General features: G+C 37.8%; 3 protein-coding genes across 4 annotated transcripts in view; 1 reads left to right on the top strand and 2 right to left on the bottom strand.

Moving 5' to 3' along the window:
- Window positions 1-4,157: 4,157 nt before the first annotated feature.
- ZDHHC2 (zinc finger DHHC-type palmitoyltransferase 2) lies at window positions 4,158-40,033 on the bottom strand. 2 transcript variants are annotated; one of them, XM_032108488.1, is made up of 13 exons: window positions 39,849-40,033; window positions 29,524-29,550; window positions 26,443-26,537; window positions 23,430-23,550; window positions 22,422-22,491; window positions 20,801-20,833; window positions 15,928-16,048; window positions 14,978-15,110; window positions 12,568-12,694; window positions 12,306-12,398; window positions 11,132-11,241; window positions 10,610-10,687; window positions 4,158-7,784 (listed from the first exon to the last, which is right to left on the bottom strand). In XM_032108488.1, the coding sequence occupies exons 2-12, from the start codon at window positions 29,543-29,545 to the stop codon at window positions 10,647-10,649; spliced, it is 966 nt and encodes a 321-aa protein (XP_031964379.1). In that variant the 5' UTR covers window positions 29,546-29,550; window positions 39,849-40,033; the 3' UTR covers window positions 4,158-7,784; window positions 10,610-10,646. The 2 variants fall into 2 exon arrangements, with proteins under 2 accessions (XP_031964379.1, XP_031964378.1); XM_032108487.1 differs by lacking the exon at window positions 10,610-10,687 and having other exon boundaries at window positions 39,849-39,928.
- A 7,813-nt stretch (window positions 40,034-47,846) lies between these two features.
- MICU3 (mitochondrial calcium uptake family member 3) lies at window positions 47,847-101,885 on the bottom strand. The gene is made up of 14 exons (XM_032108572.1): window positions 101,735-101,885; window positions 89,140-89,293; window positions 85,463-85,494; window positions 84,595-84,673; window positions 81,201-81,248; window positions 79,773-79,855; window positions 74,758-74,829; window positions 73,396-73,434; window positions 70,932-71,027; window positions 65,733-65,833; window positions 64,184-64,355; window positions 59,626-59,734; window positions 58,519-58,676; window positions 47,847-49,758 (listed from the first exon to the last, which is right to left on the bottom strand). The coding sequence occupies exons 2-14, from the start codon at window positions 89,186-89,188 to the stop codon at window positions 49,648-49,650; spliced, it is 1,149 nt and encodes a 382-aa protein (XP_031964463.1). The 5' UTR covers window positions 89,189-89,293; window positions 101,735-101,885; the 3' UTR covers window positions 47,847-49,647.
- A 5,427-nt stretch (window positions 101,886-107,312) lies between these two features.
- FGF20 (fibroblast growth factor 20) overlaps window positions 107,313-110,220 on the top strand; it is a 4,672-nt gene continuing 1,764 nt past the window's right edge. The window contains exons 1-2 of the mRNA XM_032109404.1: window positions 107,313-107,928; window positions 110,166-110,220. The exon at window positions 110,166-110,220 is cut by the window's right edge and continues 49 nt beyond it. Of these exons, the coding sequence (XP_031965295.1) occupies window positions 107,403-107,928; window positions 110,166-110,220 (581 nt within the window). The 5' untranslated portion in view covers window positions 107,313-107,402. The remainder of the gene's footprint in view (window positions 107,929-110,165) is intronic.

Raw genomic sequence — 110,220 nt, 5'->3', positions numbered from 1 at the left:
AGTAGCTTTGCCTAAAGCATGTGGATGCAGCAATCTCGTTAACTTGAGCAGAATGACTCTTCGAAGGACTTTAATGGGTTTTCGTTTTGAAGTAACTTTTTAATCGAGGATCAAAGGAAGTTTTTAGAGCCTTCTGAATGTGTGCCTACAGTAAAAGTTCCAGTGCCGATGGGGATGTGCTTTTGAAGTGACTGCTGAACATCCCGTATACTGTGCTGTGTTTTTCTTTTCTTTGCTTCCTGTCATAGAATCATAGAATGGTTTGGGTTGGAAGGAACCTTAAAGATCATCTAGCTCCAACCCCCCTGCCATGGACAGGGACACCTTCCCACTAGACCAGTTTGTTCCTCTAGACCAGTATTTGACTTCAAAGAATTCTACTCTTTTCTTCCAGTAACAAAAGCTTTTCTCAAAAGCCACTGGTCAGCATGAAACAGATTATGCTTTATTCTGTGAGAGAACTCTTGGTCTGATCACTGTGGTATGTTGAGAGTTGATTGCAGCTTGGGAGACATCTGTGCATCATTCATTTCCTTGGCAAAATTAGGTTTAGTTTCCATTAAGGAGTGATTTAAATTGTGAATTGTAGAGATTATGAAAGAAGTAATTTCTTATGTGTAGGGCCATTATGTGTAAACTTCAGAGCCTGAAATCTGTTTCCAAAGTGGCCAGCTTTAATTGCTTTTGTAAAAATTAATCTGCAGGCACAGTTCCAGCTGTCTAGGCATGCACCTTTTTGTTCAGAGACAAGAATTCTCTTTCTAGCCTCTGCTTCTCCCAGTCCATTTAAAATACACAGTTGTTGAGTAGTTTGTCAGAAGAAATGCAGTATCAAAACCTGTTATATTTGATCTTTCTATTTTTAATCCACTTGTATTTCTGGCTTCTGGAGTCAGATGAGTGTTCCAGGAACCTTATGTTCTCTGTCACTATTTTTTTTAATGTATATAATTTTTATTTTAAGCATTTAGTTCCTTTCCTCATTGAAAGTAGGCAAGAAGCATCCTTGAGGTGGAGGAAAATAGGTCTGGAACACATTGAGAGTATTTAAGGCTTTCTCCCATATGAATTTGTTGATGACCTATAACCTCTGACATCCAAGAAATTTCTCTTACCTTATCTGACTGGTTACTCCATGCTCAAGAATGGTTCATTCCCTTATTCAGAAAATCCAAGGAAAGTAGAAGGAAGCCTGCAGTCTTGAACAAGGTGCTTCTGATTCAACTCAAAACACAGGAAGGTAGAAGCAGGACATGTGAAATTGTCTGAAGTGAAGTCTGTGCAAGGGTTGGTTTAAAAAAAGAAGGTCCATCTGAAGTTGATTTCAGTGAGGGACAAGAAAAGCTTGTACAGGGACATCAGGAGCAATGTGACACTACTGCTAAATGGGGGCAGGAGATGTACTTATAAAGGACATGGAAAAGGCCAAGGTGTACTCAATGCCTTCTTTGCTTTGGTTTTTACTCTTGGGGACCTGCCCTTAGGAATCCCAGGTCCCCAGATGCCTAGCAAAGTCTGGAATAAGGAAGAGTTATCCTTGGTGGAGGAAGATCAGATTAGGAATGTGAAAACAAACTGGACATAAAGAAGTTCTGTTTTAAACTCCCAATTGGTTTTTCAACCTTGAATTAACTAATAACTCACTTTAACGTGCATTGAAAGAAAACACTTCTGTACTGAAGCAGTTTTTAGAACTTCCCTGGAAATTTAATATTCACATGTCAAAGATTTAGGGTGGTGTGGGTTCATTGCAGTTTATTAACCTGTAAAATAATTAACTGAAATTTTAAATAAAACAGACTTCCCAAGATTTTTATTTAACACCACCCTGTCAGTGATGGCAAAGAAAGCCAAAAGCCTCCAGTAGAATTGTGGGTATTTGTCTAAATTGTTGAGTTTGAACAAAATCTCAAAAGGAATAAATCCCAATTTTTACATAGAGTAAAATCAGTTCTCTCTGTGTACTTTTCTATTCCTACCATGAAGTTATTTTTCTGGTACATCTGATGTTTAGTACACCTTGGTTGGTTCATGGGAGATTGTTTTATTTCCCTCTTGAATGAGGGTGCTTATTTGGTGTTTGTTTCCCTCTTGCACCACCCTCACAGGTAGTGAAATGAGGATGATTCTCCTGCACTATTTTAGCAGTCTTGGGTTGGGAATAAATCTGCCCATTGATGCCAACTGTGACGATGTGATTTCTGCAGAGGCTGGTGGTGTCCTTCTGCCAGCACAGATGAGATATTTTTTGCCTCTGTTGAAGCAGAATTGTCTTGCCCAAGTGTGCTCTATCCTGTGCTCGTAAGACGCTTGCCTCAGTTAACTGTGTTGGATAATGTGAGGGAGAGCTGGAGAAAGGGGATGGGAAGCCTTTTCCCGTCTCTGTGTATCAGGTAGAAGTTTGCAACAGATGAACTTTTTTAAGCTGCATTACAGAAAATGTGCTTTATCTTTTGTAGGGCAGCAAAGCAGAGCTGGGGTTGCATTGGCAATACCCTTTCTTTACTTTTCATCATATAGTAGCTGAGCTTGGCAAGCACCTTGTTTCCTTCATTCCTGTCCCTCTGCATGCTCTGCAGAGTAGCTGTAGTATCTATGATAGCGTTTCATACGAAGCTACTGATTTTTACTGTTCTATCTGTTCGAAATACCAGCCAGTTAACTCTCTTGATGTGATGGAGAAAATAACTGGGAACAAGTTCCTGTTGTTCAGGCTGTAACAGTTTGTGTGTGTTGTCTATTTTTGCCTTTATAACAGGAGCTCTTTCTTAAGTGAACTAAGAATTCTTCTATTTTCAGAAAAAAAAAAAAAAGGAAAGTGACTTCATAAAGTGATGACTGTCAGGAAGTGTTGGGTGTGTTCCAGTTATGCCAATCAGTTAAACTGTGAGCATGCAGAGGGGGAGAAAGGGGAGATGGCTCATGGCACACTCTTTCAACTGCTGCACTCAAACTATTGGGACCATCTGCTTGAGATTACACTGATCTAGGATGAAGGGTGTGATCAATGCCTCAAATACTGGATTTCAGGATGACTGAGTTACTATATTTCAGTGATGAGTGACAACTTGGAGAAATGAAGGAATTACCTATCTAGAATCAACTTTGGGAGGGAGAAGAATAAAGAGAACGTAAGTGCTGATTGTACGTTTCACATTAAACAGTTTTAATCTGGAATTCTCTGGAAGGGAAGAGAGAAAGAAAGATGGTGAAAAATTTAAAGAGGGAACAGTTAAAAAACTGCTGAGGGAATAGGGAAGGCTTTCCATAGGTTATGTTAGATGTCACTTGCTCAGTTTCATCCCAGAAGGCTGCTGCTTTTCCCATCCTACTACAAGGTCACTGATCAGCAGCTGCTAGATGGAAGTGAAGTAGCAATAGAGACATCCCACCACCCCCACTGCCTAGCAGCACATTCTTTTTTTAATCTTGTTTTGGATGAGGATGTTTGTGTATGGTTCAATACCAATATTTATGGAAGGGTTTTAAAAACAGGATGAGCTTGGACCATATAGTGCAGGTTATGTCTGAACTGGAACAGGTAAAAGCTGCTTTCATCTTTATGTAACTTTGGCAGTTTTAGAAGTCCCTGAGCAGACAGTCTCGCTCCTCTCTGCACTGGAGGTGGATCCACCACTTTCCGAAAGACTCTTAGGAAGGGGAAAGTCAGGCAGCTCTGGAGAATCTGGCACGGCAGGGAGTGGAGAGCCCTCATGAAGCAAAGCTGCTGTGGGTGACAATACTGGTTAGTAACTACCTTTCTGGCACCTTCTCACTTCTATAAAGTATAGGGGGTTTAAGACACACTGCCCACCCACCCCTTTTTTGGGGGACAAAATTCCACCTTTTTGACCATCAACAGTACTCAAAGGAGTGCAGCTCTGTCTGCTCTGCCAGCATAAAAGCATGGAATGTTTTGCCCATGAATGATGATAAAAGAATTGGTTCCTTCTCAACCTCTTTCAGTGTCAGTGTGTTGTGAGGTGCACCCTGGAGAAGGGAAATACACCTATAAAAGTCCAAGACTCTGCTGAAGGGATGAGGGGGGACATTTACAGCAATGTTATTGTGTTAATGAAGCCCTAGTAGAGATGTTCTGCTCTTCAGGTACACCACCAGTAAAACTGATGGTAGTGTGTCAATGACTACCATGTACATGACATGCTGAACATGAAGCATTTATTTATGTGAGCAATACATTAACAACTGGCAAAGTTATACACTAAATTTATGTAGAAATATATTTCCCCCCACCCCTCCACACACCAGTCAACTGAATCAGGGGAAGAACTCTCAGTCCAAATAATGATGAAAACCAGCTACAGCATTCCATGCACTAAAACAAACTTGTTTCCTTTCTGGAGTGTCCCTCACAAGAGATACTCAATAACCATTTAATACTGTGCAATGTGCTCTAGGATGACCCTGTTCGAGCAGGGACCAGATAACCCCAGTGATAGTCCCTTCCAAACTTAGCCACTCTGTGATTCTGTTTCATTCATTACCTGCCCAGTCATAGTCTACTAAAGAACTTTCAGTCTGTAACCTAAACTGGACAGTGGTTTTTTCTCTCCAGTTAAAGAATTAAAGTGCCTAACAGCAGCTGTGTCTTAACATCTTAACTGCTCACCAAGATTGTGTTCCATTTTCTTAACAAAAATAGTTCTCTGTGAAGACTGAGCACTCCATCACTGGTGTATCAACTGACACAGAGTATGTGTGTACTATTTCTGGTGATGTTTTGGGTTTGTTCTAACCAACAAATAGAAGAAACTTGTTGCACATGTAGGGAGCTATGGTTAATATGAATGTTTACATATATACAAAATAAATTTAACTCTGTTGTCATTTGGGACTCAGGCCCTTCTGAGGAGTCTGCAGAACTTGTCCAGTTTCCACTAAAGCTTGAAAAGCAGTCATACCTCTAGACAAATATCAGGGATAGTATTTTCTTTTTAGCAAAAAAGTAGATTAGTAACTGTACAGTAGGTAAAAAGCACTCGTTAAAAAAAATACAGAAATTGCACAAAAGGCTGTAGTAAAGTGCCTAGCAAGAATATAAAGGACAGGAGAATCAGTGTAAGCAGACAAACAACATTGCATCCTTGCTACCCTGACTTCTTCACAAATTCTCCTGCATGCATTGTAACACTGACAATGGTCAGTATGTCAAAAAGAGAATTTTCACTTTGTTATAGAAAGTATTAGAGAGTTTAAAGCCAAGAATATAGTCATACCATCAGAAATTATACTTTGGAGCATGATTTTTGTCCATACTCTACACAGTGAGAACTGCCAGGAACCCTCAAAGCCTGCTTGACAGTGCTCTTCATGGAGACACAGCTCATGCCCATCCAGGGAGCAGATGCAGCTACAGCTCTCTGGCTCAGACCTGCTCAATGTTTACCTCTGAGCGACCATCCTTTCTTTCCCTTTCTCCTCCCTTCATCAGTGTCTGTTTCCCATGCCTCCATCAGTTTTCTGTGACGGGGACAGCCTCTGGCTGCAGCAAAGCTGCAGATTATTTAGGGCTATTGTGCTTTCCAAGTGTGACTTCTGAGACATGGAGATGTCAGGCATTTTTTGATCCCTTCTCTCTGTCATTTCTCTACACTAATCCCCAGCCTTACTGAGAGATCTCAGAGCCCTGGACACAGAGAGGCTGACATCTGTATTAGAGAGATCCATTTCCATGACGTGTTTTGCTGGGGAAGAAATCTTTTGTCTTTACATAAAAATATGGAGCAAGATACACTGAAGCTGAATTTCAACTTTCTACTCAGTATTTTTAAATGCATGCTCCATGACAAACCACCCTGTGACTAACTGCATAAAAAACAAGACTCTACAGATAGAGAACCTGAAGTGTTAAAAAATATATTTTCCCTCTCCCCCTTATCCCTTGACAAGTTCGCCTTTAAACAAACACGAATATGAGGTAAGCTGACAGAACAACACTGAATAAAGAGCTGCAAAAAATCTTTTGGTAACTAGATCTCTGCAGGCATCATGTAAACTGTATGCTACCTTCATGCTAGTTTAAAAAAGGTGTCCTACATCAAGGGATCCACACTCTGGCACTTCTGGCAATAAACAGATGTTTTCAGGCTGGTAAAATTTTGAGATTTAAAAAAAATAAAATAAATACATTTTCCCTTACTAGAGGAAAAAACGAAGCCACATTTTGCTACACCAGCAAGAACTAAAGTTGCACACCCAAGAAGGACAAATTTTAAAGTTACCTGCTGGCAGAAAAGTTAATTATAGCATCTTCAGCTTTCAGAATTATATCATTTAGTCCTGCTGCCAGTTTCCTGAACAAATGACCGGCATCTTTACACTGTAAACCAAACTACTAAATAACTCAGGTTTGACAACAGAAGCACTTTTTCAACTGAATTCAGCATAGTCTGAGAGGTTTTCACTTTTTTTTTTGACTACTCTTTTTATCTAGCCCCCTAGAAAGCATAACTAAATTCCTCCTAAAGTTGTTTTCAGAATAGAAATTTGCATTTAAATGTAAACACTGATACCATAAATGTAGTGTATACAAAAGGCACAAGACAATTAGATTTGTGTTGCTGGAACTTCCTTGACTTTAAGAGCCAAAAATGCCTCTTTTATTCTGGTAAGTAAACTCTAATCCTAAGAAAGCTGCCAGGTCCTAACTTAATTGAATGGGATTTCCTATGTACAGCAGCTTGGCTTTTTGGTATTGCAATCAAAAGTCCATTGTCCTGTAAATGCAAATATCACAAACTATAACAGTAAGTCTCCTTGACTGTATATGGTATTCATTAAGTTATGCAATAAGAAAGACAGTGTCTTGAAGAAAAAGTGAAAAAAGAAATCTGAGACAAATATCAATTAATAAGAAATTAGTAAGTGGCCCTCAGTAACTAACACAGTTGGTAAAAAGCCTTTTAGATCAAAGTTCAGGGCCAACATTTGCTTCCCAAAGGGGTTAAGAGCTCCAAATGGGACAATAAAATTCCCATTTCATAGGACTATTCTGTGCAGCTCCCATCAAAATCCCCATACGTTTAGTTTACGTATTACCCATCTGAACACAGGCTTTTTATTGCATCACTGAGCAGTGACCCACTGTAGCATTCAATTAACCAAAGGATTTTTTTCCCTCTCAGCAACTTTTCAAACTATTGGAAGTACATATCTGAGGGAAAACAGAGCTCTTACAATAATGTTTTCCAAAAAATGGTCCAAAAACAGTCAGACACTTCACTTAGGTCTTCTTATCTTCAAAAATTGCTTATCAAGGGCTCAAAAGAAAATACAGTCCACCAAGCCACTAAACTATTCCTAATCAACACTGGCTGTTCTCCCAATCCATAAAGCCAGTAGTGCAAAAATTTGATTTTAAAGTCAACTACTTGCAATAACTTCAATTAAAAGGTGAATTTTCAAAACCAAGCCAAGAACATGAACTTATAGTAAGGAGATCACATTTTTCTTGTGCTGAATATCAAAGTAAAACCAGCCATTGAATTTTTACAATTGTAAACACAGACTCTTCTTTTTTTCTACTTTCTAGTACTCAGTCATCCTTCACCATTCAAACCCAGTAATTTTAAGTTGAAACATCCTTTATATGGTTCAGAAGTAGTATGTTTAGTTTCGTGTTTCAAGCAGTGACATGGAGACAGCTAATCATCTGTCAGTTTGTTTTCTGAGCACATCCATAGAGGAGCAGACAGGAGCAGCTGGCCAACAGGGCTGATATTTGGAAGAATGCATCTTCCTTCCAACAACAGCTTGTTCTTAAACTGGAACAGAACATTAATCACAAAACACAGTATTATAATCAAAGAATACTTAAAAATTATGTTATTGTAACACATCTCATCAACTTGAAGGGGAAGGTGACCAACAGCAGAATAAAACTTCCACCCTGAAGAGGAACCCAGTTAAGACTGTTCACAGTTATGTTATTAATCTACTTCAGGATGATAGTGATAAGTACTGACTACACAGCAAGCAGGCCACCAGTTTATAAAATGACATGAGCTATTTTTAAAATACTTCCAGGTACCAACATAATTAAAAAATAATTCTCTATTTCATTAGTGTAAACCACATCTGGCACTTTCAGTAATTTGTCCTCTGCTGAAATATGAAGGATTATAGGATACAGGATATTGAACAGATCTTTCATTGGGACAGAAATTCAAATTCTAACACATTGGCAGGGACTGCAGGCTGTATTTTTCATATCTAAGATGAAATTACATGGTTTTGTTGTGGCGACTTCAGCAGCTCTATTAAAAGTATTCTATTCAATCCCTAGGAATAAATATAACTCAAATACTGTCAATAAAGAAATGAAGTTAAATGCAAAGTAGCTAAAAGAAGTTTTTGTATAAGGGCTCTTATTCCAGCCCCCATTCCAGTATGTCACATATATGTAGACAGTAATCTATCTTTTTTGTTAATTCTCCAGAAAGTTTTAACTGCCACAAAGAAATATCTCAAATCTAAGGGTACAACCAATCTGGTGCTTATGCTCATGCCAAAGAATTACCAGTCCTTACTACCCTTCTGAAAGTGCATGACTCCATCTGAGGCAAAACCAACTTCCAGGAGCCCCTTCCTGTGGCTCTTACTTTTTGGAACATAACCGCCTCTGAAAGTAATCTCTCTTTAAAAAGCCATATTTCAAAATGCAGGCTTACAAAAAGAAAAAACAACACCAAACAAAGCCCCCAACCCCCAGGGAGTGAAGTAATCACACTGCAAACACAAATCTTTCTCAGACTGGACTAAAAGAAAAAAATCAACTTAAAAAGACCACAAGATGTTTATCAAGCTAAACAGCTGGGAAAACCCACCCACTTTTAACATCTTTAAAACAGTCACAGACCATGTCTGGTAATCAGAGCAATCTGAATGACAGAGTTCCAATACAATGTACACACTCTTCAAAGAAAGATTAAAATTTAAAAACTATTGCTTAAGTAAATAAAGTATTAGTAAGTTGCAATTAATGATATTTCTGTAACAATCCAAAAATCTGTTGCTTTAAAGTCTGTCTCCAACGTTTTATGCTTGATTAGTGATGACATGTAAGATATTAAACTAACTGAAGGTAAGTAATTTAGTCTTTTCCAGAAGCTGTTGTTTTGTTGAAAGAACTGATGGATTAAACAAGGCAGAAATGCAGCATTTTACATTTTGAACAAAGGGTTAGAAATGAGGGGTTTATATTCTATTAAAATAACATACACAGAGCAGTGAGAATTGAAGACACCGTCTGAGTTGCCTTCGTTCATCTCTTAACTCTGTTCATCTGACACCCACATTTTCAACACCTCTTACACTTCATACCATCAAGTTTGCAGATGTACCTATATCTGGAACTGTGTCTTCATCACTGAACACAAAACCAGAATATAAGGGCCAAGAGGTTTTTAAATTTCTTTTGTGAACCAAACTGAACTTTTGGGAACCTTTTGGTACAAGCTATGGGCCCATCTGTTGGTATCTGCACACCTGCTAGTTTTACAATCTGCCTTGACAGTGCAGTACCATTCCTAATGGGTCTAGTAACAATCACTGCAGTTCCCTGATGACTTTCCATGCCTTTCACTTCCTCCATGAGGGACCATGAGCAACCTCACAGCTACGACAGCATGTCCAAGAGTCATATCACACATAAATGAAGGACATCCACTTGAGACACTTTTTTGGGATGACTGAAAAGGTGCTTCCAACAGCAGAGAAAAAATGACCTTGCTGGAACAACTCCTCCATACCAATTACTTGGTATGCAGATATTCTTAGGGTTGGAGTCAAAATTTTTATACAGTTTTGAATATGAAATAGTTTAATTCTGTAAACTTTGGTGGAGTTAGCAATATTCAAGTACTAGAGTAAATATGATGATTGTGTTCATTCTCCACAACCCAGGGTAAAGGTCAACTCCTGCTATGTACCTAACAGAATTTACTAGCTGCTTCTCAAACAACTTTTTGAGAAATCTGTGTTGCAAGATATTAATGCAAGAGATCAAGAAAATCTCAGCTGTTTTTGACAACAGGTAATTAAATGCTCAGGAAGTCATATGGGCACCTTTTGCCTTCAGCAGGCAGCACATTTTTACCATTAAACAGGATGCAGTTCAGTACCCAACTCAGAGCAAGACACTGATAGCTTATATATTAGACTAAATCCTTTTTGCTTCATCATTTGATAGACTTTCATCTGTTTTAGCAGACAAAGCTACGACCTTTGCATTCAGTATTAAGAACCAGCCTAATTTTCAAACTTAGCACTACAAATATCGGCTGAACAGCTTGAATACTCACAATCTCAGTATCTTTCAAAAGAAAGGGAATAATAAAATAACAATAATAATAATATATTGGACTATTACCTAAATGAGTATAAAGATCAAACTAATTTACAAACATGACACATCAAGAAATAGGAGGTTTAGTTTAAAACTATGAATTCATGTGCTTGCTACAACACGTGGTAAAAAAATTAACTGAAGGAACAAAACCAGGAAGTGTTTTAGTAGTTTTCTTTTGTGCATTCTTCAATGGTAAGGAATCAGTGAATAAAATATTAAGTACCAAGAATATTACCATACCTTTCCTTACATATTCAGATGTTTCTTTTAAGGGAAATTAGGTTTCATTTTCCATGGTTAATGCAGGATTGCTCATACCTTAAAAGACAAAAAATAGTATTCCCACAGGAAAAGGTCTCATGTCAATTTCAGCAAATAATACAACCTTGAATTAACAATCATTTTAATGTCACTACACTATTACCAAGTCTATTCCTGTCCTGTGTCTATTACACAGCTTTTCACTAGCTGCAAATAGGTGTTACTTCTTTTATAAGCAATTTGTTGTCAAAAGTGCTATCAAGCCTAGCTTAAAAAAATAATTAGCACCTACTGGTTTCAGTGTTCTCAGTATCCCTTGGTCAGGTTTGGGAAAGGCACAGCAGCTTGATACATGGAACTTCCTACAAGCATGTATTTAAAATAAGCTTCATGAATTTTGGTTCATGAATACCAACCACGTGACCATGGTCATTGTTACACTATATCCTCCAAAACTAGTTTATACAACATAAATCATTGCAGCGTAAGTCAACTCCTTACCAACTTTGCCCTTTTCAGCCTTTGCAGTAGTTTCTGACCAAGATGGTGTATCCGTAAGTAGGTGGCTCTGGGAATCACGCAACGGCTTTGCAGGAAACAGATGGTTCTCACTGTAGTGCCAATAAAAAGAACATTACTGAACTGCAGTAATTTTTCATCATCTTACCACACATTACAAACAGTTTGTCATACGCAGTAATTTCCTTACCTCACCTTGCCTCTTGTCTGATGAATCACTACTTTTTTATCATTCCATACATTACACTGTAGTTGTCACAAATGCAAGCACAATCTAAAAAGCAACTCCCTAGCATAGGGATTTTTAATTTGACAGCTATTGTGTATTAATAGATGTACTTCAGCTCCAAATGCACTCTTGACATGATACACAGTGGAGAGAACATCTCCAGAATCTCTTTCCTAACGTAAGCTATGGAATGCTGGGGTAAGATAAAACATCAGTAAGCAGCTAGCTGAAATATCGTATGTCTTTTATGAACAAAAGATCGTCAGTATGATTCCATTATCATTTCTTAGCCACACATTCAAGTCTACTATACTTATCACATTTTTAATTACATAAATGTTTCGAAAAAGATGCAGTATGACTTTATTTAAAGGAGCATATGCATACTTTTCACACTTTAAAGATGTCATGTCCATTAAGGATAAGAATTAATAAAATATGTTCTATTATCAGCAGAAAGAACACTGAATATTCAGCTTCCTGTGCTCTGGTACAGGTGCCATTAGGGATTCCCTTATATGAAGCAGGTTTCACCAGACAAGAAGAAGCAGGGGTCCCCCAAAAGCCATGCAAGGTAATGCATTTGTATCGCAGGCAGACTGACTAACCATCTCCGACGTATGCAGAACAGAACGCTGCTGATACTGATTGTTAGGCAGGTGTGGAAAATTCAGTTCCTGGGATGCCACTGAACTGAGACAAAGCACATCGGGAGAAAAACCCACCCCATCTCATTTCCATAAATTTATATATAAATCTGAGGATTACCTGATTTACAGCTTAACTGTTTAAAATCAGACTTGGATTTATTAAAAGGATACTCTTCATTTCCCTACCACTTTTAAGTATATTATACATCATTTTGTTTATGTGTGCACAGGAAAAATAAAACCAACTATTTGAAATGAGTAACAAAAAGCAGATTACTTTTTGGATGATGAATTAAGTCCACCAGGTGTGGAAGCTTGCTCAGGATCCTGACTAACAAGGCAAGTTGGAAAGGAGCAACCATCCCCTAAACTGAAAAATCCAGAATTAGTGTCATACATACAAAAAACTCTCAACTTTGAAGAACTTTTTTTATTAAAGTATTATTACATCTTATTTCAAAAAACGAACCATCCCCCAAAACTCTCTGGATCCTGATTATTCAACAGTTTAAACAAATGAAGCATTAGGAACAGTATACCTTGAAAACACAGGCAGCAACCAGTATTTCTTCTCATCACCAAACACCTGCCTTAGGTTTTTGCTGAAGCCCAAGCTAAAGCCATTCTTATCTGTTCTGTGACGAAATATGGGAGCTCTGAATACCTCTGAAAAGAAAAAGATTATTTAGACCTCTTTGCAAGTTTGCATGTTTCAGTCTCCCACCAGCATTTAGGCAATTGCCCTGCAGGTACCGTTATCCAAGAGGAAAGGCTGTACCACCCAAACGACTGAGAGAGAGTGAGTGCACTCTTAGAAGCCAAAGTCAGTGCTACACAGGCACTGTGCATATGGAGCAAGTCCAGTGGCTGAGGAAGGGTGCAAGTCTCCTTTACTCTCCTCCCTCATCAAGGCAAGAATAGTGAGGAACTCACTTTTCAAGAAGGCATGGTATGTTTATATGAAGATTTCAGCATGTGACTATACCACAGAGTGTGCTCAATAAAGAAAAACCTAAACAAAGGGTTTATTCCAGAAAAAGTAATGGGAAAGAAGAAAAAGTTAACCCACTTTAGTAGTAAGACTAGCTTTTAACACCCTGGGGTATGAAAATACTATGTATTTTTACCACTGCATAAAGAAATGTCTTTGCTCGTAAACCCAGATTATTCCCCCTGGACATCCAACCTAAATTTCTGGAGAAGAGAGCTAAATATAGCTTCAAGTGTTGCAAAGTGCCTGAAGCACAATATTCATTCACTTTCCACCAAGTGACTGATAGCCATTTAATTGTCCTAACTGGCTATACATAGCAGGCAAGCTGTGTCCTGATGTCCTGACAGCACAGCTCCCACAAACCATGTCAGAACCATGCTGAGACTGTCCTTCTGCAGTCAAACCTTAGCTATGAACTGCTGGAAATGATCTTCCACATGCAGTATGCATTACTTACAATGGGTTTTAAAGAAGGGGGAAGGGAAAACGGGGGCACCCTTTTAGATGCCCATGTTAGGCTAGGAAAAGAACTCCAAGGATGATTTAAGCACAGTCACACTTAACGCTATCATGGCTTCATTACCAAAATTGCATTTTTAAGGCTTCATGTATTGAGCAATTTCCCAAAGTAAAATGGGAAGTGACACCCAGATCTTCCTGAGTAACTTAAGTATGCAGGAAACATGTTATATTACCACTATGGGATTCCATTTGTTTTGAAAACATGAAATGTTGAATTAGAAGTGTAATATATTATGGATCCCTCTGAAAAATTTTTTGCACTAAAAATTATGAGTTTATAAACAGAACACTAATTTATTTCCATTCAAATAAGCATCTTAATAAAACTCTTCTTTACTTTTACTTTAATAAAACTTTACTTTACTAGATAGAAACTAATACCAGTAAAAAATTGTTCAAAGTCAATGATTTGTTAGAATACTGAAGAAACTCAAAAATCCTAGAGGAAATCTTAAAGTAAACAAACTTTCTTCCATTGATACAGATACCTATTCTCAAAGTTTTCCATTAATCACCAAAATCATCACTAATCATCATTAGCAAGTCCAAAGAGAACTGGAAAATACAGGTCAATTCACTGGCCTACTTTAATTCAGCTTACGCCAACAGGAAAGCATTTAGAGATTTAGAAATTTTAATGACTAGATTCCAAATTGGCATTTTTACAGTCCAGCATACACTAGAGAAGAGGCACTTCTATCTTATACACTTTCTTTTATTTATTAAGATTTGTCATCAGACACGTGCACTCAAGTGGAGGGAAATCGTGCTCTAGCACTGCTCTTCGATGCAGTTGTATTTGCACTGCCACATAGCAGAGGCACAGCACACCTCTGAGGTTTTTAAAATTAATTCATAACACAGAGGCCTTTCTATGCATCTGTGGGAGACAGTTCTCACAACTGTGAAACTGCCTTTGAGATCTCCATTGTTCACTTACTACTACATACAGAAGCACTGCCTGTTCCTCTGTCACAAGTCAGCTCTGACAGAACTTTGGTTCTGCAGGGGACAAGGGTGGGAACAAAGCGCTGGAGCCACTGCCCTGACTGAGACACCATACAGGAGGACTCTGACCTGGGGCTGGGAATGCCGAACAAGAATCACGTGTGTGAGCATGCAGTAATCCATCTAACATTTATTAGAAATTTATCTCGATTTTATTTTCATTTTTTTAGTTTATCCGGTTTCTGTTAACGAGCTGTGGGTGGAAAGCAGTGAGAGGAAGAACGTACGTTCATTAATAACTTGGCGCTTTGGGGCAAGAGAGAAAGAGTCAGAATTTCCAGGGAGCAGCAGAACTCTAGAGTCTTCTAACCAAGGTCCAAGGAACCTGTAAAGAATTGCCCACTTCTTCCATTACCCCCATGCATCTAAGATACATTTATTATTTATTTTTTGCTGTCAAACACAGAAGCATTAAATCTACTTACCTAATGTAGATTTATTCTTGCTGACAAGCCAACAGTGATACCCAAAGAGAGAAGACAAACTGACAGAAAACATAGCTGCAGCAAAGAATAAAAACATGATGTGGAACTTGGCCTGAGTATCAGGAAGGCCATTCTAAAAATTAAAAAAAAAAATGCCATTAGAATTGGGGAAATAGCTGTTTGATTATTAATAATCTTCTATTCAGCCAAATCAAATTCAGCACACAGACAAATACACCACACAACAAGAATATAAATAAATGGATTATACACCTTCTATGTACAGAGAGCCATGCAATTAGGTTCATGACAGCATCTAGGTTAAAGAAACAGATCCTTTCTTGGGAAGTTTTAAATACTGAAGGCAAGAACCTGAAATTTAGATCCGAACTTTGAAGTGTCTTTTAGAGAGGAATAATTTGTCTTTACAAAAATTGTGTCATTTAATTAGCCTTTTCAAAATAATGAAGCAGTAAGTGAAATTTCATTAAAATGTGGTAAAGAGAAAAACATGAAGGCTATGATTTATTAAATATTTTGTACTTTTGTACATGATATTAGGAGATACTAGTTTACAATGTAATGCCTTGGAATCACAGAATGCCTTGGCTTGAAAGGGACCTTAAAGATCATCTAGTTCCCAACCCCCCCACCATGGGCAGGGACACCTTCTACTAGACCAAGTTGCTCAAAGTCCTATCCAACCTGGTCCAGAACACTTACAGGAATAGGGAATTGGTAACTTCTCTGAGCAACCCCTTCGAATGCCTCACCAGCAAAAGAATTTCTTCCTAATACCTAATCATTACCTGCCCTCTTTCAGCTTAAAGCCATTTCCCCTTGTACTATCTAAAAATGTCCATCTCTAGCTTTTTTGTAGGCCCCCTTAGACTTCTTGCACAGCAGTAACTTCACATACTCAAAGACAGTATGTAGTTTGGGGTACTTACTGTCCAAAACTTGATAAAGTACTGCAAATCTGTTGCAGCAACAAAAAGGCAATACAGTAGCGAGTAAGCCAAGAAGAGAAGAAAAAATTTGTAATTGGAGAATCCGACACAGTTGTTCACCCTGATAAAAACAACAACAAAAAACCCTCATAATAATGAAATGTCATGAAATTTTTCTTTGCTTTCATCCATTTTAAATTAAACTTATTTACTCTAAAAATGTTTATACCAGCATGCAAATCAAGTTTTGCTTCCTATCTCTGCTGCCTCAAGCTACTGGAATGGATTTAGCTTCAATTCTCAAATTAGTGTAGTAACCCAAACCAAAACACCACCACCACAAAAAAGCCCAAACAACTTTACCAGGTAACACCGCTTTCAACAGCTTACTGAAATGAAATTTTCACATATGGTATGAAATTTGTTCTCCAAACATCTGATGTGAATGTGATTGCAGTTAGCTGTATTTTTAGTTTGCAGGTAAGTATCCATATCATACCATTAGGGCATACTGCATGTCAGCTGGGACAGTAACAAGCCAAGAACTGAAAGTTGACTGAATTTTGCGAGAATAAAAGCCATCTCATTTAATCCAGATCCTCCTTTATTAATCATACTATATACTTAAAACTTCTCATACTACAAAACTTCTTAGTAAGATTCTCAAACGTAAGAGCATTCATAGGAGATTCCTAAAAATATCCGTATTTACATAAAATAATGAGAGAAATGCTACTCTTGAACAGAAAACATTCCATATCAGTGACAAAATGACAGGAAATAAGACATTAGATACACATCTAAATGTTAAAATAAATCTCATCATTTTCACTTCTGGGCTTTAAGATCACCTGTCTCCCATTTGTACAGATTTTATACATGATAATGAGCAACTAGTATACACTATATGATGACTAGTACCACAAGCTTCACATTAGAGACAACATATTAAGTATTATGAATTTTAGAGCTCTATTAAACATATAACTATATTACACCCACCAAATGAAAAAATATTGGAGTGCTTCCCACGGGCAGTTTATTGGTAAACTGCTTCCTCTTTTATTTGGTTGCATTTGAGAAGCTAACCAAAGTTATCTTCGTGCTTTGACAGAACTCTTCATGTGAGTTTAAAAAAACCTAACTGATACTGCTGTCAGAAAGATCAGCCAATTAACAGAAGACTACATCCATAAAGATACTTGTATATTGATAAATAATTCTCAGAAAAAAAAGAAAAACAAGAAAAAAAAGAATGTGTGGTGAGGCTCAACTCTAGCTTCCAGAAGCGCAGGACAAGCTACCGCAACTATTCTCTTCTTTAGGGAGATGGTGATGCTAATGGCAGGAGACATGCTAATCAGATAAGGGTAAAATCTTAAAATAGCAAAGAAATTTTCACTGTACATTACTGTTACCCATTCTCAGGGTGTGTATTGAGTTGGGTCACTTTAAGTTTCGTTTAGACAAAACATAACACCTTGGCTGAACATTAAACTTAGCATTGTCATTTAAACATGGAGCAATAGCTAAGCATTTGTTTAACTACAGTTAACAGCTCACAACAGATTGCTCTAACTAAAGAAAAAGAAGATATATTTGTAAGGTCATCGTTATTCTTATTGAAAAGTAAATACAAAATTCTCCACAGTGAAGTGGGTTTTTTCATTAAATATGTCGAAGTAAGCAATTCCACGATAGACTGCAAGCAATTCAGGTTCAAGTTTTCTACGATAAACCTACTTTCCTTTCATGATATTTATTTTTGGACTGTTCTTAAGCCACTGTTTGATGTGAGAAAAGAAATACCAAGTGAAATGTTATTCCCTGAAGATGAAGTTTCTTGAATCAAAGATTTATTTCTAACTGTTCTTTTGCACTATGGCATGTGGTACACGTGTCAAAATGAACTTGCATAAATTATTATCCTCCCTTCAATTTTGACAAGGCCCCACACTGCAGAGGTCTTACTGGAAAAGAATAGTTCAGCAGAAGATTGAAGAGAAAGTAAACACCAAGGTTTTGTAACTGTACTGTTTGAGCATGTAGCACCAAATCTTAAGCCCCAAGAATGGTGGTTAGATTTGAAGTGTAACGTTTCTGAGAAAGAGTAAAACTGATAAATATACCAACAACTGACTAAATAATGGTATGTTATTGCAGTGAAACATTCATACAATCAGAACAGTCCAGAATAACAATTTGGATTACAGCTAACATTTTAAACGCTTCATTTTCAAGCACAAAAAGAATATATATTATTCCTGTCTGAAGGGTTAGTCTACTGAAAATGCCAGGCAAAGAAAGAATTTACAAGGCACTGAAGGTGATGCAACTTAGTTAACAAAAAAGCATCACAGATCCAGGAGATGCTAAGTATTTGGATTACTCAAAAGATAAAGGAGAGATGTTTCAAATTATTCCTAAGGTGCTCCTAAATGCACCTTGGTTAGTACTAAGAGCGTTTTATACAAATGGTATTTTGGTGATGTCTCAAGCCACTGGATTCCCACCTGCAGCTCCATCTGTATACAGTGAGTAGCACTAGAAATCACTAATGCATCACTTAAACCTTTTAGAGTAGTTAGTGGGCAGTTAGCATTAAATATTTCCGTTTATCACAGCACTTCCATTAGTGCAGGAGTGACAGCCAAAATAAAGCCTCCCAGAGAGCAGAAGACAGCTGACTTGGAGCTAGGACATGAGAACATCTTATTACCTCTGCCTTCCAAATGCTTCATCTTACTTTCCATAGGTTATTTTTACCCATCCTTTATCCAGAAATCCTTCTCCTAGCAGAACATTAAATTATAGATAACTCTCATTGCTGTTTCCCTGCTCTCCTTAAGCATCATGTGAGTTCTTTTCCCCTTCCTTCCCCCCCAACTTGTTCCCACCAAAAAATCCCAACATGAAAAGCAAAGCAGAACCTAATGATGTTCAGAGGGGCTAAAACCCATCCATTATACTGAATTGCACCCTTACTTTTGCTGGCAAGACAGCCATATATTTCCCTAAGAACCTTTGAATATGGGTCTTTACAGAAAACTATAAAGCTTGTTTAGCACCTCTGCAGTATTTCAAGACTCTTTCATCTCTTCCACATAGTTCTTTTTTTTAGGGTGAGCAAGGAACTGTGAACATCTGCTCAAACTAGGAAAAAACGCACAATACCTCTTTTTCTAGTGCATTTCTGTTACTTGGAGTACAAAAGGAACATCTATCAATCAAGAAGCATTACACATTTTTCAATTATCTTCTCCATTTGTATTTTTGGTTTTTGCATCCATTGCTTATTCATTAGATGAAAAGCAATGAGCAATGTAAATACTCTCTCAAACTGGGTATGTTTATGTTATTAGATTGAGTATAAACATGTATAGTAAGCAAATGCTACTGAGAGGGAAACAGTTTGTCTTTCTAGGAGTGAAATAACACTTCACTGTCCCTTTACACAAAACCTAAGTGCTGCTTATGATTTCTTATTTGATATAATGGATTTTTTCTGAAATTGAAGCTTACATGAAGAATATTTTCATGTAAATGTCTTAAGACAGAAAAACTCAAAAAAATCCCAAAGAGACCATAAAGTTTATAAGGAGTGTTTATAATACTGAATATAAATAGTCATGTTGAGACTTTTCACTGATATTTTGCCAATAATAGCCTGGCAGCTGTTTTTCTTAGAGCTTTTGATAAGGCAGGTATTAGAAAGCTGAAAAAACCACCTTTTTTGTTACAAGAAATTTGTTTCACATTCAATGGTTTTTACCTGTTTGCTTTGTTGTGGGTCTGTTTGTTGCTGTTCGTGGTTTTTTTTTAAGAAGCACACTACTAAGAGTGAACATCATCAATTTTCACATGCTGATTATCCCTACAGCAAAAAAAGCTCTATCCTACATGGGTAACTATTTCTTTCAATTGTATCTACCATGTAGATGCAAAATAAGACAGGATTTCTAAAATCAAATTGCATTATGGCAGATACTGTTGTCAGGACAAAGAGAAACAAGGGGAGCCCAGTACCCCTGCCTGCCCCAGGACAGAGCCCCCTCTGTCCTAGAATTTGACATAAGAAAGTGTCAAAACAACTGCTTAGAACCATCTACCATTCAGTTTGTCCAACACAGAAGATTCTTTTCTGATCATTTTATATGGTGAAGAACTGCCACTCAATCCTCTAAACTTGGACCTTACTAAGCAATTATCTTTAATTATTTCTGTGAGATACACCTGCCAAACTGACATAAAATAATTATACATCCTGTCTATCCACTGGTTCCAAGAGCTGCTAAGAAAAGAGAGGAGAACAAAACCACCGTGCAGGCTGACACAGCAGCAAAAGGAGGGAGGGTGGAAAAGAGAGGGGAGAAAGAACGAAAGAAAACAAAGAATAGGTTTTATGGGAATAAAACTAAAAATGCTAAGTTGGTGTTTCCAGCAAGCCCACTCCAGCTCTCCCGGGAGCTTCAGTAAAAGGAACTATGCACAGCCTTGCCCTTTCATTTTAAACCCCCGGTAGCATTTCATCCTTCAATGCAACTAAGACACAGTAATACTCCAATGCTATGAAGAAAAGACGCAATTCTTAAAAGTTCTCACTGATCAGAAGTGTACTTCATCCATACTTGTAAAAACATAAAGAGGTATCTAACTCAAAGGTCCAAGGAAAATGATATTTAAATTTCTTTTCATATGTCACAAGTAGGAAAAGAGGAAGTACAGTAAACAACTCCAACAATTCTGCAAGACCAGTAACCTCCCATACACATCTAACTCTAGGAAAACTGAAGCATCATCTTCATGGCAGGCCCCACAAAAGTGTATTTTACCAAATCAGAAAGTAAGAAAAGAAAACCAATAGTACACTCACCAAGGGCAGTGATGATCCATTTTCAAAATGCATCTTTAAAAAGCCCCAGCAGAATTCCAAGCATCGCAAAAGACAAAAGAAAGGATAATAGTCAGAAGCACAGTTACACGCCAGATTTAAATTATTTACATACAGATTAAAAAATGACCCATATTTACTGTGTGTTATATAATCTATTTAATAAATACATCTATTTAAATTGACATAATACAGCTTACCTACAAGGGAACTGGAGAAACTGCAGATAAACCAAACTCAAAGTATTTGATATGTCAAGAACTTAGTAATTTAAGAAAATGCAATTTATAGGACTTGGTCAACTTTAGCATTTGGTCCTCAATCTGAATAGGTTTTTCAGCTACTGTTTATTTTCTGGCAGAGCCTTAGAAACTGGGCTAATTCAATTACTATGTACTTGGTCATACAACTAAATATATTTCCAAGAACATGGTCTGTTTTTATAGAAATATATACATCTTTCTATGCATATAGACAAGGATTTAAGAGCTTACCTTGTGTGAAAAATCCCAAACACTTTTGCAACTAATCACTCTCCATTAATAAAATGTTCACAAGAAAATCAGATATGATTGAAACGAGCAAATTTTGGTAAGGCAAGGACAAAATAAACATATTCTACAAAATATGTTAACTAATTGCATTCTGAAAATTTCACTCACATTTTGTAGGATAACAAGTTACCCTTTTTCTACACTAGAAACACACAAGACTATGTTCCTATCTGACACTGAAACCACCATTCCATACAACACAACCAAGATGCTCTTCCTGCCTCAAACCTGTTTCTCTTTCAGTGCCTCTGCTGCTTTGCTGGACAAAACAGAATGTCTTCTCTACCTCATAACTGTGTTGGAAGGTTTGGTCAGCTGCAGAGTATTTGGAACAGCCTTAAAGCTAAGAATAAATGACCCTCTGAAGAAGTATCTTCTCTCAAAGTTAGAAATTTAAAGCACTGGGGGCCAGAGTGAAGAAACACATCCGAGCTAATTGGAGAAAGGCCAGAGAGAACAGCCAAAAGAAAGATTAAATTAGAAAGCAATCAGACTTCTGGAGAGTATGAACTTCCTTTTGAGTCAGACAAACAAAAACTTAAGTTTTATGGCTTCAGTTAGAAATGGGAGAATGCTTGGCTGTTTCTTTCTCTAAACAAAAGTAACCTGCAAGCTATCCGGTAAAAAAATAGGATATTATTACCTCAGGTAATATGTGACATCATGATTACATTGAGATGGGTGGTGATGTTTATTCAGATTCTAACAAAAGCAGCAAATTTTTGTTTATCAAGTATTTTTGGTTACATTCTTAAGGAAAATTCTTCATTAATATTTATAATTTTTAACCATTATGTGAAGAATGTATAAGACCATGTAATCCATGCTGGCATCAAGGAAGTCATCAAATGAATTAGACTAAGTTATAGACTTCCTCAGAAATAAGTAAATGAAAACTAGATCTCAAAAAAAGAAACCCTAAGGGCAAAAAAGTGTATCTGCCAAAGTATTAAGCCTGAAAAATCTACTCATAAAAAAATAAAAGCTTCTGTGCTAAGAAAGGAAAATTGATTAAGTCAGAAAACCACTTATTTTAAAAATATTCTTACTTGTCGCATACTGAACAGTGATGGCAACGATCTGGTTTTACAAGATGGCATCTGTCACAGTATCTGATTGCTAAAGAAAAAGTTCCAAGATTAGATTTCAACGTACAGTTACACATTTTGATTTCTGAAGTCTGTGCAAAAGTAAATATCAGCTCAGCCCAGCAGAACCCCCAGGAAAACATTTTAGCATGATCAGAAGCAGATGCAAATACCAAAGCATTCTTCAACTACTTGCAATGCTGAATCTATCAGAGTGAACCCAAAAAGCTCAGTTTTTGCAATCTCTGCTGATCATACTAATCAGGTTTTTTTTTTCCCCAAGCCCTTCAGCTCTGCAAAACAACCAATCAACCAACAAAACCCACAAAACCCTCACTAGACTGGAAAAACTGTAAAGACTGTTCAACAATATAGCTATTTTAAGCTATTATTCTAACAGCTTTAACTTATCATGTGAGATTATCTCTTGGATTTGCTTAGGTAGCCGGCATTCAAAAACGGACAATATGACTAGGGTTAGATTAACTCTTCGTTTGGAAGACCTTTTGCTCTTGCAACTGAACAACCAACAAGTAAAACAGTAACAATTTCTTACTGTGATCTATCTAGCTATACATGATATGCAGATAGAAATTCTAGTTTTATTATTTTTTTTTAACTTATGGTAAAAGAAATCTATGCAGTTCATGACTGCTACAGCCTCTTCTGCAGCTTGTTAGTATTACAAGCTATTTGTTGGTATCAATTTGAAAACAACCAGCAAGGCATTGTCAATCCACTTTAAAATCCTGAATTCATGCTGCAATTTACTTCCCAACAATCTTTATACACTGAATAAATGTAGCTGCACAAAGCTAAATTAAAGATAAGTTCTTGAGTCACTTTGCTACTTTATGAAGTATGAAAACACTTCTTCCCTTCAATCCAAACCCTTGAAAACTTTTTAAAATTTGTTTAGGTAGTACATCAAGACACCTGCCTTTTTTAGTCTCCTGAACACCTACCTACCTCCAGACATTGTCCGTGTATAGATAGGAAGATCCTTGGCTGCCCGTCTTAAGACTTCTTGCTGGGATTCACCTCTAGGCTCCCTCTCTAGGGACTCCTTGTCTGAATATGATAGATGAAACTGGAATGATTTTTAAAATCAAAGAAATATTAGCAAATTCCAAGTTAAATACATAACTGTAGATGAGTAAAGAGGAGTAAGTATTCATTATATAAAGATGGATTAGCAACATGTACAGGGTATTACAGCAAATAACTCAGTGTTCCCACAACAACTGATTTATTTTACGGCAACCAAAGGCAGAATTATAAATACTTCTGATTTGGTACTGATGCAATGCTGACTGCTTCCAGAGGTATTAAGCAACATTCTTCAAGAGAAGGATCAAGAGCTTATCATTCCCCTGAAAGGCCAGTTAATTTTCTTCTGTAATGCCAGATATTGACTAGTGAATATAACCGAGGGGTGTCAGTGTTTAACTGAAAGAAAATACACTACTAGTAACAGCAGAAAAGACAGCTTTATTTCTCTTCTGGTGTCTGGCATTTTCCCTTTTATCCTTTGTCACTGTTGTTCTCTTCATACAGGTGTTAGGATGTATTTTTACTTTAGAAACTGGCCAAAAGAAGGAAGAAATGGGTGTCCTGTATGGCAAAATAACCATATCTTGATTATCTTCCTGAGTAAAATGCCAGCTTCTGTCACTGCCCAAAACAGTAACAAACACGGTTCTAGCAAGTGCTGAAAAGGTAAAAGTTACTGAAAGAGATGCTTAGTATACATGAAGAAGTACAAATTTCTTAAAACTCTAAAGTCCTCAGCAACACAACAACATACCCAGTTTTGTCACTGTAGCTTCTAGAAACATGCAGAAGTCTTTGGCATCTCCATCAGAGAAAGACAATACAAAATCACCTTTGAAAAGAAGTCCACATTTGGAAGGAAGAGCTGTCTCTAACCTGTGCCAGAAACAGAAGCCCTCTGCACAGCATTTACGTTTTACAGGAAGGCTAGTCATTACAATAATATTGATTTTTTTTCTAAAAGAAATTGATGCATGTAAAAATAAAAAAGCAGACAGAAACATGCAGTTAGGAGCCTATTCTCGCTTCCACAGAGAAGGCACCACTCCACCCTTCCTGACAAAGCTCAGAGTCTTCCGGCTGAAGCTGGATATTCACTGTTTAGCCTGAGTTTCTCAGGTCACCATTCTTTTTCTCTTCCAAGAACACACTCTTACCAACATCTGAGTTAATTTATATTGGGATACATATAATTTCTCACTGCAGAAACTTAGTTCAGATTACTTTTATTTTAAACGCTTGTTTGATGTAAACAGAGCTACTGTTCCATCTTTTTTTACTGTTCCTCAGAGTAGTCCTACATCTAAAACCTTCATTCCTGGGAAACCATTTTCACTCCCATCTTCATGCAGTGCTTGTATAAAGCTGTTATGCACAAGTACAGAATGGCACACTCTACAGTAAAGTCCCTCAAAATCTACTTCACGTGTAAAAGTTTGAAATAAGCTTAAAAAGAAAGCTGTGTGGTTTGCACCAGCTGCAGTATCCATGAAAACAAAATGCAAAAGTTTTAACTGTTTTTCAGTCTTCAAAAGAGTAATTGCTAGTTCAGTTCACTTGAACATAGATCTTTTTCTATTTACAGACTTCATCCTGTAAAATGGAAGCCAAGCAGTAATTTAACATTACAAAATACCTTAATTAAATTTTTAAAATACTGCTCTAGTAAAATAGGAAAAACACATGGAACAACAAAGATGTCACTCACTGCCAGCAACACTGTGTAAATTCAAAGAACACAGGAACACCAGACATTGCTTTCTATTACTCAACTTCAATACTTTTCCTACCCCATTTGAAGTTCTCCAGTAGCATTATATGATGGCTTTGGAACTGTACTATAATCAGCAGGATTTTTCAAAATGCTTCTATTGGCATCAGCCCAATGATTTGAAAGACCTTCTAATTATCACTACAGTCACCATATACATACATACATTTTGCTATGTAATTACCAAATGAAATAGGCTTTTAATTTATTTTGCAGGCTGTAGTAAAGACTGCAGTGTGAACTCCAGTGAAGATGGCAATCAGAGTTTGAATTATCTACTTGCTTTCACAATTACGTATCTTAATGGTGAATGAAAACTATTCGGAAAGAACCTCTGCACAACAGACAGCAGAAATCACAAGCTATTCATTTTAGGTTGACATGGTACTCAGAGCAGCTAGAGTTGATTCCATGCCAAGGTAAGTGTTTACTTCATGGGTATTTCCAACTACAGAGCAGCCATAGCATGATTCCTTCTGACCTCAGAGGTTATGCGACACTGCACCTACTGAGGACTCAGGGGTTTCTGTACGAAGACAGAATGGAAGAGGCCAAAAAGTTGTGCTAGCTGTAAACAGCTGCATGGGCAGAATTTCCATCAGGGCCATTGATGGAAAACCTCTGCAGACCTCTTTTTTCATGTGGCTGTTCTTCACTAGCTCCCTTTGTGCTTAGCCAGCTGTGGCTTCTCACCATCAACTTAACTAATGTGCACTCCCACCATCATCCACAAGTCCCTTCATACCAAAACAGATGGGGAAGAAGCTTTAATTCAGAGGACAACAGACAGACGCTGACAGGAAATATAAGTCTTAAACACAGGGAAATAAATTTCTGCCCACACAGAAGTCTGATATTCCCATGGCAAAGATTTAGGCTGCTAGTTCAAATAACTCATGTTTTTCAAGTGGACAGGAATTTTTCTCATTTTAAAATATCTATTAAAAAAACCCTTTAAAACTTAGAGAAAGTGTTATTTTTTTTTGTCTTGGTCACTCCACTGATTGCAATCTGATTCCTACTAAGAAGCTGTAACTGCCATGTGTTCTTCTACACAGTGTAAAAACTACATGAGATCAGAGACTAAATTATTCAAACACTACAGAATCAGGCATTTGGCCAAGCTATTTCATAAACAAAAGTTAAGGTTTATCTTACTTCTTTTGAAGGATTCATTGGTAGCGTAAAGATTGTTTTCCAATATGACCAGACGAACAGCATGAAAAATATGTGGTAAGCAACCAGGCACACAACTAAAATCAGAAGGGAACAGAATTAATACAAACAGAGCAGTGATACTGGAGTACTTACAAACAGTGCCTGTAAGCATCACAGATAGTTCTCTAACAGATGTAAATACAGAGGCTCTGGAAAAGCTCTGCAACAAAAATACTGCACTGCAACTTTACATAAGACAAATACAAACTGTGTGGGGAATGTCATGATACAGTCTACATAGACTACAAAAGTTTGAGGAAAATGATTAATAGCCTATTAAAGCCCCATAATTATTTAGCGAACAGTCTCCCTTACACATTTGATAAATCCTAATTAACTGATGCATCTCTGCCTTTTAGCTTTAAAAACCATGCAGGGAGACTGCTAGCCATGCAACCCCCCACTTTGCCTCCCCCCAGCAAAAGCCCCTACCCCCAAAGGAAGTAAAGGCATCTAAACAATGACAAGGGTGAGGGGAGCCTTGGGGTGAACATGCACATGATATCTGAGCAGTAACCATATCCAGTTAATTTGTTTTCCTAGACTTTAGGAGGGAGGCAGTTGGGTCATTTTTAAAACCTGCAGTCCTTTAAATTCAGATGTCCATTCATTACTTTATATTCGTCACAGCCAGTCAACATTTATTCTTGTTTTTTTTTAATATATGAGAACTAACATTTGCCAAGCTGAGTTGTTTTACTAGAGTACAGAAGGCAACAGTAACTTTTCCAAAGAGTCTGCCAAAGGTTGATAGGTATTTCCATTTAAAAGCTCTCACTCTAGTGAACAATTCACTACAGTAAATATCATAAACTCATATCCCCTGATTAACTTACTCTAATGACAAGAAAAGAGTGTTCTTTTACAAATTTGTAAGATCATCAAAAAATGTCATAATGGGAAACCTATGTACTTTCATTACACTGTCCAAAATATTGCCCTTGTATGGTTAGCTCCTGGGGTCTTTTTATATGTAATATTATTCAGTGCTAGAGAATTCTTTATAACACACGCATGACGATGCACATAAATGCAGAACAGTTGTCCAGTATGTTCTTACTTTTTGCAATTTTGCCTCAAAAGTAATACTGAATAAATATTTTTGGTGTTGAGGTTTGATCATTCAAAAAGCAGCAACGTTGCAAATATTTACTCTTACTCATGAAGCAGTTAAAAATAACAAACAAAAGCTAACAATCTGAGGAGCGACTCTGTACAAAGCTTTTGGAATGATGGGGCAAAGAGTCATATGCCATGTCTATAAATTGAAAGAAAAATCTCATCAGCATAAATAAGTGATAGAACTGGACTCCACACAAAGCACAATACTCTAAATCACCATCTTGTTATTGCACAAGCATCTGGACAGCAACACTCCACACTTTTATCAGAACATTTCTATTAACTCTAAAAAAAACTTGATTTACTCAAACAAAATCAGTATTTTTTCAAACAACAGTGTATTCATGGCATATAGTGAGAGCAAAGTAGGAAAAGTCACCTCAGTTCTGTATATGATGCACTTACTGATCTGCATTAAGTATTTTATTGTTGCAAAAAACCCCAGTAACTGATTGACAAGAAAATTGTTCATATATTAAAAAAACCCCAAAAACTAATGCTTGAAGACATTATCCAAAGTTTTCCCTTTGAAGTCTGAACAAGACTTGAGCTCATCTTGCTTGATCTTGAACCTCAGTTCTGCAGCCTGGCCCAGGTCCTGACTGGTCACTCCTCCCAGGTTATCTACCCACCAGTTTCCCTGCACTGTGATGGAGACCCCAGGCTACCCAGCTGCTCCACTGGGCCTGTGGGTGTTGAAAGTCCAACCTAAGAACTTCGTTTCCCTTGAGACAGTTAAAGAAGAGCTATCGGCTGCTCCCTGGCAGAAATAGTTCTATTTTGCACGTTTTCTGAAAAAAACCCCAAAACTAACCAACTAAAAAAACCATAACTCAACCAAACAAAACAAATCCCAACCCAAATGGTGTATCACTTGCTTGAAGGCAACCCATTTACAGCTAGCTGGCACAGCTACAGCTGCCTGGAAATCTGAGGCAACCTGTAGTACGGCTGAGACCCATTTGTCCAGTTTTCACTCCTGAAAATTCTTAGGGCAGAAGTACAGCCAGGGTAAGTTTCTTATGACTGGCTGAAGTCCACCAAGTGAGTGAAAATAAGGAAATTTAATGTTCCCCAATACATTTTGCTGATAATTTTAAAGTGGTTTGTGAGCAATGCCTATCAACTCACTTTTTTTCCCTCTCACAGACTATGGAGCAGCAAGAAACAAAAGCGAAGTCTGCAGATAACACTTACACACTCATATGGGGGATGAGATCACTGAACTGAAGGTTTTCAAGCAGATGTTTCTTAATTGACAAACACGTTTTCTAAGTGAGGGAGTTGCCAATGGTTTAATAAAATCTGCTGGAATTACACAAACATAAAAAGCTCTTCCTCCAGAAGCTTTGCAGCCCCACACTTTACACTTCCATGTTGTGCTGTAGTATTAAAATTGCATCTGGACAATCTAAACATGCTACAGCCTCAGGGAAGGAACTGTAGCGACTGCTAACCAGGCAGTTTTATTACATTCTGACGAGGCTACATATCTGAAGGATTCTGTTTCTTTAAATACATTAAAAAAAAATGCAGGATAAAATCACCTCCCATTTAAGTATGTTGCATCTGCACAAATACACGGCTCATCTCTAGAAGTCCTGCGTTTACAACAGCTTTCTGTATTACGAATAAATCTTTTAAAAACCACAATATAAAGATTGTTTTAGTTGACACATCGGAAAGCCAGTGAGAAGAGTAAAAAAATTCTAATTTTTCTCATCTCTATCTGTAATGGCTAAAGCAGTATTCAGGAATACCAGGATAATAAAAGGAGCTGAGGAACAGAACAAATACAAATCCAACAGTTCTAAGTTAGTGTTTCTCAATTCTACTGGTAAACTACTGTTCTACTCTTATATATGAATTACGTCTACAAACATCTAATAAAAATCTTACCTTTTTCTCCAATATTTGTCATTGTCACTGAAAAAAAGAAAAAAGGGAATAATAAAAATTAAAGTTTAAATAGAAAATACTGTAACTCAGTATTTAAAATTGTTTTTTCAACCAAAGATGGAAGAGTAATCATCAAACAATACACGTTTAAGGTCACACACTATCAAGCTTTTATGCTGCCTACATTTATCACAAGAATAGGTACACAATATCAATTGCTTATAAGGTTTTTTGGCTCCTCTTCCCAGGCTCATTTCCTGAGAACTAGGATCTCCATCTATCTGAAGCTGCCAAAGTTTAATCCAAGAAAAGCCATCTCTAAAGAGCAGTTATTTCTTTTAACTGTGGTTGTACAGGTTTCACTCTTTATGTTCTGTTCTTGAAGAGGAGGTATCAGACTCCAGAACTGGTTTTGCCAGCAATACTTGGTGATACCTTAGATTTCCAAAGCATAAAATCTGGAAGTAGACTAAAGTTGCAGTTCCTTTAAGAAATTGCCTGTTGATTACAAGATTTGGGGATAATAAGAGAATGAGAAAGGGCAAGTATGTCAGGCATGGAGGGGAGCACACAGATCCCTGACTGCATTTTCCACTCTTGGTCACATTATTTAAAAGTAGCCATCCCACAACAGGTATCTCAGAGAGATCAGAAACTCCCAAGTGATCAAAATCTCTTTTCACCCAAACCACTCCACCACAGATTTATCCATCCCAGTTAAGCATTCTACAAGCTGTGATACACTGGTGCCTACAACAGGAGAGTAGATACATAGAACTCTCATCCACTCTTGTTTTCCTAATAAAAATGATTGCACAAGGCTGGTCTTCAAGCAGCAGGCACAAGGTGACTCCTATGGAAAAGCCCAACAGCCATGCCATCTGACTGATGGATTAAACTTAGGCTTGGTGATTGAGTTGAAGTCAGTATTTAAACATCTTCCACATTGCAAGGGTGTACCACAGGACCAGTGCTGCTCAACACCTTAACTAATCCTCTGGAAGAGTGAACACTTATCAAGTTTGCAGGTGACACCACCCTGGGGACAGCAGCTGGTATGTACAGGACTTCCATCCATAGGGATGACGACAGGCTGGGGGAATGAACCAATGGGGCCCTTAAGAAATTCAGTGAGGGCAAAGTCCTGCATCCGTAAAGAAGCCACCCCTGCAGTGACACAGCCTGGGCACTGCTGGCCTGGAGCAGCTCTCTGGAAGAAGCCATGGAGTTGCTGGTGGGCAGCAGAAAAGGCCACCAGCCATATGGGCTCCATCAGCAGGGGCATTGCTGGTCAGCCAAGGGAAGGGTTTATCCCCCTCTCAGCAGCATTCATCAGCCCACATCCAGAACACTGCAGAGCTTTGAGCCCCCCAGTACAACAAAGAGACAAGTCCAGCAGGGAGTGATGAAGCTGGCAGGGACTCATCCTCTAAAGAGAGGCTGCACAGCCAGGGCTTGTCAGCCTTGAGAAGACATAGTTTTGGGAGGGCCTCACAGGACCTCTGGGGAGGCACTGAGGAGCTGGGCTCTTCATACTGGTGCAGGGTGGGATGACGAGAGCCAGTAGGTGTAAGTTGAAATGAAAGGATCAGAATCGATACAAGGAAAAACACTTCCACCATGAGAATCATCCACCAGTGGAGGAAGCCGTCCAGACATGTTGCACAGCCTCCACCACTGAAGTTTTTCAAGACTCAAGCCTGGTGTGACCTCACACCTTGCCCTGCTTTGATTAGGAGGTTGGGCTAGATGAGCTGAGGTCCTCTCAAACATGAATTATTCCACAATTCTGTAATTATAAAATACGTCTATTAAAATGGAGGTTTGACTACAGCTCTACCAAAACAAGCACCTACCTTACCTGAGGGAAAACAGTAAGCAACCATGTTTATAAAGCTCCTCAAAAAAATCAGAAAGACACCACAGAAGTTGCATAAGCCACTATAAAGTAAACTATATTATGCCCTCAGTTTTCTGAAATCTTTAGAATTTGATGAGCTGAATATCCATCTAGAATATCCAACTGCTAGAGAAGTGGAGGGAACATATATACACATTTGACTCTGAGGAGCAGACATGCTCCCCTACAGTAATGTACAAGAACTGTAAAATTGTAAGAAAAGAGTCATCCACCAGGTGACTTTACGAAACAAAAGACATCTTCAGAGCTGATGTGTAATTTAAAAGTGACGGAGTTCTCAGATTAAGACAAATTAGCTACGATTCATATTCTGATTTTCTTTCTCCACTTGGAATGGTCAGCAAAGTGTGCAGAAATTTTGCCAGTCTTCTTGAAATAACTACTCTCTGCTAATTAAAAAGTCACAGCCAAACATATATTGCAGAATCACCAGTTTCAAAACAAAATCTACTTCACCAGCTTTCACAACGATTTGTGGTATTTTTCTCTCCTTACAAGGAAATGGCATAGAACATTGCTGTGAAAGCAATTGTAATCTTTTTTTCTACCCCTTATCTTTGGATAAAATGCATTTACTAATGTGTCTGACACTTCTAAATTTTCCACAATGCCTATAACTAAAGGACAGACAAATCCAAATGTAGTAATTTCTACCAGACAGCAAACCTAAAGCTTTTCAAAATTTCTGTCCACCTCCAGAAAGAAATGCACTCCTCAGAGTCTACATCTGCTCAGAGGACTGTCTTCTCAGCTTTTCCAGTATCTAGCTTCGGAGTCAAATGCTCCTGACAGTCAGGACCACGAAGGCTAAAGCACAAGTGCCCAGAGATGTCCAGTTAATCCCAGGAGGGTGAGAACGTGTTTTTGGGGTTTTATTATATATATCTTGTCATTTTAATTTCTTTTACCAAGGAATATAGACCAAAAGTTATTTCATACACTCCTGAGTTGCAACCATTGTAAGAGACTAAAGCAGAGGGAGGTGGGCAAGGCTGAAAAGAGATGCCAGTACTTTCAATTTTACCATCATTTTTCTTCACACATATTGCAACTGGTGTTTACAAGGAGCCTGGCTGCGCTGCGCTGCCCAGCAAGCACTCCTGCACACAGTGACACAAAGGAACATGCAAGATATCCAATAAACCTCATGAAGTGAAGTACCAGTCCTTCTGCTTACACCTTTTTAAATCACCTCTGACAAAGGCTCCCTGGAGGAGGTATAGTGCGTGGGAAAGTAATGGACAAGCATCTACAATACAACAGCACCAGAGAGGAAATGAAGGTGTGGGGGGCTTTTTTGGTTGGTTGGGATTTTTTTTGTTTGGTTGCTGTCCTTTTTTTTTTTTTTGGGGGGGGGGGGGGGGGGGGGTGGGGGAACTGTTTGTTTTGCACCAACGTGGCAGAACTGACCAACAGGAAAAAAAATGGCTCTTACAAATCAAACTCTCTCTTAGATTTCTCCTAAAGATTTATACTTTCTCTATTTGTTGAATGGCCACAATACAAAGACTTCTTAAGGTAACTACAAGACATTTACCCTAAGATCACACTAAAATCATATTATTTAAGAGAATGGAAAATAATTTTCTAATATGAAAAAACCCTCTAATTTTTGATTTGAGCAAGGAAATGTTTGCTATTTTCCCTGCCTTCTGAATAGCACATGATATGTTTATTTAAACCAAATTTTTTATTTTTCAGTAGATTCAGTGATACAACTTTACTGTATTATTCAATAGTACTTGATCTGTGCCAAGCTTACAGGGCATGTATTAATTCTGCCCCTAAACTGTGATGAATTAAAAGACTATAGTCTTTTCTGAATAATTTTTATCAGTATTTCTGGCAGTTTTCTCATTTCTCTTTCAAGGGGTTACACTCACTGTGGTGAAAACTAGGTCAGACTGTGTGTTCTGTCATTAATAAATATCAGCTGAAATGCTGCAAATACACTTACTGATAGTCAAATAGCACAGAAATAATAAGGGCAGAAAGCATTTATGTCTATGATGACTAAAATAAACACAAAGGACATGGCAATCCCAACTGCTAAGCAATTTCTGGGAGCAAATGGTAAATCCCTTTGGGACCAAAATGGAATGATATTCCCGTACATTCAGAGATGGAAATAATTATAAAAACATGACCAGTCTTCAGGAAATCATTAAAAAGTTACAGCTTTGTTTGCCTGAGATACTGCAGGGGCCAATTTCATTAAGAGTCACCCTTCCACTGCTAAAGCATCAGGATGCCATTTACAGCTCAGTACTAGCAGACTGTCACATCATTAGAGCCTCTCTGGCTCATTACACAGCTTGCAGATGGTGCTCATCAGAATTAGGGACCAGGCTGGGACAGACGCAGGGTTTCAGCCAATGTAGATGCCAATTTCCTGAGCCAGAAACATTGCTCCCTGCTTGCCCCAAGCCACAGGCAGCCACAAACAGGAACAGCACATTCAATAGTCAATGCCACTAAGCAGCCTGCTATGCAGAGAACAACTGCAATGATGACAGAATGCTATGTTTCAAAAGATCGTAAAAAGTCCAGGATGGTTTCCATCACCAAATTAGTTTGCTAGGAAGACAAGCTGCATCACTAGGCACCTTGCACACTGGGTCAGACCAAGTGGATTTCCCACTTCTTCAACTTCCACTCATTTTCTCTAGAAATCCTTATTCTCACTCACCCACGTAAAAACTAGGTAGACATCCATCTCCACATAGTTAAGACACATGATAAGACACATTGCTATCACAAACCCTAAAAGATTTTGAAAGATAAAATTCCTATCAAAATGTGCATTGGTTTTGTAAGGTTACATTTTGCTTGACTTCTAAACCCAAGGCTTCTGAACTGTAAACGTAATGGCTAGATTTACAAAAAAGGAAAAAAAAAAGAAAATGGAAGAAAACAATTTTTTAAAGCTGTGATGAAAGTGGATATACAAACTTTTGCTTTCATATTTTATGTATATTTTTAAAATATTTAAATCTTTGGAATGGGAAAGCAAGATACATCTGATTCAGAGACACTGCAGCCACATCTATAAATAGCTGGTTCTCTCAAACTTTGATGAAGTTTAACATCTTGGATCTGATTCACAAAACTAAGTATATATTTTATCTTCATAGTATATTTGAAGCTGTAAAACACGGATCTATAGATGCAGTTTAACCCAGCTCTGTGCACACATAAAAGTGTTTTATAGTTGTGACAAGTGTTCTGTCACTGCCTGCAATAGTCCTTTAGTAAAAGTATCAGTGCTTGCAATAAAATCCTACCTCTCTGCTAGACAGAGCAGTGATTTGCATTGATTCAGAGTGACAAGGTGCCACCAGTGCTTTGCTTCAGAACAAAAGTAATGGAAATATTTCTGGGATATTTAACGTTAGCATAGGTAGTCATCAATTACCCGCTACATTTGCATTTGATGGTATTTGCAAATGTTTCAGAAGATTCATTTTAACCCTGTGCCCATCAAAGTGCATCACTGTCCACCTGCCGAGCAGGAAGTTGCTATTTGGATCCTTTGTAGAGAAGGTCACAAAACCACTGCTTTTGTATAGGATATGACCAAGAATTTACTTAAACTTTCTTCTTTACAAACTTCCCATTTACCTTCCAAGTCACATAGACAGACTGAAGAATGAAAACTCCTTCTACCAAAGTTGTAGAGCCAGACACTTTTCAGCAAAGAGTACACCCTGACAAGAACATCTCCTAAAGTTGTGTATCAAGCAGTGTTAAACCTTTACCTGAAAACATAATCTTGTCTAGTATCTGTATCTTCACCACAGACCTTACGTTTTCAACTTCAAGTCACGGTTTAATTTCAAGGCACAAATCCTACACGTATACACTGGGCACTACATGGAGAGATAACCAGCCATACTTAACACAGACTTCAACTCTGTTTCAGAATTGTAGAATGGCAGCTGCCTCTGGAAGTCTGAGAAAGCATTTGAACGAAATTTGGGAAATGCACAGGAGCACTGCTGGCTATAATTCAGAAGCCAATTCTACTTCAGTCACCAGTTTTGAAACTTTTCTAAAAGTAACCATAGATCTCAGAAGAGGGGAAAAAAAAAAAAGGCAGTATTTCCAAAATATGAAATAAAAATGCAAACTTTCTTTGACCAAAGTACTTTTGTACCTTAGCAACTAATGTGCAGACAGGGTATTTAACCAGTATTTGACAACAGCCAACTGCAATGTTACAATGTACTTGTATTTCTATAGCCAAACCTAAGCTCTAGATGGTTACAAGACATAAGCTGCAAGTACCATAAATCCTGTAATCCATATGGAGAACATACTGAGCAAAGAGCTCAAATCCAGATGACCAAATCCTGGGTCAAACTCCTTATTTCTAGTTTCCCTGCCCCCCCCCCCCCCCCGCAATCAGCTTCTATCGCCGTACTTTCTGCCACTTCTGATGCCCTGATGACACTATGCCAAGCCTACAGGGCATGTATTAATTCTGCCTCTAAACTGTGATGAATTAAGCAGCTTTATATTCTGTTATAATTCCAGTCCACTGATGGTTCACAGGGTCAAAAACCTCAATTCAGCACTAATCAATCTGATCTTCCAGCAAAAATCTTTCATGATCATTAACATCTTTAGCAACTGGATGTCATTCCATGCTGTCTGTTCCATTCTGAATGTAGCTGTGGAGAGATACCAGTCACACATTCTACAAAAAATACCAAAGATGTGACTTATGAGCATTCCTGACAGTACTCTGAATGTCATCTTGTACCCCCTCTTCAGCTATGCTGAAGTAATTTATTCTTTTCCAAATCAGGCAAATCACTCACCAGGTGGCAATATTTCCTCCCTTTCCCTTCACTGGAGTAGTCACAAAATGCTTATTGCTCATTTGTTCCACAGTAAATCTATTTTCCTTCTTCAAAATTACAAATTCAAGCTGCATTTTCTGACAGGATTCCCTCAGCAAGAGCACTATCCTTTGAACTAAAATTAGTGACATATAAAAATGGATCAAAACTGAACATAAACATCCATTTTCTATTGGATAGAGGATATCTACAGGATAACCCTTTCATCAGCTAAGCTGTTATTTTTACTAAAAACATCTGTCACAACACTGTCAAATTTTTACGTTTTCTTTCTGATATGCACCTCCAAATCATGAACTGGTGGGAAAACAAAACAAAACAAAAGGATTTCAGTATCCACATTTGTCAAGAACATTTCTGACAAACAGCTGTCAGAAACTGCAAGTAACTACTGGTTCTGCCTTACCTAAATCATGGAGTGGATAACTCCTCCAAGCTCCTTATGGTTCTGCTAACCTGAATTAGAGAGGTAACTAAGAAGGGAAATATAAGAATAATTTTTTTTCTTTGCATATGAAGTATGCAAAGATTTTAATAAACACTGAATGTTCGTTTTCAGGTTTTCATAAACACTGAATCCAATGTGTATTTTCTAAGTATAGACACATGGATACAGGTGCTGGGGTAAAGTATTTCATTTGTACTTCATGCTACTGTTGTTCCGTGTGTCTTAGGTTGAAATTTCAGTAGCTTGAGCTATCAAAGTTCACTGCACTCACTGTGTGTCGCCTGGATTTCCCCATCTTTTTTAGAGAAAGGGCAACAAATCTGTACCCCTCAGGTTCTCACGAACACACTCAAGTTTTTAAGGGAGGGAATACTTAAAGGCCCAATAATTTTAAACAAGAAGGAAGCTATTCAGAAAAAAGAAGTACTACTGCTAGACAGGGGTTGTGAGATGACGATACTGGCAAAATCAAGAGAATGGCACTGGACTAGGGGTAAGCAATTTTTAGTTGGGTGTTTTAAGACCAACTCAAATACACATTTAATTCCAGTATTCATTCTATATCCAGCAGAAAGAACTGTTTGCTAGCGTTCAACACCTTTCCCTTGTTAAAGGCTAAAGCTGCATGAGCACTTACCTGAATCCCCGAATAAAAGAGACAGAACTCTAGACATCGGCAATACTAGCGTTAAAAACAGTGCATTCATTTTTTCTGTTTCTAGAAACCATTTTTTGTTTCTAAAATGCTACTCAATACTGTAACTACTCAGCTTTCGGTATATAAGGAATCAGCTTAGTAGATTTCTTTAAAAAAAAAAAATCATCTCTCCTATAATGCTCAGACGAAATCACAAAAAAAAAAACCCAGCAAATAAACCCCAACAAAAAAACCCCCACAAACCCATTCAAAATACTATGTGAAACACTTTCTCATTACTAGAAGCTCAAATAGACCACTTACATTACAACAGTGCAAAGTCCTTGCTAAGTCCTATTGCACAATGGTTAACACTGTTCCCTGTATGTTGTCAGCCTCAATGACAGAAAGCTGCAGAAGAAACCCCGGCTATATACGTCCTCTTTAGCATTCAGTGCTGCAGGAATAAAAGATGCACTGAATAGACAGGCTGGCTTCAAAGCAATGAAATGCTTACAGTCTATTCCTGCCGTTGGCTTTCATTCCCAGAGTTGTTAGTTATTCCTTCTGTTGTTTACACTAAATATTCATTAGTAAGACAAGACATAAGCTTATTGTATTTTAGTATGCCAAAAATGAGGGAAAACACCCAGATATAGATAAAAGATGGAATTAGTGGACGTCGTGGATGACTATTACGCTGAATTTAAAAACTGGTGAGCCAGCTCCCACTGGAAGGTGTGGGGGTGGGTGGGAAACAAAACAAACAAATAAAAACATCACCCTTGAAATTCCGTAGAAAGGAATTCAGTAAAAGATGCTTTAGCTGAGCCCTAGGATTCCACTTCCTCCCCCTCCCATTGCAGGCCTTTTGCTTTGAGGGGTTCTTAAGGAACACTGAACCCCAGTTTATAGTTCGAAGCAAGTTTCAAGCATGTCATTTCCTTAAGAGGTACCTGCTTTCAGGTAAGCTAAAATCCCATCTTCCTCTGTTATACAGTTATGCAGAATTATATAGTCGATCACTGAAAGAGTAGGGCTCAAAACAAGCCTACTGTACCTACCACAAGGCTGCATACATTAGGCCATTAACTACAGAGTGGCTTTTCCCTGGAACATCCCTGCCCTCCTCGTGTCAGCTTACAGCTCTCCTTTCCAGGCTTGCTCAGTCAACTCCCAGAACCCTGCAGATAATTTACTTCCTTGTGCTGGAGGCAGACACTTCATTCCTCCTCACATGAGGGCACAGCCACTTCATTGAAGAGTGATGTTTAAAACTAACAGATCTGAATGCTGTTAGTGAGGAAAAGAAAAATGCAAAAAGCCTAACCTCCAGTACAGGAACTACACCAAGTCTTGACACTGCCCTCAAAAAAACAGAGGAGGTAGGCTTGGCAATCACTTTTTGCTTAATTTCTCAACTATTCAGCCAAGCACCTGTAGGACAAAAATCCTATCAGTTTTCTGTATACAATTTTAAAAAAATCAAAAATAAGGTACTAGACTGCTGAGATTTTCACCGTGAACAGCTGAAGACTAAGTACAGCTAACTTATATTCCTCTGCGCCTTATTATGACATTGTTACAGAAACATCAGTATGCCACACATTAGCCTCTAAAATTCAGATTCAATGGTTTTATACAAAATACACCGTAACAGAAACCAAAATCAGGAAAAAACCCTCCAAATCAAGAGAGGCTGATGAGCTGGTCGTTTAATAAATCCTTCTGGCTCGGCTACTCTAATTCACACAACGACTCATATCACACCCAGTCTCCGCTATGTGATGAACGATCCGCCTGACGCTAAGGATCAGGTGCCAAGGTGAGCGGTCAGGATGATTCCAATGTAATGCAGGCTGCCGATGACAAAGAAGAGATCAAGAAGTTGTGACAGCCGGGCATTTTCTAGACGACTGAAGAGTGGCACAGCGAGACTCGCGGATTTCCTGCTACCTATTCCTGCTTCCACTCGGCCCCCAAACAGCTCTGAACGTGTGTGTGTGTGCGCTCAACCCCCTGCACGCTCGGTCCCGCTTCCAGTGTCCGGGGCTGGGACCGGCCACACTCTGCGCACTCCACGGAGGGAAACTCACGCCTCTGAAAAACCCTGTGCGCCCGGCTCCCTCCTCGCGTGGAAGTGGAAACCAGGCGTCCCCGTTTTGCGGGGGAGATCCGGTACCGCGGATGTCCCTCGCCCGCCCACGGGGCCGGGGCGCGGAGGGGCCCGGTCCAGCCCAGCCCAGCCCAGCCCAGCCCAGCCCAGCCCCGGCCCCGGTCCGGGCGTGGCGACGGCGGCAGCAGCAGAGCCGGGGGCGGCCCCGGCGCCGACAAACAACAGAGCCGCCCGTGCCCGTGCCCGTGCCCGTGCCCGTGCCCGTCCCGCCCGGCTGCGCTCCCCCGGCAGGAGCGGCGGCGCCCACCCGCGTCCCCCGCCGCCGCGGCAGCACTCACGCAGGCAGAGCTGGGTGACATAGGCGTAGTAGGACCAGCAGAGGATGCTGGAGATGAAGAGCACCGGCACCCAGTAGAGCAGCCGCTGGCAGCGCCGCCGCACGCCACCCCAAAGCGCCCGGCGCCCCCGGCTGCCGGCGGCGGTGCCGCCATCTTCCCGCACCGCATCCCGGCCGCCCGCTCCGGGGGCCCGGGCCCCGGCCGCGCTCCCCGCCGGAGCCCGCCTCGGCCCCACCCTCCCGGCACGGCCGCTCCTCCCACCGCCCGCCCGCCGCTCCCCCCGGACTGGGCAGGCAGGGCGGTGGGGAAGAGGCGTCCGAGAGCCCCTAGCGTCTTCTCGGGGACCCGCCGGCTCTGCCGGGCGCGGGGCACGGCCGCGAAGTTCGGGGCCGAGCGGCGGAGCGGCCCCTCTGGCGCAAGTCGCGGCTCCGGCCTCGGGCGGCCGCCACGTGCCGGGGCGCTGGGGCGGGGAGCGCCCGGTGCTCGACGCTGCATCCCCGGCTCACCCGCCTCTGAAACGGCGGTGGCGACGCTTAACACCGCCCTGCAAGTGCTTTAAAACACCCGGTGACAAAAAGCGCTGCCTCGTTTGCAAATAAGGTTCGGAGTACCATGAACCAGAAGTGTTGCGGGCGGCGGTGCCTTGGCGGGCAAGAGGCGGTGGGAGGCCACGGTGGCCAGGCGTGGCTGGCTTGTGGCCTTTTGGTGGCCGTTCGTGCAGGGGAAGGTGGCAGAGGGTTATGCTGACTCACCCCTCCCCGAAAGGCTTTACGTTATACTCATCATAACGAAACGCTTGTGAAGATCACAGTAAACCCAGCCGGCGTTACAGTATGTGCACCCAAATCGTTGCTGAATTACCATTGCGAAATCGGAAATGTCGAGCACGGCCTGTAGTATTTCTGCAATCTGCTAGAATCTCTCAGAGCATCGGTGGTGCAGTAGGTGGGAAGGAGCTGGTTGATTAAAATGGGTTTGGACTTTGAAATAAACCTTGTCTAATATCTCACGCAGGAGAGTAGGCATGAAGATAAGTAATCACTACCTGGAAGGCATACAACTGGCATTGATTGAGAAAAAGGCTGCAAGAGAGGAAAATAATATTGGAGAAAAGGCAGAACCAATAGTAGGTGTGCTGCCAGGTTCCAGAGTAGGAAATGGAGTAGCTATAGTATGTTTGTTGAAGAGACACAAAAAAAGAAGTTGACCATATGGCTGCAGTGTTTTTATGTGATGCAAAATCATGCACCCCTTTTTTTGTAAGATCAAGCTGTGACCAACACAGGATGATGTATCAAGAGGAATAAGATATATCCCATGGCAGTAAATCGTCTTTGCCTATTCAGGAAAAAGACTCTCATGTCATTCTGAAGGGCTCAGCAAAACCATCTCCTCAATGTATGGTTATTACAGTAGAGAAATGAATGAAATATGCCCCCAAAGGATTGGAACATAGTAATTTCAGAAAAGATTCTGCATAATGGAGAATTATGTATTATACTTTAAAAGGTAAAGATACAGTGAACGGTGCTGAAAAACTAGATTTGATATTCCTGCGTACTGTATTTCTCAAAACAAGAGTAAAGGGACCGAAACCAACATGATGTAGACAATAAAAGCATTTTATTTTACCTTAATTAATTGTGGAAGTCATTGCTGAGGCCAGCATTTTAATAGAACATTTAAAGGATTTGACTTTACTATGTTTTAATGAAAACATCTGTGATTATTCAACACAGATTTTAAAAGCATAAGGAATAAAATTACCACTGCCTGAAGGTATATAAATAAACTGCTCTACAGGCAAAAGTTAAAAGAAATGAAGGCAATTTCATTCATTTGATGGTTTTTCACACTTATTTGGAAATATGTGACAGTGACCTCTCTCAGGTACCAAGGACAGTGCATCTATTGTGTTCTGTGTTTCCAGGGAGACATGTTTGTACCATGAGAAATTTGCAACTGCATGCTGTGTATGTATGGATGAAGTAAGTTTTGCATCCTCTTAGGGTCTATGAAAAGATTTCTCCTGTAAACCCATTTTAAAATGCTCTGTGTGAGACGGGGCTTATTAACAACACATGCCAGGGAAAACTTTGTAATATAGTAATTTATTCTTTGGAATCATAGTTATTATAAAATATTATGCATATAGAGAGGTGGCAGTTTGCCAGGTGTGGGAATAAAAAGATGATGTATTACGAAGACCTTAAATTTTATCCTACAATTTCTGTTCAGAAGTTTTTCATTATCCCTTCATGAAAATGGGCTTTCTACCTTTTCCATGGTCACTACCACCCTCTGCTCACTGCTCAGCTTTCACAGTAATCAGAATTCTCTTATTTCATAAGCTAGTAATTACATGAATAATTACTATAACGCATGCTTTACTGTAGCTCCAAAATCATGGTCATTCTGGTTCAAAATTAGTGAAATAAACAGGCAAACTTCACTTTAATTTAGATGGAACAAAAAAGCTTGCCCTGACTAATACTCTCAATTACCTTGGAGCATCCTTTGGTCAGAGAACTGTAAAGAATCCCTCTCTCCTGTCCTTGTGTCTTCTCCCCATGGACATGGGCTCTCTAGCTCTCCTTCATGTCCATAGTTATTTTCTATTTCTTCCATGACTCTCATCACTCTCCAGCTGGGTTACAAGAGACCCTTTCTTCTGTGCCTTTCCTCCTCTTCTTCCCTCTGTGGTATGACCTGCAGAAATTTTAGGTAACAGCAGAAAAACTCAAGAGCAAGCATATTCAAAGGAGCATTGTGTTATGGCAGAAGTAAATCCTGGGATAACCTAAACCATTAGGTATTAATGGACAGGTTTCCCAAATCAGTGTACTTGGGCTGTCTCTCGACAGTGAGAGAGATTACTTGGGGCACAGTTTATTGCTGTTTGTATGAAATGTTCATAAGAAAAAGATAGAGGAAATGAAGGTAATTTTCTCACCAGGAGCTGGGCTGAAGGAAGGTGGGGTTTGAGGAGGCAGCTTGAGTGTTTGGCAAATCGAAACGAAACGTTCTTGTCATAAGCGGTACCACTCAGGCTTTCCCCTCAGGCAAGGTATATGCAAGTTATTGCTGGTAGATTTTTAAAAATGTCTGTCCTGGCATACATTTGGGTATTTCTAACATGACCACTTCTGACTATTCTCTGTACCCAGTTTTGCAAAGGGATGTTAAAGGGAGGGGTTGCCACCCATGGCTCTGGGGCTGGGCATCCTCCTCCCTGCTGGAGCCCAGCATGGGGACCTGGTGTCTCTGTCCCGGGCTGGTGAAGGTGGCTGCTGCTTTCCTGCTCAACCAGCAGCAACTTCAGCAGCACCTCTGCACAGGGCTCACACAAGTAGCAACAGCCAAGTCCCTTTCTCCTCTTTGACTGACAGGGCTGAGGGTCACTAGTGAAAACACATGCACCTCTCTCCCCTCTACCCTCACGAGCACATGCATTGTTGCAGATCCCCAAGTACAGGTGTGGCTTCCCTGGTTGTCTGATACCCCTGCAGATCCCAGACCTTCTTACCTGCTCCATGGTCCCCAAATCACCAGCTGTCCAGCTTGGTGCTCATTGCATTTTGACAAGGTTCTTGTGCAGCTGGTCTTCTGAAACAAGCATCCTCCCCCTCCACGTATCCTTGCCAAGCACTCTGGCTGACTGGGGCTGTCCCTGCTGTTGCCTCTGTGAGTGTTCTTCGGGTGCATTGTCCATCTGTATGTCTGGCTTCCTCCCTTTGTCGTCCCACTTGGTCCTTCATCAGATTACATTAACAAAGCAGGCGCTCTTTCCTTCCACATGCTCTGACAGGTAGATTCCAGCTGCGTTCAGATACAGAATGGGGAGCGGAAACCGTGCCTCTTTCTGAAGGGAGGCATCGTGACACCCTTAGCATGCAGTCCTAATTAAAAACTACTCCTTTGCAAGTCTAGGGGGGTCTGCTCTTCTCTGCAAACAATCTGATATGGTGGAATACTTCCTCCCCCACTATGTCCCATGTATCCAGTGGAGCGGCAAGAGGAGGAGGGAGGGTAGGACAGGAAAACACGTATTTGCTTTCACACAAGTGCAATACACAGAGCAGCAGCTAGAAGCAGGAAGACACTCAGGCAGACTGACAGGCACGCAGCACTCATTAGGTGAACCAGCCAGCTCTGCAGGGATGCTCTTGGGCCTTCCTGACAGTGACTGTGCTGCTTGCTTCTCTCCAGAATGTTTGGGTGTTGGACCACGCTTACCACACACAGGAAAAGAAATCTCTCTGCAATATCTCTGGCACATCACCTAGAAAATGTATGTTGCATCCCAGCTGGAGTTAGGGACCATCTGTGTGTAATTCGTGGCTCCCAGCTACATGAAAATAAGTAGTTAAGTAGCCTTCCTAGTCTCATAGCTGTTAAATGCATTTTAATTGAAGGGCTGGCCCAGATGTATTCAACTTGTTGCTCTCCCTCTCATCCTGGCTCGGTACTTAATTATTTGCAACTGTTTGGATACCCAAACCTAACTGTTGTCATTTTTTTTCTTTAATTTTTGTGGCAATTTGCCTGGTTCTCCACAGGAGGCACATTTAACTCTTCTCCAATTCCTTCCTCAAATTTCTTGATTCCTACCTCTGTATTGATACAATACTGTATTTGTCAGAGTCTGCCTTCAAGGAAGTTTTTTCAAACCTTATTTGGGCTTATTATCCACCCACTCTTCTGTCCCTTTCAGCAGTAATTTTTTCCTGGCATTGTTTTTTTCCCAGATGCATTCATCTGGGAATTTTCATTCCCTTGCTGCTTTTCCCTTTGTCACATAAGGTGGGAAACATGGGAAAAAGCTAAACCAGTTCCAATCAGTACTAGTTCTTGTGCAATGGGGATCTGTACAGTGCCCTAAGGTGGGAAACATGGGAAAAAGCTAAACCAGTTCCAATCAGCACTAGTTCTTGTGCAGTGGAGATCTGTACAGTGCCCTAAGGTGGGAAACATGGGAAAAAGCTAAACCAGTTCCAATCAGCACTAGTTCTTGTGCAATGGAGACCTGTACAGTGCCCTAAGGCAAGTCTCTGCTTAGGCAAAAATCAAAACCCCTGCAGTAGAAAACCCTTCAAGAGCTGTATGTGAGAAACCTTATCCCATGCTGTGTGCACCGTTCCAGTGCTTTCTGCCCTTTGGAGTAGAAGTTACATGATTTAATGATTGATTCCAAAAGCAGACATCTAAATTTAAAATGATCAATCTGATAACTTCCACCCCCCCCCCCCCCGATGGCGTAATTTAAACTTACTCTTACAGCTAATGCCCTGAAATGCCTTGACAGACTTGAGCCACTCCATGCCTTGGTTATACATCTAGGTTTGGCAGTTGTCCAGGGATGAAATACCTGCCTATGTTAGTGCTTTTTGTTGCTGGGGATCCTCATAGTATGTCTGCACAAAATGTAGCAACAGCCACATTTTCTTTCTTTCCACTTCCCATGGAAATGTTTTAACTGCCACTCTGTAAGCCAGTTTTGGTAATTTGTCCTCTGTCTTCATGAAATGATACAAAAAGGCCGCAGGGTTCACAGCACCACAGAAAGTAAATGCTTCAGCAGGCTCTTAGGGCGTCTGCCCAAAACAGCACAGATATGGATACAAAAATGCTGCTAGCGAGGATTTTCTTGCTATTTTCGAAGTCCGTGAGAGACTTTTCTCTCTCACAGAAGAGGTAGCAGAGTTATGTAAACAATGAAACAGCTGCAGCCTTTAAAAGTCTTGTTTATGGTATAGTAGAAAAATATTTTGACAATGGATGTTTTAGGATTTTAGCCAATCACCCCCAAGGGGTGGCTGGTCCTTTGTCCAATTAGACTATGAAGAAAAAAGTCTATAAAAGAGTTTGTAAAATAATTAAATCAATCTTGCTGCACAATTCCTGCCTGCTGGATCTTCTCCTCCTCCCTATGGCTGAGGGACACGGTGATAGGGCCTAGGACTGTGGTAATACACAGACTTCTGGATTCCAGTCTCTGTTCCTTATACTGGGTTTTGTCAGATGGTTTCCAAGTGCAAGGGCACTTTTTGTAAAGCCTAGGTAACTAACTTCAGACTCAGTATTTTATTGCAGAGATTTGAATAACTGAAAGTTTATTTTTACAGGGTTGTACTCTTTCGAATCTAGGTTGTAGCTTCTGAATAGGGTTAGAGTTAAAAAATCCCAGGTGTAATATATTGCTTTTTCTATGAATATTTATATGTACAAAATTATGTATTTTAATAAAAAAATTTCAGGTGGGTACTAGTATTTTTATGTAATGCTACTACCTAATTATAATATTCATCTGTGGGAGGAATTTGTAAGTCAAACTAGTGGTGAAAATTAACATTACCCATTCAAGATTAAAGCACATCCTCATGTATTAAATTGTATGTGTAAGAAAAAAAATGCAATATATCCAAGGGCACTATCTGCTGACAGGTTCAGGGTGCCAAATACCTTCATGGATTCTCAGATATAGGGAAAAATATTGTACATTCAGACCTCACACAAATTAGAAAATATTCATATAAATTTTGGCTTGATTTTAAGGGGATTTCAAACTTGGTATTGCTACAAATTAGTTCCAGATTCATTTTTGAACAATGAGTTTTTGGTCTGATTCTTTTCCTTCTGCAAGTATTAGTCTACAGTTCTTTTACTAGAAACTGTCTTGAAAATATCCTCAGTGGGACAAGAGAGCAAGGCACATCATTAGGTAATGATCATTGTATCACACTGTCAAATCAAAATGAAAAATTTCTGTATAATTTTTTCCCCTTTATTTCAATGCATTTGTATCCTGATATTTACATGGAGAAGAAGAGATCAAATAACTACAGAAACCAGGCAGTGTGACTAACAAAATGCTGAAAGTCGCTGTTCAGTAGTTTTTTTTTTCCTTCAGGTTGATAACGTTCTATGTCATACAAAGCAAGAATCTACAGTGGAAGGAGTTTGTATCCACTTACTGCTAAAATGTGCAAGGAGGGAAACTGCCACTGTGATCTTAAACATCAGCAGATTCTCAGGGAGCAGCCTGCTCTCCAGGACATTCTACCAGGAACTAGGAGCTCATCACAGCTCAGACCAAAGTTGGTTAGTATCACAAGGCTACCCAAAGCTGAAGGTTTGCTAGTTCTCATTTTATCCCAGCTGGTCTAGGCATCTGTGGGCAGTTCCTAAGCATCCTCTGAATATTTACTTTTATCATTACAGTTTTCCCAACTTACAGAGGAGAACAAGAGCTGGTTTTAAGCAAAGCCTTAATTTATGCAACTTTTTACATAATGTAGTTGCAGCATACACATTTTCTGTGCTGCCAGGAATTTTGCAGATTTTGAACAAGGTTTTATTGAGCCCAGTGACTGCTGCTTATCCGAGGGGTGCCTCTACAGCAGATGGCATGTGCCATTACCCTGCCTTGTTTTCACCTGTCCTTGCATTTTCAGGTCTTTTATGCAGAATTCTGTGGCTGAAAAGCAAAGCTATATAAAGAGATGACTAAAAGAAGGAAACAAGTCTATTTTTTTGTGATGGTGAGATGCTCTAATTCAAAGTGCTTATACATTCATGTTACAAAAAAAAAAAAATTATTATGACAAAAGAATCTTAATTATATACACTGCAAAGAATATTAGTTTCAAGTGCATTTATTTTGAAATAAACAAGAATATTATATGTATATATTCATATTTATATTAAATAACATTATTAAACATGAAGAAAAAATAGTCTTAAAAACTAATGTGACACTTTCACATTCTATTTTATATTAAGTAACTATAGATAGGAAATATATAGAAAAATGCTAAAATTGCCTCAAGCCAGCCATAAAAGCAAAGTGCACTATTGCCTAGGGCAGTGGAAGAGCAAAATGGTGATGGTACTGCTGCTTCCTCCAAGGGGAGGATCACTGTGAGTGGGAAGTCATGAATGAAAAGGAAGGACAGGAACCCCTTCAGTGACTCCCAACGTTTTCTTCCCTTTTTTTTGTCCTTCATCACTGAAGTAGTAAACTGGGTTTTGCATATGCTGACAAGAAGCAGTGAGACAGTTCTGCGTACCGAGACGATACATTGAATACAGTTGATTCCCTAAATGATTACACAGGGATTGCACCTTATCTGTGTTCTGCTGTGTCAATTCAAGAACCTTTATCTCAATTCATTTCATTTTTTTCTTGTTGTCAGTAGTTTAAGGACACCAAGGTGGAAATTTTGAATTTATTTATCATGAAATATAAACTGAACTATCATCCTTTGATAGTATTCTGAACTGGCTTGGGTTTTGGGGTTTTTTTTCAGATAAAAGCCACACTTAGCACATATTTTTTCTACAGTTCCCAGTGTGGAATTTCTTAAAAAAAGCTTCCTTCTCATTTTGTTTTGATTTTTCTGTGAGAGATAAATCTTAATATAAATTAAGCATTTCTAAACTTAGGTGCACTGTTACACAGATACCATACATCTATTCACATTACATATAAGATGGTAACTGAAGAACATGTGCATTGAATAAATTTTTAAAGTTTTTTTTCATGTATATGGAGTAGTAAGATATTTAAAAGCATTATTTTAGTTCTGATTGTCTGACTACTAAATATTTGTGTTTCTGATGACAATTTTTTGACATTAGTTTAAGTATGTGTGTATTCAGCTAAAAGTATTTCAAGGCACAGTCTGTTCCTAAACAGATACAGATTTATTCAATGTCCAGTGAACCTTTTCAAGAAGGGTGTAAAAAATATGTGTTATTGTTTGTGTGGATTTAATTCCTACTACCTAACAATAATCTTAATAGGGAGTAAGGAAAAATGCTGTTGCTGAATATCAAACAAGTAATATTCAAGTAATATTACTTAGTGTTGTTCTGTACTGCCACATGCATTCATGTTTTGTTGGTTTTCTGTTTGACACAAACACAAGCTATTTATCTAGTTTTCAGATACTGCATTCCGGAGTAGCAAATTAGACAACTATAACTTCTACTCAGTGCCACTTCATATAAAAGTGCACTATTCACAAGAAACACATGAATTTGTACTCTACCAGAAACATATCAGTGTATGGCAATAAAATTTATAATAAATATTACAAAGTGTGTGTTACATGAATTTGAACATTTTGACTTTTCTTTGACATACTGCTTGTAAGACATCTTAAAATCTGTACTATTTTTTAAAGGATAAATTCATAAACATAATAATAAGACTTGGAGAATTTGAACATTATAGTCCATACAGTACTTTTCTTAGGTAAATACCTATCATTCACATTATCATTGTAACAGCTTTACTCTCTTTGTAAAATAACAGCTTCTAAGAGTTTAATTTGTCCATTCAACTCATATATAATGTTATGATGCTTGAAGTAGTCTCATTTTCACTTTAGCACAAACTTTAAATAGTGCTCTTCTGAAAGCAAATTCACAGTCTAAGCTGATGCAGGCAGTTTCTCTTCACTGCCAAACATCTTCCTGCCCAGGTGTAAGACTTATTTTTGTTTTCTTTTAAATGACAAATTTATCTCAAAATAATAAAAAATAATATTCAAAAGGTGTTCTTACAAAAAAAGGCTTCTGCCACTCATGTGGCATAGTTAGTTCATCAATTAAATAAAATATATACTGAAAAGCAGTTTTAGGAGTTGATGATCACTACACTAAATGGAAAAGAAGTTCTGTGTTTTGTACTGCAGCTGGAAGATTCACAATTCACCTGGGTTAATTTGTTCTTCATTAAGAATTCATGGGAATAAATAATTCTAGCCAGTGCAGATAATCCTGATTTCTTCCTTTATCTCAGCATATCTCGTCTCCGAAATTGCTTCCATAGATCTCTGAGATGTTCACTGGTTACAGTCATCACACAAGAGTAATATTCCTTCCAACCATACTTTGGAGTCTCCTGTGAAAAACATATAATTGGAAAAAAGATATCATTCACTAAATTCCTTAATTCTACCTTAAATTTTTTTCAGACTCATACACACTAGATAGATGTTTGAATATTAAAATAATGAGAGATCAAATTTACTTCAGTAAAATGAGGGTCATAAATCCATACAAAGGTTAAGTATTCAAAAGGCATCCTCACCTCACAGCACACAGTTAGCATTCAACAAATAGCCTATTTATATTAAAAGATGCAAGAAAGTATTTCTTCTTTATTCAGGTATGTCCACCTCCCTCTCTAGTTTTGCTCCTTGTTTCTTTGTATTGACACTGTACTAAAAAGTTCACCTGTGACACCAAACAAAAAGCATAGAAAATTATTGATGTTCATTAAACTGAGGTACCAGCAAAAGCCAAATACCATATAGGCAGATGACATGAAAGCTTCTTTATACTAGATTACCTTAATCCTAAAGTGCATTGTAGTTCAGCAACATGAATAATTGTCAATTGAATGGAGAGGAAATCTGGCCAAGGGCTGGCCTGGGAGATGCACTGCTCTGTGCTCCATACTATCTGTAGTTATCACTGGATCTCATTAGTTCTTCCTCTGTTCCTAACTCCGCAAGTCTATTTTCATAGCAAGTGTAGAAAGATGGAGAGATACTAAGAATTAGAATAACTGGGGAAAGAAGCCACTTTGCTCCTAGTTTATATGCTGAGCATATGTCACATGGTGTGGAACATCCCTTGGGCCACTTGGGGTCCTGGCTGTGTCCCCTCTCAACTCCTTATGCACACCCAGCCTCCTCACAGGTGGGGTGGGGTGAAAAGCTGAAAAGTCCTTGACTCTGTGTAAATCCTGCTCATAACAACCAGTACATCAGTGTGTCATCAACAGTATTCTCATCCTATATTTAAAACACAGCACTGTAGCAGGTACTAGGAAGAAAATTAACTTGCTCTTAGCTAAAACCAGGACACATGGTGAGAGACTGTCCAATATCTTGTTTTGGTTGAACTGAGTGAAGGTGTTAAAGAGATTGCCACACTGCAGTACATTAAAACCCACCATTAGACAGTGAAGCCTACATCTATTTATTCTTATCCCTCATCTTGTTTAATTAGAAAGCATAGAATTTTACAGAGAAGTTGTAAATATGCAGAAAACAATCTAATCCACGGTAGTATATGATACAGATGTTAAATGAAATATTAGAAATATTAGATGAATGCATAATTTACTTGAGATATATAGTCAATCTCATGAAAAAATGCATTACTTGCAAATTGCACTGCATTATTTAACAAAAGCATATTGTTTATTAACCTGTGCTTTAAGATATGCATTTATTATTTTATGAAACAAGTTCAGAGAAATGTTCATGAAAGTCATTAAAAGAAATGCTGAAATACACTGACTGTTCATCCACTTATTTCTAATGTACTTATTTCTAATGTGTGCACTGTTGTACCTACTCTCAGTGCACCAAATCCGCAGAAGGAACAGTCTGTCCACTCATTCTGCAGTGCTTTTGCCTTTCACTGGCATAATCTCCTCCCACTGTATCCAGGTATGTTTTTAAGTTTCTTGTCAGGTTTAGGATCAAAAGTGCAAGTTCTGCAATTTCCAGTTACTTTTGTAAGATGAGTCAGGAAGGTGTGCCTAATCACACACTTTTCACCTCTCTGCTTTAGAGAAGAGGTAAGCAAAAGTCTCTTCAAACAGTAAGCAACAGCCGCTTTTGTTTTTTTTAAAGCTATCTTTTACAATAGATGTATTCAATTGCTGTGTACTAGGAAAGTATATAAATTTAAAGCTTTAAAAAGATTAGCTACATGACAAATTTAATCTCACTTGACAGAATGAAGTGTTTACCAAAGACAGCAATTTATAGTTGAAATGGCTGGAAATGAGGTTCTGAATCCATGCTTCAGTTTTTCATGTCTTTTTCAAAAGAAATTTCCTTCCTCAGTCAGTCTCAAGGTACTCTTTTCAGCTATTAACCATTACCTCCTAAAAGCTTTTAATGAGAAATTTTGAAACTCCACAATATTCAGACCATCTAGAAATCAGTTATTTTAATACAAAAAATCTTAAGATGCTCAGAAAATTACTAGTACACAGAAATTAATTTCTAGATTTACATTTGTGATGTAATAGTTACTTTCAATACTTCAGTAGTCAATAAAATCACAGTTATGGCCTAAGTATCTATTACAGTTACTGAGCACACAAATAGTTTAGCGAACAGTACTTTAAATGGACTGTAATCCCTTTGTAAGTTGGTCTCTAGCATCCCTTTTTGGAAATTAACTTTGAAAGGGCTTTGTTAGAAACTTCCTAGATAATCCTTCCACACGACATTCAAAGCAGAGCTTTGCTCCATGCTCTGTTAGGCAGTTCTCTACAAACATGTTTTTCAGTTCTCCCTGCAATGTGTGCAAAGGAGTACCTGCCAATTCGAGTCAGGCTGTGTGCCCTGCAGGGGCCACACACAGCTTGTACAGTTATTCCCCAAGGAGAAATTTTCATTATTTATTATACACGTACAACATTCTTTACACTGTGGAATAATGGCATTAGTGCATTTTGGAGATACGTGACATACAGCACAATGTGCTGTTTACCACTTTTCAGAGTGCAGATTCAAAGCAGGGTATAATCTGTGGTAAGCGTGCCAAGTATCTTAATCTCCTTCACCAGAGTTCTACATTTACTGTAGAAAAGCACAATGTTTCAAAGCACAATGAACTGTACATTTATATTTGGAAAAATTAATAGTAGTTGCACTGCACCTAACTTTGGGATGTAGTTGCAGCTGATTTTTGTATTTCATGTACATTTATGTGCTTCTTTGGACATCAGACTGAAATTTAATTACCCACTGAAATTGTTCAATTTCAAATCAAATTATTCCATTTTTATTATCTTTTCAATTTACACACTAAATGGAAAATAATGATTTTTAGAATTATATAAATCCACTTTCACTCCACGATGTATGGCAAAGACAGAACTATCTCTGTTCTGCTCCACACTATTTTCACCAAATCACTTCACATGCCTTCGCTAAAGTTTCTGTTTCCATTAACTGGCACTTGCAATGAACCTTGGTAGAAGCTTACAACAAATCTGAAGAAATATTATGAGTTATGCAATGTTTTGCACAAAATGGAACTCTTAACAACTGGTTCTGTCACTGTAATGCCCGGGCTTGATCTCAGAGGTCTTTCCTGACCTTAACAATTCTGTGATCCTGACTCGTGTTAAGAGACAAGAAGCACTTGCTCAAGTGAAGAGCAGTAGCGAACTAATGTGTCAGCAGGGAAGAGGGAATTTTATACATACAAGGCTTACATTGTATTCTTCAGTGCACAAGCAACAGCTATTTGTTACAGACCTACTCAAGCAAGCTTGCCTACGAGAGTAATTTTGGTACTAGCATCCAGGAGCTCCAGGTGGGAAGCACAACAGGGTAAATAACCAGCAGCCTCTACATTAACTCAGTGAGGCTGCCTGTAGCCAAGTCCATGCCCTGACATCTAACCTGGTTTCTCTGTCTCCAAATGGGTAGTGTAGACATACTGTAATTCAATTTTTTTTTGGAAAATGACTTTATACAGAATGAAACATCACCCTTCATAAATCTCCATGGTACATTTTTTCCCAGTTTACATCATCTCAGTATATGAATTAATTAATTTAGTGCCTGAATTTAGATCTGACAAGGTGGTGATTGATGTATGTACACTTGATGCTTTTACCACAGTCTCTCTTTTTGTCACCAAGATAATTCTATTGATTAGGCACTGGATTCCTTTGTGTCACTGCATTTTCTTGTACTTGGTCACATACCCTTCACTGAAATGATTAGGGAAGCATCATGACTGTGTAGCATTTTGCCAGTTTCCTGCAAGAGCTGTTCCACATCTTGGAAAGTTTACAGTTTAAACAATGCAACTATAATGTGGGTTCTGACAAAAAGACGAAGTACTCCTAATAATTGTTTTTAAAATTACATGAGAAAAGAAGAAAGGAAGCTTTGAAAGTCAGAAGATTAAGCTAAAGCCATGACTTTCCTCTCACGTGACTAGTGACTTGGATTACTAAAATGTTGTTTAAACTACTTTATTAGTCATTTACACTTCCCATTAGTAAGGTGGAGAAACCAGACGCTTTGTTAAGATCAAATTTCCTGTTCTGTCCCTCACATATTAGTACAATGCTTCAGTATTAGGTTTATAATACTAAAAAGGAAGCATAATTTTAAAAGTGTTAATAGTTAATCAAAATAATAAAGACATAATCCTATGGGTGCTAAATGTTACACATACAGGAGGAAGAGCATATGCAGATCAAACAGAACTCATCTTTCTAGTAGGACAAACCAGCTGTGTACCCCCGGACATGCCCCAAACCATCTCTACTGCTGAATTTCAAAGGACCAGCCTGCTCAAAAGATGTGACACTTCACTGGAAAAAAAAAAAAAGGTCTGAGAAGTTCCAAACAACATGGTTTGTGCTACATGACATACTGTGACACAGGAACATGTCAATACTTCAGATACATTCCCTCTCCCTTGCCTATCTTGCGCAGGGGTCTACAAAAGAAAATGGTAGTGGGACTGGAGAGCTGATGGGCTACCAGTCTGGGTAAAGAGACCCCATCTCTCATCCTTACAGACTCAGATTTTACACTGCTGATGGAAGCCAGATATCCCCCCAGATGAAGAGGTTCCAAGGTGCTTCTCTTTGCTTTCCTGACATGCTATTTCAGAGTTAGAAAGGAAGGGTTAATCAGATACAAGTGCTCGGAGAGGCATATGACAGAACAGAGGAGGACTCAGAAGGCCAATATGACAATGTATGGAGCCATCTGAAGATGGTTATTGAACAAAAAAATCTCAGCTTAATATTGTGCCTCAGAATTAAAAACAGCAGGGGAATGACAGTCAAACCCTCCTGGATCAGGAGCATGAGATGTGCTGTACCCCTCACAGGGTCACTCAGAGCAGACCACTGGCCATGGGGCCTTGCTTGTCATGGCGTACATCTCTTTGCTCCTCCCCTCTGTAAAAAATACATCTGGGAGCCAACAGCCTTCATAGCAACTCCTGCAAAGTCTTTACATGGAAACAGGAAAAACCCTTGAATTGCAAAGGAACAAACTCTTGCTTCATGTAAGAGGAGAAATGTCTACTAACACAGAGTCTGCTGTGTCCACTGTGTGACAGTTTCACAATATGGCTACAGAATACGTGCACCTCAGTATTTACCAAAACCCCCAGTACAACTGAATTGCACGAATGGACATTCATGTAGTGAATATGTGAAAACAGCCATGGTGATCATGTGTGGACACAGTGCTGATTTTTCAAAATTGCTGGTACAGCATTAATTTAACCAATAATACATTATTGCTTTCAAGAATGTAACAGTATAAATCAAAATAGAATCCAGTCACTGAAAGTCAGAAAAATCTGCCTCTACAATCTTCCTTGGTAACTACTTATTAGCTATAAGTACCTGAGAAATTACTTAAGAAGGGGTAACAGGACAGACAGAAAACAGCAACAGAAACTATGAAAGAATACTTTTCCTAATTCCAAACACAGTATAAAATCGCAGCTGGCTTACAAAACAGTGACAGTGTGAGTCAGTCATTACCAGCTCCAGGATAAAATTCTACTGCTTCAGTCAATCACACAATGTGATGCCTTGAGCTACTACATTGCTTGCAGTCATATAACCTATTCCTGAGTTTTGGAACAGGAAACAAAGCAGTGAAAGCTCAACACTCAGCCATTCCTGCAGGCATGCCAGCACACTCAGACTGGTGGCTAACACATACCGTCATTTATCTGCTATAGAGCTCCTTCCTCACGCAGGATTTGAAAGTAGTATACCTCTGTATAGGTTTGTAGCCCTGTGGAGCAGAAGTGCGCAGATGCAGACAACATGTGGAGGCAGCCAGGGGTAAGCGTAAGACAACGGTATCATGAAAATACAAAAAAATGGCTTTAATTGACAAATAGCTAGGAGATACAGTACAGTATGTGTTATGCAAAATGTTTTACCATTTAGTCATTAAGTTCCAAGTCTTTCAGTTTAAAAATAGAATTTGTAAAGGAAAGGGAATCTTATTATATATTTTTAAATTTGGGGAAAAGAAAAGGAAATAATTATTTTAACTAAACAGTAAGCAAAACTAAAGCTTTTCATGTCTGAATATTTTTAATAAATTTATGGCAATATTCTGACTGACCACTTGATGGCAGCTTAACATATGAGATTATTTCAAACTACTAAGACAAAAACAAGGTTTCAAGTTAAGGTACTAAATTGCAGAAAAAGAGAAATTTCATTTGGTAAAGTCTTTTCCAAAAACGTATCTAAAATCTGTATTAAAATGAGCATTTATTGTGTTCTTATAAGAGGTAGTACCTGACACTCCTGAAGTTTTTAAGTTCAAAGCTAAGCTTTTAAATAGGACAAACCTGGTACATACTGACTGACGTTTCAGAACTGCATTTTCATTGCACTTGTGTAACTCTTTGCTCTTAAATAGGTTTACTTTAGTCTGGCTATATAACCACAAAATGCCCTTTTCTAAAATACAGGGTCCCAGTACCAAGTTCTAACGCCCTCAAGATTCTGGGCAAACATTTTAGTGAAACAATTTTTAAAAAGGTTGAATTGCTAAGTCCAAGATGTAAAATCGTACTTCAAATCATAGGCCTAATTGAAATTTTTATTTTGGGATGTTTTTGGAAAGATAATCAGACACTACATTAATTGTCAGACATTAATTGTGGGACACTTAACATTAAAATCAGGCATTTGTACTTCATAAATGGGTTCAGATTTCTCATGGCCAGGATTTCTATGTTGCTACAAAATACTGAATAAGCCAAAGCTGTTACGATCTTTTATCTGTATAATGGAACTGACTGAATCTTTGAATATGGATTCAAAATACAGTTATTGATAAAGAAAAGATTATTGATAAGTTATTGATAAAGAAAAGGTTAGTGGTTTGTTAGTTTTGATTTAGCGCAAGATGACATTTGAGCCCTCCACATTGTAGGAGCAAGAGGGCAAAGTTTTACTTGTTTTGGACACACTAAATACTCTGTAACTTTTAATGTACAAACAATAGGAAGCAATTAATGACAGTTTCCACCATCTGGAAAAAAGGTTCTTAGGCATTTTCTACTTGTCATTCTAAACCAAGACTGCAGTGGGTGGGAGATGTTTTTATTAAGGCAAAATTTTTACAGATTTTTTTTTTATGAAAGCAAATTTTTGCAGAATTTTTACTATTATCCACTTGTGGAAAAACTTGGTGTGACACTTAGGAAAACTTAGTGGAAATTGTAATTCCTCAGTTTAATACTGTAATTGTCTTGGAATACTACTGATTAGCGAAGAGAATGCATTTAACTGAATTACAGGACCAAATCACAACTATCTCCTATGTAATTCAGGAGATTTCTAGTATTTAACTTAAATCAGAATTATAATTTATGAAAGACTATTATTCTTCTGAATATTGGCTATTCTTTATAGTTTTTTTGCAGGCCACTGGAATATTTTATAGTGGTCCAGGCAAAAGCAAGATACACACAGAAGACTGAATAGTGCTGGATGATACAGATTTTTAAGAATTATATGTGATTTCTGTCATGCATTTTGTGAAATAGAAACATGTAATACAATTACAAGAATTACTTAGTAAGCGGACTGTTTTCTGGTTAAATTCACATACACTGCACATTTACAATTAGTAAACAATTAAAACATATAGCTGAACAGCTTGAAACAATTGTGAAACAATCATCATTACCACACCATAATAAAAGGAATTGAGGACCAACGAGGAAATAAGTTTTTTACAAATGGAGTGGTTGTTATCCACGTTTTATGTTTGATCATAATATTACAGAAATAACAAGTAAACTATTAGACTCAACACCACAGAAAGTTCTAAAATTACATTTGGGAAGCTAACTAAAATTAACTAAAATTACAGAAATAACATATTGAAATGTGACTTTAGGAACCATAATACATTTTAAGATTTATGTCTAAGCAGTAAAACAATAAGGTTGTTAGTTAGAACACCATTTTACATTTAGTTAAAAATGTTATCACCTGTCATATGAAGAAAAAAAATGACTGCAAGTAATTTCTTGCCCTCTAGCTTATTATACTTGAATATATTAGGTACAGGGTTTAATTATTAAAATCACCTCTGGACTAGAACATAGCATTGTTCAACACCACTAATTCTTTATTTGAAAATTAAAACTACCTTCTGCTGCAACTCTTTCCAACTTGGTATTTTATATAATGTTTTAGAAGAGCATTTAGAGTTGACCTTTAACTAAACTTCCTGAGCTTGAGAGAGACAAATTCTCTTTTCTCTGCAAGCAATACAGAGATAATTGCGGCCCTTGTTAAAATTCTTAATGCTAATCTATGAATCACACAATACAGAAGAAATGACAGTGTAGAGGGATTTCTCATCTCCTATTTGGTTTGCCCACTATAAAGGTACATCATGTCCTCTAAGTATTGTTTTCTAACAAAAAAAAAAAAAAAAAAAAATCAAGAATTTACGAAGGATTTTATCTTACAGGTTGCTTCAGTGTTTCTATAAAATGTATGTCTTTAAACATATGCACTGCTGGTTTGAAATCTACAGATGCTAAAGTAGTGGTAAGTAGCAAAGTCAACTAAGATAAGTATAAAAATTAGAATCCTTACCCTAAACCCTCGATTGAGTCTGTCTTTCATAATGCCAATAAATTCTTTGTAACTCAACTGGTCATCTCTGTCGACATCAAAAATCTTGAACACTGTGTTCACCAAATGTGCTGAAAGCTTCACACCTGTGGCTACATACACAGCACGCTTGAATTCATCTGCATAAGGAGAGCACCAGAAAAAAAATTTAAAAAGTGAATTTAATGGTACTTTGTGAACAGCCTATTATGAAATACAAGTAAACTTTTAACCTGAGTTTTCACATTTAAATACTCAAAAAAACAAGAAGTGAAAATTAAGACTGAATTTCACAGTTCTAAACTAAGTAGTTCTTAACTGATATAAAATGACACTGCTTAATTGGTGCCAATTGTTTTCCACAGAAGATAACAATCCATATATTATACTATGTGCAATAACAAAATTAGAAAAACATATAATTAAACCTATGCCACATATATGGCATTTACTTATTTGACACAACACTGAACCCAAGAAATAGAGCAGGAGAAAATGACACAATCCCTTGGTAAGGGCACATGAGGTAGGACCATCCTGGTGTTACTGGGTCACACCCATGAAGAGGCTACTTGAGGAGAGCATGCAAGTGACGACTTTGCATATTGCTCACCTTGTACTCCCCAAGCATCACAACTGTTTTATTAAGGGTTTTAGTAGGTCATACATGCCTAGTTCTTTCAGTACCCACTTACTGATTTGTTAAAAATCTGTCTGATCTGTCTTTGGACCTTGTGACACTGTTTTCTTCTACAGCCTTTGTAGAAGGCCAAGTTTCAGATGCTCACTGTGTAAAGAAAGGCTTTTGTTTGCTTTAATCTGATCTCTCACTGGTGTCAAGTGCCTCTTAACTCCTGTATTGTAGGATTTGATGGACAACTATTCTGCATTCAGCTTGTCCCCCACTTACATGACTTTGCACAATATCTCTCATGATATGACCAAGCCTTCTCCTCTGAAAGCTGGAGTCCTAGCATTTTTAGCCTTTTACTGGAAATATTAAAACTAGGAAATACAAAACATATTTGCATTTTTGTCAACAGTTCTATATGGACATCAATGTATTTTTGTAAAAATACAGATATTTACCTTGACCTATGGAACGACTTGCAAAATTATACATTTGCATTGCAATTGTAAAGTCTTCTAGATTGTTCAAGAATTGAAAAAATGATCTAAATTCTTCAAATGTGATACCCTAAAAAGCAGGAGAACAATATGCACTGTAAGAATTACCAGTAGTAACAACAACTGAATAAACAAACCTTGCAATTATATATGTCTACTTCATTTAAGAACAGATACCACACCCATTAAAAAAAAAAAAAGGAGGATTTATAGTAAAAGTCAGTAAAGCAGAGAACTGGAGTTTCTTGAGGAATGCAGTATGTCCTTCCTCTGTGCGACTGCAACAAGACTGCAATTCTCATCAGAGCAAATCAAAAATACTGTTCCATTGCTGAGGGCAATTTTTAAGAATTCCAGGATTATTACAATACAGTAGTCAATATTGAGAATAAAAAATGTAGGTTTGGAAGAACACTGGAGTGTGTTTACTACTGAAAACCTGCAAACCACTATTATATATATGTGAGTGTGTCTGCTCATATAAATACATTGAATGAATCCACAAATGTGTTATGATCTACCTTAAGCCTGTATTTTAAGGTGCAATTTTTACATATCCAGATTTAGACACCCAAGTCTCTTCAGCTGATACTCCAAGTATCAAGTACTGGAAGGTTTGTTCAGCTTTTTAAAAAATCTATTGCATTTTGACCAGACTTTAGAGTATCTTCTGTGAAAGTTTCACTGAAAGTTTCTTGTTAAAAGAGTTTACTTTATCTTCATTCCTTGTGATATTTTTTCTGCTCTTCTCTCGTCTTAATTAGAGATCCAAAGATCTGATAAACTATCTCTAAATCAATTTTGAAAGAGACCTGAAAATGAGACTTTGAATTAAGCCAGGACCATTACCTATATCAAATTCCCATTGGTCTCAGCCATTCTGAACATGGAATGGCATTCCTTGTCAAACTTGATCTCCCTAGACTCATTTAACTATAATTCCTGGCTATTTTTCTGTTTGCTTTTATCCTTTTATCCTGTTTAAGTACTTGTCTCTGAAAATATACTTGAAGGCAATAATAAGACCTGTGAGCCTTTCTGTTCAAACTAAACATTGATCTATGTCTGTCCTCAAACATATACATAGCCTTTATGGTATGTTGGAACACAGAAAACATACAAATGTAAGTTTGTGCCAGAGGAGAAGATGGCAGAGGTTGGATGCAAACCAATATGAAACAGCAAGGACTGTGGAAAATGTGGACAGCAGCGTAATACTGTTATAATAGAAGAATTTAATAGGTCTCCACACACTTGAGATGTAAACCCCTGCTTAAATGATCCTACATAAGTGCTAGCTAAGATTTATAAACTCTTTGGTGAGCTTGGCCCATCTCCATCATGAATTGCTTTTCTCAACAAGCAGATCCTTCACAACTGGGAGGAAACTTTCATACATGCAAGTAGAACAACCTCCTTATTTAAATTTTTATCCTAAAAATTTAGTATTTTTGTTTCATTGCATTTGACACTAATAGTTTATGTGTCCAAGTTCTAGTTCTCGCACTGTGTTTAGACTGAAAACTCTATCGGACTGGAATAATTCTGTCATGCATTTGTGAAATTCCCAGATCAGTGAAACTTCGTGGCAAAATAGCCATCGTAGAAAACATCCACCGAAGTCTTGAGCTGACATTTTCAGGTTCACAAATCCTTCATGTGCACTTATTTGTCCGTAAAAATTCTGAATGCACAAAATAAGTGTAAGAGGTCAGGCTACTGCAAAAATCGTGTTTGCGTGCATGACTTTTGCTTTTCCTAATAAACTGTCTCTTTCTCATCCCTCAAGTTTCTGGCTTTTACCCTTCCAATTCTCTCTCTGATCCTGCTGGTGGGGGAGTGAGTGAACGGCTTTGTGGGGCTTGGTCAATGGCTGGGGTTAAACCACGACAAAAAAAAGAAGCTAACTTTTTTATTTATGTGGACAGATTAGATTTTACTACATCAAAGAAAATTCAGATTAATGTACCAATGCTGCTAAAAATGCACTTTCTTCAGAGCTGATATCCATAGCAATTCACGATGCCAGCTTAAATGAATCACTGCTTGGCATCTAGTTAGTAAAAGGAGGAAGACATCCTGTGAGCAGGCAGCATGCCAGCTGAACATTTTAATGTAACTAAAATATTACAAAAGATCATCATGTTGCTTTAGGGGCTTCTTCGTACAGTGCCGTGAAAGATTAACATCACCAGCTGTGAGAGTAGGGGCTTATTACTTTACAGACTCGACTAATTTTTCTTCTAAATGGAATCCTCTGGTTAGTATTAGTATTGCAGCATATCACTGTCATGAAGTAGAGAGCACATTTTATAATTTTCAAATTATAGTGTTATGGCAAGTGTAAAAAATGTGACAACATTTGAACAACATATGAACAACACCTCCATGGCAGTAAGAGGCAAAGTCTCATTCTCAAAAGCCTGTGGCCAGCATTAAGAGATGTCACAGGGATTTACTTTTTCCACTGTACTGACAGGACATTTACCAAGCCAATGATACAAAGTTATGAAAAACAGCAATGTCTTCTTTTACTTAATGGAGGTATAGCATATGGCATACAGATACATGGCACCAGTCCAGTGCCAGGACATTCCCAGAACACAGCATAAAAGTATATTTGTAAACAAGTGACAAAGCTTTCTACATGTAAGTTTTCCTTCACTGATGGTCCCACCAGAGACCAAGAAGAGGAAATTACAGTGGAATACTTGCTATGACATTGGAAGACCTAGAGATGAACTTCAAAGAATACTTTCTTGTGTTCAAAAAAAAATGTCTGTACTTATATTAACTTCACCTTTGACATTCAAAGTATTTCTCTATACCTACAACTGTCATTATTTTTCAGTTTCTCAGGTGATACTTACATGTGGATACTAAAAAGCTAGATGCAGAGGAATTTTCCAGCTTTCTGCAGCATCCTGGGAAGTTTTCCTTCCTCACGCAAGCTAGCAGAAAACAGTTTGAGGTTTTTGTAAACCAAGACTGTATCTAAAACCTGCTAACTTGTCCAGTTTTTGTTATGGTACATTGGAAGGTTGTTTTAAAATGGGTGTTGTGGAGTCTCAGCCAATCATTCTGGGGGTGGTTGATCAAGGGACCAATAATGTCATGTTACTCTGGCGACCTAAGGTATATAACCGGATTTATAATTAATTAAATGCCCCACTTTCTCCTGAACTTGAATCCTGTGTCATTCTTGCCATCCTCGGTACAACAGCTACACTTACATCATTGTTTTTATGCAAGACCTGAAGTGAGTGGCTTTGTTTTTTTAGATTTCCATCTGGAACCATGCAGTTGTAGCAGTTCTGTTGCACTGTCTTGGCTCTGAATATTGAAAGCTGCACAGACCTTTTATGGCAGTTTGATCTGAGCACCTCAGCAGCTAGACCAGGAACTTGGAAAGGGTGACTGAGCAGGAACTCTGATCCCAATCTTACTTCTTCATTTTACACCTAATCTGGTCAAAGAGATAGCCCTGCTTTCCCAGCTATATTTAACTCTCAGTGGCCCTAACTGCTGTAAAACCACAGGAAGAACCAGATAATCCAAATATCTGAACACAAAACTGTTGATTTTTTTGGAGTGTGCTTCTATCAGGTCAGTTGACTGATCTTACTTACTGTGAAGACTGAAATGACAATGTCATTTCTCAAATAAAGAAACCCCAAACAAACTGTTCAAACTGATTTATTACTTTTCTTTGCAAGCTCTGCTGTAAATGTTATTAAAGGATATAGCTATTGAAAGAGTTAGATTTCTAGGCTAGATTAATCTGATTTCCTTATGTAAACACAAACAGAAGAAGTATATCCAAAACATCCTTTGTTTGAAGGGCTGCTTTTAATGTTATCCTCTAGATTATCATTGATGCATAGTTGCTACTACATTTCTCTCAGATACACTTCTGACAACATATTTGTTGTTAAACAAATCAAGAACTATCTACCTCATGACCTTTACTATTTATAGTATATCTGTCTCTTCAGTCATTAAAAAACCCACACATCCAACAATAATTACAATCGATCTACTATTAAGACTATGAAACAATGAGATAAAATGTGATGTTATTTCTGAAGAGATGCTACTCCAGTGGCAGTGCAAAGAAGGAAGGACAGGGAAGGAGAGGAGAGGAGAGGAGAGGAGAGGAGAGGAGAGGAGAGGAGAGGAGAGGAGAGGAGAGGAGAGGAGAGGAGAGGAGAGGAGAAAGGGTTTTTTTAATAATTCAATGCTAGAATATTGTTCTTTTTAACGTCTTACGGTTTTTGCAATTTAACCTGTATTTTTATCTTCTATCTGAACTTCAACAATATTACTAGCTAAATCCTATGGAACATAATTCTATGCTATTTATTCTTCTACTTTTTATTCAGCAAGTAATCTGAAAAACCAGGGACACAGTTTATGATCAGAATAAAATCCTGGTGCTAAGTAATTCAGTCCAAGAAAGCTATGTTTTCATCTTAATGACACTGGGACTGCATGCTGTGGTCCACTGCTAAACAATTACCTTTTCTTCAGGAATACTGCAGCGCATGTTCTCCAGGTAACTTGATGTATTTTCCACATTTGTATACCTCAAGAGAATATGGGCAAAGTCTTCCTCACTGATGGTGTTCATCCCATTAGAGTAGGAAAGGAATTCTATCTCTAGAACCTCAGTTTGCAGGTTATCCATAAATCTAAAGCACAAACATAAACATGAAGAAATTGTCATACTTTATATTTCTACTATTCATGTCCTTAAAAGACTCATAGAATATGAGCCAAAAAATGTTACACAAATTAGTTCTCTTTTTGCAGCACTGATGGTAAATTTGGTAAATCCCTTATCTATATTGACATATTTTCTAGTCAATATAACAACACAATAATGAAACGTGTCAGTATGGATTAAAATTATTTGATAGTTACACTTCTAATCTAATTCCAGTTTGTGTTTGCCCAGTTTTCTTCTTCAGTGGGCCACAGATCTTTATTTGTATATGCTAAACTCAAAATTCCATCATGGTACTACATTTACTCCCAGAATTTATTCCCCATGTAGTTAGAGTTTGCAATTTAAGCTCACCTTTGTAAGAAGCCAAGTATGATGAGTGCTTGCAGTCTTACAATCTAACCCTTTTTTAAAAATACTTCACTGTTATGATATTTCTATAAACTCTTCCCAACTTAACAACCCATTTAGTATATTCTGGACACCAAATATAAAACCAGCTACCTATAAAAAGGAAATGTAACTTCCCTGATTCTGTGTGATGTCCTAGTCCTACAACCAAGGGTGAAATTAGCTCCCTGGTCACAGTAGTGCACTGGGAGCTCAAGTTCAGCTGATTGTCAACTACAACCCGTAGCATTCTAACTAGATGCCGTTTGAAAAACTACCTTCTTTGCTGCTTCCTACTTTGAACTTACATCATGATTTCACTTAATGATACAGTTGTTTATATTATGTAAAATACTGAATACTTTTCAGGACTTTTCATTTAAGCCAAACTATTTTGCAAACTTCTGATTGATTGGAATACACAGCTAAGTGATAATGATAAAGACAATAGGTATTGGGAGTATTTACTGAGGAAGCAAAAACTAAACGTATCTCTTTCAATTATACAGAAGCATACAGTTTTATGGTTCTGTTTTTATGGCACTCTCCCTGTATTTTAAAATTCTGTATTTACTGGCACAATAACTAAGCTAATAGCCAAATGTTTTTTAAAGCACTGACAAACAGTCATAAAAGATATAGATAATTCAAAATCAAGAAAGAAGTTCCTACCTACCAATGAGGACAGGGCTGGGGCATAACCTTTCCACCCCAAACTAACTAAACACACAAGTGCTAACAAAATTTGCAAAAGCAGCAGCATTGGAAGAGGACTTTTTACTGTCGGGCCACTTACTGTTTTATTTTGCTCTTTGTGTATATAACGCACACAAAGGGAACATAAACTATATAAACATACCTGCACAACCTATGTGTATAGTAATATAATACATATTAATTAGAACAGCTATACAAATATTTTTTAAAAGGAATTAATAAAGTTGAAACTGACCTATAAAAATCTTCGAAGTTCAGTTCAGCTTTTCCTTTCTTGCCAAAAAAGTGTACAAGCAGTGTAGTATCAGACAGTGAACTTGAAATATCATCAGCACGCTTAAATATTAGAATAAAAAAAGTTAAAGGCCACAATTGGATCAGATACAGAAGTATAATCTGAGAATGCCTATCATCATAATAGACTTTTCTATTAAAAGTTTGTGTTTTATGTTCGTAGTTGTAAAAAAGATTTTAGTGTTAAAATCCATTGCATTAATTTTAGCATGCATTTTTCACACAAAAATAGCACTAGCTGTTAATTGCATTTAGTAGAAAATAGTTAAACCAACAAAATAAGGTAATGGAAGCTGCAATGAAGCGGGAAAAGGCATGAAAAATAAAACAGAAACTTGTGAGAAAAAAAAATCCTTGTCAGTTAAGGTAAACCATAAACATAACTCCCTTTGTACACAATATCCTTTCCCTTCCACTATGAAACTACAAATAAATTAAAGGACATTAGTTCATATAATCTTATTTTATATTTCAAAAAGTAAGTATGGGATTGTGTTCCAAAACTACATTAGTTAAGTGTACTTTACATGATTCTTTTCTGTAAGTGGCAGATAACTACAGTTTAAATGTTATTGCCCAAACACATTTAAAACACCAGAATTGTGAAAGATTTTGAAATAATGAAGCAATATTTGGATTACTTCTCTCAAGAATGTTCCTCATCTACTGGGTTGTGGTCTCTGCACAGGACTGGAATCTCTGAATATGCATTAATACTTTTTCCTTAAAAAATAACAAAAGACTTTAAAGGCCAGAATTAGAAGAGAAAGCCAACTAATTTTGACCATTTGTAATAGCAAAAGTTGCAAACAGGAGTCCAAACAGAAGTAACTATTGTCTGTGTATAGTGACTGCATAACATTCCACTCTTTTTACTACATATCCATTGCCCTTAACTATTCTGTATATGCATTGATTTCACTTCTTTTAAAAAGAAGCTCTTGATACACTGAAGAGTTAGAAGAATAATTCAGTAATATAAGGCTCTTGAATAAGCCACGGCAGTCCAACATGACACTGTCCTCCTGGCATTAACATGCTTCTGCTAACATTGAAATTTAAAAAGTAATATATTTAGTCTTCTTACTGTACCTGCTTAGGGATTACCCCCTGTCTGAGCTCTCATTTTTCTTACAAAGACAAGACCTTATGAAAAGCAAAGAGTAGGAGAGCAGTCTCTGCTCTTCCTAGGCAAGCTACCACCCATTAGGATGTTTGCCTGCTGATTCTAGTGTTGCAGTACAAAACAAGGCACAGTACAGAAACCTAGCAAATATTTGGGAGATGTAACTACTAATTTATCAACATAATGATAGATTATAAACCTGTGGGATCTACCATAAGTATAGAAAACTGTTCATACAGCTCTGTAAATATCTACATGTATAAACCCGCAAGCCACACTCAGAGTCCTTTAAGTCTGACTCTGCTTCTTCACTGAAGAGGCTATAAATTTGTAACAGATAGAGAAATTCTAAGTGAAGAAACCAGGAAAAAATTTTGAACAATATGCAATAGTTCAACATTATGATAAACTGTGTACCATTTAAAAGCATTTCATATCTACATTCTCTAAAATATATTATATTATTTTCAAATTAACATACTGATTTGTGAAAAATGTAAAATGCAATATTCATCAAGAGTATTTGTGTATCAACAACAAGGGAAAACACAAGGCAGTAACAACACAAATGCCTTTCTTTCAACATCCAATCTAAAGAAATGAGAGAGACTTTTCTGTTCTTTAGTATAATCAGTTTAGGACTCTCAAGATTGTATTTCATGTACTCTAGCTTCCTCTTTATTCTCATATTCTTCTCCAGGGAGAAGTAAGATGACATAGTGTATATAGAGGTAGAGATATTTCATGCCCTTCAATTAAGACAGCTCTGCTCTTCAAGCGAGCAAACTAATTCAGAAAAGTAATCACTATTTGTCTTTTAATATTGTTATCCTCCTCTACAGGACACAATATACTGAAACGCAGATACCCTGATTTCTTATGTCTTTTAAGCAATTAAATCCCTAAGCACATTCATACAATTTCCCTCAAGTACACTGAAAAGATATCAAATGTTAAATTACAGCCTTTCATCTTGCAAAAACATTTCAAAACCTTAGACTTAGGTTGCATTCACCCATATCTAAAGAACCGTTTTAAAAAAAAATACAATCTGTAAGTCTTTTCACAATTCCCACTTGGTTGGCCTCACTAAATGAAAAAACCCTAAACAAAAACCTTACTACAGAAACTCAACCCAATATGCTTCTCTGCAGAACTGCAGGCAACTGAAAATGATTCCTGTGCTCCTTCTGCACTGATAGCATTAAATAAATTCTCCCTCTCATGCGGTAAAGGATAAAACCAGAAGCCTTAATCATTTAATGCTATAATTTATTTTTCATAACAAAATTAATTTTATTTATTACTTATTTTAGATCAGTGAAAATTAAATGACCTCACCTATTTCCATGTATACAAATATAAGCCTCAATTTTGATCTAATATATTCAAACAAGAATAAAATCCTGCTCATTTCTCTTTACCTTTACACTAACTGGAATACAAATGCAAGTGAAGAGACAAACTGAAGACAAGCGTTTCAATCACCTTATTGCCTTGCTGCATAATGGCAACAGCTTTTCTTTTCAATTTTCTAACCTGAAGTGCACAAAGTCTATTTATTTTGTATTGTGCAAAATTAATTTCAAGTTCTTGATTAACAAGGGTTGACTAAAAGTAGGTAATACTTATGAGCATTGATTCCACTTTTTTTATTTCCACATAAATGTTCCAATTATGATTTGATTTAGTAAGAGCTTTCTTACTGCTAATTCTTGATTTTTCCAACAGTGATAACTAACCTACTGATTTCCAGTTTTACTTAGTAATTTAAGAATAAACCCAAAAACTGAATTTAATGATAACTGCCATATTCCAACAGTCCAACAGGACAGTGTAATGGCGAAATTAGTAAGAACAGAAACAGTATTATACACTGTCTGAGAAAGAAACCAGTAGTGATAAATAACTTTTCTCTCCAAAGAGACCTTTTGATTCCCATAGCAACAAACCTTATTTACTCTCCTTTTCAACTTACATATAGCCTTCTCAAAAGCCTATAAAACAGCACAGACCCCAGTGTCACCTTGCTTTATGCCACTTTCTTACTACAAATAGCTATAGTATTATTCAGATGCAAGAGTACCTGGGAGAGATAAGAATAGGGATGAAAGCCAGCTGGCCCAAACCAAGCAAGATAAAAATAATTATGGTGAGAAGTGGGAAACTGAGAGGAGAAAATACAGAACATGACTCTTCTTCATGAAATGATTTAAAAGTGAGCAGACAGGCTTTTTATACACTTTACAGAGAATTTAAATCGCTGCTGAGTATAGCTGCTATTAAGCTTCCATTACATTGTAGTTACAGATATTAGTCGGAGGCATCGGATATTAAAAAACCTCTCTCTCTTCAAATTAAACATGTGTAGAGAGATTACCAAACTTAAGTCCATCTATATTTGGGACTGAATTCATGCCAGCTAACAGTACACTAAGATGGTATTTCATTCAGAAAACTCAAATGCCCCAAGCTTCTTAAATAATCAATGAAACGAGAAGCCTTCTCTCCCCTCTATGTCTCCTTACCTGACTAGACAAGAGCACTGATATTCTGGGTTTTAAAATTCAGTGGAATAAATTAGGATTAATAACTGGATTAACAATTCAGAAGCTCATCAATGTAGAAGCAAGAGAAGATAGGCTGGGTGTACTGCTTTATTGCAAGATTACTATGTATATGTTATTACTATTGCTGTAAATATTGTTATAAAACTCAGTTATGCAACACTACATTTTGTTTTGTTCAAGGGCAAATGAATACAAGCTCAGAGAAATACAGAAAATGTCTATTTAATACCTGGGAAATGTAGGTTCTACCTTAAGAGAAAAATCAAATACCTCATTTTGTTTTTTTAATTTTTAATTAAAATTTAAAAAAATTAATTTTTAATTAAAATTAAAAAAACCTAAAACTGAAGGCTATGACTGCATTTATAAACACAACCATGAGTAAGAAGATTAACACTAAAGAAGAAAAAGCCCTATGAAAATTAAGGAACAACAGACTGGTATAAAGAGACTAGGAGTAAATTTAGCCTGTAAATTAGAAATAAGTCCATCAAAGTCCTCAGGTTATTCAATAGCTTCTGCAGAGGAACAGCAGGGACAAAACACTAATTAATTTTAATATGAAGCACACATTGCTTACAAACCAAGGAAAAAGACTGTTTTACTCTGGAGGCCAGTTTTGGTTCCTTGTTCTTTTCTCATTATGATCCTGCTTAGGAAACATGGAACTCTGAGACCAGAGTGGGCAGTTGCTGTATGTCCTTTAATGCCACAACCAGCAGAGCAATCACTCTCAGTGTATGGAGCACAGAAAAGCCTAAATGACCTAGTTTTCTGACCCTCTGAAATGATCAATACAAAGAAATGTATGACTCAATTATCTAGAAGCAGATCATGAAACATTAATTATTAGAACTTAAAGAACTGTGGAAATTAATTTGACAGCTCAGTGGTATTTCTAGACTTCCATAATGGTTGTGTAATATTAAAAAAGACTGACCAATGTTTTGGTTACCTTAAAACATTCCTGTTTTTCTCCAATAATTAAAACAATCTTTGCATTATACTTTTTGTGAAGATAGGCTCTGATAATATACATAAAAAGCACATCAGGAATATAAAGATTAAAAGATAAAGGGCTACAACTCTCATTCAAGTTGTCATATCACTGGACCGAGCCTAAATGACAAAGGTTTCCTGAATTACTTCTCTTACTGTGAAATGCCATCACTATTAGTGTTAGAAAATGCTTCCTATAGTGAGGACTGAAGAGGACTACATCTCCCACATCTTTCAGAAGGTAACTTTGGTTTTTCTTGAAATTGACAACCTTCAATTATTGCACCGCACAGAACCAAATGCATCTGATCTGAGAACTTTCAGGTTTAAAACAAAAGAGTAATTAAAAGGAAAAGAAGAAACAAGGTTCATAAAACAGGAAAACAATCAGAACAGAATAAATAAAATACCAGTCTGTTTATGGACCAGAGAGGTTATTTTATACCTCTGCAAGGTCTGAAAAGAGGGCTTGGCTTGTGCTACGTCTCAAAGTATCCCAATAGCTTCTGGGGACAAGGTCCTCTCCTTCTGTTTTAAGAACCTGCAGTTTCAAGAAGCACAATTGTTTGAAAAACAAAGAACACCAGAACAACCATTTATAGACTTTAAAATCTTTTCTAACTGATCTTCAAAAGCAGGGCTTGGTTCTCTTGCTTCTAAACAGTGAAATTTTAACCAGTTACATGACACTTTGTCAATGAAAGGAACGCTGGTCTATTACAGGTATTTGCTTAATGCTCTTGGCTGCACCAAAAGTATCACCACACTCCACCTTCCGAAATAAAATCAATTCGCGAAAGTGTAAAGTGAAAATATTTACTAAAAGTACATATCAAAATAATCATTTAAACTCAGCATTTTGCCACTGTTATTTCTATCAATTCTGTTTTGCCCAAAAAGAAGTAATTTATATACTTATGCAATTAATTTTTTCATTTGTCAAAGCATAAATATCACCATACAATTAGTTATATAAATTTAATTTAATCTAATATTTATGATGACATCATTGCACCAAAAAAAAAAGGCAAAAAACAAGTCTAGGAAGTTCAACTTCAACTGTAACATACTTATCAGGAAAACAATATGCACGTCTGATGATCAAACTTACCTTGTCATGTGAATGAACACTTCATTCTTTCATGCATACAATTCTGTAATTATCTATTTTAAGTATTCACTGAATTTGTTTTCCTTACTGGAGTTACTTTAGTCAATTGAATTAGTACTTCTGGCACGCACATTTTATTTTCATTACATGCATCACATCATAGTTACCACGTTCTGGTTGGCATTTGGCCAGTGAAAGCACTCATGCAGTCCATGCCAAAGCAGTCTTAGACACAAATGCAGTATGCACCAGAACACGACTTGAAAGAATTAACCTATGCAAGTGAAAATACCTAAAATATTTAACATATTTTAAAAACATCACCATATGCTTTCTATGCCCTGTGGACCTCAACACTTCTAAAAAAATTAGAACTGATTTGTAAGATGAAGTGAGAAGGGCCTCATGCATAAAACAGCATGTTGGACTATCCCAGACATTTTAGGGTTGCATCTCCTTGGAAGCTGGGTATCTTCAACTCCTCAGGACATCAAGGGAAACAAAAGGCTGTTACACTTCTTATTTCAGTAGGAGAAATAGAACTCCAAAGTATCATATTTCGGGAAAGAGGGATTTTTGAATTCCTATACACCTGAGTTTCCTTTGCATGGAGATCTCCATTCAGATAGTAGGAAGGCAAAAAATATGGCACACACCTGGGCATTATCTTGATAAAGTGCTTGAACATGGCTGGAGTCCAGAAGATTTTTTCACTAAAGCTGAAAATTACATGAATAGAATACCTAACTAGTTTGGTTTCAGTTTGAAATAGGAGGCAGCATATGAATATGGCAATCACTGTCCAGCAAGTTTTGCTGCAGTAAAGCCTGATCTGTAATCTATTGAATCATAAGGCCTTGCATATTCTACTACATTTTTCTCACAACATTGCAGCATGCAAATCGTGTCAATTGCACATTTTAATTCAACAGACTTCCTTCCTGCATATTGCTCAAATTATAGGTGCCAACTTCGCAAGAAATAAATCTGTGCATTTCTGTGAATAATTATATAAAGAAACAAATTTTAAAATTGGAATTTCACTAGTCATCTAATTCTCCTGGATTCCATCCCCTCACTTTGAGTATCCCAATAATGCCACAACTAGATTAATTCTTCTATTTAAACATCAAATCAGTCTGTTTTTTAAAAACTGTTTTATTTCTGCCATGATCCAGAGATTAATCAGGTCATGATGAAGACATTAAAAACCTCAGAACATCTCTTGCTGCTTCTCTTTCCCACCCCTCGAAAATGACTGAAAAGAAGTTTACTGTCACCTAAGTAATACAGGGTCTATTTTCTGTAAAATCCTTTCCTAGTTCAGCACTGAAAGTTCTTATGTATTTGTTCTGTAAGTGAAGCATAAAAATAGGAAACCTCTCTTCAGGTTTCTTTTTTGGGGGGAATGAAGAGGTGAAGGATGCACTTGACTAATTATTCACACTATACACACGGAAACAAAGAGATGGATCAAATGACTCATGCAGGATGACTTAATTTACACACATTAATTAAAAATATGTCTATAATTTATTGAAATGTATTTTGTACTTTCCCTTAAAAATACCGTTTCCTCCATTTTATATAAATAGAGAGCAATCTTTCCTCCTGATAGGCTTGCATGTTCAAAAGGCATGCAACAATCTTTTATGCAAATCAAGATTCCTCACAATTTTACTCATTAACAGAAATAATTTACTTAATTAAAAAGATAAATACAATAAATTTTCTCATAGTGTATTATTTCATCTCGCTGGTGAAGACTGCATCAATTGAAAATAATCAGAGTACATACACTGTTAGTAGAAGTATGATATCCATAAAGTTGAAGACGCTGCATGGGCCAAGCCAAGTATCACATGTCAGAATGAAGACAAAAGAAGGGGGAAAAAAAGACAACAGAATTGGTTAAGACAAGCAAACCTTTACTTTATATATTATTAGTCTTTTTGTTTGTTTTCAAAATGACAGTGAACAAAAAAATGGTTTCTTTTCAATCTTACTCTTGAAATTTTCAAAGAGAAGTACAGATTTTTAGAGATTACCCTCACGACTTACATGCCATTTTGCAATCTTTAAATTTTCGAAAGCTCTTCCTTTAGATGTAGGTTTCCTTTGTTCAAAATAAACTGTCTATGAGAGATTCAACCACTGATCTACAGTTTGGAAAAGCTGAGCAGGATAGGTCTCTCTGGGTGGGAGGGAAGAAAAAAAATCCTTTTTTTTCCTCAGGGAAGGTTTAAAGAGTATTAGTTCTTGAAAATCATTCTTCCTGTGGTTTCAAGGACAAAGAACTGAGACCAAGCATTGATGTTGGCAAAAGTATAATGGACACCATGACAAGTTCTGCTTATATGTCATAATGTTTCTTATAATAAGGAGTTTTTTCCATAAATATGCAAATTGCAAATGAACATGGGGTTTTTTTCTGCTGTGGGCTTGACAGAGATTTGTCCCTGATACTTACTTTTCCAACAGTAAAATATGTATCTGCTACTGCTGCCATCCTTCAGAAAAACCACCAGAGACTCATTTATTTCTGACTTACCTTTCTTATCCTCACATGAAATGCAAATTTGTCATTATGTGAGTACCCAATATTCTGTGAAAATCTCTTCAGATTATTATATTTTTCATTGGTCATAAGCATAATTGAATAAGAAATTATATTTGAATATAAAATCTAAGTTCAGTTGTAACATTTCACACTTGATTTTAAAACTACTGTGTTGATAACAAGCAGCAGGATCAGTAGGTCTACATAAACAGCTTCAGTTAGTTCTGAAAGCAAGTGTATAGCTAGGTCTTCCCACTGAGACCTCTCACTGTTATAGACAGTAACACTGGGTCATTACTACTCCCTTTTCCCTAGATTTCTAAGCTCCAAGAGGAATCAATGCTACTATCATAACATGTACTACAGTATTTAAACACTATTTTTTCCTTTATATAAACCACTTACTCTTTTTTTTTTCCCAGTAACTGCAGTTCAGGCTAAATATTGCTTTGTTCTGCATATAAAGTTATGCATATAATTTTAACAATATGAATTTAGTGTTTAAAAAAAGTGATCAGTGAAATATATACACACATAATTTTGTCCTACATCAAAAAAAGCAAACAAACTACCAGACACAACTTTTCTGATTTTACTTACCAGCATTGCACGTTTTTTTTCATCTCCTCTCTTTTCTCTCTTCTCATTTTTTTTCCTGAAGATCTCTTGGAGCTAAAAACCAAACCATTTTGTTCATATTTAGTGTTCAGCCTGTTTTCACATGCATAACAATATCCTTCATCATAAGGAACATTAAAAACAGTATTAAAATGCAGTTCTTTACTGAAATATCAGAGTTTCAATGAGGCTTTATTGCTCATACTTAGCCTTTATGTTCCTTCTGTGACTTAAACCATGACACAGAAAGGGAAAAAGGAAATGTTTTCTCTCCACAAAGTAAGGGTAACAGTTCTACTTCGGAGCACAATATTAAGAACGTCCTATTTACCCAATCTGGCCAATATAAAAAGGGGAAGTTCCACCCTTTTTCACCACCTCAAGGCACATCCTTTCTTGTCAGGTTCTAATTAGTATCTGTGTGGTTATGTAGTCAGCAGGATCAATCTTTTCTTCATATTAGTTTCCAACCTGATCAGTTCTTACTCCTGCTGGCACGAGGGAGGGGTAGAAACACCTGGTGGGGGTGAAACATTCCCCTTCAGCAGCAACAAACTACTACTCAAGAGTAATTTATCAAGTACCCTTTCTTTTCAAGTCTGTTCAAAGAATACCTTCAGGTCTTGTAAAATACCCCTCTCACAACTATCTCAACATGAAGAGCTTTAAACGTGACTTCTGAGCAAACCTCAAATACAAGCTTTCAAACATACAGATTCTTAAGCACACTTATTTTTGTAATGTCTTCAGAGTAAGAACTGGATTGTACTTATCTTTCTTTGCAAGTTCCTGTTTTATTTAGATATTTTTATTCATAGTAATATCAATTAATGTTTCCAAACCATTAGAAAAAGGTATCACAGTGTTTTGTAAGAGAGAGCAGTATTAACTATGATACCATCTAGATCTCTACCAGAACTTCAGCTTTTAAAAAACTGAATGTGAAAATATTGTACTGTCACGTGTAGCATTTATTATCCTCTAAGTGGGCTGGAAAAGGAATAAACCCTGATCTGAGAAATTTGCCCTATCTAGAATATGGTATTTTCAGAAGCAAACACCTTGGCATACAGACACAATTGTGGCACTCCTTTCAAAGGCCCAATTTTACCTACCAGAAGTCTGGTAAAACCTGATACTGTAATGGCATGTACACAGAGCTCCACAAGGACTGGAATGTGAAACAATAAAGTGTGTATGATAAATTTTGGAAGGAAATTTTCCAAACTAAATTTCAGGATATCTTTATTTCAGTGAAGGCAGATGACTAAGACAAAGGGATCAGTAAGCTTTAATGCAGGGGTATGACAACCCTGAAATGAAAGAATTCAGTGGTTAGTGATAAAGCAGCAAAGACATTTATAAAAAACATTTTATGAATTTCCAAAACTGACTACCGAGTTCTGGAATTTCCTGTAAGGCAAATACAGACCAGAATATTTTGTGAGTCACAATACCTTTTTTTGAGTATGGGATCAATTTACAGACCTTGGTATATTTTTTCTAATTTTTTTGCAAACCTACAGGCACAAGTTACTGTAACTTATGCCGACATGGAAAGAGTCATGATAGGATACAGCACTACACAGTTTGCAACCCAGAACAATGCAAAGAAAAAAGTTACATGAACAGAGAGAAACAGAAACAAAATCCCTTGTGAAAAGTAAAGTGACAAGCCATCAAGCAGGAGAGAAGAGTAGCAGTAATTGAAAAACTAAAAAAGAGCAGTAAAAAGCAAGGCATCCTTGGATTTATTTCCCTTGCCACAGAGGCAAAAGGAGTAGGATTCTGTTGCATGCATTATGAAAGCACTTGCTAAACTTCTGGAAATGGATCTTTTGTTCAGAAAGAGTGCTATAGGATACCAGTGAGTAAAAAAGTGAATGCAAAAAGGATCTAGGAGTACTTTCATAGGAACATTGTCTGAAACAGGATAATGAGTTTGACTGCTGAAGGCAGCAAAAACAAGATCTCCAGTAACAAGGCAACACAATCCTTCTGTTCCCTGACCTCACCCCTGTGACATAAGCAAAGAGGAAAGCACAAACACTGTGGAATTCATTTACAAAAACAATACAGCTGTTATTAGAAAAATTAAGTATTTCTCAACTCTTCACTACACATATGTTTTCCTCAAGAATCACATAATACGTGATCCCTAAACAAAGCTCTTTAAAGTCTCTTTATTTGCAAAACTGAATAGTACTTAATACCAATTTTGTGATAGCTGCCTGTAATTAATGGATAAATACTTTGCAGATGTTGGGGTAGTTCAAATGGCAACTTTTCAACAGTCTCCTGCTTCCAGGCACACAGGATATGATACATCATATTCAGGCAAGGTGAGTAAAGATGCCAAATGTATGTTCTGGGGCCAGTTCTATCACAGCTGCAGTATCACTGAATCAACTTCTATTTTCATATTTACTTTTATTACACAAAAATCTATCTACCTATTTTAGTTCTTTTCACTTCAGATCTAACATTCTGACTTAAGGATTCTGATCTAATTTTTGAAGTATCACTGACACCTAATAAAGCAGAGTTGCACTCAAGTTTAATCTATACAAATTTGTTAAATACAATCACAGGTGGAGGACAGTATATCTAATGTTTGAAAATTTTATTTTCTTTCTTTTATCCACCAAGTCTGCTAACAGAAGAAGAAGGAGAAACTTTAGCTAGAGATCATGACAGAGAACAAATACATAGCAGGACATGAAGAAGACTATAAAAGCATGCTTAGAAAGAAAGATGCAATATCCATAGTTAAATATTGTCCTTGCTTCCCATTTTACATGCTTATTTTATTTCATTTTTAGCATCAGTTTCTGAAAGACAAAGCCTCTTGCTTCAATTTCCTCCCGTTTAGCTGTAGTAATGGAAGCCCTTTTTTCTTTTAAGAACAAACTTGTCAGTCTATTCCACCACATTCTGTTTAACTGAATCATGAAAGGTACTTGCTTTTTTTCTTCTTCCCCTATTTTCCTTTTGCTAATTAATCCAATGTTTGCTCCTCCAACTGGAGGAGATGCTTATTAAGAATTAGCACATACAAGGATGTGTACATTCAATAATAGAATACAGAAAAATGACCAGCATGCCACAATTTGCAAGTGGTGTCACTTTCCAAAATAAATTTGGAATTTAAGCAGACACCTGTTCTGCTTAAGCCATGTCACCAGAAAAAGGTCCCAGACCTCAGATCTCACTTCCCTGAAGGAGAATTGAGGGAAGTTCAGTATATAGAGGAGAGTTTCTTCCATACTTCTATTTTCTTAAGGTTAGCATAGTTTATTTGAATCAATTAAGAAACCACACACAGGAAATAAGGCAGTCTTTATTTTAAATAAATTGGGCTCTGACACTTAATTAAATACATTCCAAGTGTGTTTCATTCTTTGTATTTTGTTCCATCTTTTTCAGTAAGGTACTGGGCTTTTTCTCATGTGTACTTACTGTATTTATTTATAAGCTCAACTACACAAAAACGTATGAAGATAAAATGTATGTCTTTTACACAAATATCTTTTTTTCAACATCTGATTCAATTCTTGTAACTCTTTTATTATACTGTCTGTTCAGTAGAAAATGAAGGTCTTGCGTAGTCTTCAGAAAGCTTGTCTACACCACTAACCACAACATTTTAAATGTTAATTTCTAAAGAAATGTCAAAACCTATGTTCACGACTATAACTGAGTGCTTCAGTGTAATCCCAGACAGCTGCTGCCTATTGACACTAACAATTTCTAGATCTCTGGTTTATGGTGCACTTTTTTTAACATAAAGCCACATAGTCACTGTACACTCAGAAGCCCTAACTTTGAGTGGTCAATTTTCTGCCTTTCTCTTTTTTTTTTAAATGATCAAACACTGACATCACTTAGAATGGCATTAATTATTCTTCCCATTTCTTTTGAAATCAGAAAATAAATTAAATGAATATAAATCGCAAATAGCCCTCTTAGTGCAAAGATCATTTTCCTGAACTTGGTGGATCCTACTACCTGAAAACTTATGAAGTATTCAAATTTTAAGATGCAATTATCAGATTTATCATGATAAAAAGGAATATATAGTGGATGATTTAAGATTTTCAAAGATTTTCCCTCAAGTGCCAAATTATTCTTCATTTTCAAATCTCAACATGTGAATTTCTCTTTCAAAGTCTGGGCTTTTAACTGTTTAAATTTCTAACCCCCCAAAAATAAACTCCTCTTAAATAATTAATAAGATGAATTTACAGAACTGCTGTTTCCAAGCCATCAACAGAGTAAAGCTCTAATTTGAAAAATACTGTCATTCAAATTAGTAGTGTAACAAAACCTTGGATACAACCAAACTACTGCCAAGATATCTACTTCTAGATATCCTGCCAACTGCTCCAAAGCCTGTGGAAATCATTCAGGTCAAAGTCAATTTCACTTTTGAGAATATTCTCCTTAAAGAGAACTCACTGAACCCCAGCTTAGCAAATTGCTTCAGCATATGGATTTATGGGCTGAAGTAGATATATGCACGGTATGTTTTATTTCATTACAAATCTTGTCCAAAACAGATGATAGTGTCACATTATGTCAGTCAATTATTTTCAGGTCACTTGCGATTATCAGGAAAATGAATGGCAAAGTGAGGTGGTCTCCCAGCAAAAGGTTCTTTTACAAGTCCTTTAATCGTTAGAGTAATTAAATAACTCTCCTAGCCATGAAAACATTTCTATTACTTTAACAGCCTGTCTGTGACTACAGTAGCAATTAAAAAGATCTGGAATAAAAATTAGAATAAAGCTTCAAAAATAATTACATACAACACTCCTGTGTACTCTAAGAAGGAGCTTCTGTTTTCAGTTTATATTATAATAACTATTTATTTTAAATGAGGCAAATAAACAACTACATTCAGTGAAGAATAGCTAGCAATGTAGATAGTATTCTCATGACTACTGACATCATCACATTAATTTCAAGATTACATCAAAAACTGCAAATATACATACCACTAAGAATTCCTTTTTGTCCACCATTTCATTGCCATCAGTATCGAACATGTTGAAAGCAATTCTAAAACCTGCATGTGGCTCTGCCAAAAAAAGGCCAAACATTCAATTATTTATTTCCTTGGAAAGAAAGCAAGTGCAATACTCTAAGAAATTATTTGGTGTCCCTGCATAAAAGCCAGACCCCCAACTAATTTAAGTCAGGGTATTTGTGTACACAGTAAATGCAAATCATAACATCTGTAAAACAGTATAACCCATGTTATTCAAACAGAAGGCATGCTCACAAAAGTAGAAACAGAACATGAAATATCCAAGAATAATATCTCATAAAAGAGTGTTAGTTAATAGTAGAGTCCATTTTATGTTACAAACACAGATATGAAGAAAAGAAATTTTCTAAGAAAACACAGTGTTCTAAAAGACACTTTAAAAGATTTTGAAAAAGAGGATGCAACTTCTGGTCAAAATAAATGTCATGCTGAAAGACACCCAGCATTTTCTTGTTTACATCCTTAGAGCCATTGAAATTTGAAATCAGATTAAAATTTTAAATTATTTCTGAAACATGGCAACTTTGAAGGTAACTTTAAGTAAAGCCTTTAGGCAACATTTTGGGGATACCCAGTGGTTTGCAGTATGAATGAATTACGGCCAAAAGTTCATTCCGATAACAAAGAAATAATAGACAAATGTCCACTGATCCCATAGTGGAAGATACTAAGTGTTCAGAGTCAAGTTCCAGCTCTGATTCATAAAAGGAATCCAGTTCATGTCCAAAAAAACCCCCCACTAATGAAACCAATAGAAATTGTTTCATTACATACAAGTGAAAGACAAGTAAAATCCTTTGCTTCTTCCCAGAAAGCTCCTCTTAAAACATAAAAGTCTGCATCAGGCTTATTTTACTCTGAGTTATTCTACTTCAGTTTTATGGGTGATAGAAGAATAATTACTCAATTTTGTTAGTGTTTTCTGACACAAATACTTTGTATTTTACCATTGACTCTTTGATGTTATCCATTATCCACTAATTGGTGAAACAAATCAGTAACAATGTGTATATTTCTCTTCTCCCTATATAAATTGTCCCTTACGAACTTCAGCAAATTTAGCTACAAATTTTGTAGGAATTTCAAACAAGAAAATAAATTTAAGCTCTTGACTGGGGTTTAGCTGGAGCGTATGGCACAGCTTCCTCAACAGTCACTAAAAGGTATTCTAGATAATAATGAATTTAAATAAAGCATTTATTTAAAGCATTTATTAAAGCATTTATTTACACAAGATTCCAGAAGGGCAAAAGAGGTTCAGATGGATGGTGTAGTTTTCTATATGCAGGGAGGGGAAGTGTAATTTAACACACAACACATTCAGAGCTTTGAAACTCTAAGGAATCTTTTAGACTTTCTCTCCAAAAATACTTACTTGTTAAAATACATAAGAGGAATAAATATTCTGTGTAAGATATCACACCTGAAGACAAAAAAAAAAAAAAAAAGTTATGCCATGTTAGTTTCACCTTATCTTCACATCCTAAACTTGAAAACATTAAATCCATATATAAGGAGAATTTTTGTACATGTGCATATGCATATTAATACTTGTATGCATGTAACTATTCAACCTGGTCAATAAGTTATTTGTCTACAATATTAATCTATGGTTTGGGGCTTTTTTGGGGGGTTTGTATTTTAGTATTTCAGGGAAGGAGTACATTAAACATGGCAAATAAAACAACAGTCAATGGAGCATGGCTCATTAAACAAAATCTGGCTAGACTCTTAAAAGCTAATATAAATGATTTATTCAATTTTCTTTCCAAAAACCCCACCAGTAATTCATGATAATACTCTTTAACAGTATGAAAACATTTACTTTGAGAACATTAATAGGGCTTCCTCCTGATACACACCATTTGAACACAGTTCTTGACTTTAATATGTGCTTTGTAAATGCATGTCTTACATTACCTTAAAACTTTATCTCATGTGTTTTTGCAAGATTACAAAAGGGAACCACACTGTGGAACGGCACTGCCTCTTCTCTTCAGAAATTATTAAGGCAAAATTTAAATTGGAGCTGAAGTCAGTACCCAAATAGTATGTCTGGTACCATAAGTTGTACTTGTGCTTTCTAGCTCTGGAGCAAGGGGTACAGAGACAACCTTGCAGAATGTCCAGAGCAGCAATGAAGAGAAGTGTCTCACAGTTCAGTAAGAACTGAAAACAATGGCTTGCAGCTCTCCCAAAAGCCCTTAGCTCCAACAATCTTTGAGGCTCAACTAGGAAAACTTGTTCCTGATTTCTAACAAATTGGTTTTGTCTGTCCTCCAAAACAAGGAGTGTTAAGTCAGTCCACAATATTAGATTATTTCAAAAGCATGAAAAAAAAAAAGTATTTAGATGCCTGAGAGTAAAGATGTCTATCAGCTAGGATTTTCAAAAGTTGCTGGCTGTCTCCTTGATTTCAGTCCAAGTCAGGTGCAAAAGTTTTTCCAGAAACAGCCACATCTTTGGATGTTTAAATATCTTTAAAATCTGACTTAACTGAATATGTGACGAACTATGTAAACAGTCATCTGATTTTTTTTGCACTGAGAAACCTGTACAATTAAAACTCAAAACATTGTATCATTCATGTGGATTTTACTTCCATATCCCATCTTTTGATCCAAGAGCAAATTTAAATCTTCAGAACCAGGATTTTATTACTGCTAGTAGATCTACTTAGGAAAGTTCCTAAGAATTTTTTAATACCACCTACTCTTTTCCTCAATTTACACATTACTGAAGATTAGCAATGTTTAAATACAGGCATTTAAGTAACACATGCTCTATGCTTTATCTTCTTGATTTTATACAGCAGCTTGCTGAAATTAAGTTTTCAAAGGCCTGCTTGAATCTGTTTGGACAAGCATCTATCAAGAAATCAGATACCTCAAAGGTTCTCATTCAGTGATGGAAAACATTCTTTAATAGCCAGTCAATAAATGTAAATATATATTTTTGGTTTCTTGACGGCACCTTCTTTGTTGTAAAACAGGAAGAAAGTGCAGTTGTCAAGCAGTCCATCACAGGTATGAAGAACGCAATATAAACGGCCTTGAAAGCCTTCTCTCCTTTTGTTTGTACTGGCATATTGTAGTTGCAGACAGATAGTTATGGTTGATTGCTCTGAGTGTTATGGGAGAGGGGCTCTGAAATGATGATTGAAGGGAAAGAAAAACTTACACTAAGATCAGAAAGAAGAGCAGGAGGGCACTCAAGGGTAAAACATAATAAAAACTTAAGGTCAATGGGATAAATCTGAGTGCCTCAGCTGAATTATATAAATCCATGGCAAAATAAATGGACATAGGCTTTTGCTACTTGCTTCGTATGTGCATGTTTTAAAAAAAATGAGTAAGAAACAGAAAAACAAAGACTAAATTATAACTAAGGAGACCTGAATTCTATTTCCATTTCTTTCACCAGTTTAAGTAATCAGTCATAACACCCATCATATTTACTAGTATTATCTATAAAACTGGACAACAGAACTCACTTTTTCATAAAACATGCTGAAAAGATATCCAAGTGCTAAAGCAAATTACTAATTTTACCATCTTATTTTAGGACAGTTTGAGTCCTACCAATTCCATCAACTTCTGTAGAACTTCACTGGCAGAAAACTGGAGTAAGATACGCATGACTGCACATTTTGCAGACATTTTATTACAGACTTAATAAGCAACACCTAGATATATTTTTTAAATCTGATAATGTATGGATTTAACAGATTCTGAAGCTGAATTTTTATGCAATTAATATTTCAAAAGTTAACTCTTCTGCCTATATAGAAACTAGCCTAGAGCAAAGAAGTACATTGAAATACAATGCAAAGATGTGGCAATTTCTGCCTCTCTGGAGTCCTGACTGCAGACTCAGAAAAAAAAAGTGAGTGCCTCCATGCACTAGAGAGCCTCCTTTGAGAGTAGGTCCATACTACTTACCCCTTTAATAAATTTGAGCTGCATTTGAATTATATTAATCAATTACATGCACACATTTGATTGGAATTCTGTTGCTTGCGTGCTTATTTTAAACATCCATAAAGCATCTTTCTTTTATCACAAGTACTTGTGCCTGCTTTTAAAAATACTTCAAATGTGCCACCAGACCTTTGCCATTTTGAATATAAGCAAAGAAATATACAGATTCTTTATTATAAATAGCTTTTAAATGTCTGTAAAGCCATCCTTGTTTTATTTCCCTATGTTTTTTTGTTTTGAAGCAATAGAGCTTATTAAGAAAGAAAAAAATACAACAGACGAGACCAGGAGTGATTCTCCACTTACCAACAGTGAGTTTTAAGTGCTATCAAAGCCCTCATCTGCAGAGTTTCAAGGAATATATATAACATTTCTGAAACTCTCCTTGTGTTGTGTACTAAATGCTTATTCAGTGATCAAAGATACCACTAGTGTATTTAGAAATAATCACATTATTGAACCTATTGGAAAGAAGTAAAGAGATATTGTTTCTTTACTGGAATATTCTGTCTATAGTCCAGAGATCATTCATGGCAACAAACTGAACCTGAAATATTCAAACATCAGCTTAACAAAACTCAGAGTCCCCAGTCACTTACAGAGGCTAGTTGTAAGATGGCATCATTAAAACACTGTAGACACTACATGGAACTTTTCCATGCTGTAAAATGCAGAAAGCAACAGCAAGCCCTTTTTTATTTTTGAAAATGTGACTCAGATTAAAGTACATCATCACAAAAAAAAATAGAGTGATAATTTGGTTCAGGAAAATAAATTCTCCTCAATCACCTTTCTCATTAAGATTACGGAAAAGTTTGGATGATCCTTTCCAAACTGGTGGTGTCTCCATAAGGATCTGATTCAGTTCCTAAAAAATAAGGTTTAAAAAATGTAAAAGCATATATTTCAGTATTTAATGAAGTAGTTAACAGATTATGATTAAATTCTAGGATATCAATATAAAAGACAAGGAACTGCATGCAAATCTACCAGTTAATTTAACTTCAGTTACCCAATGATTTTGGAAGTACTCAAGCACTCCATAAATTTTTGCACACATGATTATTGCAAGAATTACTCATCTGAATGAATACTAAGTGGTTGCTGAGCTGGAGAGAGACATGCAATGTATTTGTGGCTGAAATAACTCACCGGTGCTCATATTGACTGAAGCCAAGGATAAGTCCCCCTGGATTTCAGTAAGGTTTTCATACAAAATTCGAGCAACTGCTCTTTTAAAACACTTGACCTGAACTAAAGCGAACTTCATCCATGAATATGAATGTACTTAAAATACAGGGAATAAGACAGAGTTCTTTTGCAGTTATACAAATGTAAAAAAAAAAAAAGTAAGAGGCACTTAAACACCACAAAAGGGAGAGAGTGGCGTAAGTACTTCAGGCAGTTTTGGAAACACCTTGACACTAAGAAATGTAGTCAGATATGGACTGAGGGAGAAACTGACAGATGCTTGAGAAAGCCAGTAAATCCAACAAAACAGGCACAGCTGCTAAAGTATCTGAGATTCTGGATTCAGCTGAGTCTGAAGTGACAAAAATAAAGGAACTAAACTCTCCTGCACCTCTACATTTGAATCACAAACGAAATCAATTAACAAAATGTATGGTTGTAAGACCACACAGGAATTACGGCCCACCTGCTTTGAAAGGGATCGCCACTTTTTAGCATCTGCAACAAAAGAAGAAGTTATGAATGCACAGAATTTAGTTATGCCAATGTGGTGTCATAAAAATTGGACTGCAGCTATACTGTGTTTTCTAGGCAAAGAATTATTTGCCTCAGTTCATGATTGTAATTGTCTTTATATTATTAAAAAAACATTTAACTTAATACATACCTGAAGTCCTAACTTTAAAGAAACAATTCAGATGTATAGTTTTTAATCCAACTTTGCTTCAATGCAGGAAAAGACTTTCAACCTCCAAAATACATCCTTAGAACATTTAACAGGAAATAGAGGGCATTCATGCTAACTCATGGTATCAATATTCTGAATTTATTATTTAGTAGCAGTAGTATTAAAATGGAGATTGTAAGGAGACCTGGATTATGATCCTTGCTTCACTGACTACTCATACTTTTTAAAGCAAATACAGAAAAAAAGCTCTTGAAACTACACCAAGTGCTAAGACACCCTTCATCCCTTCTTACTAACTCAGATTTGTGCTTCCTTTTCCAGCCTCTGTCAGGCTCAATTCTTTGTGAGTTATAATTGAACAAGAGTTGTTCATAATCATTCAAGAATTCAAAATGTGAGGTTTGTGATCACCCTCTCAAGACAAATATTTGTACAGATTCAATATTAAGATAAGGCACTGTGAATATCAGAATTCACAAAGGTCCAGACAGTAGCATTTTATGTGGTCAAATCCATAACTTTTTGTGTGTAAAGGCTTCTTTTTATAGAGCAATGTGTAATCAGAAATCCTTCTCTCATAATGAACTCCATGCTTCCTTAAATAATTAAAACAATATTGAAGCTACTCACTATGGTCTTTCATTAATTCATGGTTAGAAAATGACTGAAATTTTAATTTTACATCTTGGTAAAAGTTCGCAACAAGACAGTTGACAGATCCCACTCTAATTATGGTGGAGTTATATCAAACAATGTCATAACATAAGCTAACAGATTTTCATAAGCTTTTCAGTTTAATTTTTTAAATAAAATCCCCTAAAACAACCTCATTTGCCATATAAATTGATATATATTTAGGCCTATCATAAAGAACTTGGAGAACAAATATATCTAATTTTCCAGTCAGATAATTTGCCAGTCTCATATATTATATACATATTTTCTATCTAGGCAAGTCAGTGAAGATTTATGCGCATATATATATATATATATATATATACACACTTCTTGCAGCTCAGTATTAGGCTAAATTAACCATAGTTAGCACTGAGGCGAACAAAATATACTTCCTCTTCTCTTACTTTGCTTTCTAAACGTATAAACACATACTCAGATTATAAAATGTATCAAGAATGACTCTTAAAAATAATATATGTTCTCAAATGAAAGCCTGCACCATAAAGGCAGAAGCAAGTTAATTATAGCATTTATTTTATATTTTTTTGTAATAACTGCCTGGAGTAAAAAGTTACATTTTATAAAAGAAAACATACCCTTACCATATTAGTTAGTGTTTAATCAAAAAAGGAAGTGAACACCCTCTTGACTTTTGTAGGGTTTACATGATTTCCAAAGTAAATCAATCACAATAGACGCATTCACTCCATCACAAATCTCATTCAGGTCTAGTATTATTAGCTTTTCTATAAAGCAGACATAAAGAGCTTCTATTATTATGCTTCAAAGGGTATTTTTGCTTTTTGACAAAACTCAAGACCTTTCTAGTCTTCATTCATAAAAACCCCAGGTATATGTTCTTTTTTTATTATGCAAAATATAGGTGGTCTAGTATGTCAGCCTGAATGGACCTGATTATATACAACTCACAAGTTATTTATAAAATGACCTCAAAAATAAAAAATAAAATGTTTAAAATGTATTAATAGAAAAATTCCTTCCTTAAATGTACTACCTTCAACAGAGCAAGACAGACAATTGACTTGCCCAAGGAGACAAAGCGGTACTTTGGCAATGCTGCAGTACAAAGTTTAAAATTACCATAGTCAGAGATGAGAAGCTGGAAGTTGTAATCTGTGCTGTTACTATTTCAGCTATTACTTCCTATTTATCAGCCTTCTGTCCCAATGTCCCAGTCAGTAAGACCTGCACTGGAATGAAGTCATCCACTTAGTTATAATCCTTTAAAATAATTATGTAATCTCTGATACCAGTCTAAAAATCTAAAAGACATCCAGGTTAGTTTCGCTTTTGGTCTCAGAGGTGAACTGGATGAACAGAAAAGATTTTAATAGAAACAAGGTTTGCTACACTGAACTCAGAAGGGTGCCTGACTCTTCAACTCCAGATCTCCTTTGCCATGAGATAAACAAAATGTACTTATGAGCTTGTTTTTAAAATCTGAATACTTGCTTTGTGAGAAGAGGAAGCAGAAATTTCATTAGCATGGAAAAATTTTAATAGCAAACCACACATATAGTGTGGTCTAGCCAATCAAACTGTCATAAAATGGAGTTAAACCAAAATGTTTTAATGATGTCCAGTATATATAGCACAAATGCTTCACGAGCATACACAGTGAAACCCAACTCCACAGAAACAAAAAAGGGAAGAACTGAAGGTCTGAGCAGATATAAAGCACTGATGTGTATTTGTATTAACTTGTGTGATAAGCAATCTGCTTCCTCTCTTTTAACTGCAAAGCAAAAAAAAAAAAAAGAGATTTGCTTTCTAGTACGAGTTTCAAAGTTTTGCAAGTTTTCACCATCTAAGCTCTATCTTCTGCCTTCACTATTACAGTGAGATTATATCTTTATTCAAATGTTACAGAAGTTTTGATCACTGATGTGCCATGGCTGAATTCTTTCCTCTTGTTTCATTACTGTTAAGAGAACAAAGGGGAAAAAATCCAACATCTGCACTGAACTTTAAGCTTCTTCTGCCTGCTTTAGCACTGCTTTTGACTGCTCTCTATAGTAACTTTGTGGTGTAGACTTAAGAAAGGAAAACCTAAGGTGAGTGATTCTACATGTAACACCGGAGCAAAGATACTCCCATTCCCCAGAAGTCGTGTACTGCTACCAATGAACTGCAAACCTGAGGGCCAGGAAATCAAACTAAAGCAGAAAGGGATCACCTTACTGTTTAGTCACTCTTTGACACTTAAAGCAAAGATTTTACAATAAATGACCTAATAAAAGTTGATAGTTATTTTTTTTATTAATTAACACATAGTACTAACACTGGCAATGTTTAAGTGTAGAAAGCTGATCCCCTGGGGGACTGAAACTCTTACTCAAAGCATGTTTTTAGAAAGCCATTATATAGTTATATATGTTATCTTAAGTCTTTTAGAGAATGCATATGTTGCCTGCTTACAGAGAAACTATACAGAAGAGGAAGCAAGACTTTTACAGCAATGCAGGCCTGCTCAGAAAGAAACTGTGTCAGTGCAATGGCACAAATTAACTTGCCATCTTTCATAACTGTTGAGCTGTTTGCAACCTTTAAGACAAGAATGTTGAACTAGCATACAGATGTTTACAATCGAGGAACAATCAGGATGGTATGCATTTGAACACAATTAAAAATAAAATTCTGGAAGATGCTTTTTACTACAATCAGAAACAGAAGTAGGAATCAAAAACAAATAGGAAAATAACATGCACCACAGACGTTTTCCTTAGCAGTTTTAGCATTATAAAATTCCTGCTTACGTTTGGGTTCATCACTCGTAACAGCCTGAATGAAGTCATATGGAGTCATGTATAGCTGTCCTTCATATTCTAGACTGGCAAACCTACGAAACCGTTGCTCCCGCGGAGTTGCGTAAAGGTGTAAATCTTCAAGGTCTAATCTGTTTTCTGTAACCTGCAAAGATAAAAGGACATGTTTTAATCTATGAAAAAGGTTATGATTTACAATTGCCATAAAGGAACTAGCTATAAAAGTGCTAATTCATAAAGTCAAACACATCCTAATATTTTTGTGTGGTAAGAGCTGAAACTACAATTGGGATTTCACTTCTATCATTTTCAGTCTTCTACAACTTTAGCAACAAATCTTTGTGCATTGAACTTGGTAGTACTACCCAACCTCAGGAAAAAAAAATTTTAAAAAGAGAACTTCAGTTCCTGAATCATAGAAGGGGCAACTTTAACTCAAGGAAGTCTTCATAACTTCAGCAGGCAGACTTCAAACAACTCTGCGAAAACTATTTCATTTTTCTGATATTTCCAGAAGAGAACAGAGTAATACTTTTTCTATATTGCTTCTTAGTATAGAGTGCAGCTGTTGATAGTAATAGGCAAAAGACCTCCATAATATACTCCAGCATAAAGCTACCATATTTGAGGGAACTGAAGAAGAGACGAGCATAATTGTAATTCCCCAGAGTTACAAAAGTATAATATGGCATTAAGTTCACATACCATGAGAGTTTATGTCAGGAGTTCCTGGTATGTTTCCCATCCAGCCGATTTACACATAAACTTGGTAATACAAAACTGTAAATGTCCTAAATTCTCACATCTTTCTGTTACACTGTCAAACCTTTAACAGAAAATATGCTACTGCTATCTGAAAACTCTTTTTAGCCCATAATGAGGCAAGCTCCTCTGTGGAATCATTATCTTGAAGAAAATGTAAGTATCAACATTTTTCAGAGACAAAAAAACCAAACCCCAACTGTTTCCTAGAAGGAAGAGCAATCATACAGGTAACTTCTCCCATTACGTTAAAATAGGAATGCAGCATCTTATAAATGAAATATCCCAACTTGCTTAGTATTCCTGTCATTTCATACAGTATTCCTAAAATTCTTCATCTATCTAAGGAACACATTAAGTCAATTAATACTATGTTTTCTTTTAATAACTAAGAAAACAGACAAATGCACTTTTTCAGAGGCATCTAAACCCAAACATAAGTTGGAAGATGTTTGCAGTGGCTGTCCACTGAGACAACTGTCCTCAAATACAAACAGAAACTGGTTTTCCAAAACCCTTCTAAGAATAGATTACAGATTTCAGCAATTAGAAGCAAATTTATATTGAGCAGTCAAAGATCTGGGCTCACTTTTCTTCAGCTTTGCAAACATCCTTAAAAAAAAAAAACATTGGTGAGACTGATGCAGTCAAACAAAATTTTATGGCCTCAGTTGTAACTAGGAGATTAAATTAGATTTGTCTTATAGAAGCATCAAAAATGAATGTGCCTAAAAGAGATAAAACACTTTCTATGTGGAAAAAAAATGATGATGTTTTACAGGGGAGTCTTACTACTTAATACCTTATCTAGGACATTTTAGCCAGCCTTCTATAAGGACAAAACATGATTGACTGTGTATTTCTCTTTCTGGACCGTCTCTAGTACTTTCAAAATCATTGCTCCATGTGTATATGTGTGAAAATGTTTCAACAGACGAACCTCTCATAGAAAGATTAAGAGAAAGGCTTATACTATAATTTAGTTTTCAGTAGACTGCTCTACAAATATTCTGCACTTCTGCCTGAGAAGCAGCTCTAAACCATGGCTTCATGTTTTTTTATAATCTTCAAATGATTACCAAATTAAATATGGGGAGAAAAAAATAAAGTCCAACAGCCAGACCCGCAAAGTCATATTAAAGTGACAGAAGCTGAATTCTTTTCTGACATACTCACATGCAAGCCAAAATATTTCTGTCCTATCTCACTGTTTGAATATTTTGGTCTTACTGATCCTTCTGCAGTCCAGTGGCATTCAAGCTATGCCTTCATGTGGGAAGTACACAACTCAGTTGTTTTGACAGAGCTTGTAGTGACAAAACTGATTATCCCTGTATTTGAAGTTTTATAACCTTTTTTTTGATACATATGTTATTTTATCACTACTACAAACATGCTCATGAATACATTCAGGTGGTAAACACAAGTAATAAAGCAATATTTCTGCAAAGTCAATTTTCAGAAAAGAAACAGCTTCAAGGCCATATTACACACACCGTATGTATAATCAATTGTAATCAGTCAAAATCAATCATACGCAATCATGGAAATCTCTAGATAATGTATCTCTCAAATATCATTTTAATTTTGATCACTGTCAGTATTTAGAGAGCATGTTGAGATTCTTTGCTCTCTCAAGGAATTCTCACTGTCTCAGGTACTACCGCTTAATATTTCGCTTGAGACACTCAGAAAAGCATTTGCTAAATTCTCAGACACATATTTCAACACCTTAAGGACTCTATGCTCCTACAAGTATAAAATAACATACTGCAAACATGGAATTTTAAAGACATGCTTAAAATTGATGCATGTCAGTACTCAGGTCTGCAAAGCCTTAATTTCTGCCTAATTTTTCAATCTAGTTTTCCTCTGACTATATAGCAATGTCAGTATTTCATGCTCTGGCTCAAAATCATTGTAACCTGACAGGAACACAGCCTGCCCCCATAAAGAGGAGTACCTCCCTAAAGGCCCAATACCTGCATGCCCTTGCTCCGGTGCTTTATGTTCACTTTTCCAAGAATCAAACTGGATAAGGGAACCAGTCTGACTGAGAACTTTTCTTCTGGTGGTGTTATTTTTAAGTCAGACAGATGCCTGGACCTACGCCCAAAAAAACCAGTTATTTGTTTCAAACCTAGGCCACAGGAACTTACAGATTATGGAAAAGAAAATACCACCTGCTCCAGCAGCAAGCTCCACCTGCTTCAAGTGAGGGAAAACTGTGAACTTAAGCATAATTTTATTCCAAGGAGTAAAAGCACCACTTTATTTTAAACTTGGTGGTTTTATCTGAAATAATTAAAACAACTTATTTCTGCTACTGATCCAATATGAATTTAAATACATGTAACCAAGGCTTAACATGTATTTGATCACTGGTCCATACACGAAATGTCCAAGTAAAAGCAAAGTTTGGCTGCAGAAGACTCCAGGCACACAATTAGCAAACTGACAAATAAAACCATCTTTGGAAATAACATTATTTTTTTTGTCCAAATTTCTTGTCAGAGCTTTACTGCTTCTATTATGCCTAATAATTTATGCAACATACAAACATTTTCTCTTGTATAAAAGCTGCAATTACTGGGAACTAACAAATATTCTAATCTAAAACCAGGACATTCTAAAATATTACCTCAATTTGCACTTCAGGCATTCATTTAAGAAATTCACCTCAACACATAACAATGAAACATGTTCTGTTTTCCCCAACATTTGCAAATGATAATGCAGTGAGGCAGGTGTGAAAATCTTAGTGATAACACCAATTGCTCTTGATTGATTTATTTCATATTTATGCCCATCTTGGGCAGTCTTACTGTATCAATGGGCACATCTCCAGTGATGAAAGGCTGAGAGAGTTGGAATTGTTCAGCCTGGAGAAGACTCCAGGGAGACTTTAGAGCATCCTTCCAGGACCTACAAGGGGCCTGCAAGAGAGCTGGAGAGGAACTTTTTACATGGGCATGTAGAGATGGGACAAAGGGAATGGCTTTAAACTGAAAGAGGGTAGAGTAAGATTTGATGCTAGGAAGAAATTCTTTACTGTGAAGAAAAGAATGGTGGTCAGACCCTGGCACACGTTTCCCAGAGAAGCTGTGGATGCCCTGGAAGTGTTCCAGGCCAGGTTGGATGGGGCTTTGAGCAACCTGGTCTAGTGGAAGGTGTCCCTGTTCATGGCAGGGGGGTTGGGAACTAGATGATCTTCAAGGTCCCTTCCAAACCAAACCATTCTAAGATTCTTTGAACAAGAGACAGAAAATAGATGTTTAGTACCTCAGGGAAGGTACTATTGGTGAAGAAGTGAACAGGATTCACTAAGTTTCCAATTTCTATTTGAAGTTTCAAGAGCTTATCCAGACTAAATCTCTCTGTGATTACCAACTATTTTCAAAAACTTTCATGAAAGTACATCTTTCTGACAAACAAATGAAGGTAGATCTTTTTATGCTACATTTTTACTAATCCTCTTGGCAATCATGCCTACTAATTAGTGTGATCTTGCATCACATTACAATTCTCTGTCTTTTAAAAAAGACACGGCCATTTCCTTCACACACAAAGTCACAAATCTCCCAAGAACAGTAATACCTTAATTTTAGGCATAGCTGCTTATCTCTGGTTTACCTGCACACACACACTGACCTGCTTCATTAGTAGAAATACAGGGGAAAAAAGTCCAAAGCTAAAACTAAGAATCTAGCTGGTAGATAAACTTTCCATCCTTCCAACTTCACAACTCAAGAAGTAAATGAAAATATGCAAGACTGAAGCTTGCAAGAGTTCACAAACAATGTATTATCTTTTCTCTATTCTCAAAAATTTTTAAGTGTTAACAGTTATAATCTAACAACTTATGGTTATCATGCTTCTGCCCTTCCTCCCTCAAACTCTGGTAGGTACCTTATTGCTCCATATTTCACCCCATCCTCCAGCACCATACTCTTATAGAAGGACTGCAGAGAGCACACAGCACCTTTTTCAGGTGTTTAAATCAGCTGAAGAGAAAAAATTATCTTGGCCTATTTTCCTGCTGTTCCCTAACACAGAACTGCATACACACATACCTAATTCTCCCATGGAGGACATTTCAAAGCTCTTTCTAAAATGGATTAAATAGATTAAACACTTATACACACACCACAATCAGGCAAAGGAAACAGAGGGAAACATTTTTTATTGAAACAAGGCAAGTAAAACTAAATTGAAGACCAAATAGTAATTTGGCAGGTACTTCACTGAAGGGAGAGTATCATTCTTCAATTGTCTGTGCTGTCGTTGTCAATCTATGCTACAAACATATTACAATAGCCTAAAATATCTGGGAAAGGCCTCAGAAGCTTCAAATTTATTACCCAAATGAAAATATGATGATAACGCTTTCTCACTAACATGTTTCAATGACTTAATATAATTACTAAAAAACTCTTTTCTGCAAGTATGGTATTTAAAGAGGGCCACCTAAAGCCCTACTTGTAATAATACCACCACATGTGCCACAAAACAGTAGTCCTTTAGATGAAGGTTTTTGTTATGGACAATCGACATTTTTAAGTCAATCAACTTCGAAAGCATTCCTTGCAGAACCTCTTCAGGGTGACACCGCTCAGTATTTTCTCTCTCTATTCACAGCAAAAACTTGAGTGAAGAAAATCTAGGCTTTTTATCAAGCAAATTCAGAGTTAAAAACCCATTCCCATTTTGGGTTCATCTTTCATGTACCATGTCTATCAATAGAGAGAAGTCAAAATGGCCTGAAAATCTGGTTTTCTTGATGCCTTAGGATTTCCTAGGCATCGTTCTCACCAAAGGTCTCCATGTACTCCTTGAAGTTCCTTGAAGCACAGGCTAATCTCCATTTCTGGTCCCGTGTTCCATGTTCATCTTACTGGCTGTCTTACCTCAGAAACATTTCCTTTCAAAATTTGGCATAACATGAATTAACCTGTATGTCCTTCCAGTGAAACCCATGCAATAACTTTACATTGTCATAACAGAATGCAAGGCCTAACACAGAGCATGAGCCCACAGTTACATCAAAATAGCTAAAATTTTGCCATAGTTATGACCCTGAAGTATCTGCAAATATAAAAAAATGGCAAAGATACGGCTCAAATTCACTGGGAGTAAAGTGCAGAAGATAAAACAGTACCTCATTACTCTTTTTATTAAAAAACACAAAAGAAATGTTCTTTGTCAAGTCTTTTTATTAAAAAACACAAAAGAAATGTTCTTTGTCAAGTGTGAGTCTTGTGTAACATTAGGTCAGTAATTAGTAAGTTTTATTCCGTGACAAAATACCTAGTTTTCCCACAGAGATAAGCTTAAATGCCAGATACAGGATTTTTGGAAATTAAAAATTTGATGCCTACAAGCTCATAAAGCTCTGCAGAAGTAATCTAGTAGAATCCATTATCAAAACCCAGAATAGTACTCCAACTCCCAGATTCTGAGAATATCCACAAAAAATGGAAAATGTTTTACAGAACAAATAGTTCAAAATATACATTCTGTGTGTGCATGTGAGGCAAAAAGCTCCAGCACTATCACATAAAATCTCACAACTTTGCTGTGTTCCAAGTCAAATCAGTGTTCTCTTGCTTTCTCCAACTGAGATAAAGGAGAGTCTATTTTAGTTAAAGAAGCCAACGTTTACTACTAAAGGTACATTTTGCTTGCAGTCAAAAATATGTTTGCTACAGTAGTTTAATCTTTAATTTATTTCAAGTGAATAACTTTCTTTGAATTTTTGCTTGCAAAGTAATCTGTCTTCCATCAATGAGAATCTGTGCAAATTATTAAAATACAAAGGTTTTCAAAGCAATGCTGTTCCTAACTTCCTTCGTTTATATTTGACTTCAGGCTTATTTAATACGCTCCCATGTAGATAAAAGTAGCACAATTCTATTTTCATGCTGGGTGGCCAAAAGGTTAACCGTCAGGTTCCCAGTGTGGGAAAATCCCAAAGTAGACAAAATTGTTTTGATGCTTACTGAAGTTGTATTTCTAGCAGACTACTTAGATGTAGCACAGCTAACAATTCTGTTAGTTGATCCCACTTCACTGAGATAAGGACATTATTATATTAAAGTATTTACAAGCATAGGAAGCTGGAATGTGTTTAAAATGCTGTAAAGAGGGCCACATTCAGGTATAACTCTGTTACAGGAAATCCTTGGGGTAACTAATGTATCAGTCCTTGCATTAGTTTCACACGAGAGCCACTTCGCCTATAGCAGTTCTTCAAGACGCTTTAGTCAGTATGTATATCCAGCTCCGGATGTTCATATGCTTCACTGTATGCAACACTAAAACACACCAGTAGCTGATCTGTCCGTCCCAAACATGTGCCATCCTTTTTTAACATTATGAAGAACACAGAATTAATGATGAAATGTAAACCTTCCTTTTCCTTCAGCATGGCTCTCACTACACCTGGCTGGCAAGCAGTATCCTTCTCAGGATTACGCTGGTAAGGAACTTCACATATGACCAGCCAAAGAGCAAACCATCTTCCTACATTTGGCAACTGACCTACGACATGAAACGCACAATACTTATGAAATAGCATTTGCTGCAAGTGGCTTTTGGAAAAGTGATGCTTATGCATCTTTTGGAACAGCATCCTCTTTGAGCAGGCAGGAGAGTCTCCTCCTGAGGGGAGCTTCCCTTACTTTTTGGAGGTAAAGTAGCGTTCTTCATTTCACAGAGATGGAAACACATGACATAATGCACTTAGAAATGTGCTGCAACAAAAACACTTGAACCATTGAGTATTTTCACAAAGTGGGAGTTTGACAGTACTGCTGAGCTACTAGGAAAAAAACCTTTGGAAACATCTGAGGTATGTAGCTTCTTCCTCCTGGAAATGAATGTGCCTTCAAGAAATGTGATAAAGTACACATTCTGTGTCTGTCTCTCCCTGCCCCTCTTGAAATTCCTAAATCATCTCTGAAGGAAGTGATTCTCAGAGACTATCCCAAAAAAATAAATAGTGGTCTGGAGTTCACTACCTTTACACAATGACAACATAATTACATAAAAGATCTCTTCAGAGTACAAAGAGGCATCATTGGTATTTCCAAGACCATTTTAGTAAGTTTTACTAATGACACTGAACTTCTGGAAGTAAGGAATTTGAAGACAAGTATTACCTCCTCTGAGGAACTGTGTCACTCTGTCAAAGTAACAGTTCTTTCAAAGAGATTCCTGCTCTGCACAACCATCTCCTAGACTTTAAAGGAGCTGTCTGCTAGTGGAGCTGTCCCAGTCTTCACCAAAATCTTCAGACACAAAACTAGCAGCTCTGAGTGCAGAATTTTACTTTGGTTCTGATATGTTCTGTGGCAGCACCCCTGGAATTAAAACTGCTGGTTTATTATAGTGTCCAAGATTTCACTCCAAGTAATCATTATAAAGCCCTTGGGTCCAGAGTTATTTTCAGAAAGCATCTGGGAAAAGGTAATCCTGTAGGGAGCTTAGCTTCATGCTGCTTCTGCAAAAAATCTTACTCTCCATCAGAACACCTCAAATGTTATGCTTGGTCAAGCAAATGTACTTTTGCACTGATCACATGATCTTTGTCTGATCAAATAGTCTGCCACACCACACACCCCATGCTGGTGACACATTTCAGAGCTTACTTGACTTTTACCAAAGAGCATTTTCTTACTCATCTGTACATAAACTCACAAATCTGTTCCTCATCAGGTTTCATACTGTAACGATTTCATAGAACATGGAGACAGACAGACAGACCATTTTGACACACTGTTTCTCTACAAGTCTCAAACACTTTTTTTTCCCAGTTACTCTCAAAAGATGTGCCTCATTTCTGAACCGGTCAAAAAGGTGTCCCATCAACACCTGTGTCATCATCACTATTAGTCCTGGAATCTAAAAGCCCTCTTAAAATTTCTTGGCTCATAAAACCTAGAAGACAAAGTAGTAGGACAAATTAGGACAAAGCAACCAACTATCAAGATATGTATGATAACTCTATATACTTAAATATTCTCTCACTACTGCCAAGCATTATTTCAACTCAGTGACAGAATCTGAAGTCAGCTGTAGGGATATTAACTGGGACTAGCACAATCCTCAAAATACTCTCACAGGCCATATGAACATTATCTGGAAGCAGGTGACCTGCCAGAAAAAAACCCTGTTCTTTGATAGTCAAAAGGTAAACTAGGTTAACCCGTTTTTCAGTGCTTGGGGTATCAGAAAACTATTCTACTGTCCACTGGAGCTGCCTGGATGAAACAAGAAGGCCACTTCACTTATTACACTTTTACAAAAATTCCTCCAAAGAAGTAAGAAGGACGTATAGCTAGCTAGTACTAGGTATTGTACTGATTTTGGCTGGCATAGTTAACTTTCTTCACAGCAGCTGGTACGGTGCTATGCTTTGGATTTGTGACCAAAAGTGTTGATAACACAGAGATGTTTCAGCTATTGCTGAGCAGTGCTGGCACAGTGTCACGGCTCATCCTGCTTCTCACATTGTCCCATCAGTGAGTCATCTGGAGGTGCACAAGAAGCTGGGAGGGAACGCAGCTGGGACAGCTGACCCCAACTTACCAAAGGAAGATTCCATACCACACAATAATTGTGCTTGGTAATAAAAGCTTTGGGGAAGAAAGAGGAAATGGACACACACATTCAGTGTATTTGCCTTCCCAAGTCACCGTTACATGTAATGGAGCCTTGGGAATGGCTGAGCACCTGCCTGCCCACAGGAAGCAGTGAATCAATTCCTTGTTTTGCTTTATTTGCATGACTTATTTTCCTTTGCTTGTGTGGCTTTTGCTCTGCTTGTTAAACTGTCTCTATTTCAACCCACAAGTTTTCTCACTTTTGCACTTCCAAGTCTCTTTCCCATCCCACTGCCGGAAGATGAGGGAGTGGCTGTGTGGTACAAGTGTGGTGCCTGCTGGCCAAGGTTAACCACAATGCTACAGGTGAGACAGCCATAACTACCCTGAATACTCCTGAAATCTCTGAATAGCTGAATACTTTACACTGTGATACTGTTTTCAGTTATAAACACACTATGTCTTAACCTTTAAAAATGAAATTATCCATCATCAATGTTTCAGAATGGATTTTTTTTTAAATTAACACAAAAACTATGGGAGGAGATAGATTTCCCCCCCACAACATCAAAAAATTTAAGACTCTCTGTCAAGTCTATGTTTATACAAGTCCATACATTACAGCTGTCTACATTTTAAAGGAAAGGATTTCAGGTTTTGCAAGGGCTGGTGCCTTTACAGTCAGTACTGGGGTCTTTTTTAGTGGTTATTCTGTCCCCCAGGGATGAGGCAAGAAACATTCAGTGTAATTGCTCCTACCAGCTGCTGTAGATCTCTTTACTAAGATACTGACAGCAGAGACACCACTTCCTGCTTCCAATGATCTCAGTAAATAGCATTTGGGGAAAACATGCTGCTAGAGGAAAGGCTAAGGAAGAAGCACACAAATGAAAATATTCGGATGAAGTAGAAGACTGTGGCTTGGACGAAGGGAGGAAAAAGAAAATGCATTATTTGCTTTGGTGGAATGAAAAGCAGCCTGTCACTGGAAATGAAATGAGGAATTAGGGAAATAGGAAAGTGGGGTAAGGGTAAACCTAGAAAACCCCAGAAAACAGTGCCAGACTTTGTGCATCAGGAATAAAGAAACAACCAAAAGCAGCTGGAGAGGATCCCGAGATACTTGAGCCTCATCATTCTTTGCTGGTCAGTACCTGATAAAACTGTAAAAATATCCTACAAAAACATGCATCACAGTTCCATCAAACTCATCTATACAGAAGCTGCAGGTTATGATTCTCCAATGATTACTCTTAACACACTCTGCAGTAGATCCAAGAGCTCCAACCTTGATCCTAGTAAGACTGACATCTTTATGACTTTTCATGACAGAATTTTCTACTTTCAAAGTTATCAGACATTTTAAACTGTTAAAATCTATTAAAGTTGAAAACTCAGCACTCAAAATTAGGAATTAAAAAAGTTACTGCCACTCAGGCAACACTAATTCAGCCTTCTAATAAAGGATGTTACAATACAATACCATTGTAGAATACCATGAATACCATTGAATGCAATTTGAACACAGTATTTGCAACTTTTTTTCCATCTCTGGAAATGTTTTAGAAATCTGTAGTGAAAGAGTTGGTGCTCATCACAGATCTAGAGAGCAATTACAAATGGATCACAGATAGAGCTCATGGTCAAACTATTCTTGCTGGTTCCCCATCTAGCTCTGGTTTCAAACTACGGTCTTTCCCCACAAGCCATTGGGCAGGACAAGAGTCAATAATAGAAAAAGCACATGAACCCTCTACCTCAGACCAAAAATTCCACAGCTATTTGATCCTCATTTGTAGGGGGCTTCAACTGAAAGGATATTTTTTCAGGAATCCTGAGCACACACACATGCAATTTCAAATCAGTTACATCAATCATTCAAAAATAAAAACCTGGAACATAAAACTAATATTCTCAGATGTCAGTCTGGATTTGGTCCACACAATCTGAACAGACATATTTCAAGTTAATCTTTCAAATTTTCTGCTATGCAAATAGAAAACCAAATTAGAGCCCTTTTCCACACAGAAGAAAGTTGTTTGGCTTCAAGACAGTGTTTGTCTTCAAAAAATAGTTATACACAGGTATTACATTTTATAATTGTTTTTAGTTTTACATTAATTGAAGTATAAACTTAGTCTTTAATTTTCAACCTCAATGCTTTTATAGTGATGCACATGAAAATTCATAATCATACATCCAAGTAAATTCATCGACTTTTCAAAGGTGCAGCAGCAATACTTCCCTTTAAAGAAAACTGACAATTAAGACTGGATAAGTAAAACAGCGTAAACTTCTGTCAAATCAAAACACTATGAAAAACTGAAACAGTTTGTCTTCAGTCCTCTGTGCCACAGTAACATATTCCAGACACAAGACCATGAATAATCAAAAATACTAGATTCAATTTACCTTCACCAAGGATGCTGCCAACAGAATCTGCCTTTCAGCTAATGATGCAGGGCAAAAGGGCTAACAACATTCATACTTAAGGACTAGGCCTCCACTGCAAAAATGTTGATCCTGTTCTCAAAGACAGTATAAAATAAACTTGGTATAGACAAAGTAGGCCATTTGCACCACTGATTTCCAGTCTTAGCAGATGCCACTCTGACAAACTGCCTAATCACAGCTCTCGACATTTTTAAATGAAAAAACCCCAATGCTATCATTACCATATGTTACATAGGCTGTGGTGCAGGAGTTCATCCCTATCACAGCAAACTTCATTTTCCAGGTTAACGACAACTGTTTCTTGCTACCCCTGGTTACTCAACCGGTGTTTTCACTGAATTAGTCCAACTGAACCGTTATTTGTCTCAATACTGTCACTTCTTACGAAGTTCAGTGTAAACCTTTCACTCTACAGGAAATTTCATATTAGAAAGATAATTGTCCTGAGTATAAACCGAAACTCAGGGTTTGCGCTGCCCGGAGCTGTTCCATTTGCAAAACAGCGTCTTCTATTAAAGAAGGATTCGACTAGGACAGCACCACAGGCGAAACGCAGAGTTCACACTGCGACGCGCAGCCAAGGCGCGCCCGTGCCCGCGGCCGCGCTCCGGGGACAGCCCGTCTCTCCCGACGGGTGACAGCTCCCGCTGGGGCCCTGCCTCGCCTCCCGGCCCGGAGCTGGCTCCACGCAGGGTCACCTCTGCGCCCTCCCGGAGAGCCGCCCCTGGCAGAGCCGGTTCCCTGCGAAGAGGCGCGCACACACCTACCGTCACCGTCTCCTTGGCAGCGGCCGCCACGGGGATGGGGAGCAGCGCCCTGGCCCCGCCCGGCTCGGCGGCTGCCGGCTCCCGGGAGGGCTCCCGCCGCCGCTCGGACAGCCGGTACCCCGCGAACCCGGCGAGAGCCGCCCCCGCCGCCGCCCAGCCCAGCTCCCGCCGCCACCGCCGCGGCCCCGCCGCCCCGGCCCCGCCGCCGCCGCCCCACAGCCGCCGGGCCGGCGGAGCGCCGGGCGCGGGCCCCAGGCGGCGGCGCCACCGCAGCAGGGAGCGCAGGGCGGCCATGGCCCCGCTCCGCCCCAGCGCCCGGCGCACCGAGCCCCCGGTGCCGGCAGAAGCCTCGCGAGAAGCGGGGAAGGGGTGGGGAACCGAGCGGGCCCTGCAGTTCCCGCCCCGCCCCGCGCCGCCGCCGGCCCGCCCGCGGGCGCCGCTCCCGGCGCTCGGGACCGGCAGCGGCAGGCAGCGGGATGTGCTGTGCCGGCGGCGCGGCGCGGCCACGGCAGCGGAGATGCGAGGTGGCCAGACCAAACACGAGGAACCGGCACGGACCTGGGTCCGCGCAGCTCAAGCCAGAGTGCCTGGCAGGGTGATGCGTGGGAACTGCCGTGAGCGGGGCAGAGCCGTGCGTGGGCCTCGCTGCAGTTCTGTGCGCACGGAGGGTGCCGCGCGTGTTCAGCATCGTGCTCCAGAGCCTTACCCCGTCAGTGCATGACCTTGTTCCCGGGGGTGTGTGCCGCACGATGCCGTGATGTCCTTGCCGTGTCAGCAGCCTCTCCTCCGATAAATACTCTTGGCGACAGGTAGCCTCCTTAGCATAACCAAGTACTAGTTAAAAGACCAGTTGTGAAAGATGAGCATGGTCTTTTGTCCCTGCTTGGTGCTGATGGGCAATACATCGTGTCAGGCATTTCATGTTAGGGCATTCTTGCGTGGTATAACCTGCATCACCGTCTACATTACCTTGAAACTTTACATAAACTGCATACAAACATTTCCAGACACGGCACACCTTAAGGCATTTTGTGCAGTGGTACAGTCTCAGTCTTTTTCTTCTTTACATGAGTACCTTTTCCCCAAGTTTCAGCCAGTTATCATTGCCGTCCCCCCACCCCCCCAAATCTCTAATGGCTTTTTATATTACAATGAACAAGATTTCAGCAAATACACAAATGATAAATTGTTTTAAAGCCTTTTAAGACATTCTCATGCATTTTCAGTTCCTAAGAAACATTTCAGTGGTTATGATATGTGTCAAGAAAGAAGTGTGGCTATGTTTGTCAATTGACAGTCTGTCAGATCATGCAACTGCAAACGTGGCCAAGGTTGAGTTACCTCAGAGCTATTGCAGAAAGGCAGGTATCTGGGCTGAATGATAGATTTCCTGCATTTCTTTCAATATTTGAGTATTTGAGAATACTGTAAGCCAATTCATTTCTCAAGTAATTCCCTTGACTTCATTACTCCCATCTGTCAAAAACTATTTTTGTTATTTTTTTATATCTACTGCTTTATTTTATAAATACATTACATGTATGGCTCCCAGGCAAAATCCTTGTCTGCAAATCTGAGTTACATCTCTGTACTGAGTGACTAAAGGCCAATATGGAGACCAGTATTTAGGAGTCAAGGCAATAATAGTTTCTGATGCTTGGCATGACTGAAACACGAGGACTTCCAAGTACATGACTAAGCATCCAGTCTGGAAAATTTTGCAGAATGTGGCTCTTGGATCTTATCAGTTCTAGCTGCTTCATTAGGAGACATCATTCACCAATACAATTACCTTTTTCAAATAGTCTACCTTTTCGGTTTGACTGGAAGAGAAACTACTTTTGGTCAGGGTGGTGTCCCAAAATAAACATGTTAAGAGCTCATCAGTCACCTGAACTGTAGTCATGAGCCATGAGTTATCTCCCTGTTCACACTGTTTTCCTGAAATTAGTTAGCCATGATTTACTGACTTTTCAATAACACTTTTAGGCTAAAATTTCTTTCACTTCAAAAATCCAATTCACCTCTGTAACTACTTACACCCAGCTAATTTTAGGCAGAACTCCCCTGGTGAGGTGTTTGCTTAGGAACAAGAGCAAAATTTATTTGTGCAGCAAGTCAAAAAACATTAGCTGTCTGAACATCTTGTATGCACAGATTCAGAAAGCATGTAATTTAAATAAATAAAGGTTGTTTTAATGCAATGATTCACTTACAGGACTGATAAAAAAGCTGCCAAATGACGCATTTGAATATTGATATGTGGATTCTCACTGGATGTGGCCATGTAAATGTGTGCTCACTGCAATAGCTTCTCTGTCCCATTCTCCAAATATAGGGGTTTATTCATGTGTGTCCACAAAAACATGGACAGTAAAATCATGAATCTTAAAAAGCCCTGTGAATTTCTGTCTTCAATTAAAGAAATAAAACAAAGCATGAAGGTGTGAGAAATGTAGAACCTCCTTCCCACAGAAAAAAAAAAATCATCATTGCTCTTCCCTCATCTGAGTATTCTTAAATAGTTAAATATAAATACACATGTATGTATACATGCATACATGCCTGCTACTGTATCTGTTCAGAAAAGAAAGCTGCCAATGTTTTTAAAATCTGCATGTATTGCATTGTAAAGGCTTTACATCATCAGATTATAGCCTAATTTGTATATGGAGCCTTGGAAAAGTTCTTTTCTTTCTAGTAAATTCTGCACAAGAATACACCATTTTTTACTCAGACTTGCAGCGCTCAGAAAGGCATTCATTGTAACTTGTGCATGTTCCTCTTGCCTTCCTGAAAGCAACAAACCATATTTTTGTGTCCAAATCTAGGAAGAATCTGGAACTGGCCATGATACACAGGTATCTCCAGGTGGACATAACCCTTCAGGTGCTAGTCAGTGGTTTTTGTTCCACAAAGTGTTTGCTTCCTCATGTATTCATGAACCATTCCTTTCCAATATTTTATTATATAATTAAAAATTTATGGCTGGCACATTACTGTTGTAAGGGAGTTCTAAAGTTAACAAAGGTGCAATAAATTGCAGGGCCTAAAGTTTTATAGCTAACAGGAGTTTTATGGATATATAGATTGATCTGTCTCTCCATATATATACAGACTACCTATGAAAGATTGCAGTCCATTACATTCTCCACTCCCTTGGTAGCCACTAGGTTTTGCTTATGACAACATGCTATTCTTAGGAAATATACAGTAACTATATTGTGTACAGAAGTCCTAACTACTTGCTATGGAAATAAAAACTTGACCACATATATATTTGTTCAATGACACTGAAAGTGCCGTCTCTAGGAAGTATATGTAGAATTGATTAGATTGTACTGTATACTTTAAGTTGAATTATGTACTCTTGTAAAAACACTCTTCAAAATTATTTAACTTCCCATGGTATAGTTTCAGAAGGTGCAAAAAAATCTTTAGTGTTATCTTTTCCTGTCACATGACTAGGGCAAACACACACAAAAAATCTTATCTTTTTGTTTCTTTTCTGGTACTTTATAAAACAGCATAACCGGTTTAGTTCCCAGACATTAAAGACTCCACTCGGAAAAGATTGGTGTTATATAGTCCACTCTACTTTAAATGTTTCCATTATATAACAGGAAAGATTTAGCCATAAGGGTCTTTCAGTGTGTGATGGCTGAAGATTATTTTTTTCTTCAGAATAACCCCAACCCTTCTCCACGGGAGACAGTGATGTTATCTGAACCGAAGATATCTCTACCATTGGTAGGACTCGAGGGTACTGCTTGAACCCAGGAACAGTATCTGTATGGGAGCACCTTTAGGCTTAGAAAAATATACCTCCTCCATTTAACTGTACCATCCTGGTGCATGTCCTGCAACTTAACAGCTGTGATGAACAGTTTGATCTTGACCTGCCAGTCATGTCAATAAAAATACTTGATGTTTGTTTCAAACGTTTTTGGTGTATTTGAGTAATCAGTGAACAGGCTATTTGAGAAATAGGTGCCATATAGATTATTTAACTTTGATCTATTTCTTTGATTTAGCACTACAATTAAGTAGATTTGCTTCAAAGAGAAAGCTCATTGGTTGATGTTTTACACTGATGTGATAATGTTTACACAGATGTGCTTTGAAATCTCGATTATGGTGGATTTTTGGGTCCCACCACATGACAGACTCCTGTTATCTGAAAGGTAAAATAATATAACATCTATCTGTAACTGCCTTCAGAACAGGTCTGCTTGTGCTCGCCTCTGAGGTGATTTATCTGATCATTGTATTTAGCATTAATTTTTTCAGTTTTAAATCCCTCCACAGTAAATCACTTGCTTTAAAGCAGCCTTTTTATAATTCAGGTGCACACAGGGGCAGTACTTAGGACTGCAATGATGAAAAGGTGTCACATTACCTGCTTTAAAGCACCTGCCAATTAATTAGCCTTATACTCTCCATAGCAAATAAAGGTAAGCAGTCAAATCCATTTGATCTCTCAGATTTAGACTGTGACTGAAAAGACCATGAAGCAAGACGGGAGAACTAATCTCTCATGATTCTCTGCACCTTTATTGTTTAAATGAAATCTTAAACCACCAACTGATTCACTTGAACTTTTGAAAGAATTAACTATGAAAGATCTTTACATATTATACTCTGATACCATGTTTTAACATTGGCAAAGAATTACATATCTTAGATGCTGAGATAGATCATGCCATTTAAGCCCTAAAATTCATTAGACTTTACAGAAAATGCAGGAAAGATGGCAAAAGTCAAGCTCTTAGATTTAATGTAGAGTTGTTTTACCATTTGTGATAATGACTGAATATATGTTCTACCAAAATATATTTTCATGTGTGAACCATTCTACTCTGGGAATGAAGAAAGTGCATATGCTCATTTGGAACAGGACAACAAAGGCCCAAATTGATTCAAAACACTGTAGAAATACAGCAGGGATCTTTCAGTAGATGATATTGCTAATTTATGATGCTTACAGATCTTGGCTACGAGCTTAATGAAAAACCCCAAAGAAGATGGATTAGATGAGCCAACTCTGAATCTTTCTTTCTTCTTCTCTGCAAGTCTTGAAAATATTTACCTCAAATGATGGGGCTGCCCATTTATGTTTATAAGACCTCCTGTCAATACCCAAATACTATAGATCAGTTTCGTGTCACATTAATGATAAATTAAATGCGAGGGAGAATTTGCAGAGGGGAAAGCACCTCCCTGACTATGCCAATTTCTTTAGAAATTCCCCTCCTTGTAGTTGAAGCGATAAAAGCGAAGCGTAATGCATGTACATTTTATTAGCGTTTTAGAAACAGGGAGTAAAACTGTCAGATCTTTGGGTTTTTCTTTCATGTGTGTCTGGGCAGGTCTAACCCTCAGGTAACGCCCTTTCTCCTTCTTCCCTCCTGCCTCTCCTTGCACCTGTCCATGTAATGCTCCGACAGCTCCCGCCCGTCCCCCGCTGCCCGCTCCGCTCCGCTCCGCTCCGCGCAGGGGCCGCGCCCGCGCCCCCGCCCCCGCCGCGCGTGTGCGCGCCCGGCTGCGCGCGGGGGGCGCGCCCGGAGCCCCCTCCCCGCCGTCGCCGCAGATCAGAGGAAGGTGCGAGCAGAGGGGGAGCCGGTTTACAATTTCAAACGCGGCCTCCCCGCAGCGGCTTCATTAGCATATGTCAGGGGACCGCCGTATATATATACACACACGCGGGGCTGATGAACAGCACCTCGCCGCCTGGCTCACACCGGCTCGGATCAGCACGGCACGGCTCGGTTCCGCTCCGCTCGGCCCCGCCGGCTCCCCATGCTTGGGGCTCCGCCGCGCACCCCCACATGCCCACCGGGAGAGGCCGGCAGCCGCTCTCCGCCGCCGCCGCGCCCTAGCCCGCTCGCCCCGCGCCCGCATGGCTCCGCTGGCCGAGGTGGGCGGCTTCCTGGGCGGCCTGGACGGCCTGGGGCAGCCCGTGGGTACCCACTTCTTACTGCCGCCCGCCGGGGAGCGCCCGGCGCTGCTCGGGGACCGCCGCGCCCCGGCGGAGCGGGGGGACCGCCGCGCCCCGGCGGCGGCGGCAGCGGCGGACCTGGCGCACTTGCAGGGCATCCTGCGGCGGCGGCAGCTGTACTGCCGCACCGGCTTCCACCTGCAGATCCTGCCCGACGGCAGCGTGCGCGGCACCCGCCAGGACCACAGCCTCTTCGGTAGGCGGCTGCGGCACGGCCCCCGTGTGTGCGCGCTCCCAAACGCGTGTGCGGGTGTGGGGGTTTGTGTGTGTAAGCGCTTCTCTGTGTACCTGGGCGGGAGCAGTCGTGCTTTTGGGAGGGAGGTGGGATGCTGGTGATGCTGAGGCAGGTGAATGAGCCCTCAGAACCGAAAGGCTTCACCCTCCGGCGTTAGACCTTGGGGTCTGCACCAGGGCAGGGTAGAGAGGGAGGGCTGTGCATCCCAGGTGAGTCAGGAGATAGGCGTTGCTCAGCCTGTCCTGCAGGTCTGTAAGCACATGCATACACTGATAGGTTTAGTGGGAATGGTCGGAAGTCAGACTGATTCTTTTTGTATTCGCTATTGGTATTGGAGCTTCTTGAGTCTCTGTGAAACACTAAGGGTCAGAAACTTGGGCATGCTGATCCTTAGGCTGCATTAGACTGCTTTGCTTCACAGGATATAAAGCTGGACCAGAGGAGCCTAAAATGCCTCTTTGATCAAATGCTTAAAATGCTTCACAGCCAGCTTTCTCTGTCAATAAACCCAAAGGAGGTGCAGACAGCCCCAAAATGTAAATGTTTCCTGTGATATGAGAGTAAATCCTAGATAGTAGCTGTAGAAGCTGGAGATCCGAACAAACCTGCTGTTGTCAACTACATGTGAGTTTTGGTGTGTATTGATTTAGCAGTTGTAAAAAGGTGGTTAAAGAGCTTCCTATCATCCTCCCCATAGTCAAAACATTCTGCTGGAATGGCTCTTAATTGCTTTTATAACATATGGATGTTTTAAGAAGTAGAAGAGCAGTAGTCAGATAGTTTTTCTCAGAAGGAAGATTTCCTACAGCATGTAAACATGAAATAAATCCTTGCTTTAAGAGGAAAATCAAATTAACTGTAGATCTAACATTTACTGGGCTTTTTAGAATTGTACTACCTTTACTCTACCACAACTCTTGGCAGGTTTGTCTGATGTGGTTTCTTTGTGGGTTGTATCACCTGCTTATTATGCTTTTGGAAAAGGGTGGCTTTGAAAATGATATCAGAAAGACAAAATACCTCCAACTCTTTTATGGGACTCTGTGCTTTATGAACTGGAAAACTAGGATGATTTATGTGTAATACAGTTTTTAATGCTTACTCTTTGTAAAGGATTTATTTTCTTTGCTGTTTAATACAACTAAGAAACCTGCCAAATCTCAATTAAAATTGAAAACGTTCTAAATTAGTGTATAGTCCAGATAGTCCATCTGTCTGAGAGTGAAAATTGTCCTGAAATCATAAATAGTAAGCAGACAAAAAGTCATAATCGGCTGCACTATTTAAAACTACTTACCTTAGATTCAGGGGTTTTTTTAATGTTTTGTGGTTTTGCTACTGAACAGCAATATCTTAGATATGATTCTGGCACTTCTTTTTGAGGCTTTGTTTACATTGTTAACAACTTCCAAAAAGCCAGTTCACACGTTCCCTTTCTTTCATGTTTTGTGTGTGCTGTAATCTGTGCATATCAATTGGTTAAGTACGTTGGCTTAGCTTTGCCAAATTCACTCTTCAAATGGTACCTCATCTCTCAAACAATTTATTAATATATATTACATTTTTGGGCAAATGCAATATAAATAATATTATGTTATAATCCAAACAGTAGCAAAAAAAAGCAGCATATTTCATGCACTTTAAAAGCCTGCAGTAAAGACAGCAAGTTGTGTCAAGAGGTGTGGGCTAGATAAGATGTCTGGCAAATACTTTTCTTTTTCTGTGGGTAGATTCTGTTATATAAAATTCCCATCTGTACTTTGATTTCCATTCAAATGACCTAATAATGGATGTGTTTTTTTAAGATAACTCTGTAGAAGTTGTAAAGTATATTTTCAGGCAATTCAAACATATCTTCCAGTATTTGAGTAGGCAGTTTAGCAAATAGTGTACAATCATTAAAGACTGCAACAGCAGAGTAGTGATGGCTTTAGCCTCAGTGCTGAATAAAATCCTTTCACATTCAACATTTAAAAAAAAAGTCTGTTAAATGATGTAGGATTCATGTTCCTACATGAGGCTTCTCAGACTGCTTTCCTGTGATCATTGTGTACATTTTTACATAGTATTTGACATTTCAGAGAAACTAGGCCACATTTACTATAATATGTACATTTTCTACTTGTTTTCAACTGAGTTTTTGGATGCTATGTGTTGTATGGTTACAAAATTAATTAAAGCAATATTTGTTTTTTCAGGTATCCTTGAATTCATCAGTGTGGCAGTGGGACTGGTCAGTATTAGAGGTGTGGA

This window comes from Corvus moneduloides, chromosome 5, assembly GCF_009650955.1.
Source record: "Corvus moneduloides isolate bCorMon1 chromosome 5, bCorMon1.pri, whole genome shotgun sequence".
Lineage (NCBI taxonomy): Eukaryota > Metazoa > Chordata > Aves > Passeriformes > Corvidae > Corvus > Corvus moneduloides.
Note: the sequence above shows the minus strand (reverse complement) of the source record. Positions and strands in the feature narration are given on the sequence as shown.

Bases quoted from the DNA above. Each gene is read 5' to 3' on its own strand.
- MICU3 (XM_032108572.1), bottom strand. From the start codon at position 89,188: ATGACTCCATATGACTTCATTCAGGCTGTTACGAGTGATGAACCCAAA. The intron at 85,495-89,139 runs GTAAGCAGGAAT...CTTTTGTTGCAG, and splicing joins TACGAGTGATGAACCCAAAC to ATGCTAAAAAGTGGCGATCC. The intron at 59,735-64,183 runs GTAATTGTTTAG...CCTGCTTTTTAG, and splicing joins GCAGTATTCCTGAAGAAAAG to GGTATCACATTTGAAGAATT.
- ZDHHC2 (XM_032108488.1), bottom strand. From the start codon at position 29,545: ATGACAAATATTGGAGAAAAAG. The intron at 12,399-12,567 runs GTATACTGTTCC...TGGATTTTTCAG, and splicing joins TTGCTGCCTGTGTTTTCAAG to TTTAGGGGATGGTTGCTCCT. The intron at 11,242-12,305 runs GTAATCTGCTTT...TTGGCACTACAG, and splicing joins CTTAATTCATCATCCAAAAA to TGAGAACCATCTGTTTCCTG.